The sequence below is a fragment of the Melanotaenia boesemani genome, chromosome 24 (genome assembly GCF_017639745.1).
Source record: "Melanotaenia boesemani isolate fMelBoe1 chromosome 24, fMelBoe1.pri, whole genome shotgun sequence".
In the NCBI taxonomy this organism is placed as follows: domain Eukaryota; kingdom Metazoa; phylum Chordata; class Actinopteri; order Atheriniformes; family Melanotaeniidae; genus Melanotaenia; species Melanotaenia boesemani.
Genome location: NC_055705.1, coordinates 4,031,414 through 4,160,854, shown reverse-complemented (window position 1 = coordinate 4,160,854; position 129,441 = coordinate 4,031,414). Strand labels below are relative to the sequence as shown.

General features: G+C 42.8%; 2 protein-coding genes, 6 long non-coding RNA genes and 4 other non-coding genes across 12 annotated transcripts; 8 read left to right on the top strand and 4 right to left on the bottom strand.

The window, feature by feature from the left end:
• The first annotated feature begins 18,705 nt into the window (after positions 1–18,705).
• Positions 18,706–21,202, top strand: LOC121635280 (zinc finger MYM-type protein 1-like). Its single transcript, XM_041978414.1, has 2 exons — positions 18,706–19,004; positions 19,182–21,202. Exons 1-2 carry the CDS (start codon positions 18,884–18,886, stop codon positions 20,723–20,725), a joined length of 1,665 nt encoding a protein of 554 aa, XP_041834348.1. The 5' UTR covers positions 18,706–18,883; the 3' UTR covers positions 20,726–21,202.
• Positions 21,203–23,686: 2,484 nt separating this feature from the next.
• On the bottom strand, positions 23,687–23,758 carry trnap-cgg. Its single transcript has one exon. It is a non-coding gene; the product is annotated as a tRNA-Pro (tRNA).
• Positions 23,759–26,111: 2,353 nt separating this feature from the next.
• On the top strand, positions 26,112–26,221 carry trnal-caa. Its single transcript has 2 exons — positions 26,112–26,149; positions 26,176–26,221. It is a non-coding gene; the product is annotated as a tRNA-Leu (tRNA).
• A 1,027-nt stretch (positions 26,222–27,248) lies between these two features.
• On the top strand, positions 27,249–28,780 carry LOC121635365. Its single transcript, XR_006009437.1, has 4 exons — positions 27,249–27,271; positions 27,593–27,705; positions 27,797–27,874; positions 28,703–28,780. It is a non-coding gene; the product is annotated as an uncharacterized LOC121635365 (long non-coding RNA).
• A 1,058-nt stretch (positions 28,781–29,838) lies between these two features.
• LOC121635361 lies at positions 29,839–31,331 on the top strand. Its single transcript, XR_006009433.1, has 4 exons — positions 29,839–30,034; positions 30,128–30,222; positions 31,006–31,203; positions 31,294–31,331. It is a non-coding gene; the product is annotated as an uncharacterized LOC121635361 (long non-coding RNA).
• A 12-nt stretch (positions 31,332–31,343) lies between these two features.
• Positions 31,344–32,014, top strand: LOC121635359. Its single transcript, XR_006009432.1, has 3 exons — positions 31,344–31,383; positions 31,517–31,770; positions 31,919–32,014. It is a non-coding gene; the product is annotated as an uncharacterized LOC121635359 (long non-coding RNA).
• A 781-nt stretch (positions 32,015–32,795) lies between these two features.
• On the top strand, positions 32,796–34,033 carry LOC121635932 (piggyBac transposable element-derived protein 3-like). The gene has a single exon (XM_041979370.1). It carries the CDS (start codon positions 32,796–32,798, stop codon positions 34,011–34,013), a length of 1,218 nt encoding a protein of 405 aa, XP_041835304.1. The 3' UTR covers positions 34,014–34,033.
• A 3,413-nt stretch (positions 34,034–37,446) lies between these two features.
• LOC121635358 lies at positions 37,447–38,604 on the top strand. Its single transcript, XR_006009431.1, has 3 exons — positions 37,447–37,513; positions 37,671–37,782; positions 38,048–38,604. It is a non-coding gene; the product is annotated as an uncharacterized LOC121635358 (long non-coding RNA).
• A 1,646-nt stretch (positions 38,605–40,250) lies between these two features.
• LOC121635362 lies at positions 40,251–47,844 on the bottom strand. The gene is made up of 2 exons (XR_006009434.1): positions 47,645–47,844; positions 40,251–40,287 (listed from the first exon to the last, which is right to left on the bottom strand). It is a non-coding gene; the product is annotated as an uncharacterized LOC121635362 (long non-coding RNA).
• A 15,484-nt stretch (positions 47,845–63,328) lies between these two features.
• trnal-caa lies at positions 63,329–63,439 on the bottom strand. The gene is made up of 2 exons: positions 63,402–63,439; positions 63,329–63,374 (listed from the first exon to the last, which is right to left on the bottom strand). It is a non-coding gene; the product is annotated as a tRNA-Leu (tRNA).
• Positions 63,440–81,557: 18,118 nt separating this feature from the next.
• LOC121635344 lies at positions 81,558–82,130 on the bottom strand. The gene is made up of 2 exons (XR_006009415.1): positions 81,763–82,130; positions 81,558–81,635 (listed from the first exon to the last, which is right to left on the bottom strand). It is a non-coding gene; the product is annotated as an uncharacterized LOC121635344 (long non-coding RNA).
• Positions 82,131–108,183: 26,053 nt separating this feature from the next.
• Positions 108,184–108,256, top strand: trnak-uuu. Its single transcript has one exon. It is a non-coding gene; the product is annotated as a tRNA-Lys (tRNA).
• Positions 108,257–129,441: the final 21,185 nt, after the last annotated feature.

The window sequence follows — 129,441 nt, the reverse complement described above, 5'->3', positions numbered from 1 at the left end:
CATGACTTCATGCCTCAAATTTTATTAGTTGCTTAAGTAAAGCTAAAACCAAATACAGTCGTCTTCTGAGGCTAAGTAGCAACATATTAGCAAGAGGATAAATAGTGTATAGGTTTCATTACATGCACATTTAACGTCACTCATAGAGACCTGCATACCTTTATCTTTTGAGCATTTCTCCTCTTCTTCTTTTCCTTCTCTTTCTGGGCACCTGATGGTTTCTTTGGTCTTTTGTCCGTGATACACCTTGACTCGACGTAACATCATCACCTTTTCCGTCCATCAAACACCCAGAGGATCAGGCTCCTTCTTGCTTTTCCTCTGAGAGTGAGACTCAACCTGCTCACAACCTCTGCAGTTGCGAGTTGATCCCCGTCTCCCCCCTGGCTTTTCTTCTAACACACACACAACCTGTATACATGACTCTCAGCAGCAAGTTGACACGATAGTCGGGCCCATTAACTTGACGTGGAAACGAGTGGTATAGTCTAGAAAACTGGCGATTTTATTTTTTTTCCGAGGGCACTCGTCGCCCCCAAATAGATCGTCCACCTTGCCCATAGCTAAAACCATCCCTGGTTTAAGATTTTGTGTTGATGTTCAAACAACAGGAGTTCCCCTCGTTCTAAAGACGACTGCATCCTGTTATGTTATGTACAGCATTAAATACGGTTATGAAATAAGAAAATGCTACAATAAATATCTGTATGAGTTCAGCTTGGAGTGAAATGTGTCCTGAGATCAGCTCACATCAGTTCAACAAGCCTAGATTCAGTCGGTAAGGCTGCTGTCATTAAAAACTCAGTAAAGCAGCCATTGTAGGGTTTTTAAAAATACAGTAAAGGATGAAAAATATTTAATAGGATAGAAAGACAAAAACATCAATCCCTCTCATTTGTTCAGACTGATGGTAACTAAATATTTTAATATGTAGGTGTTGACAAACATGCAGTTATTGTGGTATTTATGTATTTATTTATCCAGTTTACTGGTAATTTCAGTTTGATTCACAAAATATTCTATGAAAAAGTTACTACCACTTCCTTTCTCCTCAGTGGAGCTGCTCTCAAAATAATTTTCCAAACACATGAAGTTTCTGGACAAAGTACCGGTATCAGACCGGTATCAGACTGGTATTGGATCCGTATCAGACTGGTATCAGACCAGTATCGGATCGGTATCAGACCGGTATCGGATCGGTATCAGACTGGTATCAGACCGGTATCGGATCGGTATCAGACCGGTATCGGATCGGTATCGGATCGGTATCGCTGCTACTGGCTTGACCATCCTGGTCAATAATCCACTCAGACCAATAATCCACCGCTACAATAGTCAAAAATAATCAATAACAGACCCAATATTTATTAGTTACTTAATAAATAGCTGGTGTTTAGAAAGTACAGCACACTTCTAATCATAGGCCTATAAAAGCCACAGTAAACTTAATAAATGAATCATCACTAATCCTAAAGCAATCTAAGAGTCAGTCCACAACAGCCCGATAATCTTTGTGTACCTAGCTTGAGACCACTCTGCTGATAAACATGTAAAACTAGTAGACGATTAACCTCGTAGGAGGAGAGTCTGTCAGGGTGGGATTTGAACCCACAGCTCCTTTTAGAGACCAGAATTCCCTGTTTTATAGAATGCAAGATGCTTAGATGCAAGATGGCGCCGCGGATGGCTGCCTCGATTTGTTGGTGCGCTCTGTTTTGTCTTGTTTTGTTTGTAAACACCGTTTTTTGTTTCGGTTCGCGGCTCTCTTTCACTAGAGAAGACCTCCTGAACATTCAGGAAAGAACTCCACGGGGTTTGTTTCCCGAGTTTCTGGCTCCTACAGCCGTTTTAGTGGACTTTTTAGTCAAAGGTGCCCTCACCTTAACTTCCCGGACTCCGCGCTACAGCTGGATGGATTCCAGCTTCACCGAGCGGACCGTGATACGCGGCTCTCTGGCAAAACAAAGGGTGGAGGTATTTGTTTCTACACCAATGCTGGCTGGTGCAACGACGTGACAGTGATACAACGGCACTGTTCTCCCCTCCTGGAAACTTTTATTATCAACTGCAAACCATTCTACTCCCCACGTGAGTTCGCTTCCTTCATTCTGGTCGGTGTTTACATCACGCCGGAGTGCAACGTGCAGGACGCACAGCGCGCACTCGCCGACCAGATACTGGAAGTGGAGCGGACCAACCCGGACTCTTTGGTTATTGTCCTCAGGGACTTTAACAAAGGCAAACTCAGTCACGAATTGCCTAAATACAAACAGTTTATTAAATGTGCTACCAGGGAGGGGAACATTCTCGATCACTGTTACACTACCGTCAGTAACGCATATGACGCCGTCAGCCGCGCTGCACTGGGACACTCCGACCACTACATGTCCACCTGATTCCTGCCTACAGACAGAAACTAAAACTTTCTAAACCTGTGGTGAGGACATCAAAGAAGTGGTCTAGTGAAGCTGCAGAAGACTTAAAGGCGTGTCTGGACTGCACTGACTGGGATGTCTTCAGGGCTGCTTCCACCAGTCTGGATGAGTACACAGAAGCTGTAACCTCATACATCAGCTTCTGTGAGGACTGCTGTGTACCAACACGCACCTGGGTGACTTATAACAATGACAAGCCCTGGTTCACACCCAGACTGAGACAGTTGAGGTCTGAAAAGGAAAGGGCTTTCAAAAGTGGCAACAGAGCAGAGTACATAGAGGCCAAGTACAGGTTCAGCAGGGCGGTGAGGGATGCTAAACAGCTGTACTCAAAGAAACTCCAACATCAGTTCTCCTCTAATGACTCTGCTTCTGTCTGGAGGGGGCTCAGGCAGATCACCAACTACAAGCCAAGAGCTCCCCCCGCTGCTAACGATCGACGTCTTGCCAACAACCTCAACGACTTCTACTGCCGCTTTGAAGACCACCTGGACAGCTCTCACGCCTCCCCCCACCACACCTCACACCGGCTCCAGCCTACCAGCCCCTCCCCCACCACCACAATAGAGGCTGTACACCTCTCACCATTACAGTGCCCCCTCCCCCTCCCCACGCCCCCCCCACCGTCACCTCTCTCTGTCCTTGAAAGAGATGTAAATAGGCTCTTCAAGAGACAGAACCCCCGCAAAGCTGCTGGGCCAGACTCCGTGTCTCCAGCCTGCCTGAAGCACTGTGCAGACCAGCTGTCTCCTCTGTTCACGGACATCTTCAACATCTCACTGGAGACATGCCATGTACCAGCATGTTTCAAGGCATCCACTATCATCCCAGTCCCCAAGAAACCGAGACCCACAGGACTGAATGACTACAGACCCGTCGCCCTGACCTCTGTGGTCATGAAATCCTTTGAGCGCCTGGTTCTGTCCCACCTCAAATCCATCACGGACTCACTCCTGGACCCCCTACAGTTTGCCTACAGAGCCAACAGGTCTGTAGACGACGCTGTAAATCTGGCCACTCACTTCATCCTCCAGCACCTGGACTCTGCAGGATCCTACGTCAGGATCCTGTTTGTGGATTTCAGCTCCGCATTTAACACAATCGTCCCGGCTCGTCTGCAGGACAAGCTTTCACAACTCAACGTGGCCGACACCACTTGCAGGTGGATCACTGACTTCCTGTCGGACAGGAAGCAGCGCGTGAGACTGGGAAGCCACACTTCGGACTCCAGGACGATCAGCACCGGCTCCCCGCAAGGCTGTGTTCTTTCTCCCCTGCTCTTCTCTCTGTACACGAACAGTTGCACCTCCAGTCACCAGTCTGTCAAGCTCCTGAAGTTTGCAGACGACACCACCCTCATTGGACTCATCTCTGGTGGGGATGAGTCCGCTTATAGATGGGAGATTGACCGTCTGATGGCTTGGTGCAGCAAGAACAGCCTGGAGCTCAATGCTTCCAAAACAGTAGAGATGATTATGGACTTCAGGAAGAGCACAGCCCCCCCCTCCCCTGTCATCCTGCGTGGCTCCCCAGTGGACACTGTGGAGTCCTTCCGCTTCCTGGGCACCATCATCTCCCAGGACCTCAGATGGGAGCTGAACATCAGCTCCCTCATCAAGAAGGCTCAGCAGAGGATGTACTTCCTGAGGCAGCTGAAGAAGTTCAATCTACCACGGACAATGCTGGTCCACTTCTACACTGCCATCATGGAGTCCATCCTCACCTCCTCCATCACCGTCTGGTACGCTGCTTCCTCTGCCAAGGACAGGTGCAGACTGCAGCGTATCATACGTTCTGCAGAAAAGGTGATTGGCTGCAGCCTTCCTTCTCTCCCAGAACTCTACTCCTCCAGAACCCTGAGGAGAGCAGGGAGGATAGCAGCTGACCCCTCCCACCCTGGACACCATCTGTTTGACCCTCTCCCCTCTGGCCGGAGGCTGCGGTCTATCAGAACCAGAACCTCCCGCCACAAAAACAGTTTCTTCCCCTCTGCCATCAGGCTTTGGAACTCACCTAAAGACTTACCTGACTAACTGACACAATGCAATTCGTTATTTTAGCGACATCTGGATGTTCGTTATCTTAACGCACATCCAAGCACACAGGAGTTATATTAACACACTCCCCCTCCATTGGTCACTTCAACTTGTACATTTTTATACTACAGACTGCACATTTCATGTAAATACACTTCTTACTTTTATCTTATTTTTATGTACATAACTATTTATTTCCACTCTTATATAGTTTTTCAGTCTTAATGTTATATGTTCAGTTGGCTTGTTCATATCTTTATGGTTCATATTTATTTATTTATATGTAGGCACCGTCAAATCACAACAAATTCCTTGGAATGGAAGTTACTTGGCAATAAATCTGATTCTGATTCTGATTCTGATTCGGAAACAACCGCTGTGTTTGGCGTCTTAGGCCGTTCAGCCTGAGTCGTATCTGACATGCAACATACCTGATGTTGAAAACCTCTGAAACCTGACAAGGAGTAAAACCTTAAACATGACTGCAATAAAAATACAGTTGTCACAGAAGAATGACTTAAACCGCTATTAGAAAAGCTTTTGTCACTTCATTTTTTCCATGAGATTTTGTTGCCCCAGGAAGTCTGTTTATAGTTGTTGATGTTATTATTTGTTAATGATGAACTGTGAGCAATAAAATGCTGCAAAACTATTAATGTTTAGCAAGATTTGTGTATAGTCGTCAGTGTGTGAGAGTAGCAAGGAAAGGATGACTTTGACTCACCTAGTTTTTTCTGGTTATTTGGTGTAGTTGTGTCCATGTCAAATCATAATCTGTTGCACCTGTAAACACGCTGTAAAGATTCGTAGCTGTCGATGTTCTCCAAGGAAGCGATCAGCTGAAGGTACCTGACCAAGCATCACTTTATGCTCAAAAACAAAAAGTCCAATTAGGAGATGTGTAATGGATCGCATGACGTGACTATGACTTCTTATAGAAATGGGCCTCAGTGTACTTTGAACTCTGCAAAGAGAGGATGTTTTTATTTTAAATGTGCACCAATACATACTGAAGTTGTCAGAAGTGGGATTTGAACCCACGCCTCCAGAAGAGACTGCAATGGAAATAAAGGCAATCCATGAAAATGGGTTTTTGGACAAACTTCACCTTCCTCGCATGGGCTCCCCAAGGGGGTGTAAAGATACACCGGAGGCATTTGTGCGAGCATCCCTCCCCCCTCTAGCCTACAGGAAAGGCATACGCGGTTTCAATAGTGTGGCTAGGGGGGCCGGTGCCACCCCCAAGGTTTGATTGGCCACCCCTGATGCCACCCCAAAGATCTTTGAAGCTCATTGGTTTGCATACATTTGAGCTTCCAGAAATTTACCGGCCGGACAGGACTTGGACGCAACAGGTGCACAGGATCGGCGGGCGGCAGCAGTTTTTTTTTTTTTTTATCTACAGTTTACTCATGGTAAGTCAATTTTCCCAGTCTGTCCTTTGCTACTTTTTGGTTTGCTGCTGTAATAGATTTTTTTTTAATGTTTGCTTTACGTTTAAGCCTACTACCGTGCTTACGTTTTTGGCTAGTAACACTAGCTTGTACTGTAAAACTCGTTTTGATGCTGGGGTGTGTTGGTATCTATGTTTGCTGAATGGTAGACTCCTCGCTCCGTGGTAAAAGTACTGATATCATTTGACAAGTTGATATATATGGGAAATATCTATCATCAAAAATATCTATTGGCAATAAAAACTATTCTAAGCTTAACTTTTGCTTAGCTTGACATTAAAAACAGTATGTAATTGGATCACACAGGTCAACAAACTCTCTGAAAGAATAACTTTATAGATAACGACTAGCCTAAAAATGTTGTCATTTGTTGTTCAAAGAGGCACACAGCCAGACATCTAATATTAGTAGAAGTAATATTAGATGATTGCATGGCACATCACACTATGAATTTTGCTGCACTATTTCTGTAATGTTCTGTTTCAACTAATACACTCTGATGTTGATAAAGAATAATTTCAGGATCCAGTATTTCACTGGGTTTAACAGTTGAAAAATATATTAAAGAAGTTTTGGTTGAAGTGTTACTCTAAAGAAACTTTTGCTGTCATGTCTAGTGTCACTGAATTAAAAGTTATGTTTTTCCATTCACTTAGGGAGAACTGAGATAAGAGGCATGTCTAAAAGAAAAGCAACATCCGTCAACATCCAAAGCTTTTTTTCCAAAAAGAAAAGTACCTGGTCAGAGCAGCCCCAGAGTCAGGCCAGACCGAGTAAGTCAGAGGATGACCAGGATCAGGCCAGACCCAGTAGGTCAGAGGATGACCAGGATCAGGCCAGACCCAGTAGGTCAGTTAAAATGTTTTAATATGGAAGTTGCAGTGTGTAGGTTATAGTATTGTGTTTATAACTATATTTTACTTGGTGTAAGATTGTGCTTTTATACCATGTGATTAGAATTGCAAACCAAAAAAAGTGTTAGGTAAATGGAATAATTTGGTTATGAATGTAGGTAAAAGTAATTAAATGCCAGCCCATGTGTTTGAATATAGGGAATATAACTGAAGACGAAGATGGTGAGGACAACTCTAACAGAGAAATAACCAGTGAGCCTCAGCCACCTGCCCCTAGTGATAACTTTCTCACCGGACCCAAAGGTATGTTTAGCGTTTTATTAGAGTATATTTTTATGTTGTCAGACCCATGACTTTCATTAATTCATTCATTTATTCAGTGCAAATAATGTGGTAAGGTCGCTGGTGGCAGGTAAGTGACGCTAATGCTGTAGGTGACGTAGTTCCGGGGGAGACGGCAGATTCAAACTAGGCGCGCCCAAACATTTCTACTTTCATTCGATTGTATTTTGTGCCAACTTAATCAAAATATTCGTTAAAGTAGGACTATAGTGTCTTTAAAAGGTACACTCTGGAGCACAGCGGGGAGGATTTGGCCAGCCTGACAGATTTTATAGATCGTTATTACGACAGAATCGTCATGGGGAAACCAAACAACACGTCCACCCCCTCCACCGCATCTAAGTCCAAGAGACAACGAAATGAGGATTCACCTGGAGCTATTTCACCAACGGGGAACGACTCAACAGACGTTCTGATCTCCATAGATAAGAAACTCAGCAGTTTTGATGCGCATTTGAGTCTGGTAGAAATTCTCCACAAGGAGTTCCAGGCGCTACGTGAATCGTTAGAATTCAGCCAGAAGCAGGTGGAAAGTCTGGCTGCAGAAAATGCCGGTCTCAGAGAGACGGTAAAATCCCTCACCGAGGGCTTGACCCGTCTCTCAGATGAAAATAAGAAGATTAAGGAAACGGTGATCGATCTGCAGGCGCGGAGCATGAGAGAGAACCTGGTATTTGCAGGGATTCCAGAGCAGACGGAGGAGGACCCCGAGACCACGGTGAAAAACTTAATCAAAACCCACCTGAAGCTCCCGGAGGAAACGGTGAAAAACATCTCCTTTGACAGAGTCCATCGGCTCGGCGGGAGGAAACCCGGGTCCAGCAGACCAAGACCCATAGTAGCGAAGTTCGTCAGCTTCAAACAGAAGGAGCAGGTGAAGAACCAGGGCCGCGAACTGAAGGGGACCAACTTCGGAGTAAACGACCAATATCCGAGAGAGATTCTGGACCGACGGAGAGTCCTGTTTCCCATCAGAAGGAAATCTATGGCTAATGGCGCTCGCGCTGTCATCGCGGTGGATAAACTGTTTATTAATGGACAACTGTACCGCGACCCGGACGTCACTCCGTGGCTCTTCTGATCCCAGGTGCTGTAAGTCAATCTCTCCAAATGATCACTCTTAACTCGCCATTATAGATCACTGACAGTAGAACACACTGCTCGTCTCACCACAGCCTCTACACCTAGATCGATGTATTTTTTTCTGTTTCACCACTCTTCTCACTTTTCACTTTTCACTATCTTTCTATTTCACGTCTTCACTGTTAATTGTAATCCAGCTCGTAATATCAGCAGCGCACGCAACACCGTCAGGACGCACAGCCGCACCATACATGATACATATAAACACTTGCGTTTTATGTATGAGAGAACACGCATTAAGGTAGACTACATATACGGACATTTAACATACGGACAAACGCGCGCAATCAGGCTGCATGCAAACACGCGCGAACACGCAAGAGGGGCGCACAAAGACACACGCGTCAGTAACACGCATGAAGCATTAAACCGTTCACAATAACCATGTTAAAAATCGTCTGTTGGAATGTACATGGAGCCGGTTCCAGGGAGAAGAGGTTGAAGATCTTTAATAAATTACAGGAGCTGCAGGCTGACATTGTCTTACTACAAGAGACTCATTTAACAAACTCAACCATAGATCTTCTTAAAACAGCTCAGTTTCCTCATGTTTACTCAGCCTGTTATAATTCTAGGCAGAGAGGAGTAGCTACTCTTATTAATAAGAGACTAAAATTTGACATAGATAGCACAGTAGTGGATCCGGAAGGCAGATTTCTGATAACTTTATTATCTATTTGTAATATCAAATTATGTATTACCAATGTGTACGGCCCCAATGCAGATGATCCCTCCTTTTTCCACTCCCTGTTTGCTACACTCCAGAATTATTCAGATAACAGAATAGTGCTAGCTGGTGATTTTAATGTAGTCTTGACTGAACAAGATCGCTGCAGCACATCAGGTAGTCATCGAGTCTGGCAGTCATCAGAAACTATCAAACAGTACATGAAGGATTTTGGTCTTTGCGATGCTTGGCACTCTCACCATCCTAAACTAAGAGAATACACCTTCTTCTCTTCAGTTCACCACTCCTTCTCTAGAATAGATTATATTTTAAATAGTAATTCACTAATGGGCGACATTTCAGAGACTCAGATACATCCAATCAGCATCAGCGATCACGCACCAGTTTCATTCAGTCTGAGAATCAAAAATAATAAACCGATTGGTAAAAGCTGGAGATTTAACACCTCTTTATTGAAAGATCCTGAGTTTATTGATTATTTTAAAAAAGAATGGTCAATTTATATAGAAAAAAATGACATGCCTGAAACTTCAGCGTGTCTCCTTTGGGAAGCAGGAAAAGCAGTAATGCGAGGGAAAATAATTTCCTTCTCCTCACATAAGAAGAAGAAGGAAACAGCAAGAGTTTTAGAATTAGAACTCAGGATTAAATCATTGGAGGAGGCTTACCGCATTTCCCCCGAAGAGCACACAATGAATAATATAAGGAAAACTAAATTGCAGCTTAAAGAAATTATAGATAAAAAAACACAGTTTTTAGTGCAAAGACTTCGCTTGGAGAACTTTGAACATAGTAACAAATCTGGAAAGTTTTTAGCAAATCAACTAAAAACAAACAAGGAGAAAACAACAATCTCCTCTGTTAAAGATCAAGACGGAAACATCAGCCATGACCCAGACAAGATAAATGACACGTTTAGAAGCTTCTATAAAACATTATATGAATCACAGATTAATCCAACAGATGAACATATTGAACAATTTTTAAACAACATTAATCTACCAAAACTAAAAAATGAAAATAAAATAACTTTAGATGCACCTATTACTGTAGATGAACTCCACGAAGCTCTCCAACATATGCCCAACAATAAAGCCCCGGGTCCAGATGGTTACTCAGCAGAATTTTACAAGGAATTCTGGACAACGCTAGCTCCTACATTTTATAATATGTTGTTAGAAATACAGGAAAAACAAAAAACACCGCAAAATATGAACTTAGCTAATATAACACTATTGCTAAAACCAGGCAAAGACCCCACACTTCCATCCAGTTACCGTCCCATATCTTTAATAAATGTAGACCTGAAAATAATTAGTAAAGCTCTTGCCAGAAGGATAGAAAAAATAACCCCTCTTATAATACATCCGGACCAGACAGGTTTTATAAAAGGTCGACATTCATCTACTAACACGCGTAGACTAATTAACCTCATAGATTACTCTACTTTACATAATCTAGAATCCACAATCATTTCTCTAGATGCAGAAAAAGCCTTCGACAGGGTAAACTGGAAGTTTCTATTTGCAACACTTGACAAATTTGGGTTTGGACCTGCTTTCATAGAGTGGATTAAAATATTATATAATAACCCAAATGCATGTGTGAAAACCAACGATCAAACTTCTCCAAGCTTCCACTTACAGAGAGGCACCAGACAGGGCTGTCCACTCTCCCCCTCACTTTTTGCCATTTTCATAGAGCCGTTAGCAGCTGCTATTAGACAAAATATAGAAATTAAAGGAATCCAGGGCAAAAACATAGAACATAAAATAAGTCTTTATGCAGATGATGTATTACTTTTCCTTCAGAACTCACAAACATCACTCTCTGAGACAATCACAGTTATTAATAAGTTCTCATCAATATCTGATTATTCTATTAACTGGTCTAAGACTACAGCCATGTCCATCAACTGTGACCTACAAAACATCCCTAATATCAAAATACAGACAGGAAACATTAGATATTTAGGTATAAATATTTCCCCCAGATTATCAGATTTAACAAAATTAAACTATGTTCAGCTACTAAAAACAATAGAAGATGATCTCTTACGGTGGAGGCGCTTACCCATCTCACTAATGGGGAGAGTTGCCACCATTAAGATGATGATTCTACCTAAAGTTAATTATTTATTTTCAATGATACCCACTAAACCCTCCACCAGTTGGTTTAAATCTCTGGACTCTTTCATATCCAAGTTTCTTTGGAAAAACAAGCCGTCACGTATCAGTCTTAAAACCTTACAGCAGACTAAAGATAGAGGAGGACTGGATCTACCAAACTTTAATCACTACTTTATAGCTAACAGGCTGCAGTACATCTCAATGTGGCTCAAACCCAGTTATCTGGATGAGCCGTGGCTAGATGGGGAGCAGGCTTTGTGTGAGGACTTAGTCATCTCTGACCTGCCGTTCATCAGCTCAACCATTAAACCATATAAGTGCTTTAAAAGCCTTAACATCCGTTTTTCCTTAATGGCTTGGTGGGAATTCTGTAAGATAACCAGATCTTCCCTCTTTCCATGTAGACTTACACCCATCTGGAACAACCCTGACATCCTGCAGAACAAAAAGATGATAAACTTCACTCAATGGAAGACTAAAGGAATACAACAGTTAGGACAGATAATAGAAAATGGAAACTTTGTATCTTTCAACACAATTGTCTCACAGTATGGAATCAACAGCAATAAATTCTTAGAGTACCACCAACTAAAATCAATTATATGTAAGAAGTATACCCCTGTACAGTTAGACTTGCAGCTTCCTGTCAGAATAGCAGAATTCTTGAATCTTAATACTCCAAAATTATTATCAAAAATATATAGATTACTTGCAAAGCTAGAAGACAGGATATCTCTCCCAACTTCAAAATGGGAAGATGATTTATCTAATAACTTTGATCAGAAAAGATGGTCACAAATATGTTTAAACACTTTTAAAATGACTCAGAATTCAAATATACAACTAATACAATTCAAAATTCTCCATAGAACTCATTATACAGGACACAGGATGTTCAGGATGGGCCTTTCACCATCAGATATCTGCCCACACTGCTCTGAGAACACTTCTGATAGCTACATCCATGCGCTGTGGTCCTGCACACCTGTCCAAAGGTTCTGGATTAAGGTGTGTGAAGATCTCTCAAAATGGTTTAAAACCAGTTTTTCTGCAAACCCCACACTTTGCCTACTGGGCGACCTGGGTGACACTAACATAGGAATACACTCCATAAACTTGGTCCTCGCAGTCTTATGCATCGCAGAGAAAACTATCCTTGTGAACTGGAAAGATAAGAATAATTTGTCTATCCAGCAGTTTAGAAATCTCCTGTTAGATCACATCAGCATTGAGACAATGTCTGCCTCCTCCAGGAACCAATCAGATGACTTTCATTCCCTCTGGTCCCCTGTGACTGGCTACATCACCTAATGTAGGTGGAGGATTGCGGCTTCGCTGGGATGGGGGTGGATATGGGTGGGGGGTCCCTGGTGGCTTCAGGTCTCCGGTTGTCTCCTGGGTGGGGATCTCGGCTGCTCCGCTGCTGGGTCGGCTGGGGGTTCCGGTCTGGGCGGGCGGCATTGGGTGGGCCCCGGGGTGGGACTGCCTCGTGGCGGTGGGGGGTGGCTGCCGGGGTGCCTGGGTCGGTGTCCGTCGGCCCCTGGCCGGGTGGCCGGTCGGGCCCGAGGTGGGCCGGGTGGGGGCCCCGGGCTCTGGGGTGTCGGGTCTCCCCCCTCTCCTGGGGGTGGGGGGTCTGCCGCTGCTGGGGGGGGCTGGGCCCGTCCGGATGTGCCGTGCCGGGGGTTGGTCCGTGCCCTGGTGCTTGGTCGCAGCCCCGGAACCTGGGTGGGGGTGTGTTTGTATATAGGTGGGTGTGTGTGTGTGTGTGTGTCTGTAGGTATGCGGGTGTGTGGGTGGGTGTAGAGGGATGTGTGTGCTGTATGTGTGTGTGGGTGTGTATGAAGGTCTAGGTGTGTGCGTGTATGTGTGTGTGAGTGGTGTGCGGGTGTGTGTGTGGAGGTCTATGTGGGGTGTGTGTGTGGGTGTGTGTGAAGGTGTGTATATATGAGTGTGTGCACGTGGAGGTCGAGGTGTGTGTGGAGGAGTGAAGGAGTGGGTGGAGGCGTGAGTATGTATGGAGGTGCTTGTGTGCAGGTATGTATGTGAATGCATGTGTAGTGGTGTATGTGTATGGAGGGGTATGAGAGTGTGTGTGTATGTGGGCACCGGTGTGTGTGTTTATAGGTATGTGCGTGAAGTGTGTGTGTGGAGGTATGTGCACGTATTGAGGTGTTGGTGTATAGAGGTGTGTGAGAGGGTGTGTGAGTTGCTGGGGGAAAAAAAAAAAAAAAAAAAAAAAAAAAAAGAAAAGAAGTGTGTGCGTTTGCAGGGGGTTAGGACGTGTCCTCTGGGGGGCGCCCTGGCCGGGTGTTGGGGGCGTGGGCCTGGGGTTCCCTTCCTTTGCCTCGCCCCCCTCCCACTCAGAAAGAGGAAAGTGGCCCCTTGGGCTGGTGGCTGGCCCCTGGGGGGGTTCGTGGCGCGCCTGGGTTGGGGTGCCTGCTCCGGGCCTGTGACGCCCTTCGGGGCCGGCGGGGGACGGGGGCGCCCTAAGCCACTGGCGGGTCGTCTTCCAGGGGGGAGGCTTACTCCCCTCTGGACCTGCATCTCCTGACCCCTCCCCTCCCCCACTCTTCACTACATACACAGGTAGGGCTGTGGGAGGTGTGCTTGTTGCGCTGGGCGGGGCAGGGGGGTCATCATAGTGGCCCTGTTGCTTCGCCGAGCGGCAGCATGCCTCCCAGCTTTTAATTCCACTTAGTCACTGAGCACAAATAACATTTGCAACATACAAACACGTTTTGGGGGGTGGAACATGCGAGGTCAGGTGGGTGGGACTGCTCAGGTGGCCCCGCCCCCTCCTCAATGCAGTTACTGCCCCCCAATTTTAACCCTCTTTTTTTAATTGCAAACAGCACATAATATATTCCATCACTAGTGGGGGAGGGAGGGGGGATGGGGTCTTCAAGCGCCCCTGTCTCCATGGATGGCCCGGGGGCGGGGCGGGCCGGGTGGCCTGTCGCGTTGGCCCGGGGCGTAGGCGGGCTGTCCCGGGGGGTTTTGGCTGCTGGCCCTGGGGGGAAGGTGCTGTTTTGGGGGTGGGGAGTGGGGGGGCGGGGGCGGGGTGGGGGGTTGGGGGCCTGGCTCGTGTCTCCTTGCCTCCTGGCTGGGGCTGTCCCCCCGTGGCGTGGGGTGGCGGGAGGATGGTGGTGGGGGGATGGTGTTTGTGTGTGTGTGTGTTGGGGGGGGGGGGGTGTGGGTGGGAGAGTGGTGTGGGTGTGGGGGGATGGGTGGTGGAGGGATGGTGTGTGGGAGGGTGGGGTGTGTGGAGGTGGATGCGTGGTGTGTGGGAGAGGGGGGTGGTGTGGGTGTGGGAGGATGAATGGTGGAGGGATGATGTATGTGTGGGAGGATGGGGTATGTGTGGGAGAATGTATGGTGCAGGGATGGGGGAGTGTGTGGGAGGATGGATGGTGGAAGGATGGTGTGTGTGCGGGAGGATGGATGGTGTATGGGAGGGAGGATGGTGTGTGTGTGGGGGAGTGGTGTATGTTTGGGAGAGTGGGTGAAGGAGGGGTGGTGTGTGTGTGGGAGGATGGGGTATGTGAAGGTGGATGTTTGGTGTAGGAGAATGATGTATGTGTGGGAGGATGGGTAGTGGAAGGAAGGTGTGTGTGTGTGTGTGTGTATGGGAGGTGTGAAGGTGGATGAATGGTGTGTGAGAGGGAGGATGGTGTATGTGTGGGAGGATGAGTGGTGGAGGGATGATGTGTGTGTGGGAGGATGGGATAGGTGTGGGAGAGTGTATGGTGGAAGGATGGTGAGTGTGTGGGAGGAAGGATGGTGTGTGTGTGGAAGGATGGATGGTGGAAGGATGGTGTGTGTGTGTGGGAGGACAGAGTATGTGAGGGTTGAATGGTGTATGCTTGGGAGGATAAATGGAGGAGTGGAAGGAGAGTGTGTGTGTTTGTGTGCGTGTGTGTTGGTCTGGGGGGGGGGGCAGGACTGGTTCTCGGGGTGTGCGGCTGGGCGCTGGGGTGTGGGGCTGGCCTCTGGTGGTGGCCGTCTGGGCGGGCCGGGTCCCCCCGGGTGGCGTGCTGGCCCTCGGCCTGTGGGGGGGGGGGGGGGGTGTCCCTGCGCTCCTGGGCCCGGGCCCTCTGCCCCGTCTGTCCCGGGCGGCCGGTGCCCGGGGGGGTCGGGGACTGCTGGCCTCGGCCCGCCGGGGCCGGTGCCCTGTGTCCGCGGGGCGGCTCCTGCTGGGGTCTCCTGCTGCTGCCTTCCTGGGCGGGCGAGTGGTCGTCTCTGTGGACCGGTCGGGATCTTTTGCCTGCGGGGGGCTGGTGGCCTGGGTCTCGGGACCGCTGGCCTGACTCTGGCCTCTGTTCAAGTGAGGTGGCATCTGCATGATCACTCTGCATGGTCACTCCTTCCTGAACGTCTCCACACAGTCTTTGCGTCGCCGTGTGGCCGAGTTCTCCAACACATCCACACAGGTTTCTCTGCGCGTGTTCTTGAATACAGCAGTTTCACTTATATCATATTTTGTTTCTTTTTTTTTTAATTATTTCTGTTCTTATTATTCTTACTCTTATTATTATTGTTACTATTATGAACTAGTTGTGTAATGACCTACTGGCTAGGATGATCTTAGCTATATATGTTGTAAGTAGTATGGATTATATGGTCTTCTGTATGATGTTTCAAGTCCCCACCCGCACTCCCCACACCCTTTCTGTCCCTCTCTCTCCCCTCCCTCTTCTCTCTACTTTCTTTTCTCCCTCTCTCTCTCTGTCCCCTCCGGTCGAGTCCAGCATTAAGAGTCTGATTTAATAAAGTTTTTCATCAAGAGGGACTTTATACATGTAGTATAAATCCCTGCTTGATAGAGTAAAATTGCCCAGCACCAGACAGCAGCCAGACAATCATTCTGTTTGCAACGATGCTGGACAAGACAAAAAAAAAAAAAAAAAAAAAAAAAGATAAAGAATAATTTCAGGATCCAGTATTTCACTGGGTTTAACAGTTGAAAAATATATTAAAGAAGTTTTGTGTCATGAATGGCGGCGGAGGTGAGGACCCAAATGCAGGCAGGAGGCAGAACTGGTGCAGGTAAAAGGTTTAATTCCCAGGAACACAAGACAGGCAACCATAGACGACGGGGATAAACTCCATTGAACATAAACCAAACATGACAAAATGAGGATCTGACAAGGAATGACTGAAAACCGGGAGTACTTATACACAGGGGGAGTAACAAGACACAGGTGAAGTGGATGACTAATTAGACCAGATGAACTAACGAGGCAGAAACAGAAAATCACAGGACACAAGGGAAAAAACTAAACATGACCAGAAAACCAAGAACATGAACACAACACACCAACACCCAGAAACCATGACAGAACCCCCCCCTCAAGGGCCGGATACCAGACGGCCCAACCAAGTCCACAAAAAAAAGAAAAAACCCCCAAACAGTCCAGCCAGGGCGGGCGGAGGGGGTCCGGAGGAGGGACCAGACCAAAACAAGACAGGCCCCTCGACAAAGGTCAGGGGGGGCCACCTGGAGGCTGAACAGACGGCAGGATTAGGTCAGGAGGCCGGCCAGGGGGCCGGACGGACCGGGGCAGAACCTCCGGCGGACGACCCGGAGGCCGTGCAGACAGCAAGTTCAGTTCAGGCGGCCGGCCAGGGGGCCGGACGGACCGGGGCAGAACCTCTGGAGGACGACCCGGAGGCTGTGAAGACAGCCGAATCTCAGGCGGACGGGCAGGCTTGGGCCAGCGCTCTGGAGGACAAGCAGGCTGGATCACCAGAGGCCGAGCAGGCTTGGACCGTCGCTCTGGAAGACGGGCAGACAGGATCTCTGGCGGCGGACGGGCAGACAGGATCTCTGGCGGCGGACGGGCAGACAGGATCTCTGGCGGCGGACGGGCAGACAGGATCTCTGGCGGCGGACGGGCAGACAGGATCTCTGGCGGCGGACGGGCAGACAGGATCTCTGGCGGCGGACGGGCAGACAGGATCTCTGGCGGCGGACGGGCAGACAGGATCTCTGGCGGCGGACGGGCAGACAGGATCTCTGGCGGCGGACGGGCAGACAGGAGCTCTGGCGGCGGACGGGCAGACAGGAGCTCTGGCGGCGGACGGGCAGACAGGAGCTCTGTGTCGGGCACCAGTTGCGGGTAAGGGGCGTCTCGACCCGAGACCCCCTCGGAAACAGGAATCAGAAGAGAGGCGTCACCACTGGAGACCCCCTCAGGGACAGGGACCAGAAGAGGAGCGTCACCACTGGAGACCCCCTCAGGGACAGGGACCAGAAGAGGAGCGTCACAGTCGTTGACCTCCTCAGGAACTGGGACCAGAAGAGAGGCGTCACAACCAGAGACCCCCTCAGGGACAGGAACCAGAAGAGACGGGCAGGACCTGGGCACCGGCGTGGGACGCCGAAGAGCTGGGCAGGACCGCGGAGCTGGCATGGGACGCTGCAGAGCAGGACCTCGGAGCTGGCGTCGGACGCTGCAGAGCAGGGCAGGACCTCGGAGCTGGCGTCGGACGCTGCAGAGCAGGGCAGGACCTCGGAGCTGGCGTCGGACGCTGCAGAGCAGGGCAGGACCTCGGAGCTGGCGTCGGACGCTGCAGCGCAGGGCAGGACCTCGGACCAGGTGTGGAGAGCTGGGGCACTGGAACTGGAGGCGAAACTGGAGGCGTGGGCCTGGGAGCCCGTGACGACACCCGTGACCGTGGAGCTGATGGCGTCACTCGAGACGTGAAGCGATGAGCCGGCGGACGGAGTTCTGCCCTTGCCCTTTGAACAGTGGACTCTAACCCTAGGTCAGCTGCTCCAGGAAAGGTGAGGTACTCAGTCCACAACCTTACCAACCTGGTAGCAGTCGCCACCCGTACAAGGGGTGGATAAAGCCCCTCCAAACTCCTGAGGTAGGAGTCCTCGGCCAGGAATAAACAGTCCACCAAATGGTCGCGCTCTGTGATGTCCTTATATGGCCAGCTCATTCTGCCTGCTGAGTCCGGTTCTGGTCAGATCCTACTGTCATGAATGGCGGCGGAGGTGAGGACCCAAATGCAGGCAGGAGGCAGAACTGGTGCAGGTAAAAGGTTTAATTCCCAGGAACACAAGACAGGCAACCATAGACGACGGGGATAAACTCCATTGAACATAAACCAAACATGACAAAATGAGGATCTGACAAGGAATGACTGAAAACCGGGAGTACTTATACACAGGGGGAGTAACAAGACACAGGTGAAGTGGATGACTAATTAGACCAGATGAACTAACGAGGCAGAAACAGAAAATCACAGGACACAAGGGAAAAAACTAAACATGACCAGAAAACCAAGAACATGAACACAACACACCAACACCCAGAAACCATGACATTTTGGTTGAAGTGTTACTCTAAAGAAACTTTTGCTGTCATGTCTAGTGTCACTGAATTAAAAGTTATGTTTTTCCATTCACTTAGGGAGAACTGAGATAAGAGGCATGTCTAAAAGAAAAGCAACATCCGTCAACATCCAAAGCTTTTTTTCCAAAAAAGAAAAGTACCTGGTCAGAGCAGCCCCAGAGTCAGGCCAGACCGAGTAAGTCAGAGGATGACCAGGATCAGGCCAGACCCAGTAGGTCAGAGGATGACCAGGATCAGGCCAGACCCAGTAGGTCAGTTAAAATGTTTTAATATGGAAGTTGCAGTGTGTAGGTTATAGTATTGTGTTTATAACTATATTTTACTTGGTGTAAGATTGTGCTTTTATACCATGTGATTAGAATTGCAAACCAAAAAAAGTGTTAGGTAAATGGAATAATTTGGTTATGAATGTAGGTAAAAGTAATTAAATGCCAGCCCATGTGTTTGAATATAGGGAATATAACTGAAGACGAAGATGGTGAGGACAACTCTAACAGAGAAATAACCAGTGAGCCTCAGCCACCTGCCCCTAGTGATAACTTTCTCACCGGACCCAAAGGTATGTTTAGCGTTTTATTAGAGTATATTTTTATGTTGTCAGACCCATGACTTTCATTAATTCATTCATTTATTCAGTGCAAATAATGTGGTCATTAGCAGTACACAGTGAATGACAACCTTTTTTGTCTGCTTTTGGAATAGTAGTGTAATCTTTAAATGTTATTTTTCATTACAGACATCTCACAGTCCAAAGCCGAGAGCCCTGCCCAGCCCAGATTGAAAGCCTTCCCACGGACACTACAAGGAGCTAGGTTGAGATCGTTTAATGAAACTTGGTACCAGTCATATAAATGGTTGGAATATTCAGTAATACAAGATTCAAGCTTCTGTTATGCGTGCCGGCATTTTTCCTTGCCAAATGCCCCACAGTCTGTCTTTACATCCATGTCTGGTTTCCGTAATTGGAAAAAAGCCTTATTCAAAGATGCTGGCTTTAAGCTTCATGCAAAGTCCAAGGAACATGCCAGTGCTATGTATGCGTGGCTAGAACATACATGGGTTATGGAAACTGATTCCTCCATGCTGCATGCAATAAATAAAGACAGACAAAAGAAAATAGAAGAAAACCAGAAATACATAAAAACTATTGCAGATGTGCTGTTACTAACTGCCACCCAGAATATTGCACAGAGAGGCCACAGAGAATCAGCAGAGTCTCATAACAGGGGCAATTTCTTGGTAATATTGCAAAAAATAGCAAAGCATGATCCTCAAATACAGAAATGCATGAATGCAAGTGGCAATGCCAAATATACAAGCAAGAACATTCAAAATGAAATTCTCGATTGTTTGGCTGAAATGGTACGGAGTGACATCATCAAGGAAGTGAGAGAAAGCCAGGTCTTCAGTTTACTAGCTGATGAAACAAAAGATCTTAGCAAAAAGGAACAGCTGTCCTTTGTTTTAAGATATTATTATGATGGAGCTGTTCATGAGAGCTTTTTAGACTTCCAGCAAGCTGATAAATTGGATGCAGCAAGCCTGACCACCATGATCATTGCTAGTCTTGAAAAGTATGGTCTGGAGTACAGATCCCATCTAGTGGGACAAGGCTATGATGGGGCATCAGTCATGAGTGGGAGGCACTCGGGTGTGTCTGCCAGAATTAAAGCAGAAGCAAAGTATGCCTTTTATGTGCATTGCAGTGCACATTGTTTAAATCTTGTCCTTGTGGATACAGTGAAATCTGTGCCAGAGGCTGATAACTTCTTTGCTGTTCTTCAGCGCCTATATGTTTTCATTTCTGGCTCATATTTGCATCAGAAGGGGATAGAGGTTCAGAAGGAGATGTATGAGGGCCAACCCAGGGAACTTCATCGTCTCAGTGACACACAATGGACATGTAGGCAGTCTGCTTGCCGAAACTTGATTGACAGGCTTCCTGCTGTTATTCGTCTTCTTGAGGACATCACAAATGAGAGCAGTGGGGACAGGGCAGTTGATGCACAATGTCTTCTTTCACAAATTGATGTTACATTCATTGGACTTTTGGTAATCTTTAATAAAATTCTCACACACTCAAAGTTCTTGTCAGACATGATACAGTCACCAGGTGTGGACTTGGCAAAAGCGGTTGAACTTGTGGATGTTCTGTTGGAGACACTGCAGAATTACAGAGATGAGGATGCTTTTGAAAAGATCTGGACTGAGGTGAAGACCACTTGTCAAAAATGTGAAATAAGTGTTACAATGGCAAAAAAAGAGGCAACGGAAAGTTAGCTATCAACTGGATGGGTCCCTAGTCATGTCTACTGTGGGTGTGCGCAGTGAACCAGGTGATACTGACAGCTTTCGTCAAAGCATCTTCTACCCCATATTAGACTGCATGGTAGGTGAACTAAAGAGGCGCTTTTCCAAGCAAAACTGTGAAATTATGAATGGCATTCAAGCACTGCACCCCAAAAGCACCACTTTTCTGGATGAAAAGAGCTTGTTTCCGTTTGCAAGAATCTATGATTCAAATTTGGAGGACCTGAAGCATGAAATCCATCAAGTCCAGAAGCTATTGGAAAGAAAGGGAAAAAAAGGAGTTGCAAAACCATCTACTACTCTTGAGTGTGTAGTTTTTCTGGAGCCTTTCAAAGATGTTTTTCATGAGCTATTCAGGCTTTTGAAGATAGCAGTTGTCATTCCGGTTAGCAGTGCCTCATGTGAGAGAAGTTTCTCCACTCTAAAACTGATAAAGTCTCATCTCAGAACAACAATGGACAATGACCTTTTGAGCAACCTTGGCATTTTGAGTATTGAAGCAAGACGGGCAAGAGTTCTCAATATGGATGACTTTGTTAAACAGTTTGCCAGTCGACATGCAAACCAGCGAATCATGCTGTTTTAAGTTAGTAATGCTGCTCTGTGAGTAACAGACTACAAATGTCATTATTTGACAGATAACAAACTGAAAAAAACAGCAACAGGTGTGTACAGGAAAGCACAAGTCATTAAACTTTGTTAGCAGGGTTGAGTGAGCCATGAAACTTTTTTAGTTGTATTGTATTTGGTTAGCATTGAGCTAAAACATTGGAAAATGTGATGAGGATTTCAGCTTTGTCACTTTTGGTCTTTTGTAGAAAGCTTATATTGTTTCTTGGTCCCATTGGATTCAAGTTTTCTATCACATTTTCCTATTTTTCTTCTTATTTCATTATGAAAAATATATGTTCATGATTTAATATCTAATAAATACAGAAGCTCTGTTAGCAGGGTTGAGTGAGCTAACCTTTTTAGTTGGTTAGCATTGAGCTAAAACAATGGAAATGGGAGTATTTCAGCTATGTCATTTTGTTTAGTCTTTTATAGTATGAATTTATGTCATGGCAACAATTGTAAGTGGTCATTGTAAAGTATTTCTGTCATGAATATTTACAAACAATAAAAAAGACTTATTTCAGCGAATATTTTTCTGGACGCTTTTTAATGGTTTCTGGAGTACAGATATCATGATGCCAATATCTTGGGTGGCTGTAGCTCAGTGGATGGAGCAGTTGCCTACTAAATAGGAGGTTGGAGGTTCGATTCCACTCCACTACATGTCGAAGTGTCCTTGGGCAAGACACTGAACCCTATATGTGCCTGAATGTTAGTTACTAGCACCACGTATGTTACAATATCTGGGTGAATAAGACATGTCATGTTAAAGCACTTTGAGTAGTCACATGACTAGAAAAGCGCTCTACAAGTACAGTTCCATTTACCGATTCCATTTAATCTTTTGTTTCACAACAGCCCACTTCTAGGTAAAAGGCCCCTGTCTTCAGCTCTTTTTATAGTTTTTACTGATATGACTGCAGATACTTGGTTTATTTACAGTTTAGTACAATATTTTTTACATTCAAGGGCCTTACAATGTTGCTTTAAAATATTTTGAAGATATTTGAATGATTTTAGCATATATTGGTTGAATATTATTGCATATGAAAACGTGCATGTTTTCATGCACATTTTTAATGTGGCCACCTCTGGAAATCCCTAAGCCACCCCTTGGCCACCCCTGTGAAAAATTCCTAGAACCGCCACTGAGGAAAGGTAAGCATGCACGTACCTCTGACCATCACTAATATATAAAATCTTTCATATTTTTGCAAAAAATTCCCATCAGCAAAGCGCCATTTTGTCCATTTGCAAGGCCAGCAATGTAAAAATTTGTCCAGAAACCCTGTTTTGTATTCAATATGTGTCATTTTGTCCATTTAAGGAGCTACAACATTTCTTTTATTTGAGTCTTAATTATCCTGCAGACTGGATTTTTCTACTGATGTTCCAAGATTCAGTAAATGACAAGAAGATCTGTCAGTGATGAATGAGACTTCTTTGGAAAGGTTCTGAGCTGGTTTTTCCAGGGACAGTAACCAAAATCACACTTTATATACAGCTTTTTTTAGCGGGGCTGTAGGCCAAGCAGACATCCAGCCTGCTTGTGCATGGCTGCGGCAGGCCCATCTGATCCCCACTTTCATCTCCAGCAACAGCTGGATCCCTACTGGACCTGTGTGTGGCTGCAGCATGCACAGCTGCTAGAGCTCTGTTGGGTCTCCAGCACACACGGAGAGCTGCTGGGGGTCAAGCTGGAGGTCAGGTGGGACTGCAGCAGCCATGCACAAGCATGAAGACCCACTTGAGGTCTGCTGGGTCTCCAGTACACAAAGAGAGAAGCTGGTGGTTGGATGGACCTGCAGTAGCCATGCACAAGCAGGCTGGATGTCTGCTTGGCCTCCAGTCTCGCATTAAAAAGCTGTTACTTTATATAAAGTGTTATTTGGTCACTCATATGTACCCAAAATGCCCAGCCCATTACCTTTCTAAAGAGGTCTCATTCATCACTCACAGATCTTCTTGTCATTTACTGGACCTTGGAACATCAGTTGAAAAAAGTGTTTACTTTGGGTGATGCTGCTGTAGGATATTTATCACTGCTGCAATCACACTTCAATGATAAAGGGGAAAATGTGTTTTTATCCAGATCATCAGTTTTATCAATTCCTTCATCAATGTTAGCTGTTTTACTTCAGTCATCACATCTGGTGGTTTTATGACAGATATGATCACCATGGAGACGGTTGGTGAGATGATTATATTATATACAGGTGTTCTGATGATTAAATGGTGCTCTGGATAAATGTATTAAAACCACCTGAATTGTTTATAATCAGCATCTACTTTCTATGGTAAACAGCTGTAATTCGGGGGCTCGTCCGGGATTTGAACCCGGGACCTCTCACACCCGAAGCGAGAATCTTACCCCTAGACCAACGAGCCGAGTCTGTCAGCCTGCAAGATGAAGCTGACTGGACAAAGCTCCTTTAGGGGTATAAGGAGGACACAGTCAGTATTATGTGGATTGTCAGACTCTTATGGCAGATTGGAGCCTTGTCCAGTTTTGTTGATACCCTCATTGTCACTTCTGTGCTTGACCATGTCTTCTGGTTATGTAATGCAGGCCTTTAATGTAAGTGATTTTAATCATGGAATCATTGCTTTAACAGCCCATGTTGATACTCTTATCTTCTTGCCAAATGCAGAGATATTATTACCTTCTATTTATCCCCAAAGTCCTTGAAAACATATCTGGTATGAGCTAGCAGCTGAATTAGGGAACAAGTGTTTGTCTTAAGAGTTTCAGTGTGGATGAAGCATGCACCATGGTAAAAAAAAAACTGTTTTAGGTGATAAGATATTAGATAGATTTGTGACAAGAAAGGTTTCTGTGTGGTGGTCCTGGAAATGGGCTCCTGACACGATTGGCAATAAGTATATACAACAGAAACTTAAACATAAGACAGGGATGAAGGGCTGAAATTGGGATGGGGGTTTTGTGAAACCACCGGTGCTGTTTGAATGCATATGGGATTTGTTAAATGGTTGCTCTAAATTTAAAATACATGGGTTGTCGTTGAAGTGGTACTTCTTTCCTACGAGGATTCTGAGTTTTGTGAGGGCTCATAAATCACCCAAAGCGAGAATAATACCCCTAGGCATTCCTTTGTTGAACTGCCATGCTGGTCAACATTGAAACACATTCACACATACAAACACTGTTACACAGTTCATGAACCTGTTAGCTGTTAGCCACCTGCTAGCTTTTAGCCATCTGCTAGCTGTATGAGGCTGATATAAACAGAAACATCTAATTTAGATAGAAAGTTCACAAAAAGCAGCAAATGAAGTGTTTATATGGCTCACAGCACAATGCTGCTAAAGAAATAAACTTTTATGTTTTATATACACACAATGATAACACATGCTGTTCTTTTAATTGCCACATTTTGTCCCCTAAAAATGTGTTATTTATATTTTATTTATAATTTTTTATTTAAATTTATTTTAGTAGACAAATGAGTCAAATAATAGACACAGACATTAATATTGTAACCTTAAGCTCTAGTGATATCTGGAAAAATGTATTAAATTGCATTTAATTTCAAAACAGTTGAAAAGACAAAAATATCCCTGGCCCAAAATGAACAGACCTAAAGTTAAAGTGTCACTCTAAGTACTTTAACTTGCAGCTCCAGCTGTTCTCTGATTAAGAGCCTGGAACATGTTACAGATCTTTTAACTTTTTACATTTTTTCCTCCACACTCGTCATTAATAGGCAATAATATCTGACGGTAAGCCAGGACAGGATCAGCCAGCAGCAGCTTTGAGTCTGGTCACACACACACACAAAATGGCACGTTTTGGACAAAATGCCACGTTTTGGACACAAAATTAACATTGCTGGCATTGCAAATGGACAAAATGCCCTTTTGCTGACAGGTAAGGGCTGGAAGCCCCTCCTGAATGGGGTGAATACTACACTTTGTAGACGGGGAGGGCTCATGGACAAAGGGAGAGGATTTGGACAGATTCTTCATCCACCTGGTGTATTTGTGCAGTCCTGCAATTTTAGTAAAAATATAAAAGATTTGTTGTCTCAGTGGTGGTCAGAGGTACACACACTCTTACTTTACCTGTAGGCTAGAGTGTATCTTTACACCCCCTTGGGGAGCCCATGCAGGGAAGGTGAAGTTTGTCCAAAAGCCCTCCCTAGAATCCATGTTCAGGGGTTGCCAGTGGACGTCCTTTTTTCTGTTGCAGTTTCTTGTGGAGGTTTGGGTTCAAATCCCACTTCTGACAACTTCAGTATGTATCTGTGCACATTTAAGATCAAAAAGCTTCTCTCTTCACAGAGTTCCAAGTACACTGAGACCCAAAATGTCATGGAAACAATGAAGCAACAAAAGCTTTTCTAATAGTTGTTTAATGCATCTCAAGACGTTCTGTGACAACTGTACTTTTATAGCTGTCATGTTTTACACTTTACTCCTTGTCAGGTTTAGATTAGATTAGATTAGACTTTATTAATCTCACAGTGGAGAAATTCACTTGTTACAGCAGCTCTTGTTATAGAATAAAGTGCAGAAAGCAGACAGAATAAGGTGAACATGCATCACAACAAGAAGGTGCAATATAAATTATTTACAAGAAAAGTCTAAGAAAAGCAAAAAGTATGTAGCATTATAAATATGAAAGAAATATATATACAAATATATATATATATAATTAACAGTGAAGTCAGGAACTTCATAGTAAACTTCCTTACCACATGACAAATTAGACTCAATGTGTGTCAGGATGGCCGAGTGGTCTAAGGCGCCAGACTCAAGGGCTGTTACCTTCCTGAAACAGGGATTTCTGGTCTCCAAAAGGAGACGTGGGTTCAAATCCCACTCCTGACAGACTCCCAAGGACATTAACAGTCTTTAAAGATCAAAAACTCTGCAAAGTATGTTCTGTTTAAAAGATTCATAGCATCTTTATTAACTTGTAAAGAAAAAAACAAAAAAATAATTTTAAAAGCCTCTCATCCACTGGTTATTGTTTTTAAAAATGGTGGTTACCACAGAAATTCTGCAAGAAGATCCAGATATCCCACAACACGTGATCCCAAACTGACCAATCACTGCATAGCAAGGGTGCACATCAGGCCTGGAAGAGGTGTGTGTGGAGCCTCTGCGGAGCTACGCTGAGCCTACGGTGGTTACGCAGACATTATATCCACCTATAGCCATGTGAGGCTGTTCAGCAAACCACTCTTAATTATATTTGTGTACATGTCATCCCGTTAGCAGCCTGGCTAGATCAGCTGGTAGACTATGGGATTCTTAAGCTCAGAGTCGTCTGTTTGAGCCCCGTGTTGGACGTTGACATTTTGATCAAAAACTGATACTTTATGGAAGTAAATCTGTTCCACCAGATTTTGAATTTTATAAGCCCTTGAATTTCAAGCAGCAAAAGTTTATCCAGCGAATTAACATATCTGAATTTTTTTATTTTAATTAAATGCTTCAAATTTTTAATTGCTTATTTTCACCCCTATGCTTTCAGTGTTTTAAAATTCAGGAATCAACATTTGAAGATAAAAATTCAAATGGAAAAAAAAATCAGATTCCCCTAATTCAAAAGGCCAAATTCAGTTGTTTATTTTTACTACAATTTTTTCAGTGTTTGAAATGTGGAGTCAAAATTCGAAGATAAAAAAATTCAAAGAAAAAAAATTCAGACTGCCAAATTCAATAGGCCAAATTCGGTGGTTAAAATTCGCTGTCAGAAAATCAGTTTTAACACGGCGGCCACTGGGATAACTAGTCAATCCAGGATAACATCGAACCGGCATTCAGCCAATCATTTCACGCTCCATCAGTCACCTGACACGGACACTTTGGTCAGCGCGGTTGACTTGGCTCAAGCAGCCAAAGATGGCAACACATCTGGGCGATACTTCCTCGGTGAGTATTTAACTTTTAAACGTCATGATGTGTCGGTTTTGGTAGATGAAAAATATAGCCAATACCTAACACAGTTCTGTTTAACATAGCGTAATAGCTCACACCTACTGGTAACTTTTAAATATGTGGTGTTCAGCCATCAAAACTTTGTTAGCTAGTTTTGCTAGCAAAGCTAACGTCATGCGACCAATCATGGACAGACATTTTCTATCTCCTTGTAGTACACGATTTACGAAATGAATAACACCTACACATTTATTTTAATCTCATATTTATTTTTAAAATTCTGTATTTTGTTGTTTTGATGTGTATTTTGGATAGGAGGTTAATCAGGCTGATATTGTACAGTCAGCCCGGCGCTTACTGCACTTACTAACATCGGCTGAAAGACAGCGGGGCACAGCTAATAGTGATGTCACTAATCACACTACAGGGTTTAGTATTAATCTGAAGTCTAAGTTAATTACTTATTCTGAATTAAAGGCCAAGCCATATGTGACTAATTAATATGCTTGTATTCTGTAGAGAACAGAGGCAGAACAGCCACAATGACAGTTCAGTCAATCGTTCTGCAAGACCATCTCTTCAGATGGAAATGACAAGGTGAGTTTTAAAATTATATCTATCTATCTATCTATCTATCTATCTATCTATCTATCTATCTATCTATCTATATATATATATATATATATATATATATATATATATACATATATATATATATATATGTCCAAAAAAATATTGGGATATCAGTTGTAGGCCATATTGCCCAGCCCTGCGAGGAACAGAACATCATTCACTTCAGGGGTTTCACTTTAGGGTAATGTGAAATTTGTTTACTATATTAATTTTTTCACTTACATCTTCTCTACCCGCATAGTCCAATTTAGGGTTGTGAGGGACTGGGGCATCTTCTGTTACCAGGTGACAGGTTACATCCTGTTCTCCAAACCCATTGCAGAACAACACAGGGCAAATTAGACAATTAATCACTCACATTCACTGTCACTCCAAGGGTCCGTTTTCAACCACAAGTTAATGTAACATGCACTGTTTGGGATGATGGGAGGAAGAACATTCAAACTGCACACTTAATAATCCCAGCAGAGGTGAAAATCAGGAAGTTTTCTGCTGAGTGGTGGTAGTACTAACCACAATCGCATTATTGTACAACTCAATAGTTTTGTGTTCTTAATTATTATTACATATAAAGTACCAGTAAAAAGTCTGGACACTATTACTCTTTCACATTGGATGAGTAGATGTGTCCAGGCATTTGACTGATTCAGAGTGTTTTCTGTAAGTTTTCTTTGCTCATCTGCATCATGTCAGTTTTTAAATAGACTTCTCATAATAGTGTTATTTTTAAATAGTAATATAAAAAATATCTGGGTTATGTAATATACATCTTTCCACTTTCATTTTCAACAGATCCTTTCCAGGTATGTTTTCCAAGGGCAGAGGAAAGCGACGCTTTCCTGCAGCAAATTCAGTCCCTGCAAAGAAAATCAAACCGTTGGAAGTGGCCTTTTATTTGCTGCCAAAGCAGTGTGAGAAAACTCCAAAAGAGGAGGAGCAGATAGTCCACATGCAGGCGGGGTTGGGCCGTAGGACTGCTCATCTAGATGAAAGTACAACACATGAAGAGGTAATAACATACGTATAGTTATAGTTTTGGTTTTTTTTTTGTTTCTTTCTATGTTCAATTTGAAATTCATTCATTTATTTACTTGTTTACAGCTATGTGATGCTCTCAAGGTTTTGTTTCCAAAACTGGGGACCGTTACAGGTGGTTGGCTGCTGTATAAGTCTGGAGGTGGTAACTATAAAGTTTCAGTTTGCTCTCAGTGATGTATATTGATGAATTTTAGAAACTTTTGAAAATATTTATTGTTAATTTGTAATATTATACTTATCAGATTTGTAATTATACTTAAAGTATAATGACGGCTAGTTAGCTCTGTTCATAGAGCATCAGTCTCCAAGGGTTCGAACCCCATAGTGGACAAATCATAACACCTTCCAGTTGGGTCCTTAGGCAAGACCCTTAACACTACTGCCTAACCACTGTAAGTCGCTTTGGATAAAAGTGTCAGCTAAATGACTGTAATTTAATCAGTTATATCTGTTATGCCCTTAAGACTGATGTATATGACACCTTGTTTTGTACAGAAGTCATACTAAAAGTAAAGTTGCTTTCATTTAGTTAAAAGTACTAAGGTATACCTAATCGATTATTACATTTTTGTAACCTAATCTTCCCCTGCAATGTCTTCTACAGGTGGATGGGGGAGCCGAAAACTCTCTTTAGTGGCTCCTGATGATGCCGGCTACACTGGGAGGATCTTAAAATGTGCAAACAAGGGTGGGAGTAAAACTCTGTTCATAGCCCCAATCCAAGAAGAGCTCAGTACAGATCCTCTACAAGTAACGGATGAAGCATTCAGTAACATGCCAAAAGCCACTTGTCATAATTGTGGAGTAGCAGTTCCTCTTCAACTGCTCACAGAACACATCGAGTCGTGTACTGTCATTGATGGCTGTGACAATAACCTCACAATAATAAACCAGTGATGAAAGAATGTAAGTATTCTCTGTAAGCGTTTGTAAGCACATTATATTAAATCTAGAAGCTGGTTGCTTGAAAGAACACTTCTTTCTTTTAACTTTTTATTCCTCTACAGCATTGCAACAATGTCCTGTCTGCACAAAAATGTTTTCCACTGACTTAATTGAGGTACATGCTTCCTCGTGTGGAGAAGGGTTTTCATTAACCTTTTACTTTTGAACATTTTCACTCATTGTTAAGACTACAGTATGTATCTGAAGAGTAACACCAAGTATTGATGTGAGTAGTGCAGGAAATGAGGGAATGCATGAAGGTACTGTCAGTGAGGAGGAGCAAGCAGCAATGCCAGGACCATCTGGAGCTTTTCCAGCAGTCAGTGATGGTAGGTGAAGCTTAGGATTAGCAGTTGTGGAAGGTAGGGAAATATAGTCTCATACCTTACTGTTGACCTGTACCAGTGGTTGCCAAACATTTCACACCACATACTGTCTAAGAAAATATTCTCTTTCCAGGTTAACACAATGGTAATTGAAATGACAAGACAGTTACTATAAGGCAGGGGTATCCGGCTCCAACTTTTATTCTACATGTTCTTATTTACTGTGTATGTGTGGGCCAATACCTTATAATAGGTTGTCCAAATTTGGTCCTTGAGGGCTGCCGTCCTGCTGGTTTTAGATATTTTCCTGCTCCAGCACACCTGGCTCAAATAAATGAGCTGTTGTGCAGAACTTCATAGGGTGTTGATCCATTTAATTTGCAGCAGGTGTGTTGAAGGAGGGAAAAAATGGAAAACCTGCAGGACCCCTGCGATAAGCTATCAGCCCACACATAGTCAACAACAACATGTAGAATAAAAACTGTGAGCCAACAATATCTTTGCAGGCTTTCAGGTTACTACAAATGACACATTTAACTGATTAACAGCACTTAGTTGAACGATCAAAGCATTTTCTGTATATTGCTACAGACAACATGCGTACCACCAGCAATATTTACACCAAAGTATGAGGCTCTATACAATATATGGTCGTACATATACATTGTGTGAAGTCAATTAATTTGCCAGTAATGTTTATACATGTTTAAGTAAGGCTTGATGGTTGATGTGATTTAAATCAACCACCGCTTCCTGTAATCCAACCAATTTTTGTTTGTTTTAAAGGCTGGCTAACTATCAGTGACCCTATTAAGGCTATATCTGCCTGCACAGCTTATTTTCTCCATATTCATGAAATGGAAAGTCCATTACTTCTAAGCATGGACATGAGAAAGAGTCCTGCTGAACAGGATCTGGCACTTATTTCTTTCTACAAGCGGCCTAATGTGGAATGGGCACGTCCCCTGAATTGCAGACTTGAAGGTAGATTTAATTAGTTTATAGCCACTAGACTACAGGACTACATATATTAATGATATGTTAAATTTGTCAAACCTTAATATTGAATTATAGGAGATACTGCTATTGGAGAGGGAGTCACTTGCTTTTTCATGTATGGAACATGTATGGAAAAGCTGAAGTCTGGGTTTTGTATCAGTTTTGGTAGGTACAGTACATTATGTCCCCTTCCCCAATTACTGAAACATTATTCAGTTTAATGTGCAGCCAAAAGTTTGAATAGTACTGTATATAACATCTCACATGTCTAAAAAATTTTTGTTAATGTCTTGAACAGGAAACTCCAATGTTACACGGCTTTTTGAAGGAGAGCCTGGCCATTTAGTTCCCTCAGCCTCTCACTTTCTTGTGGAGAGTGATATGTTCCTTGTGGCAGGCAGAATGGTTAGCCACTCCTTTCTTTATGGAGGACCTTGCTTGTCTGGACTCAGCCCTGCTGTTCTTCATGTCCTGCTTGGTGGGAGCCCTGAAACTGTAACAGTTACACTAGAGGACTGCCCAGACCTGGACATTAGAGAGACAATCAAGCTTGTATGTTATTTTGAACTTCATTTCTTGCATAATACTGTATTTTTATGCTCTTTGAGGCATCCTCTTATTTTATAGCTACTCACTGGACTACATTTTTTTTTATTTTTACATGTGCAGAACAAAATCTGACGTTGCTTTTCTTTTTTAGCTTGAAGGGGAAGCAAAACTCTGTGATGCTGAAAGAACGAGTGTCCAGGATTTGGCTTATGCCTGGGACCTCCCTTCCCTGACTGAGAATAATCGAAAATGGCTTTTTGAAAAGCTATTGATCCATGCTGTGAGTGAAAGATTTTTGTTAGCTAAATAATGAAATTTAATTATAAGAGATGTCTTGGTATATTGTCTTCTCTTTTGGTTTGAACACTAAACTATTGGACTTTTTGTAACTCTTCTGCAAGAGGTAAATGAAAATGTGTCGACATAAAACCAATCACATACTACATATAAACTTATTCTTTTGGGACCTTCAGTTTATAGACACCTTCATTCCCTGTTAAGTAAACATAATACATTTGTTTAAAATATAAGTTTTACTGGTTAGTATTCTAGTATTTGAAGAATGTAGTACATATGTTATACTTTTTCCCTTTTTTTTTTACCTTACCCTTTATTTATAGGTCATTGGGCGTGTCACAAGACAGGTTAACACTAGGAAACCTGGTGTTTTTCCGTACTAACTTGTTCTCCTGTCTGGTGTCGTGCCGATACCCTGTAGAACTGAATATTGTGGAATGAGGAAGTAATTTTAATCCCTATTGAGATTCAATGGCCAATTCAATGGCCAACCACGAACCTGCTGGATAAACAATGCACATTCGTAAGCTAACACAGCTTGCTAGGGACTTGATTGCCGATCGTCAAGAGCAAATGCAAATGTGAAGACACAAAAGCCAACACCTGAAGCCAGAACAAGGATCACAACTCGCCTCCAAAGCTTCCTCTGCTTTCTTTCCCTCCAGATGCTTCGCACCATTCAAGCCTGCACAATTCAGCATGCAAGAGACACAGAGACTGTGGATTGGTTCATGGCTGTTCCAGAAGTGATGGCATTCATAGCAATTATCATCTGGCGAGGGGTGAAGAAGGTTCCATCCTTGTCTGACAACTGGTCCAAGATGTATGGAAACAAAGAGATCATGGCAACAATGGCTAGAGACCGCTTCCAAGAAATCATGCAACACCTTCGCTTTGATTGCAAGGACACCCGGCATGAGCGAGTGCAGTCAGACAGGTTTGCAGCAATTTCAGAACTATGGGAATCATTTCGGAAGAACTGTGTCAAATTCTACAGACCTGGTCGGCACATCACCATTGACGAACAGCTGTACCCATCAAAAACACGTTGCCCTTTTCTGCAGTACATTGCCACAAAACCAGATAAGTTTGGAATAAAATTTTGGGTGGCGTGCGACCTGAAATCCAAGTATATCTGCAATGTTTATCCCTATGTTGGCAAAGACCCCAGTCGTCCCAAAGAAGAGAGACTGTCTGAGAGTGTGGTTATGAAGTTGATTGAACCATTTCTGGATCAGGGCAGAACCGTCACAACGGACAATTTCTTCACGTCAATTTCACTTTCCAAAAAGTTGCTCAGCCGGAAAACCACCATCATTGGGACAGTCAATAAGATTCGCAGAGAAATTCCTCCTTCTGCGAAAGTGAAAAACTGCAGTGAGTTCAGCACTCAGGTGTTTACAACAACTAACGCCACATTGACTGTTTACGCAGCCAGCCGGAAGAAGACGGTCTATGTCATGAGCAGCATGCATGGGCTCATTCAGACTGAGGACACACACAAAAAAAAACCAACCACCATCACCCAGTACAACAAAACAAAATGTGGGGTGGATTCCATGGACCAGATGGTGCGGGAATACTCCGTACGAGCTGGAACAAGAAGATGGCCAGTGGCTGTGTTCTATAACATGGTGGACATGGCAGCCCTGAACGCCTATGTGCTTTATCAAGCCTGCACAGGAAGAAAGGAAAGGCGGCCAGATTTTTTGATGCAGCTTGCCAGTGAGTTGGCCGCGTCTCACGTGACAGCGAAGCAGATTGAAAGGGACAACGGTCTTCGCAAACAGGCTGCTGAACCAGAGGAACCTGCCAAAAGGAAAAAGTGCCAAGTCAGGAACCAGTGCAGAAAGAACCTTGCTGCAAAAAGATGTGTTGAATGTAGCAAGTTCACATGTGGAATGTGCAAAAAAGAAGAGCCATGGCGCTGCAAGGTCTGCGCAGACTAAGGACAGTTTATTGTGTTGTGTTGTGTGAATTTTTGGATTTTCTGTTTTGTTTAAAGTTTTCAATAAACCATTTGAAATAAGCAGTTTCTAGTTTGTGTTTTCATTCTCTTACTAAATTGAACTTTTATGTAGTCCAATCTAAGCAATGCAAAATATTTACGAAAAAACCAGGAAGATTCAAGCTCTCAAGAGGAAGATTGGAGTCAGAAGCAATGAAGTTAGTTTGAGTTGCTATAAAAACTTGCTGCTTTTGTCTTCACATTTGCATTTGCTCTGACGATCGGCCATCAACGCCCAATAAAGCAGTGCAACATTGTTAGCATACTGGTTAGCATAATGGTCGGCACAGGTTCAAAACTGGTCCGACTGGTTCTGGAGAGGGGTATCAAAGTGATACCTCTTTAGTAGTTAGGGTTATAAGGTATCCAATTGTTACCTTTTAGGTTTTCCAGTGTTAACACTAGAAGTCCCAGAGAGGGGTCAATTGACCTTTCTACCTTTACAACCCAGAACAGCTTCTTTTGTTTGTAGACGAGTCAATTACTGGCACACCCCAGGAGGGCGCATACTTAGGGGAGACACTGTAGACTCTTGAAACCTGACTGTCAACTTTTGCCCAAAGCTTGGCTTGAGACACTGCTTGGTCCCCTGAGTATGAGATTGGAGTAGACCTCAAACAGATTCAGAAAGGTTTTCCTGCATTCTGGTATATTTCAAATAATTAAAAATATATTTGATATGATATATGATATATACCTCCTCGACACATTTGTGTGCTTTTAGAAGAAAAAAAAAAGATAATCATTGTGGGCCTTCAATAAAAAAGCAAACAATTTAGAATGATATGACAAAATGATGAATTCATATTTTTTTTAAAAATCACTTTAAAAGGTCCAGCTCTCCTCTTTTCATACAAATGAAAAAATACAAATTTTTCAAAATTTTTGACCAATTTTTCAAACTTTCTAACCCAATGTTCATGTACCTTATGTCCAAAAAGCCCAAGCAATGAACAATTTTGAATATTTAAAATGAACATTTTTTGATTGTGGTGGTACAGGCAGGGTCTGTGAGTAAAATGTCCAGAATCATTAGTGTCTAAGTCAAGAGGGCATAAATGTCAACATGACAAAGATATAAAAGAACAACTGTGAATTTTTTCCAATGCTTTTTATTTTTGTCATAAAAAAAACAACAAAACAGTTAAAATAATGCAAGTAATGAAACAATTTCACAAATATTTACACAAGGCTACAGTGGCATGCCCTTGTGTGAATGGCTTTTCTGCTCTTTCAGCAGTCCGTCTGTGCTAAGTCCAAACATGCTTGGCACTTCCATGGTATCTCCATCCTGCATTTGCCACATGTGTATTTGTAGCAGTCAACACATCTTACAGTTGCGCAATTGTTCTTGCATCGATGGTTGACCTGACATTTTGCCCTTTTCCCAGGGCTAGGTGTGGGAGGTTGCTGCTGAAGCAGTTGCTCCTTATGTGCCTTCTTCTGACTCACATGAGAGTTGGCCAACTCTTTCGCGAGCTCAACCAGGAAGTCCACTCTTCTCTCCTGCACTCCGGTGCATTCCTTATGAAGAACATGAGCGTTCAGTGCCGCCATGTCGATCATGTTGTAGAACACGGCGACTGGCCATCTCCGTGTTCCTGCACGCACGCTGTACTCCCGCACCATCTGGTCCATCACATCCACACCACACTTTGTGGTGTTGTATTGTGTGACAGTGTTTGGCTTCCTTTTGGTGGTATTCTCAGTCTCAACCACATTGTGCATGCTGCTGAGAAGATAGACAGTCTTTTTCCGTTTCGGCGCATATACTGTGAGTGTTGCACCAGTGGTGGAAAACACTCGAGTGGTGAATTTAGTGTGGTCCTTCTGTCTAGTTGACTGAGGAATTTCCCGGTGAATCTTGTTGACTGTGCCAAGGATGGTGGTTTTCCGGCTAAGCAGTCGTTGCGCAAGGGACAGCGATGTAAAAAAATTGTCTGTTGTTACAGTTCTGCCCTTATCCATGAACGGCTCCATCAGCCTCATCACTACACTCTCAGAGAGTCTCTCTCCACTGGGACGACTGGGGTCCTTGCCAAGATATGGCAGGATATTGCAAATGTACTTTGATTTCAAGTCACAAGCCAGCCAAAACTTAATGCCAAATTTGTCCGGTTTTGTTGCAATGTACTGCAGAAAACTGCAGCGAGTCTTTGTCGGGAAAAGCTGTTGATCAATAGTGATGTGTCGACCAGGGTTATAAGATCTGATGCAGTTATTGACAAAAGATTCCCACAGATTAGAAATTGCAGCAAACTTATTTGTCTCCACTCGCTCACTGCGTGTGAACATGTTATCAAAGCGTAGGTGTTGCATGATGTTTTGGAAGCGGTTTCGGGCCATAGTAGCAATGATTCGTGGGTTTCCCAGCTCTGCTGACCAATTGTCACGTAGTGATGGAACTTTCTTCACCCCCCGCAAGATAATAATTGCAATAAATGCCATTAGTTCTGGGAGGTTCATGAACCAATCTGCCTGCTCCTTTTGCCGTGCATGCTGAATGGTCCATTCTTGAATGCTACGAAGCATTTCAAGTGTTATAAAACAGAAGAAGCTTTGAAGACGAGTCCGGATACTTCTTCTGGCCTTAGCAGTTGGCTCTCCATCTGTGCCGTATGGTTCTATTGGGGTGAAATTGAGACATGTCCCCAGCTGTTCTTCATGCCACACTGTGCCATCTTTAGCCATCTCTGTCCTCTCACTTCCCAACCGAGCCCTCTTTTCTGGCAGTGGAGCAGTCTCATCATCTGCAAGGTAAACAATTTCACAATTTCAGAGGACGAAAATAGGATGTTTTGGAAATAAGATTAAAAAAATCCTTTATTTGTACCAAAATGGAGAAATTCCAGTGTTGCAACTCACAGTACAGGACAAAGCAGAAAGAAAGAAATTTGTCATACCAAAAAGTTCAATAATAGTTTCAAATCTTACCTGAAGACTGCTCAGAGTCAGAGTCCGAATCCAGCTGAATTTGTATCTCTTCTCCATCTGAGTCACAAGGGTTTGTATCGCTGAGGATCAGGTCCAATGCCTGCTGAGTTGTAAGCCGCCTCTGCATTTTGCTTCCTTCTATTTGTTGGAGGTGAAGCTAGCTACTATTTATCCCCCACAGCCCACCATCCCCCACTGCCACAGAATTTACCAGACGTTTCAAGGTAACAAGGAGGGGCTGGATGCAATGGGTGCATTCCTCAGGTAATGGCTGCATTTACAAATGAAGAGATGCTAATTTTTGCCAGCAGAGTCGTCAGTTTGGACTAAAGGTCTTTCGACCCTTCTCTGGGACTTTAGGGAGATATCAAAATTCCTGGGACTTCTAGTGTTAAGCAGCTGAGACGAGGTCTTAAAGAAACCCCATTGTGGACAGTGCTTACCAAGCTACCTGACACAGTAGGCTTGCTTTTTCCACGTGAGGGAATAGGCAGCATTTGTCCTGAGGTACTTCTTTTTTTAAACCTCAAGATGTTTTGTTTTTTTCCATTCCAACATTTCCAGAGTAAAGGTTGTGGTTGACAAGGAACTATGGAGGGCAGAAGTGATAAAAAAAAAGTATGCTTATGTTAAAAATTTCTAAACATCGTTTATCACAATTCAGGTATTTCTTCAACGCATCACTTGGCCAGCAGAGGAGGATGATGAAGATGATGATTGGTCAGGTGAAACCAAATGCCGCATCTCAGGGTATCTTCGAGAGTTCATTACAAATGGTAAGTTTATTATTTATGTGCCAAAGTGCTATTGAAATTGTATTTATCTGGCAAATTTCTATATAAATCTTGCTAGTGGGTAGAATAGCTTAACATGATTACTTGAATTCAATAAGTGGTATTACAATGAATAAAGTACATGCTTGGCAAAACTAGCCTTAAACCTCTGTGTTACAGCTATTGTTTTTTTTTTTTTGACTAGTAAATTGAAATGTAATGCTATTGTTTGGTGTTGCCATTTACTCTGCATTACTGTTCCTTACAGGAACAACAACAGATCTGATGAACCTGGTCAAATTCTGGACCGGATGGGAGATTCTTCCAACAACTCTCTCTGTGGAGATAGTCAAAGGTAGATATCCCACAGCCTCCACCTGCTACGAGACCTTGCGAATTCCTGGACACTACAAGGATTACATGTCTTTTAAGAGTGATATCCTTGCCTGTATCAGCACTTGCAGTACAGGATTTGGTCTTGTGTGAGCTCAAAATTTTGTTTGTTCTCTGTTTTCCCAAAAAGATTGTTGCATTAAGAATTCTGGAGTAGCATATTGTTAACATGGTGTTATTTGTTAAACAGTTCTTTCAAGTAGATTGAGTTTAAAATGTTCTATGACGTGAACTACAACTTTAAAAGTAGCATTCATATTTAAAAAGCCAAGGAAAACTTGTTCATAACCTTACTTTGTCTAATGTAAAACTGAATAAGAATGCATGTTTAACATAACTGTTTACAATGTTTGCTTACAGTATGCAATAAGAAAATACAAACTGGAGTTAAGTGAATCTCACTGAACTATAGTGTCAAAAAATGTGAGAAATTACTTTTGAATGTTAAATCCTGAACTTCAGCTTCTAAAAAATGTGTGCAAAATGTTTTGATTTGATTTATCTTTTCTGAAATAAACCACAGATACAGAAGTATGTTAATGAACTGCTTTTATTTTGTCAGTATTGTCATAGTTTAACTGCAATAGTAAAAATGCATATTCTAAACAAAGTTTGACCACATTAGCTTTCACAAGAAAGTCTTGTAGGCTGAATAAATTAAACCAGTGACAGAATAATTACTGCCAAATGTGTTAAGAGTGACATTTCAAGGTGTAAAACTATTTCCAGGTTACAAAACAAAATTTTAAAAGCCATCACTTAATCACATTGTTGCTAACTTTTCCCTATTTACCTGGAATTACACTACTCAAACAGTTTGGGATATTCAACTTTCAGGTTGAATTTACAGAAAATATATATAAATAAAGTTTATGCTGTACTGATGTTATGCTTGTAGAACGTTTAAGCAGGATTGCATGATAATGCCTTCATCTCAAACTATTTACTGAAACAATCTTAACAGTGGTAGGTATTCCACAACATAACTAGTCATAAGTTTTTTGTGTGGTCTTGTGTCTGATATCTAAATGTGAAGAGGACTGTTTAGATACAATATATTTCAGACACTGATTTTTTTTTAGGTTAATCATCTTGCTAGAGAACAATCTAGAATTAATACACTGAACAGTTGTACATGTGCTTTTAGAAAGTTTAGAAATGGTAAAATTAAGTTTATCTGTAAAGGTTGTCTGGAAAAAAAGGCAAATTTTATTAACTTTTTGAATAGTGTTTTTATATCAACATTTAATATTGATATTCTAGTTTCATTCACTTGTTTGTGACTTCAAAGTCTTCTTTGGAACCATTTTTTAAACAGTGCAAGTTTCCTCACTGCCTTCTTAAGAAGAGACTGCCAAGTATCTTTTCCCAAACATCTTAGTGTAAGACAAAAAAAAAGTCTTTCAGATTCTCAAATGAGACTTTTTCACTCAGGAAAAACACTGTTGACAAAACTGAACAGCCGCCATGTAAATGTCACAGTGTCACATCCCCTGGCTTGTGGCCAGGTTCTGTGTAAAGGACAAGCCACCTGTAGGATTGCAACTCTGTGATTGGCTGTGGATCTGAGAGGTTGATCTGCTCTTCTGACTCCCTAATTGGACGACTGCCCTCCCGACAAGCCAACCTGTGGAACACCCGCCCTTTATAAGGGAAGGAAGCACCAACATTCGGGGCAGCTGGTCATTAGACCCTCAGCTTGCCTCTGGGACTGTTAGAGAAGCGTTGGTTGGTTTGTTTGAATTGGACTTGAACTTGATTATTTGTAAGAGCATTTAGTTTTCCCTTTAGTATTCAATTGTGTTCAGTTTAGTTGAAATTGAGATTGTTCGCTCTCCTCGTTTGTGAGTAGCTTTTGGTTTGTGGTAAGTTTTATAGCTATATTTTTGGTTTGTAGTTTAACTAGCTTTCTAATTTGTTTTATGGTATTGATATTGGTTTATTTTCAAAAGAAGCTTTGAGTTTGTTTAGTAAGAGTTTTGGTTTATATAATAAAGTTTGTTGGTTTTGTAATTATTTTTGGTATTAATTGTAACCTCAATTGAGGACACCTTTAGTTAATTAAATTTCTTCCTTTGTTTTGTGACCGGATTAGATATCCCGAACTGTGGACACCTTTAGTTGTTTGTTTTTTTTGTTGTTTAAATTTGAACCTGGGATTTATAATAAAACTTTGTATATATATCTTTAAGTTGATCCGGTGTGTTTTTGTTGCCGACCCCTTTATCCCCTGGAATTCAAGGTGGGGTCGTAACAAAAGTGGGGGCTCGTCCGGGAGATTCATTTGTTGTGAGTTTTGATGAGAGCAAGTTTTCTCAATTTTGAGTTAAGTTAGAAAAATCTGCATTGTGGAGGTTTGTGGACACTTCATACCATGGCTTCATTCGACTTGGAGGAATTCAAGGCAGATCCTACTCTGGATCGAATAGAGCTGTGTAGAAAAGACGATCTGGCTGTAATTGCTGATTGTTATGACATCCCTGTACAAAAACAAATATTGAAGCGTGATTTGAGGGCTGCAGTGGTGGCTGGTTTGGTTGACAGACGTGTGTTGCGCAATACTGAAGAATACTTGAAGAATTTAAGAAACAGCTACCTGAAAGTGTGGTGGTGTATTTAAATGAGCAGCGAGTGACCACTTTGTCAGCAGCTGCGGTTATTGCCGACGAGTACGTGCTGACTCATAAAACAGTGTTTAAGCCTGTAAAACAAAACACTGCTGGTGGGATGACAAAGTCAGTCACCCCTCGTGTTCAGGAGGAACGCTCCTGTTATTGTCACAAAGTTGGACATTTCATAGGAAACTGCCTGAAGCTTAAAAATCGACAAAAAGGCCAAACTTCACCTCCCAAAGAAAAGGGAGTGGGTTTTGTTCATGAAAAAAGCAAGGGAAAAGCAGTTTGCACAACTCTGGACCCCTGCTTTGCTCCATTCATTATGGATGGCTGTGTATCCCTGTCTGATAACTCAAAACCTGTATGTGTAAAAGTATTAAGGGACACGGGAGCTTCCCAGACCCTCATCCATGCTGATGCGCTGCCCTTTTGTGAAGTCTTACACAGGGTACAGCGTAATCCTGCGAGGAGTGGAATTGGGTTATGCGCCCCGACCCGTTCACTTAGTGCATTTAAAAACTGACTTGATAACGGGTGTCTTCCCCATGGCTGTATGTAATGAATTGCCCTTTGCTGACGTCTCGATTCTTTTAGGGAATGACATTGCTGGAGGCAGAGTGACGCCTGCCCTGGAAGTGATGGACCAACCTGTGATCTGTAAACAAACCTGCGTGGTAACCCGTGCGCAAGCACGTCAGAATAAAAATTTAGAGGAGGATGAGGATGATTTCACCTTGTCTAACAGTTTTCTCATGGATTCTTTTACAGAAGATGGAAAACTGGTGGAGGAAGCAGAGGAAGCTGCAAAGAACCCTGACGTAAAAGTTCGGGAGGTTCAGCAGCCCCCTGTTTGCTCCTCCTCACCCCTTTCTCGCTCCCGCTTGTGTGACGCACAGATGAATGATCCCACGTTACACAGGTGCTTCAAAGAGGTGGTGAGTGCTGACAAGTTAGCAACACTTAACAGTGGATTTTATGTTAAGGATAAAGTGCCTATGCGACGTTGGTGTCCGGTTGTTATTCCGGGAGAGGACTGGAATGTGGAGGATCAGATAGTAATACCAGCGCCGTTCCGACAGCAAGTATTGAATTTAGCACATGATGATCATTGGGCAGGACACATGGGAGTGAACAAAACATACCGGCGTGTGTTGAAACATTTTTTTTCTGGCCTGGTTTGAAGCGGGATGTCATTCGCCATGTTAAGAGCTGTCATGTGTGTCAGATAACTGGTAAACCCAATCAGAAGATTCCTTGTGCCCCGTTGCACCCGATACCTGTTATAAGTGAACCGTTTGAGAAATTGATTATTGACTGTGTAGGACCTTTGCCACGTACCAAAAATGGCAATTGTTTTCTGTTAACGTTAATGTGTGCCGCAACTAGATATCCGGAAGCTATTCCTTTACGCCGGGTTACAGCCAAAGCTGTAACCAAGGCTCTGTAGCGTTAAGCGTCATTAAACATTGAAGATGTTTAATAAAATTATTAATTTTAATAATTTCTTGGACTTATTTATGAATTTACTCGTGGGGCACCACCACACAGATAGCTTTCCTAATCTAATGGCTGTGTGGACACCATTAGAGAACTAAATTAATTAATTTAATAAATTAATTAATTCAAGCTAGAAATCAATCAGTTATCAATCAATCAGTCTCAGGACGCTACTAACGTGAATTCTTACGTCGAAGGGACCCATAACATGGTTCAAAGGAGAAGTTCACAATAACCAGACCAGTTTAGGATAAATATGGAATATTTATTACTAAACTAATAATGCATAAATGAAAAGGAAATACGTACAAAGGACTTCGCATGGGAAAATGAATCAAACATTGTAAAATGCAGAATATGGAGTTCAAACCAAAATCTTATTTCAATGTGTCAGAATGAATGAAATGTATGCAAGAAATGAACAAAAGTTAATTAACCTGCGGTGTTAATTAAACTATGGTTCAGGACTGAAAAAGATCTCTAAATCCTAAAAGGAAAAAGGGAAACTTGACTCTCATCTGTTAAACTGGAGGTTTAACTAAGATGTAGAACTACTAAGGTCACTGTCAGACAACCAACCATTCTTGAGCAGATAAGCAGAGAATTGATCCGAGCAGGACTCGTCCGGTTCTGTTTGGATCGAGCCGACTTACGACCGTTGTGGTGACTCTGATGGCGAGTGAGGAAGTTGGCGCAGGTGGTTTGGATCCCGAGCGACTTCCAGAAGGCCAGAAGATGTGTCACGTGGTGGTCCGAAGGTTTGGATCAGGCAGCTCTGCGGATGCGGATTTTCCCGCGGCTCGGCTGGTGGTATCGATGATGGACAGTGAATGACTTGCGGTGATATGGCAAAAGATGAAAATTGTCAAGCTTTAGGTCAGTCCAAAAAGATTCTGTAGCACTGGTTCTGGAGCTTTGATCAGCCTGCGTTAACCAGTTATCCAAGGTAAAGACCAAAATTTAGGATCAATATTAAAAGTCCAAAAGATAAAAACATAACTCAAGAAAAGTGAAGTATTAGCTGGAAAAAGGGAATGAACTACGGAGTCCAAAAAGAGCCAAAAATTGTCAATCATGCATCTTAATGCAGGCACCAACTTTAGTATCGGGTGATGTTCTTCACATCACTGCAAACTTAATCCTCTGGTAGCATGTCTCTCTCTCTCTGGCGTTCAGACCAAGTGTCCTAACTCTGGAAGAAAGCCATGTCTGGAGAGGATGGGTTGAAGAGGACTTGAAGTCCACTTCAGGAAGAGAGCAACGGAGGAAGAGCCAAGAAGGAAGGGCCAAAAAGAAGAGGGCGAACAGAACAGAGAGAGCTAAACTCTTTGTTCTGAGTTTAAAAGTGTTAGTTTTGAAGACCCACCCCATGGAGGGATGTGTGACCATTATCTTGACCAATAACAGTCTTGTGGGCTGGTTTTGGGTCAGATAGCAGATACGGAGGGGCTGGTCTGATCATCTTGTAAAGACTTATCAAATTAAACATTTTGTGAATATATCTATATATCCAAGTTATTAAAGCCTTAAATGAGACATCATTAAAATCCATCAGTGAATCATCGAAAAGACAAGAAAATAGTAAGAAGGTTATATCTCACACAAACACAGTAATAAAGTTTCAGGTCACCAATTAATCAAGCTTGTTGATTAAACCTTGTACACAATGATAATGATCATATGCATGCGCATGGTATCAAGATAAAACACACATATATATATGTATCTATTTAAATGAACATTGTTGACTAGTAAAAGTATGATCTTTTACTCTTCACACAAAGTCTTTGTCTCCTCTTGTGCTGGGGCACAGAAAAAAACATTAAGACACTTTATTACCCTCTGGAATGTTAAGATAAACGTTTCTTGGTGTGTCCAGGTGTCCTGTTAAAGGGGGTTTCCGCTTATCAGTTGAAGAAAAACACAAGTTTAGTAAGAAACAGTTTCAAAGTGGACATTGGGATGAAGAGTTGCATCTGGGATCCTTCGGTTGTTAACTAAAAAGCAAATTTATGTTGCAGAAGATTAAAGTTCAGAAATTTCCCAGGTCTCGTAAATAACCTAATGAAGTCCTCCCAGTCCAGGTTGGGGAGAGTTGACCTTTGTTGACCTGTGGAGCTGGAAACCAAGTCATAAATTTGAGTCAGACCCCCACTTTGGGAGTGAGACTGTTAGTCTGTAAGGAGAGAAAATCCTCAAAAGATGTTTAATTCAGTCACGATTAAACAAAGGTTCCAATCTTTATTTTGACGACGATGGAATCCGCTACAGCTCTGTTAAAGTTCTTTTCAACCTTTGGATTGCCGCGGATAATACAGTCTGACCAAGGGAGTAATTTTACCTCCAGACTGTTCAAACAGGTGCTACATGATCTAGACATTCAGCATGTAACCAGTACCGCGTATCACCCAGAAAGCCAAGGAGCATTAGAACGCTGGCATCAAACCTTAAAATCTATGCTTCGGAAATACTGCCTAGAAGAGGACAAAAACTGGGATGAAGGAATCCCATTTGTTTTGTTTGCCGCACGAGAAGCGCCGCAGGAATCACTCGGCTATAGTCCTGCTGAACTTATATTCGGTTATTCACTCTGTGGACCTTTAAAAGTCCTGAAGGAGAAGTTGTTGGACTGCGATGCACCTCCGGAAGTTAATGTGTGCCAATACGTAAATTCGTTCAGAACTAGACTATGCAAAGCCCGCAAATTCGCATCCGACGCCCTGAAAGTAGCTCAAGCTTCAATGAAGCGTAGATATGACAAAAAGACTGTTGTACGTCAATTTACGGAAGGAGATCAAGTTTTAGCCCTTCTTCCGCTTGCAGGAACTGCATTAGACTCCCGATTTTCAGGACCCTATGTGGTTAAGAAGCGTTTATCCGACGTAAACTATGTAATCGCGACGCCTGAACGCAGACGCAAATCTAGGACCTGTCACATTAATATGTTAAAAGCCTATATACCTCGTACAGTAGACAGTGCAGTGGACTCCGCCAATGCTTTTACAGATAAAGATCCGGTTTCCCCGGAAGTTCAGTGTGGTTTAGTCATTGTAAATGAGGAAGTTCCCCCGGTAGAACAAAAATGGTCCGAGACTCTTGCTGCTAAGCTTACTCCTCGGTTGTGCAACTCAGAAATGCTTGCGAAGCTACCATTTACTTTAAGTCATCTCTCTGAAAAACAACGTTCCGATCTTCTCGGGTTAATTGACACATTCCCTGAGATCTTTCAAGATGTTCCGACGCTCACGAATGTAATCTCACACGACATAGATGTAGGAGATAATAAACCGCTTAAACAGCATCCCTACAGGTGTAGCTTGGAGAAGCGACGACTTATGACCCAGGAAACCGACTACATGGTTCAGAATGGCCTTGCTAAAACTAGTAAAAGTCCGTGGAGCTCCCCTTGTCTAGTTGAGACTAAACCCGATGGTTCCCCACGTTTTATAACAGACTACAGAAAAGTTAATGCGATGACAAAGATTGACGCCTTTCCGATGCCGCGAGTTGAGGACTGTATAGATGCAATTGGCTCCGCTCAATATGTGTCTAAATTAGACCTGTTAAAAGGATATTGGCAAGTCCCATTGACCGATCGCGCCTCTGAGATTTCGGCATTTGTAACCCCTGACAGATTCTTACAATACACAGTAATGGCCTTCGGCATGTGTAACGCTCCTGCAACATTTCAGCGTCTAGTAAATACTGTGTTCGCCGGTCTCCCTTTCTGTACTGCATATTTGGATGATGTTGTGGTATACACGGATACATGGGAAGATCATCTGTCTGCTCTAAAGGAAATATTCACCCGTCTAAAGAAAGCCTCACTCACGTTAAACCTTGCTAAATGTGAGTTCAGCCAAGCCACTGTCTCCTATTTGGGAAAACAGGTTGGACAAGGAGAAGTGCGCCCTCTTGAGGTCAAAGTTGAGGCCATCAGTAGGTTCCCCGTTCCGGAAAATAGAAAGGCCTTACGCCGTTTCTTGGGTATGACGGGGTACTATAGAAGCTTCTGCCGTAATTTTGCCACTGTTGTCGCTCCCCTGACAGCGTTAGTAAGCCCAAAACAGACTTTCAGGTGGACAGACGAATGCCAACACGCCTTCAATAGTGCCAAAGCCCTCCTTCAACATGCGCCCGTGCTCGCCGCTCCTGATCTCAGTAAACCTTTCCAGCTCGAAATAGATGCTAGTGCTGTAGGAGTAGGTGCTGTTCTTTTACAGAAGGATAGCCATGGAACTGATCACCCCATTGGTTTCTTCTCTAGGAAGTTCAGCCGGCACCAAATTCACTATTCCACAATAGAAAAGGAGACACTATCACTGTTGCTGGCTTTGCAGCATTTCGCCATCTATGTGGGATCTTCATCTGTGCCAACCACAGTTTTTACAGATCATAATCCGTTAACGTTCCTGTCGAAAATGTACAACCAGAATCAGAGACTGATGCGTTGGGCGCTCATTATACAGGAGCATAACCTGCTTATTCGCCATAAAAAGGGGGCCGACAATGTCTGCGCCGATGCGCTTTCCCGTATTGAAATGTCGGATGATGAAAATGACTAAAGTGTTAACCCAAACTGTAAAACAGAGGTTTGCGGAAAAATTGTGAAAAAGATGGAAATGATGATGGAAGATGTATTTTGTGGAAGTTAACATTCTTTTGTGTTCCAGTGAAGGAAAAAAGAGAGAATGTTTGAGAGAACTTCCATTTTAAGGGAGGGGGTGTCACATCCCCTGGCTTGTGGCCAGGTTCTGTGTAAAGGACAAGCCACCTGTAGGATTGCAACTCTGTGATTGGCTGTGGATCTGAGAGGTTTCCCCGCTCTTCTGAATACCTGTGTGGTTGCAACACCGCGATTGGCTGTGGACCAGGGAGGCTGATCTGCTCTTCTGACTCCCTAATTGGACGACTGCCCTCCCGACAAGCCAACCTGTGGAACACCCGCCCTTTATAAGGGAAGGAAGCACCAACATTCGGGGCAGCTGGTCATTAGACCCTCAGCTTGCCTCTGGGACTGTTAGAGAAGCGTTGGTTGGTTTGTTTGAATTGGACTTGAACTTGATTATTTGTAAGAGCATTTAGTTTTCCCTTTAGTATTCAATTGTGTTCAGTTTAGTTGAAATTGAGATTGTTCGCTCTCCTCGTTTGTGAGTAGCTTTTGGTTTGTGATAAGTTTTATAGCTATATTTTTGGTTTGTAGTTTAAATAGCTTTCTGATTTGTTTTATGGTATTGATATTGGTTTATTTTCAAAAGAAGCTTTGAGTTTGTTTAGTAAGAGTTTTGGTTTATATAATTGTAAAGTTTGTTGGTTTTGTAATTATTTTTGGTATTAATTGTAACCTCAATTGAGGACACCTTTAGTTAATTAAATTTCTTCCTTTGTTTTGTGACCGGATTAGATATCCCGAACTGTGGACACCTTTAGTTGTTTGTTTTTTTTGTTGTTTAAATTTGAACCTGGGATTTATAATAAAACTTTGTATATATATCTTTAAGTTGATCCGGTGTGTTTTTGTTGCCGACCCCTTTATCCCCTGGAATTCAAGGTGGGGTCGTAACAACAGCCAAAAGACTGGGATGCAGCTCTTGGATTAACTGCACCTTTTAAGGCTGCCATTTGTTCTTCTGTCAGTGGGCAGTCCATGTTAGGAACAATGATGTCTGAATGGTCCTGATGAGAAAGTCCACTCTCTTCCCACTCAATATGTGGAATGTCCATACCCTAGAAATATATATATTAACAACAAAAGAAATTAAAGAACAAAGAAAACAACATCACCTATTTTACAGTATATATTTGCATATACCTCCATGTCATCTGGTCCAGGAATTGGATAATGTGTACGACCCAGCACCCACAGCTGGTTAGGGGTCATGTTGCTTTCTGTTCTTATTGGATGATTGTCCCAACCACTGCAGAACGTATCCAGGTCATCCTGCAGGCGCAGCAAGAACACATAGTGGCAGCAGAAGAGGTGTTCAACATTTGAAATGCTGAGGAAGCCTTCTTCCTCAAGGTAGTGGAGAACATCATAGTAGATGCTTGTTACAGCAACCCACAGGTCTCTCCACAGCCGCTCAATCCTGAGGTATTGTAAAATTAACAATTCATTAAACGGTAAACGTATGCCTTTGAATACCATTTTTTTGTATGTACTTGCAGGAATTATGTTTTTAATTAAAACTTTTAATATAGAAAGTGCATCATTTCACCTCAAAAAACAGCTGACATACTAGCAGGATAACAAGAATTAATACACAGCCTGGCCGAGTTCCCCAAGCTCAGATTATTCAGGGTGGGTAGACTATAAAACATTTTTACATATGGATTGGCCACTGAAGAGTTAAAATTTTAAACTCATAGAATCTTTTAGTTGGGCTGTAGAAAATGTTATGTATGAATGTGTGCTATAATCAAATTCAAATGATGATGTAATTTACCCAGGCAATGCAGTTTTCCTGTTAGTGTTCTCACAAACCACCACTGTCAAGTATCAATTCTACCAAACAAACCGTTGGTTATGAACGCTCTTTCCAGAAATAAAGCTGCTTCGTCCAGTGCCACGGACTGTAAACATGAGTCGTGCAACCTGTACGTTTTCCACCCCGTGATCACCACGTACCCTAAAATACACAGATTCAAAGATTATATATGTTATATGAGATGATGGATTAAAAAAAATAAATCAATCAATGTGAAATTGGGGAAGAAAAAAGAAATTACCTCAGAGGAAAACCAAACTTCTGAACAGCCTCTTGGACGAAAGCTAGTGTAGTTGCTGCCAGGTTATTGGAAGCTGCACCAAGATACATTATCTAAAGGACGATAACAGCACTGAGACAAATCAATATCTAAGCATTTGTGCATTTGCATTGACACCTGTGCTTACCTTGCGGGAAAAACCATTGATGCCACCAAAAATGACAATGTTGTAACTTAAAATAAGAAAAAAGCAAACATGTTAAACACTAAATAAAAAAAGATTCACTAGCACATGGTCAAAAAGTTATGATTGAGAAATAACATACCGAATTAGTTTATGGTTGGTATCTATGTGCATCAAAGACAGGGGGCCTGGGACAGAGTAAGTCCGTCGTGCAATGCATCCTAAATGGACCATACGTGAAATGACACCAGTGGTGTCCACACGGTGCATAGAAGCTCTGACTCTGTTGTACTGCACTCTCAGTCCTTTGGCTTGCAGAAGAGCCTTCATCATTCGATATCCAGAATGAGGCTGTCTGGATTTGATTTCTCTGACACAATCGTCCAACTCTTCATCTGACATGGTGCTGTATAGTGCTTTCACTGAAATATCTGACTCACTCATACGTCGGTATACTGTGCTTCTGGACATACCCACAAGTTTGGCTATACACATGACAGATAAAGTTCCAAGAGGCTGCAAAGGTAGTCTGGGGACAGTGCCATTCGTTGTCGCCCAGCTGGTCCTTGCTCAAACTGCACAACAGCAATACATTTATTCCTTCCATCTTTTTCTAAACTAATAAGTTTGTGCAGATGTGTAAGTTCCTCTACAATAGCTGGACAAACAGTTACTTGGCTGGACAAAGCATTTAAAAGTACAAGTTCTTGAGTACAAATGAAGTCTAAAAAGTCCAAATCTATAGGCGTGCGTTCAAGAGCATGTTCCAAACGGGAGTGAAGCCTTTCAAAAATATGATTTAGAAGAAGTTGCTGAAGGGATCGAGGGAGAACAAAAGAGAGAAAGAGATCAATGTATTATATACCAACAGAATTTTTCTCAACTTATCTGATTACATAAAGTTATCAATAATATAAACTACAAAAATACACACACAGACATAAATATTACATATCGCAGCTGTCGGGCGCAAACTTTCTATCTCCAAAACTGTCATTTTTCAAAAAATGAAAAAAACTGTATGGTTTTGTAATAACTGGACATAATGTCATCAAACTTTGTATTGTGTTTTAATCATATATCTTTGGTTAAATATTAGTAAAACAAAAGACAGACATAAAGGGTGACCAATAGTAGTGATTTATGAAGGAAAACAAAAATCACGAATTTTGGACATAGGAGGTTTTTGCCTGACAGCAGCGATATGTGAGAACAAACATAGTTTTTGACATTAGCTGTGCCAACTGCCAGCTGTATTTAGAAGAACTCACTTATGAGCAGACCAAGTTGATCTGTTACCCTTATTTTCTTAACAATTTGTTAAAATTGTCAGCCTGCATACTGTCCAATGCATATGGACAAACAACAAAAAGTGGAACATTACAAACAGCTGTAATAGAACATTTTTTAATGTGTTGATGTTCAATTTTTTTTAAACCTATGTCAAATTACAAATAGTTCTCAAATGAAAAACTGTGTAGGTGTTATTCATTTCGTAAATCGTGTACTACAAGGAGATAGAAAATGTCTGTCCATGATTGGTCGCATGACGTTAGCTTTGCTAGCAAAACTAGCTAACAAAGTTTTGATGGCTGAACACCACATATTTAAAAGTTACCAGTAGGTGTGAGCTATTACGCTATGTTAAACAGAACTGTGTTAGGTATTGGCTATATTTTTCATCTACCAAAACCGACACATCATGACGTTTAAAAGTTAAATACTCACCGAGGAAGTATCGCCCAGATGTGTTGCCATCTTTGGCTGCTTGAGCCAAGTCAACCGCGCTGACCAAAGTGTCCGTGTCAGGTGACTGATGGAGCGTGAAATGATTGGCTGAATGCCGGTTCGATGTTATCCTGGATTGACTAGTTATCCCAGTGGCCGCCGTGTTAAAACTGATTTTCTGACAGCGAATTTTAACCACCGAATTTGGCAGTCTGAATTTTTTTTCTTTGAATTTTTTTATCTTCGAATTTTGACTCGACATTTCAAACACTGAAAAAATTGTAGTAAAAATAAACAACTGAATTTGGCCTTTTGAATTAGGGGAATCTGATTTTTTTTTCCATTTGAATTTTTATCTTCAAATGTTGATTCCTGAATTTTAAAACACTGAAAGCAAAGGGGTGAAAATAAGCAATTAAAAATTTGAAGCATTTAATTAAAATAAAAAAATTCAGATATGTTAATTCGCTGGATAAAATTTTGCTGCTTGAAATCCAAGGGCTTATAAAATTCAAAATCTGGTGGAACAGATTTACTTCCATAATACTTGGTCAGGTACCTTCAACAGATGAAGCTATGAGACTGTCTTTACAGCGTAAACACTGGTGTAACAGGAACAGAATGTAGCCAATCAGAGATCGATATGACTGGAGAGTAAGGAAGGATAAAAAGTCCGTGTTCACGCTATCTCCAGTCTGTAATTTCTTTCAGTTCTGGGGCCTCATTTATCAAACTATGCGTAGCAAAGCAAACTACAGGTGACATCTACAGGGCAAAAAGGAAATGTGCTGCACAAAAACTTTCAGATCTATCAAAGCATGCGTGTGCAATCTTCCATTCATCATTACCTGCCACTTAACCAGAGTCTGGTTGCAGGGGCAGCTGCCTAAGCAGGGAAACCCAGACTTCCCTCTCATCCTCTCATCCGGGGGGGGATATCGAGGGGTTCCCAGGCCAGCCAAGAGATGTAGTCTGTCCAGCGTGTCCTGGGTCTTCCCCGGGGCCTGTTTCTGGTGGGATGTGCCCGAGCTACCTCATCTGTTATAGACAAAACAATGATGACCTTACTATAACAGTGCTGCAGTATGTTCTTGGTCACATCTATTTAAAAGCTGGACCCAAGTGTTAATATAAACAACGACGAATCAGCTTTTCAGCGGTTTCTGTGGTGTAGCATCTATCACTGGTAACACCAGCCACCACTGAGTTCGAAACCAGGCAGAAACATTCTGTCCTTCTGAAACTACTTGCTACACACATTCATACACCTCAAATACTCTAAAAGAAATTCTTAAAAAAAAAGGGGCAGATTGAGCCAGAGATCACACCACCGTTTCCTGGTAACAATACCCATCTGTCAGCAGGAAGATGGGCCAACACACAGGTAACGTTTCAGAAGATACGCTGCAAACAAATGTTCAAAAAAAGCAGTTGCTTCATCAAACCCTATCTGACTGTCTCTTCTCCATTCTTCATGCATTCAAATACACAGTGCTGATATTAATATGGAAGTACTGGTGATTTTGGGACAATAGAGACTCTCATCAGACATTCTGGACATCCTGCAAACAAAGTACTAAATGTTGTAGTGTACTGAGTATGTGTCATGTCCTGCTCCATATCAGGAGTATCCAGGTGGCAATCTAAAGCATTTTGACTGTGAGAAGACATCTGCACCAGAAAAGCTGTTTGGCAAACTACAGTCTCAACACACTTTCAAGACATTGCCAAGTGTTGTGTGTGTTTTTGTGTCTGAGAAAGAGTTGGGTGGTAAGAGAATATGGCTCAGTTACAAAGACCATTCTGCTTTTGTTACAAGCTGCCAGAGCTTCATTGGAAAAGATTACACCTTCTATACTTTGTGCCACCTTTATGGTGCCATAACTCTCTTTGATGTCACTGTTTGATATGTGTGTGTTCTTTATGCCACCTTTATGATGTCATATTCCTCTGTGATGTCAATGCCTGATCTGTATATGGGCTTTGTGCCACCTTTAACCTTCATGATGCCATAATCCTCTTTGATAAAACTGGTTTGTGTATATTCTTTGTGTAACATTTATAATGTCATATTCCACTTTGATTTCACTGTTTGGTCTGTGTATGTTATTAGATCCACATTCATGATGTCATATTTCTCTTTGATGTCCCTGTTTGATCTTTTTTCTTTTTCAAATGAGCTTCAAACCTCAGAAATTAGTTGAAAAAACCCAAACAAATTTCGAGAACCTTTTTAACATTGTATATGCTGTTTGTGCAACCTTTATGATGTCATAATCCTCTGTTTTGTTGTTTATTTTCTGTGGTGTAATGGCTATCACATTCACCTAACACAAAAATTCTACATCCTGCAAACAAAGCATTAAATCTTCTGGTGTATTGTTCACCATGTCCTGCTCCGTGTGACGAGTATCCAGGTGATAAACTCCGGTCTTCTGCATGTCAGAGAGAGATACTGGTGACTATACTAACGAGGAATGCTGCATAGCTCCAAAAGCTTCATAACTGCTACCAAAGATAAACTATACAATTTAGTAGAATATTGTCATCCCAGGCGGCTCCTGCATCCCAGGATCCCAGGCAGCATCGATGACGTAGGCTTCAGCTGCATTTTTGCCCGGTCTGCCGCACTAGGACCAACAGGAAGCTGAAGGCCACAGGCCAATTATTTATACATTCTGATTGAGTGTTTTAAAATTATTATTAATTTTCTATGTAAAAGCAAAATTTCTCATAGTTAAGAGTAACATTGAACAGCACAGTAGTATTACTGAATAACTGTTAATAGTTTTAATTATTGTTTAACAGTATTTATTGAAAAACAATTCTCTTTTAAACTAGAAAACAATGTTTGTTTTTGTTCTTAATGACATTGTAAATTAAACAGTGAGTTTTAAATGATTACTGTCTTGATTATGATGAAAATATGTAAATTAACTCAAAACTGGTAAGAAAGACCCACATTGTGACATTAAACTAAATTAAATTCCCTGATGAGGAATAATCTAGTGAACATATTAATCTATAAATATATACATATGTGTGTGTGTGTGTGTGTGTGTGTGTGTGTGTGTGTGTGTGTGTGTGTGTGTGTGTGAGTGATGTATTCCACTCCATTAAAAGGATCTTTAAAAGGTTAATAAATTCTGAAATAGGAGGTCAGCCATCCATATCCTGCTATGACTCGCTGGCTCTGCATCTCTTCTGATTCCTGGAGAGAAGAGAGAGAAATAGAAAGTGAATTTACTATTGTAATATATTAGAACTAAAAGCAGAGCTATGTTATTGAAATATTGTTAATAGTCTTTACTTACAATTACAGACACATGTGTCCATAAAAGTATCCCTCCATATGAGGAAATATCATGTCTATTATATTAACACGATGGACGCCATGTCAAGTGATCTTCCATGCCGTCCACAATGACCCGTCGCGGGTTTGCGTCCCGGTTAAAACATTCCCATTTGTGTTTAAGGCACTAAATACACATTCATTACACAGAGATTTGCATTGATTGTCTCTATTTTCCTTTCTTTCTCTCTTTTCTTCTCCCCCCCACCCCCCAATGGCTCTGATAGTTCCATTGACATAAATATTTACTTTTGAGGAATGAACTATCTATTTTTAGCAAGTGACACGCTTTTGCAGGTTATCCACAAGCTTCTGCAGTTTGCACTAATTGTTTAGAGAAACGCACTAACTGCTATGCAAATGTAAAGTCTGGTGTGAGAAATGCACCAAAGCGACTGAGGAAAAACTGCAATCTCCACCCAGTGGTGGGTCATGCATATCACACCTAGGCCTTCAATACCGTGTCACTTAGTCCAGCCTACATTTATGCACCTCATAATAACATCAATATGACACCATAGCTCAAGAATACATACGGAAGCACCCTTTTTAAGCCTATTCATAACAGCGGTGGCAGTAGTACTACACTTAACTGCTCAGTCGATCAGCGGGATGCTAATTTCAAGCCCAACTGCACCAGAGACGTCTGATATTTACAGTGTGTGTGATGTGCGCAGTGTTTACAAGGCACACAGCGCTGTCCATGGTGCTACTCGATCTACATGCACGTATGGAAATAGGCAGAGGCCCATGGCAAATTTGTGTCCAGGGCCCTTGGTGATGATAGTCTATGTTTTCAACCAATAAGCACACATTCACAATTAAGAGCGGGAAACTAAGATCACGGATATTGTCAAAACTCCAAAATAAAAAAACAATTTTAAGAGATAAAATAAAATAAAACGCTTGCACTCACCAATGCAGATTTCCTCCACAGTGCCTGCTTATTAGAAAATAAAATCCATCCTCCTTTCCTTTCTCAAGAAGACTTCAATGGCTCTGTTGTACAGTTTATCTGTGCGTTTCAGTTTCATTAATAAGTCCTTTTCTATGGACATGGAGGCTAACACTGAAAGCCGTGTCTGCCCGGTCGTATTTCTGGCATAAGTTTTAATGCGCTTTAATGCCGAGAATGACCGCTCTGTTCTGTTTTAAGTCGTGGAAGATCAAACAGTACACCGTGGCTCTGTGTTAAGCTGGAGAAGGCCGTTTGGGGGAATTTTTTCCTGTATGTCTGAAAGTGCTTCGTATATCTTACAGAATCTGCCCCTCTCTCGCTCAACCGTGTCACAAAACTCCTTCACCCTTGCCATGCAGAACTGTACATCCAGCGATTTTTTCTGCAGTACTCCAAAAAGCACATCAGCATACTCAAATATTCCATTTAATGTGTTGAGCAAAAAACAAAACTCAAAATCATCCAGACGTGCAATAAATCCATCTGCACAAAGTACAGTGTCCTGATCATACTCATCATGGTGTTCCAATATGTGATCAAACAACTCCTTTAGCACAGCTCTCTTCTCATAGACCGTATTCACCAAACGTGATGTGTATTGCCACCTCGTCGGCGCGACGTGAGGAAGACGCCGCTTACACAAGTCATCCCGTAGTTAAGTGCGCTTTGGAGATCTGGAGAAGAATGCAGCGAGGCCGTTCAGGTTGGCAAAAAAGACCTTTCACTCTTTCAGCTTTGAGGCCCCTTGAGTCAGTACTAGATTAAGACGATGTGCATAACAGTGAATGAATGAGGCCATAGGTACCTTCTCCTTTATTTTAGCCGCCACCCCATTGAGTCCAGAGGCCATTACCGCTGCGCCATCGTAACACTGTGCCACAACTTTGTCCAGAGAACATTCATATTCTTCAAAGAAATGAAAAATAAGAGCGGCAAGGTCATCAGCTCGCCTGCCACTGGTCACATCCACAAACTTGAGAAAACGCTCCTTGACACCTGTGGCCGTCACATAGTGCAGGACAAGTGAGAGCTGTGCCATGTTAGCCACGTCTGTGGTTTCGTTCACCATGACAGCGACAAAGGGGCTCTCTTGATCTCCATTTTAATCTCCTCTGCCATCACTTCAGCAATAGCATGAATTAGGTCGTTTTGTATTTTTCCTGATGTCCCAGTAAACTATGTGAAGTTGCTTGATGCAAGTTCTTGGAGTTTTCAAGAAGGAGGGTTCTTCCAACAGAAATGTATAACTATTGTTTTTCCTCTTGAATCCCCAGAGTCTCTTTTTTTGTTTCAAATATGGCAATTACCACACAAACTTAGCAAGAAAATCATAAAAGTCATAAAAGTGGCACAAACAATATGCACAGTTAAAATATTGACATCAAAGAAAGAATATGACATAACAAAGGTGGTACAAAAACCATACCCAGATCAAAGAGTGACATCACAGAGGAATATGACATCACAAATGTGGTCAAAACAGCATTGAACTAAGAGTGACATCACAGAGGAATATGATGTCATAAAAGTAGCACAAACAACATACGCAGATCAAAGACTGACATCAAACATAAAATATGACATCACAAAGGTGGCAACAACAGCATAAAAAGATCAAACAGTGACATCACAGAGGAATATGATGTAATCGAAGTGGCACAAACCATATAAACAGATCAAACGCTGAAATCAAATTATATGACACTGACTATGAAGGCTAATGAAGCAGCTGTGCAACGACAACGTAATTTCTTTTGCAGTTATACTGTAAAGTAAGGTATTAGTCCGGTGATGAAGAACAAATAGATAGATTAGACATGGGACAGCACTTTTTGATTTAGGTTTACCAGCTGGTTGGGTACGGTTAGCCAGCAATTGTAGGTAGCGGTAGGGTTGCCAACCATACCAAAAAATACGGGATTCCTTATTTGACAATTAAACATCTCCTCCCGACAATTTGTTTGTGCGTGTGTTGCGTTTACGGTTGCCTAGAGACAGAAACCACATACCAGCGCATCTCAAAACACCTGCACCTTTTTAAAATGTCCTCGGCACCTGATATTCCTCAAAAACGAAAATATTTCCATCCTTAGCTGGACAGCGTCAGTGGAGATGTTTACAAGACAAATTGTAAAATGTGTCGGCGCATGTTTTCAGTGGCCTGCAGTGGGCTGTCTGACATCAGACATTATCCATCAGGAGAACAACACAGAAGACTAGAGCTCAGTGTCCCAGTTCTTCATCCCTGAATCATTTCCTGAGACTGATCTGGTGTCAGACATAATGTCATGATTGATCCATGAATTTAGAAGTTTTTAAAGTGGAATGAATGATCATTTATTTAATGAACAGTAGTATGAGCCATTATAACTATTATATATATGTCCATTTAAAGAAAAAGTCAGACTAATGGATTAACAGTTAATAAATGTTGTTCAGAGAAAACATTGTTTAAAAAAATATAACTAAACTTTAACTTTAAAAGTTACATTAAGTTCTCAGTGTATTTAGTTTATATTTTAAAAAATTCATTGTTGCACACTCCACACAAACAGATCTCCTTTAGTTGTTGGTACTACTGCCGTGTGGTAGATTATACAGTATCTCTTAAACTAAGTTAAGTGCAGTAACTAAGTTGTGTCCATAAAGTATTTTGTTATGTATTATTTTCCTCTTCTATGTTAAATAGGGATTCGTGTTGTGGGAGAGAGTGAAGGGTGCTTAAGGGTGGGTGAGCGGGTCCAGCTGGAGAGCCCGGGGTCGCTGTACTGGTAGGATGGCTGGTGGCCGGCAGGAGGCCAGGGTGGATGGAGGAGGTCCTGCAAGGTGCAGCTGGTTGGAGGTGAAAGACTAAAAAGAAAAAAATCTGTAACTTCCCAGATGGCCAAAATGACACTTTTTGGAGTAAAATTAGGGCTTCTGGACAAAGTTAACATTACAGGCAGTGTAAATGGACTAAATGACATGTTGCAGACAGTTAAGGGCCAGGAGCCCCCTCTCTCCACAGGGTGAATGCCACAAAATGGAGCTTGATAGCCACACATCATCTGATAGTTCATGGTGATCCTCATTCCTTGTTGACAGATCCTTACTTTATCTGTCAAAATCTTCATTTCAGGCAGCAGGGCAACAAAACACAAGAGCACTTTGCTGTGACTCAACAATTGAACATCAGCATGGAGAAGTAGACCTCCATACGCAGAATAAACAATATTCTACTAAATTGTATAGTTTATCTTTGGTAGCAGTTATGAAGCTTTTGGAGCTATGCAGCATTCCTCGTTAGTATAGTCACCAGTATCTCTCTCTGACATGCAGAAGACCGGAGTTTCACCTGGATACTCCTCACACGGAGCAGGACATGGCGAACAATACCACTGAATAAGATTTAGTGCTTTGTTTGCAGGATGTAGAATGCCTGATGAGAATCTCTATTGTCCCAAGATGACCAGTTCTTCCATATTAATATCCGCACTGTTTATTTGACTGTATGAAGAGCGGGGAAGAGACAGTCAGACAGAATAGGCGCATTCCGACAGAGAAGTTCTAAGAACGCAGTTCTAATAACTGTCTTAGTTCTATGAACGGCTCTTCTCCAGGGGAACTGTTTCATGTTGCATTCGCACATGAGTTGGGGGCGGTAGCGGGACCGATGTGACGCATACGTCTGCGACAGTGGCGTGTGACTTTAGCGCCACATAACAACAAAACAAAACCCGCTAAAAACAACACGGCAAGCTAATATGGAGAACGAAGAGATCGTAGTGTTCATGCTCTGCTTGATGGAGATGTTACTGATGGACTATAAAATCAGGCGTCTCACGTCGAGGCTGGAAGGCTCCTGAAAGTCAGAAGATGAAGAATCCAGCGGCAGGAGATACGCCGCAGACAAAGGAGACGACGTGTAAGTTTAACTTATTAAACATGCGCCGATTGTATACGTGTCTAATGAGTAAACGTTTCAGACGGTTTTCTACTGTCTGTGTTGAGCAGATTACAATAAGTAAATATTTCAGATGGCGGGTTTATTGTAACTCGTGTTCTGCGTTTCAGACGTTGCTGCAGCTCATTGAACTCCTCACCGTCCGGCTGGTCCGGAGCAAAGCTGATAACTAGTGGGAAAAGGTTGTTCTCAATTTGACCGATGAGCAGTGGACAGAGAATTTCCGTATGTCCAGGGAGACATTTCAATACATCTGTGGCCGCCTGAAGCTGCACTGGAGAGGATGGACACAACCACCTGCTGCAGATACTGAAGGAGATGGAGAACAGCCTGGATGCTTTACCTCCTGCCTTCCAGCTAATCACTACACACCTCTTCATAATAAGCATCATGTTCTGGAAGGTCGACAGACAGAACATACATGTATACATGATGTACACATTTAAAGAGAAAATGTTCCATAGAAATGTATCATTTCATTTTTTTTATTTTTTTTTATTTTTGTGTGTGTGTGTGTGTGTGTTATGTGTAAAATAAAGATCTCATCATCTGCTATTAAGCTTTGTGTGTTTTATGGAATCATCAGTAGAAAGGTGGAGGAGAAATCCGTCACTGGAGGGTTGGTTGTGACTGAGTTATGGTTTAGAATTATGAGGACATAGTCACACAGATTTAGCGTATATGAAGGTAAAAATTATAAAAAGGGTGGTGAAATGTTTACAGGTGTGTAATTTGTGTCAGATCTTGGTTAAACATGATAAACTTCGTTCTGTGATAAGGAGCATATTATAAAGTTGATAAACTAATGTAATTTACACCCAGGATAAGACTTAAAATGTAGCGACCAAAGATGGATTATTTAATATTTCATAGCTGTGATAAGTTAATAACTACTCAATATTTTTATTAGCTAATATTTTATAGATGTGGCCAAAGCACATCTAACAGACACAAACTTCAGACTCTTCACAAAGTCATTTATTTTTTTATAGTGAATACAGCAGAGCATAAATAACTATTTACATGTGTGTATATGCTGCATATCACACTGGCTTTTCCTGCCGCACGCAGGAGCCATTTGCTGCGGCGTTGCCCGAGTAAACATGTCGGTGGTACAAGCTGTCCAATTTACTGTTTGTTCGGTTCGTCCCGCTCCGGTTGTCGTGGTCCTTAATTTATTAGTCTTGTGTGAGTTTTCTACGTGCGCTGCTTCGCGTTATCCCGCGTTCTCTGAGAGCTGATCGTCAGGAATATTTTTATATTTCGCTGCGAACCTTCAAAACATCTCTGAAAATCCTCTGTGGCGTAGACGGTCAGAAGAGCTTCGACCTCCTCGTCGGTCCATTTATCGCTTGCTCTGTTGTTGTTTTTGTCCGTATGTGCAACCGTGTTTTTTAAATGTGGCGGGGACACAAAATGCGGAAATCTGGCAAGAGGCGTACCTACCAGTCACCAAACACCTACGTCATGAGGGTTCCTATAGAACCCCGTTCAGACCCTGCTTCGGAGTAGGAGCTAAAATGGTTATAGGAACTGGGAGCTTTGGTCCCTAGTTCCTATATGTCGGAATGCGCGAAAAAACGGCCTGGTTCCTGAAAAGGTTATAGGAACTGCAAAAGGTTCCTACAGTCGGAAAGAGCCTAATATGATGAAGCATTTGTTCTTGGCTTGCTGAATATATTTTGAAACGTTACCTGTCCTGTTGTGTCTATGAAAGATGGGTGTCATTACCTTGGAGCTGGTGGTGTGGGTTTTGGCCTTATTCTGCACATTTTTAGAAATGTACAGTTCATTGCTGAATTGCATGTTTGTAGCAGAGTGTTTCAGTATTAACAATCTTCATAAAAGGAATGTTACTGACCGGTTCAAAACCAGGTGGAAACATGCATTTCACCTGAAACATACTTTTGTGATAGCCATTACACCACAGAAAATGAACAACAAAACAGAGGATTATGACATCATAAAGGTTGCACAAACAGCATATACAATGTTAAAAAGGTTCTCGAAATTTGTTTGGGTTTTTTCAACTAATTTCTGAGGTTTGAAGCTCATTTGAAAAAAAAAGATCAAACAGGGACATCAAAGAGAAATATGACATCATGAATGTGGCTCTAATAACATACACAGACCAAACAGTGAAATCAAAGTGGAATATGACATTATAAATGTTACACAAAGAATATACACAAACCAAACAGTTTTATCAAAGAGGATTATGGCATCATAAAGGTTAAAGGTGGCACAAAGCCCATATACAGATCAAGCATTGACATCACAGAGGAATATGACATCATAAAGGTGGCATAAAGAACACACACATATCAAACAGTGACATCACAGAGAGTTATGGCACCATAAAGGTGGCACAAAGTATAGAAGGTGTAATCTTTTCCAATGAAGCTCTGGCAGCTTGTAACAAAAGCAGAATGGTCTTTGTAACTGAGCCATATTCTCTTACCACCCAACTCTTTCTCAGACACAAAAACACACACAACTCTTGGCAATGTCTTGAAAGTGTGTTGAGACTGTAGTTTGCCAAACAGCTTTTCTGGTGCAGATGTTTTCTCACAGTCAGAATGCTTTAGATTGCCACCTGGATACTCCTGATATGGAGCAGGACATGACACATACTCAGTACACTACAACATTTAGTACTTTGTTTGCAGGATGTCCAGAATGCCTGATGAGAGTCTCTATTGTCCCAAAATCACCAGTACTTCCATATTAATATCAGCACTGTGTATTTGAATGCATGAAGAATGGAGAAGAGACAGTCAGATAGGGTTTGATGAAGCAACTGCTTTTTTTGAACATTTGTTTGCAGCGTATCTTCTGAAACGTTACCTGTGTGTTGGCCCATCTTCTTGCTGACAGATGGGTATTGTTACCAGGGAACGGTGGTGTGATCTCTGGCTCAATCTGCCCTTTTTTTTAAGAATTTCTTTTAGAGTATTTGAGGTGTATGAATGTGTGTAGCAAGTAGTTTCAGAAGGACAGAATGTTTCTGCCTGGTTTCGAACTCAGTGGTGGCTGGTATTACCAGTGATAGATGCTACACCACAGAAACCGCTGAAAAGCTGATTCGTCGTTGTTTATATTAACACTTGGGTCCAGCTTTTAAATAGATGTGACCAAGAATATACTGCAGCACTGTTATAGTAAGGTCATCATTGTTTTGTCTATAACAGATGAGGTAGCTCGGGCACATCCCACCAGAAACAGGCCCCGGGGAAGACCCAGGACACGCTGGAAGGGTTACATCTCGCGGCTGGCCTGGGAACCCCTCGATATCCCCCCCGGATGAGAGGATGAGAGGGAAGTCTGGGTTTCCCTGCTTAGGCAGCTGCCCTGCAACCAGACTCTGGTTAAGTGGCAGGTAATGATGAATGGAAGATTGCACACGCATGCTTTGATAAATCTGAAAGTTTTTGTGCAGCACATTTCCTTTTTGCCCTGTAGATGTCACCTGTAGTTTGCTTTGCTACGCATAGTTTGATAAATGAGGCCCCAGAACTGAAAGAAATTACAGACTGGAGACAGCGTGAACATGGACTTTTTATCCTTCCTTACTCTCCAGTCATATTGATCTCTGATTGGCTACATTCTGTTCCTGTTACACCAGTGATTACGCTGTAAAGACAGTCTCATAGCTTTATCTGTTGAAGGTACTTGACCAAGTATCAGTTTTTGATCAAGATTTCAACGTCCAACATGGGGCTCGAACCCACGACTCTGAGATTAAGACTCCCATAGTCTACCAACTAAGCTAGCCAGGCTGCTAACGGGATGACATGTACACAAATATAATTAAGAGTGGTTTGCTGAACAGCCTCACATGGCTATAGGTGGATATAATGTCTGCGTAACCACCGTAGGCTCAGCGTAGCTCCGCAGAGGCTCCACACACACCTCTTCCAGGCCTGATGTGCACCCTTGCTATGCAGTGATTGGTCAGTTTGGGATCACGTGTTGTGGGATATCTGGATCTTCTCGCTGAATTTCTGTGGTAACCACCATTTTTAAAAACAATAACCAGTGGATGAGAGGCTTTTAAAATTATTTTTTCCTTTTCTTCTTTACAAGTTAATAAAGATGGCATGAATTTTTTAAACAGAACATACTTTGCTGAGTTTTTGATCTTAAAAGACTGTGAATGTCCTTGGGAGTCTGTCAGGAGTGGGATTTGAACCCACGTCTCCTTTTGGAGACCAGAAATCCCTGTTTCAGGGAAAGTAACAGCCCTTGAGTCTGGCGCCTTAGACCACTCGGCCATCCTGACACACATTGAGTCTAATTTGTCATGTGGTAAGTTTACTATGAAGTTCCTGACTTCACTGTTAATTATATTTATATATATATTTCTTTTATATTTATAATGCTACATACTTTTTGCTTTTCTTAGACTTTTCTTGTAAATAATTTATATTGCACCTTCTTGTTGTGATGCATGTTCACCTTATTCTGTCTGCTTTCTGCACTTTATTCTATAACAAGAGCTGCTGTAACAAGCGAATTTCTCCACTGTGAGATTAATAAAGTCTAATCTAATCTAATCTAAACCTGACAAGGAGTAAAGTGTAAAACATGACAGCTATAAAAGTACAGTTGTCACAGAACGTCTTGAGATGCATTAAACAACTATTAGAAAAGCTTTTGTTGGTTCATTGTTTCCATGACATTTTGGGTCTCAGTGTACTTGGAACTCTGTGAAGAGAGAATCTTTTTGATCTTAAATGTGCGCCAATACATACTGAAGTTGTCAGAAGTGGGATTTGAACCCACACCTCCACAAAAAACTGCAACAGAAAAAAAAGAACGTCCATTGGCAACCCCTGAACATGGATTCTAGGGAGGGCTTTTGGACAAACTTCACCTTCTCTGCATGGGCTCCCAAAGATACACCGGGGGCATTTGTGCGAGCATCCCTCCCCCCTCTAGCCTACAGGGAAAGTAAGAGTGTGTGTACCTCTGACCACCACTGAGACAACAAATCTTTTATATTTTTACTAAAATTGCAGGACTGCACAAATACACCAGGTGGATGAAGAATCTGTCCAAATCCTCTCCCTTTGTCCATGAGCCCTCCCCGTCTACAAAGTGTAGCATTCACCCCATTCAGGAGGAGCTTCCAGCCCTTACCTGTCAGCAAAAGGGCATTTTGTCCATTTGCAATGCCAGCAATGTTAATTTTGTGTCCAAAAAGTGTCATTTTGTGTGTTTGGGAAGTTACAGCTTTTATATGTGAGTCTTAATCATCCTGCAGACTGGATTTTCCAAGATCCAGTAAGTGGCAGGAAGATCTGTGAGTGATGAAAGAGACTTCTTTAAAAGGGCTATGGGCTGCGCTTTACAGGGACATATAAGACACCAAAATCACACTTCATATAAGTTACAGCTTTTTTATGAGAGGCTGGAGGCCAAGCAGACATCCAGCCTGCTTGTGCATCAATCAATCAATCAGTCTTTATTTATAGAGCACTTTTCCTGCAAAAATGCAGCACAAAGTGCTTTCCATGGTTAAAACAATGCCCCAATGGGGTATGTTTGTGTGCGTGCGTATGCATGTGTTAGGATGAGTGGGTGTGTGGTTGGGGTGGGGTTAAGTGCGCATGTGGGGGGGGGGGCCTGGGCGGGCCTGGGGGTGGTGGGCCATGGGTCTGTCCCCATCCTCTCATTCCCCGTTAGGGGTGTGGGAGGGTGGGTATTTTCTGGGGTGTGTGGCGGCTCACTGGCTGCGGTCCCAGGATGGCCCGGTCGTGGGGGCGGCCTCTCCTGGCCTGTCTTGCCCTGGGGGGCCTTCAGGGGAGCGGGGGTGCCTAATGCCACCAAAGGCTCATCATCCAGAGGGAAGTTTGCTTCCCTCTGGACGTACATCCCCGGACCCCTCTCACTTCCCGCTCTCTCTGTCTCACACACACACACACACACACACACGTAGGGAGTTGGGAGGCGTGGAGCCATGCGGGGTGGAACGGAGGAGACCATTCAATGGTCTCCTTGGGTCAGCTCCCAGCTCATTGCAGTCACTGCCCCTCAATTTTAATTGCACACAACACACACTACATAAACAGTCAGGAGCGGGGAGGGAGAGGGTATTGGGGACCTCTTACACCCCTGGTCCTCCTGTGTGTGGCTGGGGGGCGGGCGGTGGGGGTGGTTGCCCCGGGGCCGGGCACCGGGGTAGCTGCGCTGGTGGGCTGCTGGCTCTGTGGGGGTTGGGTCAATGAATGAAATGAATGAAATGAAAAATACTTTATTAATCCCAAAGGGAAATTCAATATTGTAGTAGTAGTAATTTTTTTTTTTTTTTTTTTTTTTTTAAACAATCACAATAGCTACTACAATTGCTGCTGCCACCTAGCGGCGCATTCTAGAACTCAAGGGGGAGTGCTTGGGGCTGTCTGCTGGTCCGCCTGGGGTGTCCCCCACGGGTGGTGTGAGTGATTGTGGGTGCGGCACGGGGGAGGGTGTGAGTATGGGGTTATATGGGGTACAGATTGAAGTAGGTGGGGAGGGGGCCGATAGCACCCTGGTTCCCGGGGTGTGCGGCTGGAACATCGGGGTGTGTGCTGGCCTGCGCCGGGTGGCTGTCTGGGGGGGCCTGGTCCTCCTGAGCATGTTGCGGGCCCTCTGCCTTTGGGGGGTGGGGCGGCCACCTCTGGGCTCCTGGGGCCCTGGGCCCTTCGCTTGGGCTGCCCTGGGCGGGGCCGGCGGCTGCTGACCTTGGCCCACTGGGACCTATGCCCCGAGACTGTGGGGGGCTCTTGCTGGGGCTCTCCTCTGTCGCCCTTCGGGTGGGGCTGGAGTCGTCTTGGTGGTGGGGTGGCTTGGGTTGGTGCTCCGGGTCTGCTGCTGAGGGCCCGGCCCAGGCCCTGGTCTGCCTCTGGCCTCCGTGGGGGCGTGGTCGCATTTGCACAATCTCACTCACCACTCTTCATCACTCACCACTCTTCATCACTGATCACTCCATGTTTCTCATGCTCTGCATGCTGACACAGTCACTGAGTTGTCTAGTGGGTTTTAATACAAAGCGATAATTATTAAATTTTCTTCTTTTTTTTTCTGTGAGTCAGTATCTGGTCGCTGTTATGTCTTTTTGATTTGGTTATTATTTAAAAATTCTTAATGACTAGCTGCCCTGTTTCTTATTTATTTATTTTTTTTTCTGTGTGTGTGTTTCTGCTTTTGTAAAATTTGTAGGAAATTTTTTTTGGTGTGTTCATGTACAGGTTTAACAGTTTGTTGTCTGGTGATGGTATGGATTGAAGGGTCGTCCTTCTGTCTGATCTCCTTTCTTCTTTCCCTTTTGCTATTTTTGCTATTTTCCATCTTTTTCTGTCCCCTCCGGTCAGGTCCAGCAAAGATTACATAGATTCCGTGATTCAAAGTAAATAAATAAATAAATGAATCAGATTATCAAGAGGAGCCTTACCCATAGGCCTCTCCTTGGCAGAGCAAATTTGTTCAGCACGATACAGCAACCAGATTATCATTTTGCTTGCTATGATGCTGGACAGGACAAGTTAAAAAAAAAAAAAAAAAAAAAACAATAAGAGAACCTTAAAATCGATCCTGAAACACACGGGGAGCCAATGCAGTGACTCTAAAACCGGCATGGCTGCTGTAGGCCCATCCAACCACCAGCTTCTCTCCATGTCTGCTGGAGACACCCTTCACTGTCTCTGCAACTCCACCTGGCCCTGGCCTTCGTGCTCCTGGTACTCCAGGAAGAAACACTGAAAACTTTAAAGAGAGGGGAGAACTGCACTAAGTCTGCTTTCTGCCCTTGGTACTCCAATAAGAAACATTTAGTGCAAATTTTCTCCCTTTTTAATTTTTCCAAAGTCAACTTTTGTGCGTCTGGTCTGCCAAACAGAACTTTGACAAAATACAGAAGAGACGGTGCGTCTCAGACTCAGAATGTCATCCTGCAGGCTGGATTTGTCAACTGATGTTACAAGGTCCAGTAAATGACAGGAAGACCTATGAGTGATGAATGAGACTTGTTTGGAATGGATATGGGCTAAAATATTCCAGTATTTTATTCCAATATTTTACTGCAGGCTCCATGTAGACCCATGGAGCAGGGAAAAATTAAAAACACTCCACGATATGCTAAATTATTTATTTTAATTGGAACATTAATAAACATGCAGAGTGCACGTCTCTAAGAAGAGCTCATGAAGCCACGAACAAAAACTTTTTTATTTAAAATGTCTGTAGATGATAACTGGTAGATATTTAAATGTTGTTAAAGTGTTTTAGCCAACCACAACAATGTGTGGAATTTTGTTGGTGTAATTATTATTCGTCCTGTTCGTCCAGGCGGCGTCTCTTGATGTCTGGTGACCAGTTGTGGAAAACATCTCAGCGCATTAAATCAAAAGCTCAGCAACGAACATAAAGACAACGTGTGGTTCACGTTTCGAAGGCTGGGCGTAGAGGAGGCCACCAGGCTCTCTCCGAGGAGGTGGGGGGGAGCAGGGCAAGACCCTTGAGGAAGAGAGAGAGATGCCCGGTCAAAGCTCCGTCCAGCATGGACTAAAACAGCACTGACAGTCCAGAAACAATTCCAAATGAAGGAATTTTTAAACACAAAGTAGTTTCTCAAGACTGCATGTTGCTCATGGATCTATTGTCTGACCCAGAGTGCAGTCGTGACTGGTTCTGGCCTGTATAGCAGCAGCCACTCTCCATCTTCCTGGTACTGCTACCACCACCGGACCGTACCGGCTTACTTTCACCCCGTTTACTGTTCATTTGAAAAGTAGAAAAAATAGCGGTTCATGGTTCACACCGTCAATATTTACTTCAAAGTTTTGTGTTTAGCAGGACCTTCTCTAACACAGTAGCTGCTGGTGGTTGACAGGGTTTATACTTCACATATGCAGGGGCGGGTCTAGAAAAGTTCTGATGGGGGCCAGGCAGGAACACTTATAAATGTTCATATTTTTTATGAAATATTGAACTGATCATTACAACTAAAGTGATCATCTAATGTAAACAAGTGGAGAAAAACTTGTATAAAAAGTATTTTCTTTGGGTGATGCTGCTGTAGGACTTTTATCACTGCTGCACAAACACACTTCAATGATAAAAGAAAAACATGTTTTTATTCAGATCATCAGTTTTATCAGAGTTTCTTCACCAATGTTGGCTGTTTAACTTCAGTCGTCACATCTGCTGGATTTATGACAGATATTATCACCATGGAGACGGTTGGTGAGACGATGATACATGAATTCTAAATTATGATATAGATCATGGTAAAAATGATTAAGAACAACAGATAAAAGTACTTTACATGCTGCATTTACTGACCATTGTACATCTGACAGTTATCCAAGGGAAGGTCAGTCAACAGTAAATATCTGTAGCATTGGTTCTTTTTGTTGATGTAAAACAGTAAAAACAGGAAGATTTCAGGCATATAAAAACTCCTGAATGGTGATTAATCATGAGCAATTTGGAAGCTGTTATTAATCTGATTAAATATTTTAATCATTTGACAGCCCTAAATATATTATATTATATTATATTATATTATATTATATTATATTATATTATCATACAGATGTTTTTATGGCTGAATGGGAGACTGCTGCCCTGGATAAATGTAAAACTACCTGAACTACTACAGATGATAGATGATATCTGGGGATCTGGACCCACTCTGAGGAGAACATTAACACATTCATCCACACACTCAACAGACAATAATTCTATTAATTTTCTGCACACAACCAAGTTTAAAGGACCAAATTTCTCACAACACAACCATTTAGACATTAAAGTTTACTTTAAGGAAAAAAGAACATAAAGAAACAGCTTTCATCCCAAGAACACCTTTGCTGGATTAGTTGAATCATAAGTATTAAGTTTCCACTGGATCTTCACACAAATGGAAGATTTTAAATTTGCCGCCCAAACGCTGTTCTCCACCTTGTCCAGCAGGGGGTACTCTTGGACCTTCCTCAGGTCCTGTTTTAAAACATTTCTCCAGGTAAATCCCATCCAGGTCTCAGCTGCTCTCCCGTTTATCACCACCTTCTCTCCACACAGTGAGGCTGGTGGGAAAAATCTAAAATACTTTTAATTCAGCAGAACTTCCAGAGGAGATTAAACACCCATCAACATCTGGTCCAGCACTTTGTGTTCCATGGCTGGGATGCAGTGCAGGCCTTAGTCCTGGACTGCAATCCACACTAGACTGATGCACAGAGGAGGGCTGAGAGGGACTGGGTTGGCAGGCTGGGAACCACCTTTCCTCATGGCCTGAACAAGAGGATGTTTCTCCGTCCTTGATCTGGTCCCCTCCCTGCAGTCCCTCCTCCCTCTACCTCACTTAATCACCTGACTTACTGACATAACTCTAACTGATTATTAGCTTGTTTTGGTAAATACTGTAACCGGGCGGAACGAACGTAACCGGAAGGAGCCGGAAGGAACGGGCGGCGTACTTCCGGGTTTGCGAACGGCGCACACACCGGCTTGGTGATTGACGGCGGCTATAAAAGACAGCTAGGACGCCACGGTAGTAGGTTCGTGGGCATAGTCATCCGCATCTGGTTGCGTCGTGCACCCCTGGCTCGGTAGGTAAACAATTTAAGGTTGTTTATAGTTTGTTTACAAAACAGCATGCTGAGTTGCCTTCTCTCCTGCCGGTGTAGGTACCGTTTCAGGGTCCCGGTGACTCATTGCCACACGAGTGGAACGCCCTACAAAGATAGAAGGTATGGCGTCTCAGCCGTGTGTTTTATTGTATTCTATTATTGTGAATAATGGTTACTTTTCTTCTCTTTTATAAAGACGGGTGTATTACAGGAGGGTTAAGGGTCATTCCTGCTTCCTGTCTCTTGCTGAAAAGGTAACTGTGTGTGTGTGTGGCAAGCTTGGTGTGGCACCTGGAGCTTTTATTAATTGTTTGACTTTGTTTGTTCTGTAGGTGCCAACATCCTCGCATTGCCGTTTTGTTCTGGGTCTTTTATTATCATTCTTTTTAAAGCTACTTTTAGGGATTAACTGTTGGTTCTTTTATTAGCTTCCCTTTTACTAATACGTACCCGTTGTTGTTTTCCCCTCAGGATACTGATTTTAGCTGTTACCAGCGGTTGGCGTGGAGGCCCCACAGTGGCGCCAACAGACAGGATTGGGCGTGGTGTGGGGTGGCCCAGTACTGCTTCGTTCGTATTGGTTTTATCTTTTATTGATTATCCATAGGTTGCTGTGGTTTTTCTTAAGCTTAATTTATTTGGTTTTATTGCATGTTGTGGTGTTAACGAAGCAGCTTGGGCCCGCGCAGTAGTCCCCCTCCACTTTGATAGCCCTACTTGACTGTTACTGCAGCCAGTGGAGTGGCGCCTCCTCCCCCGCTGCTGTGGATCAGGGTTGTATCTTGTTTCTTTATGTGTTTCTTTTCGTTGTAATAAACTTTGTGATCCTGAGGGGACCAGTTGCCTCAGCCCGTCCTTTTATTCAAACAGGATTCCACATTTCAGTGACTTAAATAGCATTAGCGGAAGAGCCGCAGAGCTCGCACGGTCACAATACAGTCAGCTGTTTTCATTTTTATCTCGCCCTCTGACCTGAATTAGGAAGTGAAAATGCTCATATATCTATTTGTGGGGAAAATAACAGTGTAATGGTTTGATACTGGACTAAACTTCTTGTTTATTTTCTGGATGCAGATGATTTGCTGGAGTCACTGACTGCATTCAGCAGCTCTGTCCTGCTTGATTCAAACGCTGCACAAGCTCTTCTCTGTCCATACCGCTACCGTGTCAGGTGGTTTCATTAGGAGACACAAACACCTTCGGAAACCTGCCGGTTGGTGCTGAAGCTCAGTCCTTTTCCCAGTGAAATTAAAACCTGTCAACATCAACTCATACATGACTGTAGAAGTCTCTCTGTAGCAGTGAGGACCCTGGTTATTGAAAGAAATCTAATGGAGCGCATAAATAAGGCACTCTTCTTGAGCTTTGTGGAAGTGAAGAAAGGAACATGAGGGCAGAAATGGAAAAGTTACATTCTCTGACCAACCTTCAATTACTTGCTGCACTGACACAACACAATACTATACAATACAATACAGACTAGAATGCGCCGCTAGGTGGCAGCAGCAATTGTAGTAGCTCTGTTTTTAACTTGTGATTTTGCAATATAGCCGTCTTTTTTAAGACATCAGCTGTCAATCTGTGTCTGTTCGGGTAGATTTTTCGCGCTGGTCAGAGGCTGTGCTATACGGGAGATTTTTCTGAATATTTTTTTCTTTTTTGCAAGACTTGTTATTGTGAGTCTCCATGGCAACGAGACTTGTTTACCATCGGGATCAACTGATAAAACTCGAGAAACTCAAGATTATCAGTGAAATAACACTTCAAATCCCAACGGAGTTGAAAAGAAAGAGAAGAGGATGCAGGGCAGGAGCGAGGCAGAGAGAAAAACGGTGGCGATTCAAACCGTTTCTTCCAACGGTTGTTATGGGAAACGTGAGATCGCTAGTTAACAAAATTGATGAACTTCAGGTGCTAACCAGGTCTCTTAAAGAATACAGAGAGTGCAGTATTATGTGCTTCACCGAGACATGGCTGCATGAACACATCCCAGACTGTAATGCGTCTGTACACGGCTTCAGGACGGTCCGTGCAGACCGCAATAAACAACTCAGCGGGAAGCTTAAGGGAGGTGGAATTGTGGTGCTGGTAAACCAGCGCTGGTGTCATCCTGAACATGTCACTGTTAAAGAGAAGATCTGCAATAGAGACATTGAACTGCTAGCTGTGAGTCTCCGCCCGTATTATTTACCCAGAGAGTTCACATGCGTTATTCTGGTAGCGGTATATATATTACCTGATACCGCTCCAGATGCAGCCTGTGATGTCATTAACTCTGTAGTGGCCAGGCTTCAAACACAACATCCAAACGCATTTGTGGCGATCTCTGGAGATTTTAACAACATCTCCCTCTCTGCAACTCTACCAACTTTCCAACAGTTTGTCAGCTGCTCCACCAGAGAAAACAAAATGTTGGACTTATTTTATGCTAATATTAAAAATGCATACAGCTCCTTTGCCCTGCCACCTTTAGGAAGATCAGACCATAACCTAGTTCTTCTCTCCTCCTCCTACAAGCCCATCGTTCAGCAACAACCAGTCATTAGAAAGGCTATTAGAACCTGGTCTAATGAAGCTGAAGATGCTCTGAGAGGATGCTTCGAGGCTACAGACTGGAACGTCCTATGTGAACCTCATGGAGATGACATCAATGCCTTGACTGAGTGTGTGACAGATTATATTAACTTCTGTGTGGACAGCACCGTTCCAACAAGAACAGTGAGGTGCTTCCCCAATAACAAACCCTGGATCACCAGTGACCTGAAAAAGCTGCTGAACATCAAAAAGAAAGCTTTTAGGGATGGAGACAGGGAGTTATTGAAGTCCACACAAAAACAACTTAAAACACAAATGAAGAAGTGCAAGGAGGACTACAGGAAGAAGTTGGAAAGTAAGCTTCAGAAAAACAATGTGAGGGATGTGTGGTCAGGAATGAAGAAGATCACTGGCTTCGGGATAAAGGAGGATCAGACTGATGGAGGTCTGGACAGAGCGAATGAACTGAACATGTTCTTCAATAGGTTTAGCTCACCTCCTGCTTCAACCCCAACTAGCCACACACCCTCCATGAGCCCACAGCTTTCCTGTCACACCTCCACTCTGTCACCCTGCAGCTCAGTCAAGGACCTGGACACAACCTCATCTCCCTCCACATCAGGACTTCCTGAAACCTCCTCTGCCTCCACCTCCACTCTGTCTGTCTCCTGTAACCAAATCATGCAACAACTGGTGAAACTGAACCAGAACAAGGCTGCAGGTCCAGATGGTGTCAGTCCCAGAGTTCTCAAGACCTGCTCAAAACAGCTATGTCCGATTCTCCAGCACCTGTTCAACACCAGCCTGAGCCAGAGAAGAATCCCGGTGCTGTGGAAAACATCCTGCCTTGTTCCAGTGCCTAAAAAACCACAACCAGCTGAACCAAAAGACTACAGACCAGTCGCCCTGACATCTCACGTCATGAAAGTCCTGGAGAGACTCTTACTGGCTCACCTCAGCAAGCAGGTGAACACCTTTCAGGACCCATTACAGTTTGCATACCGTAATGGGCTTGGGGTTGAAGATGCCATCATATACCTGCTTCAGAGAGCCCACTCTCATCTGGACCAGTCAGGCAGCACTTTGAGGGTCATGTTCTTTGATTTCTCAAGTGCTTTTAATACGATTCAGCCTGCTCTGCTGTGTGAGAAGCTGCAGAAATTCCAGGTGGATCCCTCCACAACCACCTGGATTTACGACTACCTCACAAACAGACCACAGTTTGTGAGACTGAAAGGTTGTGTGTCTGAGATGGTGGTCAGCTGCACTGGAACACCACAAGGGACTGTACTTTCACCATTTCTATTCACGCTGTACACCTCAGACTTCCAGTACAACTCTGAGTTCTGTCATCTGCAGAAATACTCTGATGACTCAGCAGTTGTTGGGTGTATCAGTGATGGACAAGAAGCAGAGTACAGAGAACTGGTCGGTCAGTTTGTGAAATGGTGCGGTGACAATCATCTCATCTTGAATACCAAGAAAACAAAGGAGATGATTGTTGACTTCAGGAGGACCAAGAACACACATAGAAGTGTTTCCATCATGGGAGAGGAGGTGGAGGTGGTGGAGGAATACAAGTACCTTGGAGTTCAGCTGGACAACAGACTTGAGTGGAAAAGCAACACTGAGTACATTTACAAGAAAGGTCAGAGCAGACTCTACTTCTTAAGGAAGCTGAGATCTTTTAACGTCTGCACCAAAATGTTGCAAATGTTCTACAGGTCTGTTGTTGAAAGTGCAATCAGCTTTGCAGCAATCTGCTGGGGCAGCGGCATCAGAACCAGAGACTTCAAAAGAATTAACAAACTGATCAAGAAAGCTGGTTCTGTGCTTGGAGTAACTCTGGAGCCGCTGGAGTTGATCATCAAAAAAAGAATTCTGTACAAGCTGACGAAGATAATGGAAGATCCTTCACACCCTCTACACAACGCCGTGACGAAACAACAGAGTGTGTTCAGTGGGAGGCTTGTTCAAGTCCGATGCAAGACAGAGAGATACAGAAGATCCTTCCTTCCAGCAGCTATCAGGCTGAAGAACAAAGCCCTTAATTAATTAATGTGATTGTTTAAAAAAAAAAAAAAAAATACTACTACTACAATATTGAATTTCCCTTTGGGATTAATAAAGTATTTTTCATTCATTCATTCATTCATACTTCAAAATGTTGATTCTGGAAGGATTGTTTTCCAGCCGTAGGGCTGCAGTTCAGTGACTTCTTCTGACTTTGCTGGGTGGCTTCCCATCCAGGGTGACCGGGAATGTCACTTGAAATTTAGTAAAATCTTCTTCTTCGGGGGCCTCTCTTGCTCTTTTTGATGCAGGACAAGGCTGGTTGTCTCTTGATTCATCAGAACTGCAGAAAGAAGAGACCTGAGTGAAAAAGTGAACATGAAGCAGCTGGGAGAGACTCTAAATGTTTCACCTTACTTACCTTTGTGTTAAGAAGTGCATCAAGTTGGCAGTGTTCACAATGTTTTCTGGGTCTCTCATTCGGTAGTGGTCTTTAACAACCTTCTCCGTGTGTGCCAGATAATGGGCCAAACCAGTTTTCTGCTCATCCGTCAGCATGCTGTTGCATTCTGTTTCCACAGCCCGGCGGATTTCCTGGCTTGTGATGTTTTTCAACTTGTAACTGCAATGGAAGAGAAACTAAAATGTCTTTGTTTCATCTCATAAACTTGGTCCAACTTTTTACATCACACGCTAGAAAGAAATGCATTTAGATTCATAAACTCGCTGTTCATGCAGACGCCGGAGGTCGTTGGTGGCACTGTTAATCAGTCTTCCATTTCTCACCAGAAACAGTCGTTCATGTCCATCTGCGTCTTCGTCCACCACGTCTTTGATACAGTCTGGTCGTACTGACATGTAGTACTGGTCAATTATCTGTGGAGACAAGGAGTTGAAGAAATGAATGAAAGGGAGGAAATGCAGACGTGGATCTTGGTCCACATTTATGGACAGTGATGTTCAAGTCAAATTTAGAGCGTTTTCAGACCCTTCTAGCATCTTAAATTAGTGTCTAGTGACAAATCTAGTGGATTTTTCTGGTATTATTGGAGACTGACGTGAAAGCATTTTTACTTCTTCTCAATGAGTAGCGAGTGCTGCTGCAGGCCCCTCCCCCATCCAAAATAACACAGGAGGCTTGGAGCCAAAGCAGCACCCAGCTCCCAGCTGCAGTCAGAGCAAATGTTCACCTTTGCTCCAGGACCAGAATCAAAGCTGCTGCTGGCTGATCCTGTCCTGGCTTACCGTCAGATATTATTGCCTATTAATGACGAGTGTGGAGGAAAAAATTAAAAAAGTTAAAAGATCTGTAACATGTTCCAGGCTCTTAATCAGAGAACAGCTGGAGCTCCAAGTTAAAGTACTTAGAGTGACACTTTAACTTTAGGTCTGTTCATTTTGGGCCAGGAATATTTTTTCCTTTTTTTTTTAAATGAAATGCAATTTAATACATTTAATACATAAGTCTCATTCATCACTGACAGATCTTCTTGTTGTTTACTGAATCTTGGAACATCAGTAGAAAAATCCAGTCTGCAGCATGATTAAGACTCAAATAAAAGAAATGTTGTAGCTTCTTAAATGGAAAAAATGACACATTTTCAATACAAAACAGGGTTTCTGGACAAATTTTTACATTGCTGGCTTTGCAGATGGACAAAATGGCTCTTTGCTGACGGGTAAGGGAATTTGTTGCAAAAATATGAAAGATTTTATATATTAGTGATGGTCAGAGGTACGTGCATGCTTACCTTTCCTGTAGGCTAGAGGGGGGAGGGATGCTCGCACAAATGCCCCCGGTGTATCTTTACACCCCCTTGGGGAGCCCATGCGAGGAAGGTGAAGTTTGTCCAAAAACCCTCCCAAGACCCATGTTCATGGATTGCCTTTATTTCCATTGCAGTCTCTTCTGGAGGTGTGGGTTCAAATCCCACTTCTGACAACTTCAGTATGTATTGGTGCACATTTAAAATAAAAAAGATCCTCTCTTTGCAGAGTTCCAAGTACACTGAGGCCCATTTCTATAAGAAGCCATAGTCACGTCATGCGATCCATTACACATCTCCTAATTAGACTTTTTGTTTCATGGTTTTTTTCTGAACATTTTACCTCAAATGTGGCCCAGCTCGCTCCGTCGGTAGAACATGAGACTCTAAATCTCAGGGTTGTGGGTTTGAGCCCCACGTTGGGTGTTGAAATTTTGATCATAAAGTGATGCTTGGTCAGGAACCTTCAGCTGATCGCTTCCTTGGAGAACATCTACAGCTACGAATCTTTACAGCGTGTTTACAGGTGCAACAGATTATGATTTGACATGGACACAACTACACCAAATAACCAGAAAAAGCTAGGTGAGTCGAAGTCATCCTTTCCTTGCTGCTCTCACACACTGACGACTATACACAAATCTTGCTAAACATTAAAAGTTTTGCAGCATTTTATTGCTCAGAGTTCTTTATTAACAAATAATAACATCAACAACTATAAACAGACTTCCAGGGGCAACAAAATCTCATGGAAAAAATGAAGTGACAAAAGCTTTTCTAATAGCCGTTTAAGTCATTCTTCTGTGACAACTGTATTTTTATTGCAGTCATGTTTAAGGTTTTACTCCTTGTCAGGTTTCAGAGGTTTTCAACATCAGGTATGTTGCATGTCAGATACGACTCAGGCTGAACGGCCTAAGACACCAAACACAGTGGTTGTTTCCTTCTATAAAACAGGGAATTCTGGTCTCTAAAAGGAGCTGTGGGTTCAAATCCCACCCTGACAGACTCTCCTCCTACGAGGTTAATCATCTACTAGTTTTACATGTTTATCAGCAGAGTGGTCTCAAGCTAGGTACACAAAGATTATCGGGCTGTTGTGGACTGACTCTTAGATTGCTTTAGGATTACTGATGATTCATTTATTAAGTTTACTGTGGCTTTTATAGGCCTATGATTAGAAGTGTGCTGATGCTAACGCAGATGCAGCCTGTGATGTCCTGCTCTCAGCAGTGAGCAGGCTGCAGACACAGCACCCTGATGCCCTCCTTCTCATCTCTGGAGATTTCAATCATGTTACTCCACCCTCCTCCTCACTGCCCAAATTCACCCAGTATGTCACATGCTGCACCAGAGACAATAAAACACTGGACCTGTTTTACGCCAACACCAAGGAGGCATATCATTCACTCCCTCTTCCTCCCCTGGGCCGTGCCGATCACAACCTTGTGCACCTCCTTCCTGTGTATAAACCTTTTGTGCACAGGCAGCCTGCTGTCACCCGCACCGTTAAGAAATGGTCCGAAGAAGCCGAGGAGGCCCTGAAGGACTGTTTTCACACAACGCTGTGGGGTGTCTTCAGTGATGCCCATGGGGAAGACATCGACAGCCTCACCGACTGCCTGACAGACTATATTAATTTCTGTGTAGAAAACACCGTACCAACCAGGACTGTACGGAGCTTCTCCAACAGTAAGCCCTGGATCACCCCAGACATCAAGGCTCTCCTGAAGGAGAAGAAGAGAGCCTTTCAGTCCAGGAACAAAGAGGAGCTGAAATTTGTGCAGAAGGAGTTGAGGAGGACGATCAGGAGGGGGAAGGACAGTTACAGGAGGAAGATGGAGTACCAGCTGCAGCACAACAACATCCGTGATGTCTGGAAGGGACTGAAGACCATCTCGGGCTACAAGGAGCCAAAGTCCCAACGGGTGGGAGACCAGGGCAGGGCAAATGACCTGAACTTATTTTTCAATAGGTTTGATCAGGCACCCGCTCTTCCATCGACCCAGTCTCCTCTGCTGCAAACCCCATCAGCTTCTACTGCCTGCAGCTCCACCTTACCCCCCTCTCCCTCTCTTACAATCTTTGGCTCACACACCTTCACTTCACACTCTGTCCCGTGTGCCCCTCCCCCATCAACACCCCCCTGCTCTGGTCTGTCCTTCACTACATACCAGGTGAGGGAGGCCCTTAAGAAGACCAGGGCTAGGAAAGCTGCAGGTCCGGACGGCATCAGCTCCAGGCTCCTGAAGTCCTGCACAGACCAGCTGTGTGGGATCTTTGGGTACATGTTCAACCTGAGCCTGAAACTGGGGAAAGTGCCAAAGTTGTGGAAGACATCCTGCATCGTGCCCGTGCCAAAAACATCGCACTCAAAGGAGCTCAACGGCTACAGGCCAGTAGCTCTGACGTCTCACCTGATGAAGGCGCTGGAGAGACTGGTCCTCGCACATCTGCGTCCGATGGTGAGCTCCTTCATGGACCCGCTGCAGTTCGCCTACCAACCTGACATCGGGGTGGATGATGCCATCCTCTACCTCCTCCACACCTCTCTCTCTCACCTGGAGAAGGCTGGAAGCACTGTGAGGATGATGTTCTTTGATTTCTCCAGTGCATTCAACACCATCCAGCCCAGGTTGTTGGTGGACAAGCTGCAGCTGGCTGGGGTGGACCATCACCTCACCTCCTGGATTCTGGACTACCTTACCCACAGACCACAATTTGTGAGGGTGCAGGGCTCTGAGTCGGACCGGCTTCTCTGCAGCACGGGTGCACCGCAGGGAACGGTTCTGGCTCCTTTCCTGTTCACCCTCTACACCGCGGACTTCGCACATAACACACCATCATGCCATCTGCAAAAGTACTCTGATGACTCTGCTGTTGTTGGCCTCATTACAGATGGAGACGACAGGGAGTACAGAGGACTTATTCAGGACTTTGTCGACTGGAGCCTGCGGAATAACCTCCAGATCAATACCAGCAAAACCAAGGAGCTGGTGGTGGATTTCCGCAGGCATAACAACTCTCCACCTGTACCAGTGAACATCCAGGGAATGGACATCGACCTGGTGAGGTCCTACAAGTACCTGGGTGTTCACCTGAATGACCGTCTGGACTGGTCGGACAACACCAACGCCCTGGTCAAGAAGGGCAACAGCAGACTGTTCCTGCTCAAGAGGCTGAGGTCCTTCAGAGTGCAGCGTCCACTCCTCAGGACCTTTTATGACTCTGTGGTGGCCTCAGCCATCTTCTATGGGATAGTCTGCTGGACCAGCAGCATAATGGACAGAGACGGGAGGAAAATGGACAGACTGGTGAGGAGGGCCAGTTCTGTCCTGGGATGCCCCCTGGACTCAGTAGAGGTAGTGGGAAATGAGAGGATGACTGCTAAGCTGTCATCCATGTTGAACAGCCCATCCCACCCCCTCCAGCACACCCTGACAGCTCTGAGCAGTTCCTTCAGTGAGCGGCTGCTTCATCCTCGCTGCGTGAAGGAGAGGTACCGCAGATCTTTCCTGCCTGCTGCTGTCAGGCTTCACAACAAACTTAATGCCCGCTAGACTGAAGAATATAACGAACTATACGGACTTGTGCAATAACATATCATTTATCTTACTGTCCATTTTTCACTGCTGTTTTTGCACTACCCATTACCTTGTATATACATCCCCAGACACACCCCCTGTACTGTGTACAGGTTTTTTATTACATTTAGTCATTTATTTAACTATTTCACTTAGTTTTATTATGTTTAAGTACTTACATTTCTTTTTATTATCCTCTTAAATTGTACCATTTGTTGTCTATTGCGTGTCTTCTGCTGCTGTTGCGCTGCAATTTCCCCGCTGTGGGACAAATAAAGGTTATCTGAATCTGAATCTGAATCTGAATGCTTTCTAAACACCAGCTATTTATTAAGTAACTAATAAATATTGGGTCTGTTATTGATTATTTTTGACTATTGTATTGGTGGATTATTGGTCTGAGTGGATTATTGATCAGGATGGATGAACTCAGCTAAGTTAGTTTCCGTCTCTTTTACAACATTTAATAGAAAATTAGTTGTGACAGTAAAGTTTTCTAATTTGAGTATTATACTAGGTATAAAAACTAGATTTGTTGCTGTAATTTGTTGACTGTTTGAGCTGCATCAGTGTAATAAGTCATTTCCCTCCGTGCTCTATTGTTTCCTCTGTCTCTTCTACTTAATCTCTCTCCATCTGATAAGAGTTCCAGTAAAGTCAAACTGGTCTTGGGGAGGGTGAAGCTCTGAAATGAGCATCAGACTGGTGAGGTGTGTGTTACCCAGTCATAGTGATGGACAGCTGTGTGTAATAATGTGTAGTGAAGGTTTGCATCGAAGCCATAAATCTAAAAGCAGGGAGAGGACTTCCACTACAGATTCATCTCTCTCCTTCTCTCTAAGCTCTGAGCTTCCTCTGCTGTCGCAGCGTCGCTCCCGCTGGTAAACCAAACGTTGGCGATTTCCTGCCGTAAGACGATGCATTCATGGACAGCTGGTTTAAATGTAAATCTGGCCTCACATCGTCTGAAGAGAAAACAGAAGAAAAGATCAGCGCTAGTAGCGGTGCTGGTGTCAGTGATGTGGTAGCGTTGGTGTCTGTAACGTTACCAAGCAGCCCAAATAAAAGTTTCAGGCTAACCGGCTCAGAATAAATCCGTGGCTTGAAAATAACGGTGGTGACATCAACCACACAATTTAATGTTCGGTGTTTTGCTGTTTCCATGGTGTTTCTAACACAGCAGCTGTAAAGAAAACAGAGGCGCTCTGTTTGAAGAGGAAATGAACAGGTTTCTTAAAACTTTATAACTTAATAGCACAAAACTACCGAGTCCGTCTGATGAGATCGAAAGAAAAAAAGTTATCCCGTGATCACGCATTATTAGCGTGTGGAAGAGATCATTAACTTGAGGAAACGTATTAGTTAAACCCACAATTATCATTTCATGTGGTTGTATTTTAACGTTGAGAGTAATTATAGAAAATTAACTGAGCTAACTGGGTTGTTGAGGTGTTGTTGGGTGCCCACAATTTAAGGATGCGTGTCCCTAGTTTTTTTCTTTTTTTCTATCGATGTCACCAAACGTTTTTGGTACTAAATGAACTGGCTAGTACAATTTTTACTCATCTGGTTAAATTAATGAAAAAGACGGAGCATCCTTCTGATAAAGCCAAAGTTAAATTAACAACATAGAGCCTTACTTTTCTTTCTTAAAAAAGGGACAACATGTGGACATTAATTACAATGGCTCTGAATGTCCAAAGCCTTGGGGACCCTCTGTGCTCTTTGTGGGTCCCGGACCCCAGGTTGGAAACCACTGAGATGGCAGTGCTGACCGGAGAACCAGTAATCTCCTGGCCTTCTGTGACTTGTTTCTGTAAAACAGAGTCTAAGTAACTTGTATTAACAACCCACTTTTAAACAGCTGACGTGTGATTGCAGTTTACCTGAGACACTTTCCTGGCCATGGCGACATTCGGCTCTGCAGCTGCAACATGTGAACCACCAAGTCTTGGTTTGGTAAACTGAAAGGTAAGAACTGTGTAATGAGAGGCCGTTTACTGAACTAAATATATTTATCTGTAGCCAAGAGAACTAATATTAAACATGTGTCATTGTGAAACAGAGCTTATAATGTTTTAAACTGTTTACCTGTTCACATTTGTTCTGATTGTAAAGCTGGTATTGTGATAACTGTGTGGGGTATTTTAGTGACGCTGGCCCTTTAAGAGCAGCTCCAGGCTAGAGCACGCAGGCTCGTAGGTTTCCATCACACCGCGTGCTGCCAGCAGGAGTACTGGAGTAGTGATGTACGATGCCACTCGCTTTCTTTCTGATCCGATACCAAGTAAAATACAAGCCAGTATCAGCGATACTGATCCGATACCGGTCTGATACTGATCCGATACCGGTCTGATACCGATCCGATACCGGTCTGATACCAGTCTGATACCGGTCTGACATTGGTCTGATACCGGTACTTTGTCCAGAAACTTCATGTGTTTGGAAAATTACTTTGAGAGCAGCTCCACTGAGGGGAAAGGAAGTGGTGGTAACTTTTTCATAGAATACTTTGTGAATCAAACTGAAATTACCAGTAAATTGGATAAATAAATATATAAATACCACAATAACTGCATGTTTGTCAACACCTACATATTAAAATATTTAGTTACCATCAGTCTGAACAAATGAGAGGGATTGATGTTTTTGTCTTTCTATCCTATTAAATATTTTTCATCCATTATTGTATTTTTAAAAACCCTACAATGGCTGCTTTACTGAGTATTTAATGACAGCAGCCTTACCGACTGAATCTAGGCCTGTTGAACTGATGTGAGCTGATCTCAGGAAACATTTCACTCCAAGCTGAACTCATACAGATATTTATTGTAGCATTTTCTTATTTCATAACCGTATTTAATGCTGTACATAACATAACAGGATGCAGTCGTCTTTAGAACGAGGGGAACTCCTGTTGTTTGAACATCAACACAAAATCTGTCAGGTGGTTCGCCCAGGGCACAAAACTAGCCAGGACCTCCTCTGTCTTAAACCCAGCAGACAGATGAAACCACTTTCCAACCTGTAGCATCAGTGGTCCACAGCTCCACGTTTCCTCCCTCTGAATAGGGGTTAGTACCTGCTAACTTTGGCAAGCCTGGTTTGCGGACGAGATCAACCACCAGAACTGAATGGGCCGCTTTGAAAATCTTTTGCCATTCTATCTTGGAACCTCCATTTTCAGGTGGTTAAACACAATTTGTATTATGAATGCTTGGCAACAAAATAGACCATACTTCATTTTTCTATTCTATTCTATTCTACAGTCATTTAGCAGACGCTTTTATCCAAAGCGACTTACATTTGAGAGGAAGAACAACACAAGCATGAATTCAAACAAGATGGGACGTCATAATTAAGTGATAGTCAGACCGCTTTTGAGTCCAGTTGGACCCAGGTGCTGTCATGTAGTGCTAGTGCAGTGCATATAATTGTTTTTTTTTTTTTTTTTTTTTTTTTTTTTTTTTTTGTTTTTTTTTTTTTGTCATTTTATTTAAATACAGGATCACGATTTCATCACACAATATCAACTAGGTCATAAGTGCATGAGTTCATCACATAATATCAACTTGGGCATAAGTGCATGATTTCATCACACAATATCATCTTGGGCATAAGTGCACACAGCTTCTTCAGTACTTGGTTGAGCCAAAAAGCTGGACAAATCTTTCTGACTCATTTAGTTAAGCTAAATGTGGAAATGCTCCTTAAACAACTGAGTCTTTAGCTTGGTCTTAAAAGTGGATACGGACTCTGCGGATCGGACGGAGTTTGGTAGATCGTTCCACCACTGGGGAACAACAGAGGAGAAGAGTCTAGCTACTGATTTTGCACCACGTTGTGGTGGGAGCACTAGGCGTCTTTCACTGGTAGAGCGTAAGTTTCGAGAAGGAGTGTAGCTCTGGATTAAGGAGTGAAGGTAGCCCGGAGCCGTTTGGGTTATTGTTTTGTAAGCCAGAAGCAGAGCTTTGAATCTGATGCGTGCTGCAACTGGAAGCCAGTGAAGAGCAATTAGCAGTGGAGTGACATGAGCTCTTTTGGGCTGGTTGAAGACCAGACGTGCTGCTGCGTTCTGGATCATCTGCAGAGGTTTAACTGAGCATGCAGGCAGGCCAGCCAGTAAGGAGTTGCAGTAGTCAATGCGTGAAATGACCAGAGCCTGGACCAGGAGCTGGGTCGTGTGTTCAGTCAGGTAGGGTCTGATCCTTCTGATGTTGTAGAGAGCAAATCGGCAAGACCGGGAAACCGAGGCAACATGGTCCTTAAAGGTCAGCTGGTTGTCTACCATGACACCAAGATTCCTGGTAGAAGATGTAGGCACTAGTGTGATTGAGTCAAGCTGCACACTTATCTGTGGTGGTAAAGAAGGACTGGCTGGGAAGACAATAAGCTCAGTCTTGGACAGATTTAGCTGAAGGTGGCGATCCTTCATCCATGCAGAGATATCAGCAAGGCATGCTGATATTCGCATTGAGACGGTTGTGTCATCAGGTGGGAAAGAAAGGAAAAGCTGAGTGTCATCTGCATAGCAGTGGTAGGAGAAACCATGAGAGCTAATGACTGCACCGAGTGAGGAGGTGTATAGGGAAAAGGGAAGAGGGCCGAGCACCGAGCCCTGAGGCACCCCTGTTGTCAGCCCATGTGATCTGGACACGCCCCCTCGCCAAGATACTTTGAATGATCTCCCTGTGAGGTAGGATGTAAACCACGAGAGGACAGATCCTGAGATGCCAAGCTCTAAGAGTTTGGAGAACAGTATATGATGGTTGACAGTGTCAAAGGCAGCCGACAGGTCCAGCAGTATAAGGACTGAGGATTGACCAGTGGATCTGGCAAGCCGTAGGGAATCAGTAACTGACAGGAGAGCAGTTTCAGTAGAGTGACCTTGCCTATATCCAGATTGATATGGATCTAACAGGTTGTTGTCTTGGAGGAACTGTGAGACCTGACTGAAGACGGCACGCTCTAGTAATTTAGACATGAATGGAAGCAGTGAGACCGGCCGGTAGTTTTCAACCTGGGCTGGGTTGAGTGTGGGTTTCTTCAGCAGTGGGGTAACCCGAGCTTGCTTGAAGGCAGAAGGAAAGACACCGGATTTAAGAGAGGAGTTGATAATATGAGTTACTGCAGATTTGACTGTAGGTAAAATGCTCTGCAGGATGTCAGAGGGAACAGGATCAAGAGGACAGGTTGTGGGTTTTGAGCTGACTAGAAGTTTAGAGACTTCGTCCTCATTTAGAGAGCGGAAGGAGCATAGTGAGGCACCAGTAGCTGGTTTGGTAAGGCTGAGTTGGTCAGGCTCAGTGAATTGGTTACTGATGGTAGCAACCTTTTCAGTGAAGTAGGAAGCAAACATTTCTGCAGTCAGCACAGTGGGAGGCTGAGCAGGTGGTGGAGATAGAAGAGAGTTAAACGCCATGAACAGTTGTCGTGTGTTGGGAGCATTGCGGATCTTGTTCTGATAAAAGGCTATCTTGGCCGCCTTTAGGCTGGATGTGAAAGTTACAAGTTTTTGCTGGTACTCAGACAAGTCAGTGTGCTCTTTTGATTTGTGCCACTTTCTTTCAGCTGCCCTGAGTCCGGCTCTGTGATCCCTTAGAGCCTCTGTGAGCCATGGACTGGGAGGGTTTTGTCTGGCTGGTTTTGACACCAGAGGACAGAGTTTGTCCAGAGAGGAGGCGAGAGAGGAGCAGAGTGTTTCTGTAGCCTCATTAACAGACAGTAAGGAGAAGTCTGAGTGGGAAGGGAGGGTAGAGTAAACCTCATCAGACAGCTGTGTAGGTCTGAGGGATCTCAAGTTTCTGCGGTAGGACACCATTTTTGGAGCCGCTTGATTGACATGAGGAAGGAAGACAGAGAATTTTTGGAGCAAGAATCCATTAACGTCTTTCCATTCTGTTCCAAGGCAGAAAGCACTGATGTCAATGGAAAGGAACGTTGTCTAAAAAGAAGATTGGCCACTCTTCTGTCAGAGGCTTTCCACTGCAGTGGTGATAGCATTAGGATTGTTATTTCACAAAGACTCCTGACCTCCAGAGCTACTCACCATCAGTGATGATCATTTTGCAGTGTGGGAACAATATTCAAATGATGTCTTTGTTTTTTCTTTTGTATGACGTCAAAAAGATTGAACAGGACAAAGGCCTTGCTCGTTTCATGTATTCTGGTGATTTCGCAGTGACAGCAAATTGGAGCCAACGGTCAGTAGAACACATCTCTTGGTGTCTTCCTCGTTTTCTTGGGTCTAGCTCAACTTCAGTACCACCTTAGTTGAAGCCCCATCACAACTTTTGCGACATTGGTTTTTCTGATAAACTGGATCTTTCGAACTTTAAGTGTCACTTTGTAAAAGATAAAGGACCCCTCTTCTCCAGCTCCTTGATCACAAAGACAAACACAAAGGTACAAAAAGTACCACAAGTGGGTGGCGCCCCAGGGCGCTTGTAGGTCGAGGTAATTCTTGGTAATTCTTGGTAGTGATGGCCAAGCACCTGTTGGCTTGTAACCAAGAATTGACCAAGAATTGAGCCCATCCACCAATCGCATCTCGGGGGACCGGTCTGAAGTCCCGCCCAGGTCTACCAAGAATGGACCAATCAGAGAACTCCCCTCATTCTTGGCTAGCGGAATCGGACTTGGAGCGCAAAAGTAGCGTACATTTATTTTTCTACAGCGTCGCTCAATTTCATACTGACATCTACAAGGTAAGTACGTTTAACATACCGTATCTATACACTTTTTGTATCAATTGTTGGGGTGACTGTCTGGTGGTAGCTTTTAAATTATATCCACGCTAGTAATAACGAGACTACTACCTGGCCCAACCCCCACTCAGGTTATTTTCTTGGGGTTGTTTTCGCACTTTAACCCACTGTCTGCCACTGTTGAAGTATTGGCTAAGTGGTAAAATAAATTTTCAGGCGGCATATTTTGCTGGTTTAGTTCATCAATGAACGTAATGTTACAAACAGACGTATGTAAATTTTTGGATGGACACGGTCACTATTACTACAGTAACTTAGCGGGCTTACAGTAGCTTACATTAGCTCTGTTAATTTGGCAACTAACCTAAACTTATATATTACCCTTATTTTGTAGATGGGTGTATATTATACATTCATTCATTCATTCATTCATTCATTCATTCATTCATTCATTCATTCATTGCTCTGGCATTTTCCCTTCACAGGGCAAATATATATAGATAGTTCAGCACTTATTTAAACTGATTTCAGGTTTGCAGCTAAACCTTTTAACAAGTTGCCCTTTCTAAGTTAACTGTAGTAGTAGAAATAACACTTTAATTGTAAGTCACTGTGTATATGTAGTGTCTGCAAATTTTTATTTATAATACATAATAATTTGCTCATTTATTACAACTACGCAGCAGAGTTGCTGAAATGGTCTTTTACTGATTTATTTCTTTATTTTCTTTGAACAGATGGAACCCCGCTTTTTTAGACGTGCTGATGGAAGCCTGAAATTATCTGACTCCATTGAGGCAATGGAGATTAAAAAGGCTAACCAAGGAAAGCCATGGATGCGACCCTTGTCCCCAGAAACTGTTGTGGATAAGGCTCGGAGCGCCCTGCTGCAGGAGATCCGTCCAACAGAAAGCATTTGCTGGGTTTCTTTGAAATCCAGTTTGGTGTTTTCCACGGACAGACCTTTAAGTGGGTTCTGGAGAATGCTCTCGGGTATGCTGCTTACCTCGTGGGCTCAATGAAGAGGGATCCCACAGGCAGCAGCAAAGACTCAAGAGAACACGCACACAATAAACAGTGTTTCAGGGAGTATGTGGAGCTCTTTCCTTCAGGCAGAATTGCCATTGCCATGAAGGAACAGCAGTATGTTGGGAAAGCATCCCAGCAGACAGCCACCATGCAGCAGGGTTCGGCTCAGAGATCTCCATCCACCATGCAGCAGGGTTCGGCTCAGAGATCTCCATCCACCATGCAGCAGGGTTCGGCTCAGAGATCTCCATCCACCATGCAGCAGGGTTCGGCTCAGAGATCTCCATCCACCATGCAGCAGGGTTCGGCTCAGAGATCTCCATCACAGCCTTCTCCTCTCAAACACTGCTCTACAGCTTCCCTATCCTCTCTCTTGGTCAAGAAGATGCCAAGCGAGCAAAACCTGACAAAGATGGTGAAAAGGCTGGTGTCTCCCTGTAAAGTCAAACCATGTAAGGAAACATGTCATTGTATGGATTACATTTTATTATTACACTGCCATTCAGTAGTTGTGATGTTTTATGTTTGTTTGTTTCTGTTTTTTGTTTTCTTTTTGTGTAGCTTTGACGCAGTCACATACCAAGCCCTCATCCACCGTCAGTCACCCCCCTGCATCCACTCTTCCAGCCTCAGGACCCTCCTCTGCCTTTGTGGAGGAAACTCAATCCACGTCTGCAGTCCCAGGACCCTCCTCTGCCCCCGCCCACTCTATGTCTGAGCCTGATGACACCACTTTGTTGGCAGAGGTCATTAGATGGGAAAAGGCCCAAATGACAAGTTAGTCAAAATTCCTTTTGCATTTATGTATAAAATATTATTTCAGAATTTTCATATGTAGAAATTTGTTTTTAATTTTTCATCTGTGTTTGCAAATTTCTTGTTTTGTAGCAAAGAAAGACACTCAGTGAAGTAGACCAGAAGTGGATTTCAAAGGCTCTTTTCAAGTGGACAACACAGGGAACTCCTGAATTGGACTTCAGCAGAGTAGACAGGCTTTGGTGGTATCCTCCACAGATACCATTGCAGGCCAAAAATGTCCCTCAGCTAGAGAACTACTTTGGCCATCCTCTGTTCCTCTGGATGCCTCGAAAGCTGTGGCAAGTAAAGCTGATGTGTCCTCACTCAAATTGTCACAAAGAGCTCCTGTATTCAGCTGGTCTGCATCAGAAGATCAGACAGGTGGTGAGTGTAGGCACTATATATTTTATGGCATCTGAATATCTTGCTTGCAACAGATGTAAGAGGAAGGTCATCAGTTGGAGTCATGGTATTGTATCACAGCTCGATGTTGGCCACAGGATGCAGTTTCCCTGCATATTAACATCCAAACTTGCTTGTGATCTTGAGGTTGTGAGTTTGATGCGCCAGAGGGGCTTGGGAAACAGCAGCAGTCAAATTCAAAGGAAGCTGCAAGAGCGTCACTCTGAAATCTGGCTGCAAAAGACTGTGCAATACCTGACGGACTGCAGGGGTATTAAGAGTGCCGTGGAGAAGGGTCTGATCAGTCCTGTGACATTTTCACCCGCACCTACCATGCTTCCTGTACCCAAGCACAGGTGGCTGATGCAGGTGTATGCCCAAGATGTTCTTCAGAGACTGGAAGAAATAAAGGCATCCATCACATCCCACCTTGGCCGCATTTTAAAAATGGACTCCACCAAAAAAGTTGCACGCAAACTTGCAGGGAGGAGCTTTGGCACTGCGACATGGGTCACAAATGTTGGAAATGAGCACGGACAGGTCATAATGTCTGTGCTCACTGCCAGCGAAGGATTTGGTCTCGGGCTGATGATAGAAGGGCTGGTCAGGAGATACAGAATGGCTGGAGTACCTCCTCCTGAGGTGCTTTATGTTGACAACGACTGCTGTGGCAAAAGCTTTCTCAGGAGAATGCTTGAAGAGTGGAAACACCTGAACATCCGCCTTGACATTTGGCACTTCATGAGGCGGTTTGCGGTGGGCTGCACTACTGATTCTCACCAGCTTTATGCCACTTTCATGAGCCGCCTCAGCCACTGTATTTTTATGTGGGACGAAGAGGACCTGACTGCTCTTAAGATAGCAAAACATGCAGAGCTAGCAGCTAAAGGGCGAGAACCTTCTGATGCTGATGTACTCCGGTCTATCAGCCGAAGTGAGCTAGCCCTGCACTGCAAGAGGACAACCCGTGGCATTCAGGAGACACAGAGCCTCATTGAAAAGCTTATCCAGGCCCTGGATGGGGACAATGGTCGTGACACTCTTGGAGTCCCACTGATAAACTCAGCAAGAATGAGTGAAATCTTGAAATCCCAAAAGAAACACGTGGCCTGCATTCAGGATCCTCCAGGGATTCAGCTTTACTTGCAGACGGGAACTGTCCTGAAGGGAGGTCACCGTCTGCCGATGTACCGCTGTGCCCGAGGTTCAACATCACTAGAGTCTTTTCATCTTCATCTGAACCGTTTCATCCATTGTCTGCCCCGTCTGTCCCGGGCGGCCGGTGCCCGGGGGGGTCGGGGACTGCTGGCCTCGGCCCACCGGGGCCAGTGCCCTGTGTCCGTGGGGCGGCTCCTGCTGGGGTCTCCTGCTGCTGCCTTCCTGGGCGGGCGAGTGGTCGTCTCTGTGGACCGGTCGGGATCTGTTGCCTGCGGGGGGGCTGGTGGCCTGGGTCTCGGGACCGCTGGCCTGACTCTGGCCTCTGTTCAAGTGAGGTGGCATCTGCATGATCACTCTGCATGGTCACTCCTTCCTGAACGTCTCCACACAGTCTTTGCGTCGCCGTGTGGCCGAGTTCTCCAACACATCCACACAGGTTTCTCTGCGCGTGTTCTTGAATACAGCAGTTTCACTTATATCTATTATCATATTTTTTTTCTTTTTTTTAATTATTTCTGTTCTTATTATTATTATTACTCTTACTCTTATTATTATTATTGTTACTATTATCAACTAGTTGTGTAATGACCTACTGGCTAGGATGATCTTAGCTATATATGTTGTAAGTAGTATGGATTACATGGTCTTCTGTATGATGTTTCAAGTCCCCACCCGCACTCCCCACACCCTTTCTGTCCCTCTCTCTCCCCTCCCTCTTCTCTCTACTTTCTTTTCTCTCTCTCTCTCTCTGTCCCCTCCGGTCGAGTCCAGCATTAAGAGTCTGATTTAATAAAGTTTTTCATGTCATCAAGAGGGACTTTATACATGTAGTATAAATCCCTGCTTGATAGAGTAAAATTGCCCAGCACCAGACAGCAGCCAGACAATCATTCTGTTTGCAACGATGCTGGACAAGACAGGTTTAAAAAAATAAATAAATAAATAAATAAATAAATAAATTTATTTACCAAGGCATTTTGTGACTACATTGAAATATAACATAGATCCTGAAGAATTACATTATACACAAGTCTTCTTGTGATTGTAAATAGAACAATACCATAGTAACAATATGTTTGACAAATATTTTTTATTCTCTGTTTTCTGAATTACTTTATAGGTATGCTGGCAAGTGATGTCTTCTTCCAGGCCTATCTTTTGGATGGGTTGTCAAGATGGAACGAGGACCGGGCTGTGGCGGCATCGATGGATGAACAGTCATGCTCATACAACCATCTGCTCCGTCATGCTGCTAACACCTTAGCAGAGGATGTTCTGGGCGAGAGGATCATCCCTTATGTTGGGCCAAGAAAATACACAGGTTGAGTACTATTATATAATCTTCTGTTTATTTATTTCTTCAACTAATACTTTCATCTGAATATTTATGCTGTTTTGTGTATTTTCTTTGTTTTGTTTTTTTTTTTTTTTTATTGTCATTTGGAAGGTGAGCTTATTGGTGTGGAGTACCTCTACCAGCAAACGGGAAGAGTGCTGCAGGACTACAAAACAGCAATTGAAGAGTCTGAGACTGCTGAAGTAGAGGTAGATGAAGGCTTCACAGAACCGGAGGAATTTCAGGACTTGACAGTGCCCACATTACAGGGAGAGCAAACACTTGCTCTCGCCTCACAAGCATCTGCAGCTGCTCTTGGTTCCTCAGCAGCCCCAGCTCTTCAGACTACTTCCTCTGTGCCTCCCATTTCCCCCGTGACCATTTTCCCCCCGTTACCTGTGACTCGGTCATTCGTTACCTCGACATCAGCATCTGCAACTCCTTCACCTGCTGTGACTCCCCTGCTCTCCCATTCCACAGCAACAGTTTCTGCTGCTGAAGAGTCTGGTGAGTTTTACAGAACTTTTTCTCATTTTTCACTTTCCTAATTGCTACGAATGTGTCAAGATATGTTTTACTCTAAATACTTCTCTTTTTTTAAAAAAGCATCAGCAGAAACAGATCCGCCTGCACACTCCTCTTCATGTGATGTAAGAAGTCATTTACCTAATAAACAAATGTTAGAACAATTTGGCTTGCTTGTTATGCATTGCTCTCATGTCTCATCAGTGGTTCTTTTTTTCCTTTTTTTTGTTTGTAGGATTCGGTTGGCCCTGACAATGTTGAAGGTTATGGAGCAGTGCAGGATTTGGCCGATTTCTTGGTTGGATTAAGAGACCACCGTCTTGCACTGACTCAAGAGGAGTGCAGTCAGATCACCGCTCTGTGGCAGGCGTTGGGAGATTATGATAAAAGGAAAACTGCGTACCCATCACGTCACCAACCTAGTCTGAGTAAGGGACGATTCCGGGCCACAAAGAAGATCGTGGCTCCAGGTGTGGAGAGCACCAAAAGGTGAGTTAAACTAAGAAAACACAATATCGGGATAATGTAAAAAGTCAAATATATTGTAAGTCACACATCACTCTAATACTTTTTTTGCACATATAATTTTTTACTACAGGAGTTTCATTGGGAGCCCGACTGCAACAGAGTGGTTGAGGCTGTTTTTGTGAAACTGTTTGCCATATACCCAAGCACTGTCCGCTGTGAGGGAACAAAGGTGTCAAGATACACTGCGGTGGTACGCGCTTACAAAAACATCAGGGACTGCGTCATCACAAATGCCAGGCTGATGAGTGAGACCACAATCCAGCTGCCTGAAGTAAAGCTGCTACAGTTTCACAGCGGTGAGTTTGATTTATATAAATGTACATATTTACGCTTTGCATAGAACTGATTTTGTTGACCACTAATTATGAGACATTCTTTATGAGACGTGATTACATATTCCAGTCTGGGGCCTCATGGAAAATATATGTGAATCACATCAAAAGAAAGATCTCATATTTTATACTCTGTGAAAACTTTGGTTTTCCATATATATTATTTTGTGTTTTCATAGGTACTGCAGGCGGTGCAAGGCACAGGAGTGAGACATTCTTAAACAGGCTATTCCAGCTCAACAAGCACCCATGGCAGCCCCGGCAAAACTTCCGGCTGCCCTGCAGAAAGGACAAACTGTTGCTTTTGGCACTTTGGCTCAGCCTCACCTTTTCGTTCTGCCACCGAACACAGCTGGGCAGGCCCAGCTGAAAGGGAGGCCACAACATCAGCCACCTCCACAGCAATTTGTTTTTATTCAGCCTGCTCCGCCTGCTCCTCTGCCCATTATGGTACCCCGGCTTCCAGCAATGCCTAAACTGTCAAGTATTGCAAACACACCCATTTATATATCCATACCACCATCATCTCCCACACAGTCAACACCACAAGCTGTTCCTTACACCACTCAGCAGTACAGATGCAGAAAAATGGAGGCAGAGCAGGCAGGCATTTCAAAAAGAAGACAGCCATAATAGTTTGCAGCAAGTGCCAAAAGGACAGGAAGCCACCGACACATCGGCAGTATTTCGGTAACTGGTACTGTGAAGAGACTGAGACTCAGTCCTATGAGGAGTGGAGGGCTTTACTGGAGAAACGCGAGTATGGCAAAACAAAAAAAAAATAAAGCAGAAAATGAGGAACACTTAGTACTGTAGTTTCAGGAGGGGGGGTGGTGTGGGTGTGGGAGGATGAATGGTGGAGGGATGATGTATGTGTGGGAGGATGGGGTATGTGTGGGAGAATGTATGGTGCAGGGATGGGGGAGTGTGTGGGAGGATGGATGGTGGAAGGATGGTGTGTGTGCGGGAGGATGGATGGTGTATGGGAGGGAGGATGGTGTGTGTGTGGGGGAGTGGTGTATGTTTGGGAGAGTGGGTGATGGAGGGGTGGTGTGTGTGTGTGGGAGGATGGGGTACGTGAAGGTGGATGTTTGGTGTAGGAGAATGATGTATGTGTGGGAGGATGGGTAGTGGAAGGAAGGTGTGTGTGTGTGTGTATGGGAGGTGTGAAGGTGGATGAATGGTGTGTGAGAGGGAGGATGGTGTATGTGTGGGAGGATGAGTGGTGGAGGGAGGATGTGTGTGTGGGAGGATGGGATAGGTGTGGGAGAGTGTATGGTGGAAGGATGGTGAGTGTGTGGGAGGAAGGATGGTGTGTGTGTGGAAGGATGGATGGTGGAAGGATGGTGTGTGTGTGTGGGAGGACAGAGTATGTGAGGGTTGAATGGTGTATGCGTGGGAGGATAAATGGAGGAGTGGAAGGAGAGTGTGTGTGTTTGTGTGTGTGTGTGTTGGTCTGGGGGGGGCAGGACTGGTTCTCGGGGTGTGCGGCTGGGCGCTGGGGTGTGGGGCTGGCCTCTGGTGGTGGCCGTCTGGGCGGGCCGGGTCCCCCCGGGTGGCGTGCTGGCCCTCGGCCTGTGGGGGGGGGGGGGGGGGGGGGGGGGTGTCCCTGCGCTCCTGGGCCCGGGCCCTCTGCCCCGTCTGTCCCGGGCGGCCGGTGCCCGGGGGGGTCGGGGACTGCTGGCCTCGGCCCGCCGGGGCCGGTGCCCTGTGTCCGCGGGGCGGCTCCTGCTGGGGTCTCCTGCTGCTGCCTTCCTGGGAGGGCGAGTGGTCGTCTCTGTGGACCGGTCGGGATCTGTTGCCTGCGGGGGGGCTGGTGGCCTGGGTCTCGGGACCGCTGGCCTGACTCTGGCCTCTGTTCAAGTGAGGTGGCATCTGCATGATCACTCTGCATGGTCACTCCTTCCTGAACGTCTCCACACAGTCTTTGCGTCGCCGTGTGGCCGAGTTCTCCAACACATCCACACAGGTTTCTCTGCGCGTGTTCTTGAATACAGCAGTTTCACTTATATCTATTATCATATTTTGTTTCTTTTTTTAATTATTTATGTTCTTATTATTATTATTACTCTTACTCTTATTATTATTATTGTTACTATTATCAACTAGTTGTGTAATGACCTACTGGCCAGGATGATCTTAGCTATATATGTTGTAAGTAGTATGGATTACATGGTCTTCTGTATGATGTTTCAAGTCCCCACCCGCACTCCCCACACCCTTTCTGTCCCTCTCTCTCCCCTCCCTCTTCTCTCTACTTTCTTCTCTCTCTCTCTCTCTCTGTCCCCTCCGGTCGAGTCCAGCATTAAGAGTCTGATTTAATAAAGTTTTTCATGTCATCAAGAGGGACTTTATACATGTAGTATAAATCCCTGCTTGATAGAGTAAAATTGCCCAGCACCAGACAGCAGCCAGACAATCATTCTGTTTGCAACGATGCTGGACAAGACAGGTTAAAAAAAAAAAAAAAAAAAAAAAAGGAAAAGAGAGGTTAAAAAAAACTCTAGGTAACACGCACTTATTTTAGTAGGATTAGGAATAATATTTTCTGCCATATTTTGAACTTAAAAGAGTAGTCCACCAGGGGAGATATTAGGGGAGAACAGCACAGGCGTAAAATGTTTGTCTTGTCATGATGGACAGCTCTATGTTGTTCCAGTTACCAGAGAAGAAAGCAAGAGGGCAAAATTTTATATGTGAAGCCAGACGAGTTGTTAGAGAGGGAGAAAAAAACTGAGAAACAAGTGGAAGGCTGCATCCAGGGGATACAGGAGAGGAAAAAGATGGAAAAGGTGATGCTGGACCTGACACCACCATCCATGGAGAACACTCTGCCACATCCAGCAGGTGTAGAAGTAGTGGAAGAGCAGCAGGAGAGGCCAGGGCAGGCTGTGGTGGATTGTCTACGTCTAAATGAGGATTTTAATCCACCAGTATCCCCCACCACACCACAGAGAGAAAAGAGAGAATACAGCAGAGAAACGCTGTAAAAGACTGCAAGCTGAGAAGCGTAAATTGAGAAAGCAGAACATACATCTGAAGAAACAACTAGCAGAGACAAGAAAAGAAAAGGAAAGGGCCAGAAAAAGTGAGATGAGAGCAAAAGGAAGGTTAGGTCTGAGTGAAAGGCTGAAGCCAAAAGAGGGGAAGAAACTGGCAATCGAGAGAAAGGTAGCTGTTGTTGGTTTCCTGACTAGAGATGAAAACAGTCGACTTTTACCAGGAAAGAAGGACACCATCACAAAAAACAAAATGAAAGAACAACGAAGAATTCTTACAAAACCACTCACAGAGCTTCATGTGCTTTACAACGGTGAGATGAAAAAGAGTCTCCGCCTATCTTACAGGCAGTTTGCCAGAAGACGCCCCTTCTATGTTACCGAGCCAAAGACCAAAGATCGGGACACATGTGCATGCATGGAACACGAAAATGTGCACCTGCTGGTCAACAAGCTCTGCAGCAGATTGGTGGGGCAATAAAGAGAGAAGCGGATCTCTACGTTCAAAGAGGAGGTGAGCTTCAGACGCCACAGGATCTGTATGAGATGCTGAACAATAGATTAGGCTCAAGCATCACTCACTATTGGGTCAGCAGAGAGAGCATGGAAAAGTGTGACGAGCTTGTTCCTGACAGCTTGGAGGCTGTGAAGGGGACATTTAAAATACACCAGGTTTTGTCTTCACAGCCTGCACAAATCACTCACAGGGAGGTGTCATGCTTCTGCAGGCGCTTAGAGAGGAGTCCATGTCCTTGTTACAAGCCAGTAACAGTAGAGCTGAGGAACACCATGCACCACACTGAGGATCCCCCAAGCTCTCCTCCTGAGCCACCTAGGGAACAAGAAAGTGTTGTAGATCTGTGTGGCAAGTTTGTTATTGTCACCTACGATTAACCTCCTTTTGTAGGCCAGGTGCTCAAGGTTGTGGGAGAGGAAGTGCAGGTCAGCTGCATGAGGCAGTCTGGTGACAAGAACCTGTTCATGTGGCCTCAAACTGTAGACGTCATTTTCTACTACAGGAAAGATGTGCATGCTGTAATCTCAGAGCCTGAGCCAGCAACCTCACGCTTCTCGAAGCTCACTTGCCAAGATTGGGTAAAGTTTAGAAATACCTGGGTTAAAGAAATGTAGGTGATATACAGTAAACTAATATAACTGTAGGAGAGGAGAGGAAGGAGGGCACAGGGCCAGATGTTTGCACTCTGTCGCTCTTTAGGAAAAAATAAAAGAAAAATCTACCTTTTAGCATTGATTTAATCCATGCAGCTATGTTGATGGTGTTTGTTTACTTTGAAAATTGTTCTGATTTTATTCCATCTATACAACTGTTTATTTTTTTTTACTAAAATTGTTCATCCCTGTCCAATGTGAGCTCCTGAAGAATGTAATGTGTTGCACTTTAAATTATTTTTAAGGTTTTTTTTTATCGTTTGTGATATTCAAATGTTAAATAGTTTAAATGTTGTTAAAATAAAATGTTTGTTCAGTTTTCTTTGTCTAAACTGTATTGTGTACATTTTAAATAGACCTAACTACCTGCGGTTTTCTCATCATTTGGGGCGACCATCTGTCATTTGGAGTAACCAACAAATGAAAATAACTGTACTACATTCAAAACACAATATCCATCCATTTTGGCTCAAATATTAATCAATGGTATACTATAGTTAAGTAGATACTATCTGTACACATTTAAAAACAGTATTAAGGGTTTTAGATAAAAAATTGGGCATTGTAACTGCATTACGAGGGAGATGGTGTCAATATAGACAAAATTTATAGAATCATAGTTTTCCAAAAGTTTAAAGGCACACATGCCTGTCCTTCTCAAACTGTCAATTTAATTAGCAATACTTGTTAAACTATTAGCAACGTTAAAGAAATATATTGATGTTCAGATAAATCATGGTCACACCAAATTTACTTTTTATAAGGCTGTGTCCTAATAATTCAAGTATAAAAACACAAAAATCTCTTTATTTGGGTTTTTTGTAATAATGAATATGTACGCTATATTACTAATGTTTTAACAATGGCCAAATATATCTTTATTTTTAGTATTTTAAAATTGGCCTATTCAAAAGTCTTATCTGTAAATGACCCAAAAATTATTTAAAATGTTCTCATTTGCTGCGAGGGATAAAAGGAAGCTTCCCTATAAACAATCTGTCTCCTACATCAACACTGTCTTTGTCAAGTTTGTCTCCTTCAAAATAAGAGTTCCGTGCCTTTGGTTCATGAGTTTGCATCTTTATTTTATAATTATTACTAAGATTATAGTTAATAATGTCATCAGTCGTATTTTACATCATTCTTAAATTTGAACTCTGTAAAGCATTTGGTGTTACATTTAATTCTGTGTTAATTTAAATAGCATTTTTTTAAATATCAAAGGAATAATCTAATTTACATGTTTAAATGACATCATAATTCTCTATGGCAACGGAACATTCCAAGAGCATGTGACCGTGTGTTCTATAGTACAGAGTTCCATTTCAGTCAGACACCAGACCAAGAGAAAGCACTTGCTTTGTTTCAGAGCTTTTTCACCAACGACTTTGGAAAACAGCGACACTCATGGATTTTCTAGGAAGGAAAAACATTTTCCTGCATCAGCAGAAAGTTGAGAATCAGCCTGTTTTTAACTACAATGTAAGTAACCAACTTCATCATCCTCCCTACTGTAGAGAAAAATCATCTTTTTTTAGGTATAACTATAATCCAACTTCCATAAGGGTTGGTTTACTTTCAGGTAGTTCATTTATTTCCTTTAGAAACATAAAATTAAAAAACACACAAAATAAAACGCTTGTTTTCTACCTTCTACTAAAACTAACCAAAAGACGGTTATCTCTGTTCCAATGTCCTCAGAACGAAAATTGAAAAAAAAGGATCACAAGTTGTTCGACTTGATTTAGTTTTAAATATGAGACAAGTTTAAACATGCTATATGCATGTATGACAAATGAGGTCAACACAGGTTTGGACGAGTGGTGAAGAACGCATTTACAGACTAGAAATCATTTCTGGGTCACGTAACTTGTCTCAGATGGAGAAACATGTAAAATTGTGATGCTTGTCAGTTTTTTCTATTATCGTTCTAAGCACAATACAGACATTAGATAATGAACTGTTATCTTATTTCTTGTTTTGTTTAGGAAAGGAAACATAGGAAAAACAAGCAGTGTTTCTGTTCTTTTATTTTTACTTGGAAGGAAAGAATGAACTGCCTGGAAGTACACCGATCAGATCGTAAGATCACAAATTCATCCATCCATCCATCCACCCATCCATCCATCCATCCATCCATCCATCCATCCATCCATCCATCCATCCATCCATAAGATTTACATTTTCTGAAACCCACTGACAACTTGTGATTTTAGCCCATATATGGATTAATTTGACAGATTGATCAGCCTACCTGTGGAAAAAAACCTCAATGCGATGCATGCTGTCTGCAGGGCAGTAAGCACCCGACTACGATGGGTCACGTTTGCTACCATCGGGTCCAACAGCTGCCATGTATCTCAGCCCATTTGTTGAAAATCTGTACCTTTGGTACAGTATGTCATCAGGAAAGTCCAACGGGTTGGATCTATCTCTAAAGACTCCTTCTCTCCTAAGCGCTCCTCTCACTATCCGTGCACCAACATCAACAGGATCTTCTAAAAATGGGCAGGCCATTTTTCATGAGATCTGATTGGTCAGGAGGAGGAGCTTTTATACTCGATGATCTCTTATCCAGAACATAACCTCTCTGGAGCAGGTTAGCCGTTCAGTGTCTGTGTCACTTGTGAGCAGAGGAGGTGAGGACCCAAGATGCAGGCAGATCAGGCAGGAGGCATAATTGGTGTGGGCAAAAGGATTTATTCTCCCAAAACTCAGGAACAGGAAAACACACGTTAAAGGGGATGAACCACATAATGATCTGACAAAGACAACTAAAAACCAAGGGGCATATATACATAATGAGTAATGAGGAACAGGTGAAGAGAATGAGAATCAGACCAGGTGATCTAACGAGCCAGAAAAAGAAAACAAAGCACATGAGGGGAAACTACAAACTGAACTAAACATGACAAAACCAGAAACCCAAACCATGATAAAAACCTAACACAAACCAAAGAACATAAACCCAGGAACCATGACAGTTTGTTGCTGCGGTGATACAGCTTGGTAAGAAGTGAACCAGCGTCGTAGTACAGAAAACCCTGAGTTAACCCTGAAGTTACCCCGATAAGAGAAAATCCAGCTTCGTAGTACAGACCTCTGGTCTGTTTAGCAGAATTTGTTTCAACACATTTGATGTTAGTTGGCTGGACTTTTTAATGCAACTAGTATTTAATGTGTGGTCAGAATATTCTTGTGCATGAAGTCTCTAAACTTCTAGTCAGCTCAAAACCCACAACCTGTTCTCTTGATCCTGTTCCCTCTGACATCCTGCAGAGCATTTTACCGACAGTCAAAACTGCAAAAACCCATATTATCAACTCCTCTCTTAAATCCGGTGTCTTTCCTTCTGCCTTCAAGCAAGCTCGGGTTACCCGCTGCTGAAGCTGGCTGACAACAGGGGTGCCTCAGGGCTCGGTGCTTGTCCCTCTTCTCTTTTCATTATACACCTCCTCACTCAGTGCATCATTAGCTCTCATGGCTTCTCCTACCACTGCTATGCAGATGACACTCAGCTTTTCCTTTCTTTCACACCTGACGACACAACGTCTCAATGCGAATATCAGCATGTTGCTGATATCTCCGTATGGATGATGGATCGCCACCTTCAGCTAAATCTGTCCAAGACTGAGCTTATTGTCTTTCCAGCCAATCCTTCCTTACCGCCACAGATAAGCATGCAGCTTGACTCAATCACACTTGTGCCTAAGTTTCCTACCAGTAATCTTGGTGTCATGATAGACAACCAGCTGACATTTAAGGACCATGTTGCCTCGGTTTTCCGGTCTTGCCGATTTGCTCTCTACAACATCAGGAGGATCAGACCCTACCTTACTGAACACACGACCCAGCTCCTGGTCCAGGCTCTGGTCATTTCACGCATTGACTACTGCAACTCCTTACTGGCTGGCCTGCCTGCATGCTCAGTTAAACCTCTGTAGATGATCCAGAACGCAGAAGCACGTCTGGTCTTCAACCAGCCCAAAAGAGCTCATGTCACTCTGCTGCTAATTGCTCTTCACTGGCTTCCAGTTGCAGCACATCAGATTCAAAGCTCTGTTTCTGGCTTACAAAACAATAACCCAAACGGCTCCGGTCTACCTCCACTCCTTAATCCAGAGCTACACTCCCTCTCCACAGTTACGTTCTGCCAGTGAAAGACGCCTAGTGCTCCCACCACAACGTGGCACAAAATCAGTAGCTAGACTCTTCTCCTCTGTTGTTCCCCGATGGTGGAACGATCTACCAAACTCCATCCGATCTGCAGAGTCCTTATCCTTTAATCCTTTTGAGAGCAAGCTAAAGAACCAGTTGTTTAAGGAGCATTTCCACACTTAGCTTAACTATTTTACGCAACAGAATGAGTTAGAAAAATTTGTCCAGCTCTTTGGTTCAACCAAGTACTGAAGAAACTGTGTGCACGTTTGCCTAAGTTGATATTGTGTGATGAAATCGCTATCTTGTATTTAAACAAAGTTATTTTTTTAATATTTTTAATTATTTTATGCACTGCCTCTAGCACTCCATGACAGCACCTGGCTCCAACTGGACTCAAAGCAGTCTGACTATCACTTAATTATGATGTCCCATCTTGTTTGAATTCATGCTTGTGTTGTTCTTACTCTCAAATGTAAGTCGCTTTGGATAAAAGCGTTTGCTAAATGACTGTAGAATAGAATAATAGAAGAGAAAAGACAAGCTAAAAAATTTTTAAAAGCCAAAACTAATAAAAATAAAACAAATTATTTGGTTAATATTTTGTTTTATTCTAGTTTAATTTTTATTAAGTGTGGGTTATTTTCTAATTAGGAGGCTGCAACATTTCATAACACTTGTTTTCCTCCACACGCTTCATTAATAGACATTAATATATGACTGTAAGCCAGCGCAAGATCATCCTGCACCAGCTTTGAACGTTTAATTTTTATCATGAAACAGGTGACCACCTCCTGCTCTGAATGCAGCTTTGCTGCTGCCAGAAGCCTCTTCTGATTGCTTTTGGACAGGGGAGGGGCCTGCACAGCAGCACCCACTCATCATTGAGAAGAATAAACTACTTTCATATACGTCAGTCTGCAAAAGTCTCCAATACTGAAAAAGTCACTAGATTTGTCGCTAGTCGCTTTTAAAAAGAACAAACAAAAAAAAGGTCGCTAAGTTGGCAGTGCACCCCTTGAGGTAAGGCAGAGTACTGTTTCCCTCACCTACTGACTTTTCTCTGCATGTTATTGTACGATAAACGGGAATATTTTTCTCACAAATACATTAAATACATTACACAGACTGTAGAGAGTCATGGTGTATAACAAATATTTCTGTAAAGTTCATATTGGCGATATGCTGAGGAACAGAAAACGGCATGTGTCACACAACCTAGTTCGTATTGGATGGCACAGTCAAAGCTGAGGCACAGCTCGCTCGTGCCCCCACCGGGGTTTCTGCACTGGATTTGATCGGGAAATACTCAAATTTGGCAATTTTTACTTAATAAACTGTCAAAAACGTGTTAGAGTCATACTGAAAATGCATTTTTAACACAAATCAGTGGAAAATATTTATTGTATATTTTTCTTTATCATGTCTGCATCAAACTACACATGTTTCACTTCAGTTCCAACATCTATATGTCTAGATGTTGTTATATGGAGATTGCTCAATGCTGCATGGCAAGACCGTGCTGTCATGCCACCATGTTTGACACCCTCTGGCCAATTACAATTTTTCTTTTTGGAATGCTGGAAAAGCTGCTGCAAGCCGAAGTATCTCCGCTGGGAGAGCGTCAGACTGAAGATCTGAAAGTCCCTGGGTTGATCCTGGGGTTCAGCAAATGCACAAGACCACCTGCCATGGTCACAGTTACTCTAAATCTGTGGTGTCACTGTTGTATACCTTATCATCCATTTACAGTGTTCAATCTCTGTCTGTAAGCACAGAGGAGCCTTAAGTTTTCTAGCAGGAATCTACACATCAATTTCCATTCTGTTCCAAAGGACTACATGCAGATTTCACGGGAAAAGAAAGTTGGCCGCTCTGTGGGAAGCTTTCCATCATAGCAGCGATAGCATTAAGTTTTGTCATCTCACCTCATAGGTGGGAGAAGTGTTTTAATGATGTCTTTAGAGTTTTTCTCAAAGTCAAAAAGATTGAACAGGGCAAAGGCCTTGCTTGCTTCATGTATTCTGCTGATTTTACGGTGGCTGCAAATTCGAGGCAATGGTCGATAGAACGCATTTTCTGATCACGTCCTAGTTTTCTTGGGTCTGTTGCTGGAAGCTCAACTTCAGTACCACCTTAGTTTAACCCCCATCATAACTTTGGCAACCTTGGTTGGCGGACGAGATGGACCACCTGAACTGAATGGGCCGCTTTGAAAACCTTTTGCCAATCTATCTTGGAACCTCCATTTTCAGGTGGGTATCCACAATTTGTCATGTGAAATCTTGGCAACAAAATAGACCATACTTCATTTTTGGAGCAAGAATCCATACATGTCTTTCCATTCTGTTCCAAGGGAGAAAGCACTGATGTCAATGGAAAGGAACGTGGTCTTAAAAGAAGATTGGCCACTCTTCTATCAGAGGCTTTCCACCGCAGTGGTGATAGCATTAGGATTGTTATTTCACAGAGACTCCTCACCTCCAGAGCTACTCACCATCAGTGATGATCATTTTGCAGTGTGGGAACAATATTCAAATGATGTCTTTGTATTTTTGCATGAAGTCAAAAAGATTGAAGAGGGCAAATCTAACTCAATGGCTGTCTCCACTCCTAACCAGGAGATGTGGAATTCGGTCACTAAGGGGAAACACAGCAGCAAAATCAGGCGATGCCCGGCATCTCCGTCAGCCATTCAAGCTTCAAATAAGTTTTCCATCCTGAGCGAGGAAGACTTCCCTCCTCTCCCTGATCGCAGCTTGTCTGGCTCCTCTTAAAAGCGTGATGGCTACCTGGCTTCCCCTCCGTCTTCCACGAAGGCAGTAATGAGACCCGCTTCTCCTATGGAACGTAAAAGCCAACGTCGGTCCGTGGTTGTTCGGCCTGGCTCGATTCACTTTACGCCCAGACTGGGGATGGACGCCCCTATCTCTGTCTTTAAGCAGGAGGGACATCTAGAGTCGTGCAACATGGCCGCTCGGTCCCGCAGCAAACTTTTGCCAGCTGACTCAGATGACACTCCCGGGGCCGGCACTGGCCCTCTGCCCACCACTGATCACCTCTCTCCTGCGAACCCAGCCAGCTCTGGCTGTGCGCTCTGCTTGGGTGAAACGAGGAAGGCCGTATCTGTACAAAAACATACACCTGGTTGTCCGGAGAGCATCGTCTCAACATCTCCTCCTCCCTTGTTTGCGCCAACAACAATAATTCTGGGAGATTCCATCACCAGAAACATCAAACTTTTCAACGCCACTCCCTGGGCTGCTGAACTCTATGCCATCTTCTACTGAACGCGTCATAGTTTATGTGGGAACAAATGATACAGCCTGTCAGCAGTCTGAGCTGACAAAAAAGGATTTTAGGGACCTTTTTAACCTTCTCAGCAGCTGCAGAAAATCTGTTTTTATTTCAGGTCCAATCCCAACACTAGCCCGTGGAATGGGGCGCTTCAGCAGAATCCTTAGCCTCCACACCTGGCTTTTGTCTTCCTGCAGTGCCCACAAGGTTGGTTTTATTGACAATTTTAACCTCTTCTGGAACCGGGCCTCTTTCTTCAGAGGCGACCGAGTTCACCCAAGCCCGCTGGGAAGCAGGGTGCTAGCTGCAAACGTGCAGCATGCTGTACATGCTCTACACATGACTGACTAATTACCAACCACAACACCCTACCTGCACCATTGAGCACTGTATCCCCTGCCAGCGCCCCCTATCAGTACCACCTGGCATCACCACCTACACCTGTGTCTCTCCCCATACAGTCTATTATCACGAACAGAACACAGATACTCAGTAAAAAGTTCCACAGAAGCCCTGCTAACCTCACGTCAATACAGACACTCAACAGCCCACCCAACACACACCCGGTTTCTAAGGACACTCATTCTGGTCCCCTGAATATGGCCCTACTAAACATCAGATCACTTTTAAATAAGTCCTTTCTTATAAATTACCTGATTTTAGACAACAGCACTGACTGTATGTTTTTGATAGAGACATGGCTCAGCACAGATGCCTCCATCACCCTAATTGAAGCATCACCACATAACTACATGTTCACACATGTGGCCAGGAAAGGCAGAAAGGGTGGTGGGACAGCCTCTATCCTGTCATCTTCCATTGGTTTTAAAGACATTTCGTTTGAAGAATACTCTTCTTTTGAATATCACACCATTGTTTTCAGCAGCCCACCTGTCCTTGGAGTAACAGTATATACACCTCCTGGACGATGCTCATCATTCATAACAGACTTCTCAGAGCTGCTCTCAATCAACCAGTATGAGAGGATTGTTATTTTAAGTGATTTTAATTTGCACATAGATAATCAGTCAGACTCTTTCCCCCAGGACTTTTTAAATCTTTTAGACTGTATGAATTTTACCCAGCATGTCAGAGTACCCACGCACAACAAGGGCCACACGTTAGACCTTGTTATTACTTATGGACTATCTACCAACATAACATCAGTTGTTGATTTAGGTATTTCTGACCATTTTTGTGTCATTTTTAAGGTTGAAGGTTTTATGAAACAAGCTATTCCTGAACGGATTATTAGGAAACGCTGTCTTAATGCTGAAGTGGCTGCAAACTTTACTGATCAACTTTACAGCGCCCAGGTTTTTTTTCACCTTCATCCTGTGATTTTATTGTTGACCATTTTAATAGTAAATTACGTGCTACCCTGGATAAAGTGGCCCCACTAAAACTGAAGAAAGTAACAACAAAACCAGCTCCTCCCTGGAAAACTGAAGATATCAAGAGGTTAAAAAGGAATTGCAGAATAGCAGAGCGGAGGTGGCAAAAAAACAAACTAACAAGAAATTATCAAATTCTACATGAACACTTATGTATTTACAATGAGGCTGTTAGAATATCAAGACAGGCCCACTTCTCCAAACTCATAACTGAAAATAAAAACAAATCAAGCGTCTTCTTCTCCACAATCAACCGCCTAATTAACCCTGTTTCTAACAATCCTTCTGATATACCCACTGATGCCAGGTGTGAAGAGTTTGCAGCCCATTTCAGAGATAAAGTAGAGAAAATTCGATCTGACCTGCATCAGATTTTAAATGGTCTGGGGTTTTCATTACCTGTGGGGAAACACTGGAGAGTTTTGCCCTCGTTGATGCTGCAATGCTTAGGGATGTTGTTTCACAGTTAAGATCTGCAACTTGTATTTTAGATCCCATCCCTACTGCCTTTTTTCAAAACTGTCTGTGGCTCTTTTGAGGAGGATTTACTGAGCATTGTGAATTGCTCTCTCCAGACGGGTGTCTTCCCTTCCTCCCTAAAGACAGCCATGGTGACCCCTGTTCTGAAGAAGAGCAATTTAAATGCTGCAGTTCTTAACAACTACAGACCAGTCTCCAACCGTTTTTAAGCAAAATTTTAGAGAAATCTGTTTAAAAAAATATTTTTTTACCTCACACAATAAATTTGACAAGTTTCAGTCAGGTATTAGGACCAATCACAGCACTGAGACGGCACTGGCCAAGGTTGTGAGTGACCTTAGGCTCAATACTGACATGAAAAAACTCTCTGTCTTAGTGGTGTTTGACCTCAGCGCAGCCTTTGACACGGTTGACCACATTATTCTTTTAAACAGACTCCACGACATGGTTGGTCTCACTGGTACTGTTTTTAACTGGTTTAAATCCTATCTAACAGATAGAGAGTTCTCTGTTAGCATGAAGGAATCCTCGTCCAAGAGATATAGACTGACCTGTGGTGTACCCCAAGGCTCAGTTTTAGGCCCCACCCTTTTTAATCTTTACATGCTTCCTCTTGGTGATGTCATCAGGAGACACGGCATAAATTTCCACAGCTATGCTGATGACACACAGTTATATGTTGCCATGACTCCTGATGAGCACAGGCCCATTGATGCCCTGTTAGATTGTATTTTAGATATCAGAGGGTGGATGGCAGAAAACTTCCTGCAGCTCAACCAGGATAAAACAGAAGTTTTAATGATTGGACCTGAAGTTGAGAGAGTGAAACTGGAGGCCAATCTGAAAACAGTAGCACTCAACCATTTAAATCAAGTAAAAAACCTGGGAGTGATTTTAGACCCAGATCTCAGTTTTGAGCCCCATATTAAAAACATAACAAAGACTGCTTTTTATCATCTGAAGAACATCTCCCGCGTCTGGCTGTTTCTCTCTCGAGCCAGTGCAGAGACACTGATTCATGCTTTTATCATATCAAGATTACATTACTGCAATGCTCTTCTTTCTGGTCTTCCAAAGAAGTACCTGAACCAGCTGCAGCTTGTACAGAACGCAGCTGCACGTCTGTTGACAAAGACCAGAAAAAGGGCCCATATTACACCAATTCTAAAGTCTCTGCACTGGCTCCCTGTCAGCTTCAGAATTGATTTTAAGATTCTTTTATTGGTTTTTAAGTCTCTTAAAGGTCTTAGCCCACCTTATTTATCTGATTTGCTTCTATCTTAGGAGCCCACTAGACCCCTCTGGTCCTCTGGTACTGGCCTTTGAACTGTTCCCAGAGTAAAAACAAAAACCCACGGCCAGTCCTTCTTTTATTTCCACGGCCCTCGTATGTGGAACAGCCTGCCTGAGGACGTGAGGGGAGCACATAGTGTGGATATTTTTAAAAACAGACTCAAGACCCAAATTTCTTTTTCTACTACTATTGTATTTATTCATTTATTTATTCTTAACACAAAGGCTGTATTTTGCTTCTATTCCTCTATCATTTATGTATTTGTTTCATCATTTTGTATTCTCTTATTTCGTGGGTTTTCTTATTTTATATGACTGAGAAATATTATTTTTATTCTCAGGGTTGGTTTTTTAGATTGTTTAGATTTTGTTTTATAGTGTTTTATCTCAGTGTTTCCCCACACTACAAGACTCCAGAATTTAAGACAGCGTTTCCTCTTAACTTGCTTTTACCCTCTGTGTTGTGTGTGTGCTGAATGGAAGGGGTGGGGGGTGGCCTTGTTGTTATTGGGTTGGGGTTCTGGGGGATTTTATTTTATTCTCTGTAAAGCACCTTGAGTTGCTATTTTTATGTATGAAAGGTGCTATATAAATAAAGTTTGATTTGATTTGATTTGCTCGTTTCATGTATTCTGGTGATTTCGCAGTGACAGCAAATGGGAGCAAACGATCAGTAGAACCCATCTCTTGGTGTCTTCCTCGTTTTCTTGGGTCTAGCTCAACTTCAGTACCACCTTAGTTGAAACACCATCACAACTTTTGCGACACTGGCTTTTCTGATAAACTGGATCTTTCAAACTTTATGTGTCACTTTATAAAAGAAGATAAAGGACCCCTGTTCTCCAGCTCCTTGACCACAAAGACAAACACAAAGGTACAAAAAGTAAAGGAAACTACCTTATAAGGGCCTGGGTAGCTCAGATGGCAGAGCATCAGCCTTTTAATCTGAGGGTCCAGGGTTCAAGTCCCTGTTCAGGCGTATAGAAATGATCTTTCTCACTTCATTGCTCAGCCCCACCATTCCCTCTTTCCTTGGCCCTTAAAGGCTGAATAGTTGTGGTTTTTTCCTTAAAAATAATTTAAAATCTTCTCATTTGCTGTGAGGGATAAAAGGAAGCTTCCCTATAAACAATCTGTCTCCTATATCAACACTGTTTTTGTCAAGCTTTTGTCCTTCAAAATAAGAGTTCCATGCAGGAATAACTTGGGTGCACCGTGTTGCTCTTTCTAACTTCCTGGTTCCTTAACCAATCATATACGACTCCCCACGGTTACCTAACAACAACAACTGGTATTCATTCTAAACTACTAGTAAAAGAACCGGACCAGAAATAGTTTCAGAAAAACCTAAAAAGCCTCGGCATCCTGCTAAATAAGCAAACGGCCAAACATAGAATAAAACGAGGATCAATTTTGGAGGATCTTTTGAAAGGTGGAGAAGTCTGAGCTGGCAAAGTTTCTTATGTATTAGTGGAGTAAATTGGTGGGCTATTAGTTTACAACAACTGTAATGATGTTTGGGTCAAGTGAATACTGTGTTTGTCCTTATAAACTTATGAAATTACTATCAAATTAATTCATTAAGTGAGACTAAGGGAAAACTGCCGCTGTGTGGCATTTGTTGATTAATGTGGGCTTTGTTTACACTATTTCATGCAAACGTAAATTAGCGCTTGAAATTAGTGCTAGCATTGCAAAGCATAGCAACTTAATGTGTGTGTGTGAATCATCTTCACTCCGCATCATGGTGTTTGCTGGCGCTATGTTCTCCCTCCTTCATAGACTGTATATAAAAGAACCATCCACGCACAAACCTACGTGCAACTCTCCGAGGGGGAGGAGGGGAAGAACGCTCTCCGTGTTTTTCTGTTTTTCTGTGTTTGAAACGCTCTGTTCGACCTTTACATAAGTACACTCTCTGGCCAATTACAATTTTTAGGCAATGTTGGATAAGACGCCATGACATCATTATTCAATATAAATCCCTCAATTTTCATCCAATCACCATCACACTTACAGTTTTTTTTTTTTTTTTTTTTTAACCCTGTCCTGTCCAGCATCCTAACATACAGAACGGTGGTCTGTGTGTCATATTTTGCTTGACAGATTTGCTCTACCAAGGGAGATATGTTATATACATTGCTGCCCTTGATATTTTTATTATTTTTATTCTTATCTTATTTTCTTTAGTCTTATATGTCAGTGCCGAACCTGACAGGGAGATAGAGGAAGAGAGAGAAAAAAAAGGGGAGAAAAGGACAGGATTAAAATCGGGAAATAACTGTTGTCTATGCTGCCTAGAACATATCACAAAAAAACAACAACATAAACTACCACAGTACTACATGATACCGAAAGACAGATAGAATGATGATAATATAAAAAATTACAATAGTCATCAAACGTACCTGCAGATGAACGTACCAACACACAAACATCAACTACATCTAGTGAGAAGCGGATGGAGAGACGAGCACGTTTGTGAGCATGCACGTGTTAATATGCATGTGTGGCCATGCAACAAGGAGGAAATGTGTACCCGCAAGGGGGCCGCGATCACGCTGCACCCCGAAGCATCAGCGGGGGACGGGGGGAGCCCGAGGCCCCAAAGGCCAAGCAGATCCACAGAGTACGAAGCCCGGGACAGCCAAAGCAGACAGAGCAGCGGCCCACCCGGTCCAGAGCAGACGGGCCCCCAGACCGGAACCCCCGGCGCGACGGGGCAGGGGCACCGGGCAGCCCAGGGCGATGGCGAGCAGGCCCAGCGGACGCCGGGCGCTGCAGTGCGGGCCGCACGGAGGGCAGGCGCCCCACAGGCCCAAGGGCCACCCTTTGCCCCCAGCAAAGCCCCACCCAGGAACCCGACGGGGCCCGACCGCCCCAGGCAAAACCACACTTACAGTTTTTAATCAGGGTCTGGTCCTGAACAGATACATATAACTAATTCTGGTCTCGGCCTAAGTCCCGCCCACTTAAAACAGGAAGTGCCTTTTTCAGACACCGGGGTCCCTCTCCTCAGGAATGAACCTCACACACTCAAAAGTGCTTCAGATCAGATCAAACCCTTTCATGACACTACAGGAAAAAAACCTCAATTTCCTTCATCAAGCAGAACCATGGCGAATGGTGTCCACCATTCTTCCATTAAATTCCATTCTTCCATTCCATTAAATTCCATATTTAATTTATTCTCTCCAACCACTGCAATGACTGACATTGATGAAATTCAGCATATTAATACAACATCCCAGGACAAAAAAATGGCCTCTTCTTGTCCAGATGTTGTCAACACCATAGCCCCAGCCCCTGGAAACAGGAAGTCCCATCATTTTAACCCTTTAATACCTGTAAAACTAATTCAAACTCATTAATATCATCCTTCATGAACTCATGGTTGAAAATATGACTAACTTCTTGCAGTATCATCATCAAAATGGCTTCCTGTCATGGTTATATCATTTGCCATGAAGCAGGAAGTGGCTCTAACCCTGCCGTTGGTTGACCAATGGAGGTGATATTTTCCTGTTCTTGTTAGAGTTCCAACCTGAACATGGTTCTACGTGAAAAACGACTATAGCGCCACCCAGTGGCCATGTGGAATTTAATCATGCTCTGGTTTGTGAGAATTCAACACAATTTGTAAGAAACATCATGAACGCTTCAGATGTCATCACTGGTCAGACTGAGGTGCAAGTTGATCCTCTCATGAGGAAAATCCCCACTTAATGAAGATAACCTCTGGAAGAATGGGCATACGGCGAGAGCGGCTGTGCAGAGGTTGCCGGCTGATGGGTCGGTGCAATAGGCCGGAATGGCACCGTAGGTGCGAGGGTCTTCATCGCTGCTTGCAGCTTTAATTAATAATACTCCTGGATCAATGACCCCGTTTTCAGCACATTTTCAGATGAACACAAAAGTTTCAGTAGCTGTAATGTGTGATTTTAGAGGTTCGTGGTGGTCGGCAGATGAAACACACAAAGTCAGAGTGCTAGAATAAGTGTGTCAGGTTTATTCCCCGCAGCTCATGACACTCATCATTACATCTCAATGGGTTCAGCCTTATAAGCATAGCATAGCTTGCCCTACCTTTGACACGGACTGGAGAGCCAACAATCCCGGTAGAGTGGCTTAGAAAACCCCGGCTGGGCGTTCGTATACGTAACCCGCAGCAGACTCTACCGAGATGTGGGATTTCCCCGTCTTTATACTTATTTAGAAAAAACACAACATCGCATGAGAGAGAGGATGGCCGGTCCTTTCCCACAGGCGAGGATGAGTCCTGAGATCCTGTCTTGTAAACATATTTACAAGACACCCTTTTCTCACCCTTCCAAAGATAGGCAGTTACACAGTTCCCAAAACAAGCAGAATAATATAACAAAAACAGTATACAGGTGGTCACTTGGGACAAAACAAGCAGTTATATAACACCAATAGTATACAGATGGTCATTTTAGGACACAAATTAGATATTCCCATATCATTCCACCTCTGGCCTAAAATGGCCTTAATTCATAAAACCTTCACCTTCCCAGATAACATCATCATCTTCAGTATGGCCAGGAGCATGTTGATACTCCTGGCAGATAGTATTGACCCAATGACACACGAAATCTAACAACTCCATTCGCGTGGCATATACATCATTGTGCACCCATCGATCTTGATTACTCCAGTGCATATAAGTGAACTGATCTACATCAGTATCTGTATCCACAGTTACATGATAACACATCGTTCCATAAGGTCCATCTTCTGCTAACATATGTATGTGCATCATCTTAAGGCAGTGTGATATATGGTCCTAGACAATCGTTGTTTAATCCGGCGTATATAAAGACATGTTAATACATTGCATAGCGTCAACACACATAAAATAGCCACAAGAATCAATAATGGTGGAGCTACATATGTTCTAGCGGTGACAGACATTCCTGAAAAAATGTCCCACCAGTGATGAGCACTGTCCATCTCCACCATCTTTGCTGCATGCAAAACCTGTTCCCGGTTAACTAGAGTTGTTACTAAGGCACGGGTAACATTCTGAGAATGGCTAGACATAATATCTTTAAGATCACGGGAGCGAGACAGTGCACTTTGGAAACGCTCCAGAGAAATTCGCCATGGTAGGTGTAACACTTTCCACTGGACAGCCGTCAGATGAGATTCTGTGGTAAAGTTAGTCAACCTGTAAGTTACATTGTGCCAATGCCATAGGTGTAAACCTTTTAAACAACCTGAGAACGGTACAGTAGGCAACTGAGTATGGTTGTGAGTAGTAGCTATGCAAAGGGTGTTGGGGCCCACTTGCCATAGCATGTCGCTAGCTGGTTCTATAAACCATTCACACAGTGCCGTGTCTCCTGTAAAGCATGGATTTCTATACCCTTTAGATAAGAGGCAGGCTTGGCCTCGATCAGTAGTTTCACAGTCCGTCAGGTCATACGTGTGATTGGTTTGGGGACTAAACCATTCACCGTGAGTTCTCAAAAACATATACTTATTATGTACGATCAATGGTAATACCTGAAACTTACAGATGGTGATTACTTGAGTAACATTCCACTGTATCCAACTTACTGTACACATGGTCATATTACATCGAGTCTGTTCAGGTTTTATTTGTAACCATAAAGCATCAGATATATCAAACAATCGTCTCCATTCATTTGGGTTAGGTGTAGTTATTACCCGTACAAACCTCTCCTCCTGTAGTCGGGAATATATCACCTGTAAACCACACACAGTTGCATCAATAGCTTTGGTTACATTTATTAAAACATCGGCAGTGTCATTAAACAATCTAGTTTGCCATTTCAACTGTTGTTGTAAAATGATTGCAGTCTCTTTTTGTGGTCCTATAGGGACCGGCATCCAGTTCCCCAGGCGATGAACGGCCTGGCTAGCTTTATTTCCAGTGTTGGACAACATTGTCCAAGTGGTTTCTCCTGTTCGAACCACAGCGTGTGCTTTTTCTTGACAGGTTGTCACCAATGGGGCTGTATGATTTTTAACTACTAGTTCCTTTGGCAATGCGTCCACTGGGTAAATAAAAGGGTTAGTCCGATTATCTATGGTTGTAGCATTTCTTAACTGATAAATTGGCAATGTAACAGGCCTCATTGTTGTTGCGTTCCTCCAGCCCATTCGAAACTGAACCACTTCCTCCATCGACTGGTGGGGGGTCATCACAGTGACAGTGAGGGCAGCTAGCAGCATGCCCCAGCAGGTAGCACCACCAGGTCTCAGGCGGGCCCTAGCGAGGATCCTTCTGCGTCCCCTCCTTATTGGATCTTCCGATCAACCTCCTCCACTCCCACTCAGACATCCACCAGGCACACCAGGCTGAAAGAGACACATGACTTCAGAAGAATATAGCACACAGCATTAGTCTTTTAAATCCAAATCCCCCTTGACCTCTAGTAGTAAACACCTGTGGTGTTGTTATTTCTTGCACCATTGTCATTTTACATGGTTTTATTACCAGCTGAGCTATTTTGTCACCTTTAGTGACCACAAACGGTTCAGCAGCTATATTTACTTGTCAGGTCCAAAACCTGCTGAGCCGTGGCTCGCAGTGGAATTTAGCATCATTTTGTTTTTTCCACATTTTAACACTTTCGCACCATGACCATTTGAGTGAGTGGTGTCACTCCTTCTGCAAGGGGTCTGTTATTAATTTGTTTAACCACCTCTGGTAAATTGCGCTTCCAATTATCTAAACTATTATCACCTGAGGCTTTCCTCAGTGAGGATTTTAATAATCCATTTAGTCTTTCAATTAACTCATAACTCATCTACCTCTGCCAGAGCCACGATCACACAACTGGACTAAGTCAACCACTTACTGCAACCTATAACTGTCGCTCTGATACTATATATCATATAATTATACAATATTTGTATCCTTTGCACATCATCCAACATTCTGTATCATCTTTGCACATCCTTTATTTACATAGTCATCATCTTGCCACTGCACTTTATCTGCCAATCCACTCTGGATTTCTATCTTTATTTTATTTCTATTTTTATTCCACTTTTACTTCTATTTTTTATTCTGTCTAACCCTGCTGCTTGTGGGTGATATGGAATGTGATAAATCCATTCTACATGGTTTTCCCATAACGTTGCCTTTTGATTACTAAATTTACAGGGGTGAACTATCAATACTCCAGAATAAGTATCTACAGCAGTACATGCATATTTACAGTTCTGTGAGACTGGCAATGGTCCAGTAAAATCCATCTGCCAGATTTTCTAATTCCCTTATCATCCCTTGTACAGCAGAAGCAGGTCTGTCTACAGCATTTAACATTAATGTCAACACCAGGGATCTGTAATGTGGAGGACTGGTTTTTATCAGATGATCCCGTACTGATTTGGGCACATGCATATCAGCCCATGCATCAGCCGTTCCCAGAAACACTCCTTCCCTCATCATTAACTGAGCCACCCGTTGCACAGCATCTCTGATAGTATACCAGGGCCGGGTAATTGGTGCCCAATCACCGGGCATGCGGAACACAGTTCCGGTTGCAAGGGCGTACAAAGAAAACACAGATGCCGTGGCTCCACGCAAATCCATCATTGCATCCCTGTATGCGGCATTAACATCAGGGTTTCTGGATAAACTGACAAATTTATGTGCATCCCCCTGATCCACATCAGTTTGATGGGCCCCTTCATCCAACAATCTTACCAGCCATGAATCCAGGGGCTCCTCCACCCCCTGCCTGAATTTTCTCCCCAGATGTGACACCTCCTCTGCAGTATAATCCTCTGTAATTCTCTGAAACAGTGCTGCAGGGGGTCGTGGTTGCACCATAATGGGCTGCCCATCTTCATCGAACATGAGGTCACCCAGCCCGTCTACAGCCTGAACAGGGGCTGCAGGACCCATATTCTCAGTCTGGCGACGACGGGTCACTGGATTTGCCTGATACCAGTCTAACCCTTCAGCGTCGTCCCAGACATCCTCATCCCATTTCATGGGATCCCAACTAGCATCCTCCCGTACCCGTGCAGCCACGGTACGGACTTTGGCAGGGTCAGTACGGCGGGGCGGTCTCTTCCGCATTTGCCGCCGAGTCTGAGCCAAACCCACCAAAGCTTTGTTCAAACAGTGATTCAGTGCGTCTTTCTCTGCCTGCATTTTCATTACTTCTTGCCTGGCTAAAGACAGCTGTGTTTCCAACTGTTCTTTTTCATCAGTTAACTTTTTACACTTCTCCTGCGATACACGCCATGCTGATGCACAAAACCACGCACGCCTCTGAACCCCCCCCAACGGGGATTTCAGAGGAACAACAATTTCTTTTAGCGCAGGCAATGCAGCCGCTAGAGAGCCGTCCTTTACAGCATCTCCCCACGGCTCGGGACGACCACCGCCGTCCCGCAGACAGAGCGCAACTTCGCTCCATTCGCCAGTCCAACCTGGCACATCAGATTGCTCCACGGTGGGAGACTTCTTATTCTGTTTCATAAACATTTCCGCAGCCACCAAATAATATCAATTACAATTTATTAAAAGTTCGTGACGCCAATAATGTAATGTGTGATTTTAGAGGTTCGTGGTGGTCGGCAGATGAAACACACAAAGTCAGAGTGCTAGAATAAGTGTGTCAGGTTTATTCCCCGCAGCTCATGACACTCATCATTACATCTCAATGGGTTCAGCCTTATAAGCATAGCATAGCTTGCCCTACCTTTGACACGGACTGGAGAGCCAACAATCCCGGTAGAGTGGCTTAGAAAACCCCGGCTGGGCGTTCGTACGTAACCCGCAGCAGACTCTACCGAGATGTGGGATTTCCCCGTCTTTATACTTATTTAGAAAAAACACAACATCGCATGAGAGAGAGGATGGCCGGTCCTTTCCCACAGGCGAGGATGAGTCCTGAGATCCTGTCTTGTAAACATATTTACAAGACACCCTTTTCTCACCCTTCCAAAGATAGGCAGTTACACAGTTCCCAAAACAAGCAGAATAATATAACAAAAACAGTATACAGGTGGTCACTTGGGACAAAACAAGCAGTTATATAACACCAATAGTATACAGATGGTCATTTTAGGACACAAATTAGATATTCCCATATCAGTAGCCTAAAGTTAATGTTATTTGGCTCATGAGTTTGCATCTTTATTTTATAATTATTACTAAGATTATAGTTAATGATGTCATCAGTCGTATTTTACATCATTCTTAAATTTGAACTCTGTAAAGCACTTGGTGTTACATTTAATTCTGTGTTAATTTAAATAGCATTTTTTTAAATATCAAAGGAATGATCTAATTTACATGTTTAAATGACATCATAATTCTCTATGGCAACCAGTGGTGTAGTCCAGGGTATACGGCGGTATACGGCGTAGACCCACTTATTTTTCAGTCAGCATTGCGTATACCCACTTCTAAATCCCCCTGATGTGCACCATTCAGTAATATCTGTGAGCCAGGTCGCCCATTTTTTCCTTAAGGATCATGAAGCCACGACCCACCCTCTTCTGCCTCTAATTGGCTGGTACTCGCAGCCTTCACTGATTAGATTGGTTAACTTTAGACATGAGTACAGATGAGCCAATCAGAGGCAGAGGAGGGCGGGTCATGCCGAGAAAAATATTGCTAACACCTCAGGTGACAGTGGAAAAAGAAAACTCGCTAACGGCAGACAGCAGGCGGCGGTATGCCAACCCAGTTGATGAAGGACATCATCCTGCAGTGAGTTTTAAGGTGGTTTCCAAATATTAACATCAATGGCCCACCAACTTATAGGTTTGATCCTAGAAAATATACAAGGACCTGGTTGAAAAGCCATCGTAATGCCTCTTCTTTGCGTTCCAGACAGTGCAGGGTGAAAACCCCTGAAAGCAAATCTGTCTGGAATGTACTTTAGTATGTATCCCCTTTAATGAACATGAAATGAATGAACATGCCCACTGAAGAAAGTACAAGCTGAGTGAAAGCTGATCCTCTTTTCCCTTTGTATAAAGTCTTTAGTCTGATATTCAAAAAATGAAATTCAATATTTGTAGCAATATTTATGTACATGCAGTTATTGAAAACAAAATTATTCATTTACATTTGCTGACAGTGCACTTTTAAGTTTATCAGATTTTTTTTTATGTTTGGAAGAGAATGATTTGTGTGTTTTATTTATGATGAAAAATGAACAAGGATGCATTGTCAACCTCAGATTTGAAGTATTTTCTTTAAATAAATGTTAAAAAAAATTACTGAAACACCATGTGTGCCTCATTGTAAATACATTTTACATTCATCCATGCTGCTTGTGTGACCAGTAGTAGTAACTAAAAACTGCTCCTAATCAAGTCTTAAATCATTTTATAACAGTGAGCAAGTAGAAACGATGGATTTTTGGGTAAACAACTATAGTAGTCTAAACATGTCACTGTTTCTAAAACAGCTTTTTTTGGACTACTTGGAAAAAAGGAAAAAAACGTGGTGAAAATTGAGTATACCCACTTCTCCAAGGACCACTACACCACTGATGGCAACGGAACATTCTAAGAGCATGTGACCGTGTGTTCTATAGTACAGAGTTCCATTTCAGTCACACACCAGACCAAGAGAAAGCACTTGCTTTGTTTCAGAGCTTTTTCACCAACGATTTTGGAAAACAGCGACACTCATGGATTTTCTAGGAAGGAAAAACATTTTCCTGCATCAGCAGAAAGTTGAGAATCAGCCTGTTTTTAACTACAATGTAAGTAACCAACTTCATCATCCTCCCTACTGTAGAGAAAAATCATCTTTTTTTAGGTATAACTATAATCCAACTTCCATAAGGGTTGGTTTACTTTCAGGTAGTTCATTTATTTCCTTTGAAACATAAAATTAAAAAACACACAAAATAAAACGCTTGTTTTCCTCCTTCTCCTAAACCTAACCAAAAGACGGTTATCTGTTTTCCAATGTCCTCAGAACGAAAATCGAAAAGAAAGGATCACAAGTTGTTCGACTTGATTTAGTTTTAAATATGAGACAAGTTTAAACATTGAAGTTTTAAAATATTCTTTGTTGGCTTTAAAAGATTTGTTCACCACCTGTAAATCAATGATCAGAAGGAAGAGTGTTCAAAAATCCACATTTTTAAAAGAAGGCAAAAACACCAGAGTTTGAGTAGAATTGACAATTCTTTGTTAAGCCAGTAATAAGAAAACAATACATATCTTCTCGAGAAGGAGGCCTGTTAGCTTAGCTTCTGGTCCACTAATACACAGAAGTGTCGGGACCCTTCGGTTCAGCCAAAAGACCCGCCTACCTAAATTATCCTCCTCATTTATAGTGATACAAAGCATTGTGTCTATGTGCGTGCATGTGGTGCACATTTATGTGAATGTGTATTTTGCAAGGTGGTCCTCCCTTCTTCCGGGAATTTGATTCCTCCAGGTCCTTCGTCTGAGGTGCGTCAGAGCTGAAAGGAAAAAGATACTATGCTCTGCTTCACTATCTTTTTCTGCCTTTCTACTGACTCCCTTGTACTTTTTCTCACAATATTCACACAAAGGCTATTCTTTTAATGATTTCTGAGTTACTGGGAAATTCCGTTCTGCTAGGAGTGAATAGATAAGCAAAGAGATGTACCAATATTTAGATTACTCCCTAGTGGCCATCCAGAACATTGTCAAGGCCGCTAATTGTCAGCTGTTTTCTCAGTATTGAACTCTTAACCTTATATGAGTTTATGTGAATGCACTATCTGTAACCTGCAAAGCAATGATAACAATTAAGCTGTAGTTCTATTAATTAAAAGCAAAGCCTAATGCATGTTACTAAAATCTAAGGATAAAATGTAAATGAATAAATGAATAAGAATGCTTAAATGAGTAAATGAATCAAAATGAGTAAATGAATCAAAATGCTTATAAAATATTTGCAACAACTCCCCCTGTTGGACTGAAGGTAACCTTCAGTCCACTAAACCATCCTCCTGTGTGGTTAACCCTTAAATAGCAACTGTATGAGAGATCCGTTGTCTCCCGGAGCTTCAAACCCTCATCAACCAACACAGTACTGTTTGTACCTTTAAGCAGGAAGTCAGCTGCAGAAAACATGGTTAAGGGGTCTCAAACCTCTGTGTCCTCCCCTGACAGTTCTCCATCCAGGGGGTCATCAGAGTCCAGCAGGGACTGGACCTCCAGAAGGGGAAACTGAGCTGAATAAGGCGGTGGAGGAGAATACTTTTTGTCAACCGCAGCCTGAATAGAACGCTCACAGAGAGAACAGATTAGTGTAATATAACAGCAGCCACAGATCAATTTCATCTTAAAAATCGGCTATGAAGAATGAAAAAAGAAAAACAAACACAAACATGGTTCAGTTCCAAATTTTGTCTTAAAATAAAACTTATGTCTGATATGATTTTACCATCTGCTTAATTGTTTTCAGTGAGAATATGACTTCTCATCTGTTCAGAGTTTTAAATTAATGCCTTTGCTGTAAATACAACAGTGTCCAGGTTCATTATCTGTCTTTTAAGGAATGTATGGAAATAAGACCTGTCCTCTTAGCTAATAAGACCTGTCATTTATAGCTTTGTGTGGTTCAGCACACCATCTCGGAAAGGGGGGTACTTTATAATTATTTATTTATTTATTTTTCTAAAGACAACTAAAATGAATAAAATAAAGAAACTTGCCCTATTATCTTAAACAGTACTGTACTACAATACAATTTTAGAATATAAAAATATTAAATTTCATTAGCTCCCAAAAAGGTCTAAGAAAGGAAGAAATTTAAATATCAAATGAATAGTAAACAGTAGTTTTTATAATCTCTGATGATGCTCTCAATTCCTGTTTTTCTATTTCCTTCAGTCCCTCCTGTTCTGAGAGTAGCATCTGAAATAGCTGTGGTCGACAGCCAGTGACGTTTTTTGCTGCTTTATCTGCCGCTGCGTTTCCTCTGGCTCGCCTGTCCTGGCTTTTCGTGTGTGCTCTGACTTTAACAACTGCCACTTCTGTGGGTTCTAAGAGAGCCTGTGCCAAGTCCTTCATGAGTTTGGCATGTTTAATAGGTTTGTGAGTGGATGTCAGATATCCACCTTTTTTCCCACTGTGGAAGTTCCATATGTACAGCATTTACAATGTAAGCAGAATCTGAAAAAATATTCACTCTTCTATGTTTTGCATATTTTAAGGCTGCAATGATAGCTTTTAGTTCAGCTTTTTGTGCTGACTTGTGTTCATCTGTAATGATTTCAGCTAGGACGGTTTCAAACTGTCCTTCTTTTCCCTGTGTATTTACATCTTGGACCACTGCCAATCCGGCCCTTAACTCCCCCTGTACGCCCCTGAAACAACAACCATCTGTGAAGAGTGAGAGATCAGGATCAGAAAGAGGTGTGGCATACAGGCCAGGGCGAAAAGATGAAAGGGAGATAACTCTGGGCACACAGTCATGTGATTCTCCATCAGGGAAGGCCTCAGCAGCATTAGAACGGGTGGACTCAAAGGTGATATGGGGCTGACACACAATGCGGGAAATTTTTGTGCGTCTAAGAGGAGAAAGAGTGAAAGCTGAAGAGTCCAACAAAGCTCTAACTCCATGAGGAGTGTGTACAGTGAGAGGATGACACTGAACTACAGGAGCAGACTTCACCAGTAGAGTACCTTCTCCTAAAACTAACCAAAAGACGGTTATCTGTTTTCCAATGTCCTCAGAACGAAAATCTAAAAGAAAGGATCACAAGTTGCTCGACTTGATTTAGTTTTAAAAATATGAGACAAGTTTAAACATGTTATATGCATGTATGACAAATGAGGTCAACACAGGTTTGGACGAGTGGTGAAGAACGCATTTACAGACCAGAAATCATTTCTGGGTCACGTAACTTGTCTCAGATGGAGAAACATATAAAATTGTGATGCTTGTCAGTTTTTTCTATTATCGTTCTAAGCACAATACAGACATTAGAACTGTTATCTTATTTCTTGTTTTTGTTTAGGAAAGGAAACATAGGAAAAACAAGCAGTGTTTCTGTTCTTTTATTTTTACTTGGAAGGAAAGCATGAACTGCCTGGAAGTACACCGATCAGATCGTAAGATCACAAATTACAAGCACAAACAATTCACTCTAGAAATTAGAGTTAACAATAATTAAAAACTGTACAAATTCTTACTGATTCTACAGCCCTTCACATTCCCTTCTCTGATCATAAATTAATCTCCTTCAAAATAAGTGTGTCTCTGTACAAAACCCACCCTCCCCGTTTCATTTCCTTCAGGAAAATCAAGGATATCAATCACAACACACTGTCTTCTGCCATAAATAACCTCTCCACTTCTTGTGATTTTTCCACTCCTGATAATTTAGTTTCTCACTACAATGAAAACCTCAACAACCTTCTTAACATCTTCGCTCCACCGAAACACAGATGTGTTTCCTTCTCCCACTCTGCTCCATGGTTCACTCCCGCCTTGCGCTAGCTTAAAGCCAAAGAACGCCGGCTTGAACGCCTTGCCAAGAAAACTGGACTCACCATTCATAAGGACATGTACAATAGCCACATTCATCTATATGAGGACTGTATTGCTTCAGCAAAATCCACATACTATTCAGGTTTAATCTGTTCTAATGAAGGAAATTCTAAATCTCTCTTTTCACTATTCAATAATATCACAAAACCTCCGGACACCTTCCCTCCTCATCTTTACTCAGTTGACTTCTGTAATTCTTTTTTGTCCTTCTTTACCTCAAAAATCTGAAATATCCATCAGCAGCTCACCACTGGAGGAGCTCAGGAAATCCAAACCTTCCACCTGCCTGCTCGACCCTCTCCCTACAGTCCTAGTTAAAGCGTGTCTCCCTTCACTGGTTCCTCTCATCACTGCCATCATTCATTCCTCCCTCAACACCGGATATGTTCCACTAACCTTCAAGACTGCTGCTGTCACTCCGATCATCAAAAAACCTGGTGCTGATCCGTCTGACTTCAATAACCTTCGTCCCATCTCTAATCTTCCCTTCCTCTCCAAAATTCTCGAAACTCCACAAACACCTCACTAATAATAACCTTTACGAACAATTCCAGTCTGGCTTCTGTCCTTATCACAGCACAGAATCTGCTCTGTTAAAAATCACCAATGACCTGCTGATGGCAGCTGACTCCGGTCTTCTCACAATCCTCATCCTCTTAGATCTCAGTGCAGCATTCAACACCATCTCACACAGCATCCTCCTAAATAGACTGGCAACCCTTGGTGTTTCTCATACTCCTCTCACTTGGTTCTCCTCGTATCTCTCCAACCGCAGACAGTTTATTCAACTCAAGGCCCACACTTCAGAGTCACTCCCTGTCTCGGCCGGTGTACCCCAGGGATCAGTCCTGGGCCCCCTTCTCTTCATCACTTATCTTCTCCCCCTTGGGAGCAGACGACACCCAGCTCTACATCTCCTCCAAACCATACTCCTCTCGTCCACCTTCCTCTCTCTCTGACTGTCTCCGTGAAATCAAAGCATGGTTCTCCTTCAGTTTTCTCAAACTCAACAGCAGTAAAACTGAGATTCTACTTGTCGTCACGCCCTCCACTCCAACCAAGTCTCACAGTTTCTCCATCAACATTGACAGTTCTGCCATTTCCCCCTCCCCTCAGGTCAAGAGTCTCGGCGTCATTCTCGACAGCACCCTATCTTTTCAAGGCCACATCAGTAGCATTACTCGGTCTGCTTACTTCTACCTTTGTAATATAAACCGTCTGCACTCATCATTCACTCCACATGCTGCTGCAATCCTTATCCATAGTCTTGTCACATCCCGCATTGACTACTGTAACTCACTCCTCTTCGTTCATCCCAATAAATCACTTCAGAAACTGCAGCTTCTCTAGAACTCTGCTGCTCCTATCCTGACTCACACCCCTTCCTTTAAACATATCTCCCCTGTACTTCAACAACTCCACTGGCTCCCAATAAAATACAGAATTAACTATAAGTTACTGGTCCTCACTTTCAAAGGTATTCACAATCTGGCCCCTCCTTATCTGTCTGATCTCCTCCATATTACCACTCCCTCCCTCCTGTGCTCTTAGGTCATCCTCCTCCGTTCACCTTACTGTTCCCCCGGTCTGTCTCTCTAAAATCCCACCCGAGATTTGGATTTGGAACATCAACTCTCTGCTATCATTCACATCTGTACTCAAAACCCACCTGTTTAAACTGGCCTACTCCCTGTAAATCATGTAAACTGACTGTTTTTTTGTCATTTTTATATCAATGTCCTTTATCTGTCTTTAACTCTTATATAATTTATTTTTATCTTCTTTTTATTTATTTTTCCTTTTGTGTATGGTGACCTGTGTATGGTTATCAACATCGCGATGGGGAGAGACAGTGGTTCAGCACTCAGAGAGTATCTGGTGTCAACTCTGAAGTCTCAACCCCAGCACAGCCTTTTTATTCAGCAGATTATGCAAATCACATGAATCAGTAGCGCAAGCAAGTCAGAATGGAAAAACACAGCATTCATCATTTCATTATCATGAAGAGCAGTTGTAACCACACCCTGTTATCTACAGAGCAGGCAAGACTGCAAGTCATTACAAGTTTAAAAGAAGAACTTTAAGATGTCAACACCTCTGCTTGCTTTAACAGTAACTCTTCTTTTTCATCTGACTGTAACTTTTCTTTTTCATCTGATTGGAACTTCTGTTTCTTCTGGTCCAAGAGGAAATGCAAGAACTTGGATTATTTTGTTTTTCATCACATCGATTGCAGAGTTGGACTGCTTTAGTTCTTGCAGATCCTCTTGGGAGTTTCTGAGTTCATCATCAATTGAGTTTATTATCAATGTCCTCATTTTTTATCTGCACTGGATTGAATTTGTTTTTCATCACATCACATGTGGATTCGAAGTGCTTCGGGTTTTGCAAATCCTGTTGGAGTTTTTGATTTTCTTATTGAGGTCCTCATTTTGTAGCTGCCCCTGATTTATTTTGTTTTGATTAAATCACATGCGGATTTGGAGTGCTTTCATCTTTACAAATCCTCTTTGAGTTCTTGATTTTCTTATTGAGGTCCTCATTTTGTAGCTGCCCCTGATTGAATTTGTTTTTCATCACATCACATGCGGATTCAAAGTGCTTTTGTTTTCACAAATCCTGTTGGAGTTTTTGATTTTGTTCATTGAGGTGCTCATTTTGTTTCTGCAGTGATTTGATGTGCTTTTTCATCACATATTTTGTGGATTCAGAGTGCTTTAGTTCCTCCCCATCGGCATCTCAATTCTATTTCATGTCTTTACCTTAATTTTCTTCTTAATTCTTCCTCATGTCTTCACGTCTTCCTCTTCATCTCCTTGACTATCTGGTCCTCTGTTTGCTCCATTGTCGTCACCTACATCTGCTTCTTGATTCGTCTTCATGACTTTTGTTAAAGCCAGCAGAAGTGTTGACATCTTAAAGTTCATCTTTTAAACTTGTGTAATGACTCGCAGTCTTGCCTGTTCTGCAGGAAACAGGATGTGGCTACAACTGCTCTTCATGATGAAGGCTATGAAATGATGAATGCTGTGTTTTATGAAGGTAAAAATGTGCCAAAATGAACAAACTTGTAGGTTTGATGTGAAAACTTGTAGAATAAAATGTGAGAAGTTGTGCATCAAAAATCTGAACTTGTATGTCAAAATTTTCTGCTGTAAAGAAAACTCACACACATGTGAACTGAATTTGAAGTTACAGAGAAAAAATAGTCCATCTGACAAATTATCTTCCATAGTTTACTTGTAATTAATTTTTTTTTTTAAGTATTCATTTTGCTTTACAACTTCAACTTAGCAATTACAACTTCCTGAATCTGCTGCTGCAAGTCACAAATGTGCTCTCGCGAGTCACAGCGTGATAAAACTGTGGCCTGACTTTTGGCTCATTCCTTGCCAGATATTTGTGCCAAAACTAACTTGTGTCTGAAGATGTGAGAGCAGAGGAGGGGGAAGGGTGGGGGGTGTGGGGTTCGGGGCTTAACCAATCAGAGTGAATGGTTGTGAGCCCAACGTGGGTCATCAATAGTTGAGCCAATCAGAGTGAACGGTCGTGAGAACAACGTCTCCAGAGTTTCTCTTGTCGGACCTCTTGGCAGCTATCGCTATGGCGCACCAAGCTGGGGAAGGTTACCTCATTAACCATCGTTTTGACTACCCCACTGTGTGTTTTAGGAGTAAACAAACATATGCTCTAACAACATGTATAAAGAATTACATTAAGATCAAGTGAATACGCTCTTTGGTGTGTATGAAAGGTGACTGCTGGCTAGCTGAACAAATCTGAACAGTTCTAACTTATAAATGACCAAAAACTAGCCCTGCATGGTACCCAAACTGATTTAATAGAACCACGTTGGAAATGGCACTCAGTTCCGTTAAGGGGAGAGGGAGGTTACAACATTTCACATGAACCTTTTAAATTATGTTTACCCGTTCCCAGAGGTGGTGCTACGCGGCTTTTCTATTCTTTATGTCAGTGCGTCTGCTAAAGTTGTCGTGGCAAGTGAGCTTGTTAGATGAACACAAGTAAACATTAATACATCCATAAGTAGATGCTGTGATTACTTTATACTGGTGAAAAAGACCACAACAGGCACTCCAAAACAACAAAAATAATCATATGTAATGATATCTTTTGTGCAAATTCAAGTGTTACAACAATACAATATTTACATGGTAAACTAGTCAAATTATGACTAAACACAAATGGTACAGAATGTAGATTTTATACAGTTTTTTGATGCATTGCACCTGTGAAAAACCACCCTAATAGAAATAAATGTTATAGTACACCTGTAATAGACCCTGTAGCTAGTGTGGTCATTTGTAGACTTCTGAGGCAAATCTATTGAAATAACATTTGGAAAACTTATGATTGATAAGGTTGTGCAGATAGACTTGAGCAGAAAACTGCCAGCCCGACACATTTACCTACAACATTAATGCTGCATTGCTACGTGTTGAGAATGAGTTATTACATTTACTGACATTACAGACCCTTTATAATTTATTTTATGTCTTGTTAGGATCAACAGAATGCAGATATTGAAACTGCTGTGAGAAATCTTCTCAGCTGTATTCGAAGACGTCCAGTGAAACAGTCCACTGTAAATGTGGGAGGGCCGAACAGTTCAACAGGAGCAAGTCGATCCGTGGAAGCTGAGGCTATTACCCCCAGCACCTCTGGTCCCAGCCAGCCTGCTACACAAAACACAGCTCAGCAGGAGATGCAAACGTATGGAAGAGTGACCTGAAAGCCCTATTCCAACATTTTATGGATGAACTGTTTAAGTGAGCAATAGTCATATACATTTCCTGTCAAAGTTTGGATATACACTTGCTCATTAATTGTAATTCGAAAGTGTACCCAAACTTTTGACTGATAGTGTAAACCCCCTCCCCTCTAATTTGCTGTTATATGTACATAAAAAGTCTTTAAAAGAAGGATAAATTTAGAATTTAGACACATTTATTCATCTTTCTTTTGTCCTTATATGTTGTCTTTCTATTTTAAAGTCTTTTCCAGCAATATTTACTGGAAACCGGGCACGTTTTAAAAGAAAGTCACTTACACCACCAAGACCAGCATGTTCATATTTGCTAGAACTCCAGTTCTGCCTTTTACCAGAAAGTTCAACCAGAACTCCAAAAGATGAAGCTGTGCTCTTACAAGCTGGATTAGGAAGGAGAACTGTCACTCTTGTAGATGATGCTGATCATGCAGAGGTGAAGCAGTTTGTATAATACATAATTAATTGTGGGGAAGTAATAAAATACATTCTGTCATTCAGTTTATATTTCTCAGTGTTGTTCAGTGTTATGTTTTTGTAAGGGTCCTCACTTTTTTCTTAACATAATCTTAATAAAATGGAACAGGACAATGTTTTAGATTCAAACCACTTTCCATGAAAACTTTATATTGGTATAATTACATAAGCAGAAAAATGTTATTATAACTTAAAGTCATTCAGTAATGAGCACCAGAAACGTGAACTCACATTTCACTGTCAGTAATGTGTTCATAGAATGTGGTATCATTACACAACTGAAACCAAGCCAGGTGTGTTTATTCTCGGATAACCAAGGTTCTACTTGATGAATACTCGAAAATGTGACATTTGCTGGCTTCTTCAAAAAGCCACTGGTGAGAATATGATGTCTTGTTTTTTGGATAAATAAACTGTCCACCTATGCCAATTTAATATTTACATATTTTTAGACTTTTGGAAGAATACTTGCCTTGACAAATAATAATAATTTAGCATAAATGTTTTCTTTGTAGGTGGGAGGGGCCAAAGGAAGACCACTCCGTTGCCCCAGTCCTCGATGGGCTACAACTCAAAAATACTGAAGTCCTCCTCCAACAATGGAAAGAACACCATATATATTGTCCCCTTACAAGAAAAGACAGACACAGTCCCTTTACCATATAATGCATTTGAAAATATGCCTAAAAATAACTGCATGACCTGTGAAATATCAGTTCCTCTGCAGCTGCTACCTTTTCACATTGAGTCCTGTCAGTGTGATGATGTGAGTGATTCAGTGTTGTGAAGGCTACATTACATGTAATATTTGAGATTCATAAGCTAAACCTGTCCCTTGAATCGAACCTTAAAATGTGTTTAGTTGAATTTTAAATATTGTAATATGGTAGTTATGTTTGTATGGTTTGTATGTTTGTATGATAAATATAATATAAATAACCCCCACTCCCCCTTTGCTTTTTAAGAATTTGGAGCCTGTTGGAGCCAGTTGGCATTTGTATGATAGGCAATCATTAACATAAAAAAATTTAAAGGTTAGCAAATAATGAAGGGATCAGGTAAAAAAAGTTCATTAAGTTTGTCACAGATATGAATAAAATGTGAGTCTCTGTGTGTGGGGACCTACCTACATCAGAATTATTTTGATCTAAAAAGTCTGTCAGTGTGGTTTATAGTGTTAACTTGGGTGTCGCCCTCTCTCCAGGATTCCTGCCCCAAATGTGGAGACAAGTTCTCAACTGAGATAATGACCCTCCATGCAAGTTCTTGTGGGGAAGGCTGGTTTCTGTCTGTAACTCTTTTTTAAATTTTGAGTGTACCCATGTAATCTGGTTTTGATTAAATACAATAAAACAAATTTTTGGTAAACTGCATTAAACAAGTTTCAGTCAGGTTACTATCACAACTTCTTTTTCATGATATTTATTTAACATGTCTCTAATGCATTTTCTTAATCGCCAAAATTACTTAACAATGTTAAATGCTAAATTGTGTGTTTTGCTATTTAGCCTTCCTCTGATGGATCACCAGTTCCATTAGAGCAAAGTTCATCACTGGGGATGATTCCCATGAGCAGCAGTATCGGCCAAAGCAGCGTTGTTAGACCATCGGGGCCATCATTTGGAGTAAATGATGAAATTTTATTTTTAATTCTACTTTTTTCAAACAACATCACAGAAATGTGATTGATGGATTAATTGATTGATTGATTGTCTTTCTATCAGAATGTCTTAATAGAATGTAATTCTGATTTTAACCTTTTTCAGCCTGGAAAAGAGCTGAAGCTCCAGAGAGGCGTCAGTGCTGTACAGGAAGTGTTTACTGGAGCAAAAAGAAGATGAGTTAACTCTGAAAGTCAAACTTGATTTGAGAGAAGATGTTGAGGAACAGGAGGAGAGACTAAACTTTTACAAGGTCCATAAAGTAGACTGGACCAGACCAATCCATTGCAGATTGGAAGGTAACTTCCTCCAAAACCCAATCCACGTTTTCCCTGGATGTCCATTTATTTGCTTCATATTATATTAAATTATTATTATTATATTAGTTATTAAAAAATCTGTTAACTGGAGGTTGTTGTAGTAAGTACAACTTGATCTGCTATCATGCTGGTTTCTGTCTGGTGATGTAGCCTCTGGAGAGGGTGTAAAACACCATTTCTTCAGTCTAGTGATGCACAAGTTGCAAACTGGATTTTCTAAGGATTTTGGTAAGTCTTCTGAATGAAGCTCAGAATTCCCCATTTAAAGATTTTTTTCTTTCTTCGTTTGCTTGTTTCTGTTTTTTTTTTCTCCTTTGAAACCTTGGTTTGGCAAATCCAATGATCCTAACAAGGACTTATCAGAGACAAATTGGGAGGGTGGGGAGTTGTGGGAGTGGGCAGGTTAACACT

Excerpts from the sequence above, each read along its gene's own strand:
- LOC121635280 (XM_041978414.1), top strand. The coding sequence starts at position 18,884 with ATGTGTTTGAATATAGGGAATATAACTGAAGACGAAGATGGTGAGGAC. Across the intron at positions 19,005-19,181 it reads CTTTCTCACCGGACCCAAAG|ACATCTCACAGTCCAAAGCC; the intron begins GTATGTTTAGCG and ends TTTTCATTACAG.
- LOC121635932 (XM_041979370.1), top strand. The coding sequence starts at position 32,796 with ATGGCTGTTCCAGAAGTGATGGCATTCATAGCAATTATCATCTGGCGA.